Source organism: Humulus lupulus, chromosome X (genome assembly GCF_963169125.1).
Source record: "Humulus lupulus chromosome X, drHumLupu1.1, whole genome shotgun sequence".
Taxonomy (NCBI): Eukaryota; Viridiplantae; Streptophyta; class Magnoliopsida; order Rosales; family Cannabaceae; genus Humulus; species Humulus lupulus.
Genome location: NC_084802.1, coordinates 186,548,708 through 186,692,886, shown reverse-complemented (window position 1 = coordinate 186,692,886; position 144,179 = coordinate 186,548,708). Strand labels below are relative to the sequence as shown.

General features: G+C 39.4%; 6 protein-coding genes across 8 annotated transcripts; 5 read left to right on the top strand and 1 right to left on the bottom strand.

Annotated features, from left to right (window-relative positions):
• Window positions 1–23,076: 23,076 nt before the first annotated feature.
• LOC133806513 (ATP-dependent helicase rhp16-like) lies at window positions 23,077–37,030 on the top strand. The gene is made up of 10 exons (XM_062244604.1): window positions 23,077–23,355; window positions 23,708–23,830; window positions 23,913–23,986; window positions 24,118–24,181; window positions 24,274–24,420; window positions 24,515–24,600; window positions 24,802–24,871; window positions 25,064–25,189; window positions 25,730–26,116; window positions 36,884–37,030. Exons 5-10 carry the CDS (start codon window positions 24,328–24,330, stop codon window positions 37,028–37,030), a joined length of 909 nt encoding a protein of 302 aa, XP_062100588.1. The 5' UTR covers window positions 23,077–23,355; window positions 23,708–23,830; window positions 23,913–23,986; window positions 24,118–24,181; window positions 24,274–24,327.
• A 32,452-nt stretch (window positions 37,031–69,482) lies between these two features.
• Window positions 69,483–72,131, top strand: LOC133803731 (uncharacterized). The gene is made up of 4 exons (XM_062241844.1): window positions 69,483–69,991; window positions 70,130–70,244; window positions 70,467–70,581; window positions 70,820–72,131. The coding sequence occupies exons 1-4, from the start codon at window positions 69,891–69,893 to the stop codon at window positions 71,626–71,628; spliced, it is 1,140 nt and encodes a 379-aa protein (XP_062097828.1). The 5' UTR covers window positions 69,483–69,890; the 3' UTR covers window positions 71,629–72,131.
• Window positions 72,132–74,468: 2,337 nt separating this feature from the next.
• Window positions 74,469–75,870, bottom strand: LOC133806512 (uncharacterized). The gene is made up of 2 exons (XM_062244603.1): window positions 75,445–75,870; window positions 74,469–75,326 (listed from the first exon to the last, which is right to left on the bottom strand). Exons 1-2 carry the CDS (start codon window positions 75,868–75,870, stop codon window positions 74,469–74,471), a joined length of 1,284 nt encoding a protein of 427 aa, XP_062100587.1.
• Window positions 75,871–130,240: 54,370 nt separating this feature from the next.
• On the top strand, window positions 130,241–131,840 carry LOC133806511 (uncharacterized). Its single transcript, XM_062244602.1, has 4 exons — window positions 130,241–130,651; window positions 130,753–130,863; window positions 130,959–131,097; window positions 131,332–131,840. Exons 1-4 carry the CDS (start codon window positions 130,241–130,243, stop codon window positions 131,838–131,840), a joined length of 1,170 nt encoding a protein of 389 aa, XP_062100586.1.
• Window positions 131,841–131,999: 159 nt separating this feature from the next.
• Window positions 132,000–132,596, top strand: LOC133806510 (uncharacterized). The gene has a single exon (XM_062244601.1). It carries the CDS (start codon window positions 132,000–132,002, stop codon window positions 132,594–132,596), a length of 597 nt encoding a protein of 198 aa, XP_062100585.1.
• Window positions 132,597–133,843: 1,247 nt separating this feature from the next.
• LOC133803414 (G-type lectin S-receptor-like serine/threonine-protein kinase SD2-5) lies at window positions 133,844–137,634 on the top strand. Of its 3 annotated transcripts, XM_062241455.1 has the most exons (3): window positions 133,844–134,586; window positions 134,679–134,757; window positions 134,856–137,634. In XM_062241455.1, the coding sequence occupies exon 3, from the start codon at window positions 134,898–134,900 to the stop codon at window positions 137,337–137,339; it is 2,442 nt and encodes an 813-aa protein (XP_062097439.1). In that variant the 5' UTR covers window positions 133,844–134,586; window positions 134,679–134,757; window positions 134,856–134,897; the 3' UTR covers window positions 137,340–137,634. The 3 variants fall into 3 exon arrangements, with proteins under 3 accessions (XP_062097439.1, XP_062097440.1, XP_062097438.1); XM_062241456.1 differs by lacking the exon at window positions 134,679–134,757 and having other exon boundaries at window positions 133,844–134,011; XM_062241454.1 differs by having other exon boundaries at window positions 134,679–137,634.
• The last annotated feature ends 6,545 nt before the right edge of the window (window positions 137,635–144,179 follow it).

Genomic DNA, 144,179 nt, shown 5'->3' with positions numbered 1-144,179 from the left:
AATATCACCTAGACTAGAGTGGGCAATTCTCAACATATGAGATAGATACAAAGAGAAGAAAAATAGAAGAGAATATTGAGGCTTAGAAAAGGACTTATGCTGTAGAGAGAATCTAACCTAGAGCATCAAGAATAGATCATCTGATCTTCTCAAAATAGGTCTTTCAAAAAACTGATTTCAACTCTCACTTAGCATTCCTTTTATAGGCTCAATTATGTCATTTATTTTAATTAAAAATCAATAAAATTGTAGATAATATCAACCATTAGGTCAAAATTCTCATTGTATTATTTTCTATTGATTTATCAAATTAATTATTTGTAATTTGAACCTTGATTTAAACTTATGTATTAATTTAGACACCAATTTGTCTTAATTAATAAATCTGCCTTAAAATCTCTTTTCTTCTCTAAATTGTATAACTCTGTGATACTATCCAAAATTGACCTATTCAATTTTGATAATTAAATCAATTAATTGAGACTATCTAGATGATTTTATCCAAGGTACAGTGGGGACCATGGGCCTATGAAATCAAGCTCCAATAAGTTATCATAAATTCAATAACTTATTAATTCCTCGTAACTCCACTAAAGACTCAGAATTGCACTCTTGAATTCATAAAACACTCTATAACAAATATAGATACGTTATTAATTATCCATTGTTACAACCATAATTATCACTCAATCCTCTATAGACGGTCTACAATGATGTGGGACTAAAATACTGTTTTACCCCTCATTGTATTTTATCCTTAAAACACTTACTTCCTTGTAAATGATATTTCAATAAACTAATATTAATTACTGAAATGAGATCTCTATCATTTAGCACATCGAGGGTTAGGACCTTGATTAGGAGGGCGGGAGGGCCATAATTGATTTATTATGTTATTTAGTGATCATATGCATGTTTATGTGAATTATATTATTATATGATGATGAATGCATGCATATGGGTATATTTATAATTATAAGGGCATTTTGCTAATTTGGCCCGTTGAGGTCGTGATTGTGTATTTTCGTACATGTGGGTGAGTTATAATTGATACCACATTATATGTGGATTTGTTCGAGTCTTTCGGCATGAGACGATCATGGAATGCAAGTGTTCGGTCTGGTCATAACAGGTTTAAGTTCGAGGCTCAAGGTGAGTCTCGGGGTGATTTTAATGATTAGAGCATTATCGGGAATTAAAGGGTAATGGGATATGATTTATTGGTGTTTGAGATTATTGAGAATAGCGGGAATTGGAGGGTGTAAATTATTATTAAGGAAATAGGTGCGAAAGGACGGTTTTGCCACTGGTGACTATTAAGGTTTTATTTTAGACCTAAGGGCATTTAGGTCTTTTCACCCTTAGAGATTGATATAAGCCATTAAGGTTGTAGAAGTTTATCAAAACAGAGCACCAAAATCACCTTCTCCCGTACCTCTTTTCTCCTCCATTTCTCTTTGGATTTTCAAGCTTCTTTTGAGGAATTAAGCCAAGGAACCAAGCTGGGATAAGCTAGGGTTATGCTCCACCATTGAAGAGAGTATGTTGCTGAGATTGAGGTGAGTTTTTAGCAATTAGAACTCTTGGTTTTGCTCTATTTTCTTAGTTGAGTTCCAGCTGGCTTTTTGGGTTGGAAAGTGGGGAATTTATTAGAGTTTTGGCTAGGGTTTTTGGGGTTGTGGTGCCTAGGACATGTGGAGGTGGTATTTGGGTTCATTTGGGACTTAATTTTATGTTTGGAAGCTTTTGGTTTGGGTTAGAAATGGTGGAATCGAAGGAAGGATTTTCTGGGCAATTGCTGGCTGAAGGTAGCGCTACAGCGCCCAGTGTAGGGCGCTACAACGCTACCTGCAGAGGAGGCTAGGGTGGTTTGGTTCTGTCTTGAGCGCTGGGGCGCTAGGAGGGTAGCGCTGTAGCGCTACCCTGTTTCTTCATAACCTCATTTGAGTGTTTTTAAGGGTTTTTGCCTCGGGATTTCAATCCTTAAGGCCCGGGATCGAATCTACTCACTGTGTGGGTACATTTCGGGGTCCCAAGAGTGGGGTTTAGGTCAAGACCTTATCTTGGTTGATTTTCATTAATCAGGGATTGTATTTGGTTATGACTAGGTGACCGCTAAAGGATTAAGGATCGATCGTTCTCAAGGGTCGTTCTTGTTCTAATTCTTGCTCGAACCCGAGGTAAGAAAAATGCACCCTGTGTATATGTGACATGCATGGTTATTCTTGATGCATGTTGGATGTTTAAATGTAATGCACAAGAAACATGTGATAAGGACATGCTTTGTATACTGAGTATGATATTGTTTAGAGCTTGAGCCTCTGTGTTTATGCATGATCCTAATTGTGCTAGTATTTGTTAAGTAAGCATGTTGTATGCCCTGTATTCGGATATTGAATATGTGATAAATGTTTGGTGGCATTGCTTACTTGTTTATCGCACTGACTAGTCAGGGACACTGACCTAAGAGTCAGAAACGGCATAAGTGTCCTGAACGCAGGGCCGAATGAAGATTAGATCTAATCGATATCAGTATTGAATGACTCATATGGGGTATTAATGCTGGACTGACCCTAAGGTCGATGAAACTTATAAGCGCTTGGCTAGTCTAGGACTAGTTACTCAGAGCCAGGGCCTAAGGCCTAGGTGACTGCTAGTCACATGGCTAGGGAACAGAGTTCCATGGTTATGACTCTATGGTCATGAGGAAGGTTATGTTGGTGACTAGTCATCATGCACCTATCCTATCTAAGCTAGTGAAAGGATCACTTATTTACTCGACAGGGTTATGCTGGTGACTACTTCACCAGATACCTGTCTTGTTGAGCTAGTGAAGGGATCACTTATCTATAAGCTCCGGTGACCCTATCGTCACATGGTTATTGGGAACGGAACCCACCTCAGTGACTAGTACAACTGTCACTCTTCTATTTGGGGCTAAAAGACCTGGATGACTATTATGGTCATTGGTTGATGTGTTATACTCAACATTACGTGGATTTGTTTGCCTGCTGGAATAGGGCTATAACTGCTAGGCGTGTGCCTTATGATTTGATGACATGTTATTACTGTTCATGAGCATATTAAGTTTTCTTGCTGGGCTTCGGCTCACGGGTGCTATGTGGTGCAGGTAAAGGCAAAAGAAAGCTAGACAATCCTTGAGCTGGAGAACTTAGGTGACAATGTGTACATATGTGGCTGCTCGACCGCCACGACCAAGGGTTGAAAGAGGAACTAGGGTTAAACCCTATTTTGCCGCTTAGATCGGCCTATTGTAAATATTTTCCTGTAATAGACTCTGAAATTATATTTTTGGGATCCCAATGTATACAGTAAGCGTTCTAATGAAACGGTACATCTTAACCAAGATTTTTAATCCCTAAACCGCTAATCATACTTAGTTACATGATTTTGGCAAAATGACTCGATTAGCGAGTTTAGCACTGTTTATAAGGCACACTATAACAGTCGCTAGAGTTTGGGGCGTTACAGTGAGCGTAGATACTTGGGTCCTGAGGAAGTTCAAAGGACCAATGAAGCTATTGAGAATATCAGAGCTCAGATGCTCGCATCGCAGAGTAGACAGAGAAGTTATGCGAATCCTAAGCGTAGGAACGTGGAGTTCTAGGCGGGAGACTATGTCTTCCTCAGAGTCTCGCCACTCAAGGGGGTGAGAAGATTTGGCAAGAAGGGCAAGCTGAGCCCTAGGTTCATAGGACCATTTGAGATTCTGGAAAGGATCGGTCAAGTGGCCCATAGGTTGGCATTACCTCCGGCGTTGTCAGCCGTGCACAACGTGTTTTATATTTTGATGTTGCGGAAGTATGTTTCTGATGAGACTCATGTGCTGAGTTATTTCGATCTGGAGCTGCAAACGAATTTGTCCTTTGAGGAGTAGCCAATCCATATATTAGACAAGAAGGACAAGGTCCTGAGGAATGAAGTTATACCTTTAGTGAAGGTATTATGTAGGGACAGCAAGTTCGAGGAGGCGACCTGAGAGTTGGAATCAATCATGCGAGACCAGTATTTTGAGCTGTTCAGGTAAAATTTCGAGGACAAAATTCCTATAAGGAGGGGATAGTTGTAACATCCCAAATTTCCTAATGTGGCTTAGTGCCTGGATTGGGGGGCCGGGAGGCAATAATTGTGTATTGTGTGAATTATATTATAATATAATTATGCTTGCATGTTAGAAATATTAAATGTGTGTATGTGGGCTCGTTTCTTATAAGAAGGGTATTTTAGTTGTTATCCCCATTTCCTGCATGGACTCGGGGCCTTCGTCCAGGTCCATAGTCAGGGGCCGTGTGAGTTTGCGGGCCCGGCACAAGGCCTCTTGGTACGGGAATGTCCGAAAGGAGGGGCATGGACCGGGGGTGCACGTCTGGGCCCATTTGAGGGGTCCGGCATGGACCTCCGGGGTCAGTCCTCTGGGACGGTCATTCGGGTAATGTTCAGATCATTCGGACCCCTCAGCCTACGCGTCCTGATCCCGGACCCTGGCACGGTCCGGGCCTGTGGTAAATGAAGAGGGACAAAGGTAAACGGACCCGGATCACCTTACCCCCGGTTGAAGGGGTCAAGCGTCCAGGACCCTGAAGCCGCCTCACTCCGCGTGGGTGCTGTCCCCACTTTTCACCTGCAAAAAAGGCCACCTCGGGATTGCACGCCGTTGTTTCAGGTCTGCGCTGCCAAGTACTCTGACTGGTCTTGTCTCCTGAATCTGCCTCGTAACTCGAAATGTCCAGACCAAAAGCACCGTTTTGTCGGGCGAGATATAGTTCTTGAGTCAACTTATTGGGCCTTAGCTGGTCTGGAATTCGTGTACGTTATAACTTTTTGTATTGGGCCTCCGCTGAAAAGGCCAAGAATATCCATTTCTCTGGTGGGCCCGGGTCGTACCCGACCCAGATCCAGTGTTCCCATTAGCCTATAAATGTAAGCTACTGAACACTGTAAAGAGGGTGGGTCTTCACCTAAGATACAGTGACTCTGTCAAAATATAGAGGGAAACTCCATTGTAAAAGGTTCTTCAAGCTCTAATAATATAGACTCGTGGACTAAGGCTAGTTAACGCCTCAACCACGTAAAAACCCCGTGTTAATCTTTTGCTTTCATTATAATTATCATTAAATAATAGTTATTAATATAGTTGCCAAAAATCTCGGTTAACAGTTTGGTACTTTCATTGAGAGCTGAAGGAAGCTAGTGCTAACGTCAGGCCTTTACTACGATGGTGAACACACGGCACACCACCTTCGACCCTACCAATCCAGAGCAGGGCAACGGAGACCCGCTGCCTTCACAGCATATCCCTCAGGATCTGCCCGATAACGCGCCTCCTCAAACGTCTCACCAAGATGAGTCGCAAGACTACGAGGGTGGGACAGAGTATGAAGAGGAAAACGAGGAGTATTATGAAGAGGAAAATGAGGGGGAGTACCACGACGAAGCTGCGGATCCCAAGACCCCCGAGAGAGAGCCCGATCAGCAAGACTTGGAGGTGACCAGACTAAGGCAGCAAGTCCTGGATCAGGAAGCCAGGATCGCTGAGCAAGCGGAGGCGCATCGACGGATGCAAAAAGGGCGCGGACACCGACTTCGATGAAGACGATAAAGAGCCCTGCGCAAGGCACATCCTGGACGTCGTGCTCCCCAAGGGGTTCAAGATGCCAAGCCTCACTGCCTATACTGGGAACACCGACCCCAGGGACCATCTGTCCCGGTACAACCGACTCATGACAGTGGCCCATGTCAGCGACGACGGCAAATGCCTCTGCTTCTCGATCACTTTGGGCGGTCTCGCCGAAGAGTGGTGGAAGAGACTTAAACCGGGGTCCATCCAATACTGGTTAGGGCTGCAGTCAGCGTTTCGAAAGCAGTTCGTGGCCGCCATGAGGATGGATATGCAAATCAGGGCCTCACAAATATTAAGCAACTCCCCGCGGAGACACTGAGGGCTTACATCCAGCGCTTCACTGAAGAAGCCTCCAAAACGAAAGTAGAAGACGGACAACGCCTGGTGGCACTACAGTCTGGAATCTGGGCCGGGTCCCCCCTTTGGGATGACATGCAGCGTAGAAAGGCAGCTACCCTGGAAGAGTTCATCAGGAGGGCCCAAGGATTCATCAACTGGGAGGAAGCTCAAATCCAGGCTTTCGGGTGGCCTCCGGCCCCGCAACCCATCCCCCAATCGTTCTCGGGTTATGCCGGACAGTTCCCGGCGCAACCCTACGCGCCCCCCATTACCCCTGGATCAGCCGTCGCGCCTGGGGTTAGCTACACCCCTACAGTGTACAGCCCTGCCACTTTGAGGTACGCCCCGGCCCAATCCACCCACTTCTCCGGTTATGGCGTCGCGTCGGCAGGACACAGCATGGCCCCTGTCGGGGCCCAGCAGTCACAAACAGGAGTGACTGAGGCAAGCGTGAATCCCTCCCGAGGGAAGCGATCGGGCAAAGGCCAGAACCGGCCCGAGCCGGTCAAGAAGGGGAAGAGGGGCTACGAGCCCCAATATTCAGAATACACCAACCTAGTGGACACCAGGGAGAACATCTATCTGGCGACAGAGAGGGCGGTCCACTACCGGAAGCCTAGCCCCATGTTCAAAGGGGGAAGGAATCCGAGAGACACCAGCAAAAGGTGTGCCTATCACAAAGATGTGGGCCACACCACCGACAAATGTCGGCAGCTCAAGGATGAGATTGAAAATCTCATCAAGCTGGGGCACCTCCACCAGTGGGTAAGGGTGCCCGTGGGAGTCCCGGGTATGTCAGCAAGCCCCAGGCAACCTGCGGCCCCGGGAACGACCCGGGCATACCCCCCTCCCCCCAGGGAGGGTATGCACAGGGACCCCCGGCGCAGGCCCCTCAGGGGGCCCCCACCGCGCAAGTTCCCGGCCCCGGATTGCCTTATCCCTCCGGGGCAGCACCCCCTCGAGTTGACGGACATGTGGCAACCATCTCGAGCGGACCTCACCTGGGAGGGCCATCGAGGAATGACCAAAAGCTCTACCTAAGCAAGCTGGACCGCAACCAGGAAGTTTGTGCCCTTGTCCAGGCTCCGGCTCAGCGCCCTAAGTTGATAAACCTCCCCATCACCTTCACGGAGGACGACGCCCGCAACGTCCACTTTCCGCATCACGACCCGCTGGTCATAGATGCTCAAATCGCCAACAAGTTGGTGTCCCGCGTGTTGGTGGATGACAGAAGTTCCGTCAACCTGTTGTTCAAGCCCGCCTTCACTGCCATTGGCTTGACGGAAGCAGATCTGGCATCCTGCCCGACCCAGATTTATGGCTTCAACGGAGATGCGCTTCTCCCCATGGGAAAGATCCAGCTGCCGGTTACGCTGGGGGTGAATTGCAGCACTCGTTCAAGTTCTGCACCTTTGTAGTGGTGGACTGCCCCACCGTTTACAACGTCATCTTTGGCCGGCCCGCACTGGTCAAGTTCAGGGCCATCACCTCCATCCGCCATCTTTGCATGAAGTTCCCATGCGACAACGGAGGGGTATGGACCGTCCGGGGAGACCAAAAGAGCGCCCGGAAGTGCTACCATGTCTCCGCCCCGCCCATATACATGGTCCGCGAGGAGCTCGTCGAACCAGTTCCCCTCCTTCCTGCTGAGAGGGTGGTCCAGGAAGAGGACGATGCGAACCCACGGATAGGGGACGATCGCGTCCTGGAGCCAATGGACGAAATAGAAGAGGTATGCATCAGCGAAACCGATCCGACCCGGATCATCCAAGTCGGAAAAAGCCTGCCGGCAGACATTCGGGTCGCCGTCATCGCCCAAGTCAAGGGAAACCAGGACCTTCTGGCCTGGTCCCACTCCGACATGACCGGGATCGACCGCAATATCATTTGCCACGCATTAAGTATCGACCCAAACGCGACCCCGGTCCGCCAGAAACGTAGGCCTTTGGGGACAGAGAGGGCCGAGGCTCTTAAACTGGAGGTTGAGAAGCTGTCTTCTATCAACTTCATCCGCGAGGCTGTGTACCCCGTGTGGCTGGCCAATCCCGTCTTTGTGCCGAAACCGAACGGGACCTGGAGAACGTGCATTGACTTCACGGACCTCAACAAAGCCTGTCCGAAGGACTGTTTCCCACTCCCCCGGATCGACCAAATGGTGGACGCTATATCTGGATACGAGATCTTGAGCTTCATGGACGCTTACTCCGGCTACAATCAGATCTCTATGCACGTGGCTGATCAGGAACACACCAGTTTCCAAACCGACAAGGGAATCTATTGCTACATAGTCATGCCTTTCGGACTTAAGAATGCCGGAGCAACTTACCAAAGGCTCGTCAATCGAATGTTTCGGGCCCAGTTAGGGCGAAACATGGAGGTATACATCGATGATATGCTGGCCAAGTCTAAGACATCCCAGAACCATTCGGACGACTTCGCGGAGGCTTTCGCGGTTATCCCGAAGTACATGATGAAGCTGAATCCTAAAAAGTACACTTTCGGCGTGGCTTCCGGGAAATTCCTGGGCTTCATAGTGAGTTTCTGGGGAATAGAAGCCAATCCGGATAAGATCAAGGCATTGATCGACATGGCCTCACCCCGGAAGCACAAGGACGTGCAAAGCCTAACGGGGCGAGTAGCCGCCCTGAGCCGTTTCGTTTCTAAAGCCACGGACAACTGCGTCCCATTCTTCAACGTCCTTCGGGGAAGCCAGCGTTTCGAGTGGTCGCCCGAGTGCGAAGAGGCCTTTCGAAAGCTGAAAGAACACCTGGCCAAAGCCCTAATCCTGGCGAAACCGGTAGAGGGGGAGCCCCTGTATCTATACCTGGCCGTGACCGAGCACGCGATCACCGCCGCGTTGGTGCGAGAGGAAGAAAGGACACAACTCCCGGTGTACTACGTAAGCAAGCGGTTGCTTGACGCTGAATCTCGATACCCATTGATCGAAAAGCTGACTTTCTGCCTGCTGATGGCGTCCCGGAAGCTTCGACCTTACTTTCAAGCCCACGCCATAAAGGTCTTAACCAACCATCCCCTGCGGCAGGTGTTACAGAAGCCCGAGTCATTAGGAAGACTCGTGAAGTGGGCCATGGAGCTGAGCCAGTTCGATATATCTTACGTGCCCAGGGTGTCCATCAAGGGACAGGCCCTGGACAATTTCATCGTCGAATGTTCCGGGATTTCTCCAAAAGACAATATTCCCGAAGCCCCCGCGACGCCCGTGTGGAAAATCTTCGTGGACGGAGCCTCGAATGAGAATGGGGTCGGGGTCGGGATCATCTTGGTGTCACCACAGGGGCACCAGCTACAAAATGCCCTTCGTTTCCAGTTCAAATCGTCGAACAATGAGGCGGAGCATGAAGCTGTCCTAGCCAGCCTGCGCTTGGCCCGGGAGGTAGGGGTAGCGAACCTGGAAATTTACAGCGATTCCTAGCTAGTCATCAGACAGATCTCAGGGGAATATCAGACCAAAGGAGAGAGAATGGTGGCATACGTGACTCAAACAAGGGAAATGCTACAGGCGTTCGCAGCACATTCCATCCGCCAGATCCCCCGGGAGCAGAATGTCTTCGCGGATACGCTGGCAAAGCTGGCCACCGACGCAGAGGCCGAGCTGGCCGGACTGGTCCCCATCAACCATCTCCCCGTCCCGAACATCAGGGCCCCCGCCGTCCACACCGTCGACCACTCCCTTTCCTGGATGGGACCGCTCATCCTGAACCTGTCTACCAGGGAAGTTCCAAACGACCGGGCCACAGCCAGGAAACTCCTGTACCAGGTCCACCGGTACGTCATGATGGACGGAAAACTTTATCGCTGGGGTTTATCCATGCCTTACCTTAGGTGTGTATCCGGGACTGAGCTGAGTGCCATCATGCATGAAGTGCATGAAGGTTTCTGCGGAGATCACACTGCCGGACCCAGTCTATCCAAGAAGATCCTGCGCCAAGGATACTTCTGGCCAACCATGAAAAAAGACTGTATTGACTACGTCCGCAAGTGTGAGCAGTGCCAGAGGTACGCGAAGGTCCCACGGGCCCCCCCGACAGAGATAACCTTGATGAATAGCCCCTGGCCCTTCGCAGTGTGGGGGATCGATCTCGTCGAATCCCTCCCGACCGGGAAAGGAGGGGTAAAGTACGCCATCGTGGCTGTGGACTATTACACGAAGTGGGTCGAGGCGGAGCCCATGAACACAATCACTTCCAAAAAAGCTTTAGACTTTGTCATCAATAACATAGTGTGTCGATATGGCCTCCCCTACAAAATTGTGTCCGACAACGGGAAACAGTTCGACAGCGCCCACTTCACGGATTTTTGCGAAAGGCACGGTATAGTGAAGAGCTTCTCCGCAGTTGCCAGACCCCAGGTAAACGGGCAGGCAGAAGCCGTGAACAAAATCCTAAAGGGGACACTGAAGAAAAAGCTACAGGCCTGTAAGGGCAAATGGCCCGAGGAACTCCCCCGCGTACTATGGGCTTACCGGACGACCGAGCGGACGTCAACCGGACACACCCCCTACTCTATGGTCTATGGATGCGAAGCCGTCATCCCGATCAAAACGACCATCCTTTCCCACCGACGTGACACGTATGATCCCACCTAGAACCACGCCTTACTCTAGGAATCACTAGATCTCATTGAAGAGATCCAGGAAGACTCGCAAGTGCAGCTGAAGATGTACCAAGGCAAGATCGCACGGCACTTCAACTCCAAAGTCAAGAGCCGTAAGTTCGGAACCGGCGACCTGGTCTTGCGAAGAGTCTTCCCTGCCACTCAAGATCCGGGAGTGGGGATTCTGGGCCCAAATTGGGAGGGGCCATATGAGATCCAACACGAGGTGTGCCCCGGAACGTACCGCTTAAATCAGATCGATGGCTCGGAAGTCCCGCGAGCCTGGAATGCGGAGCATCTTCGTAAATACTATCAATAGTCAGGGAGCCTTTCCCAGTTTAATATTTTCGTTGTAAACAATGTACGTCTCAGGAAAAACCTTTTTTCAAACAATGAAAATGACGTGTGCAAAACGTCATAAAGAAATATTGCGAAACCATGCTAATCTTACTCAAGTGACCCCAGACCCATCTCCGCTCACTTTCAGGGGGTATCCCGGGTGTAAGCAAACACCTGGCGGGGCGCAAGCTTAGGCTAGTCCCGGCTTGGAACACCAAGGTCCAGGAGACGCAAACCACCCGGTCCCACCCCGGACAAACGATGTCCGGGGGTATAAATTAGAGGACCAAGCCCAAGGCTGGTCCCACCCCGGACGAACGATGTCCGGGGGCATAAAATAAAGAAGGACCGGAACCGAGGCCGGTCCCGCCCTGGACGAACGATGTCCGGGGAAGTAAAATAAAGAGGACCGAGCCGAAGGCCGGCCCCACCCCAGACGAACGACATCCGAGGGTATAAATTATAGGACCGAGCCCAAGGCCGGTCCCACCCTGGACGAACGATATCCGGGGGTATAAAATAAAGAGGACCGAGCCGAAGACCGGTCCCACCCCGGACGAACAACGTCCGGGGGTATAAATTAGAGGATCGACCCAAGGCCGGTCCCACCCCGAACGAATGACGACCGGGGGTATAAATTAGAGGACCGAGCCCAAGGCTTGTCCCACCTCGGACGAATGATGTCCGGGGGCATAAAATAAAGAAGGACTGAAACCGAGGCCTGTCCCGCCCTGGACGAACGACGTTCGAGGAAGTAAAATAAAGAAGACCGAGCCGAAGGCCGGTCCCGCCCTGGACGAACGACGTCCGGGGAAGTAAAATAAAGAGGACCGAGCCGAAGGCCGGCCCCACCCCGGACGAACGACGTCCGAGGGTATAAGTTATAGGACCGAGCCCAAGGCCGGTCCCACCCCGGACGAACGACGTCCGGGGGTATAAATTAGAGGACCGAGCCCAAGGTTGGTCCCGCCCCGGACGAACGATGTCCGGGGGCATAAAATAAAGAAGGATCGGAACCAAGGCCGGTCCCGCCCTGGGCGAACGACGTCCGGGGAAGTAAAATAAAGAGGACCGAGCCGAAGGCCGGCCCCACCCCAGACGAACGACGTCCGAGGGTATAAATTATAGGATCGAGCCGGAGGCCGATCCCACCCCGGACGAACGACGTCCGGGGGTATAAAACAAAGGACCGAGCCGACGGCCGGTCCCGCCCCGGATGAATGATGTCTGGGGGAATAAAATAAAGAAGGACCGGAACCGAGGCCGGTCTCGCCCTGGACGAAAGACGTCCGGGGAAGTAAAATAAAGAGGACGAAGCCCAAGGCTCGTCCAGTCTGGACAGTTGATATCCGGGAGACAGAAGCATTCGGTTTGCCCCAGGGCAAAGCCATGGCCTAAAACTGATAAAAGGAGAACAGAACTCCAAGTTAAACCAAGCCACGAGGGCCCTGGACTGGGTGTCAGGATTAAAAACTTGGAAAGTTAAGTCGTTGGGTCTAGTCCAGGCCGTTGGAACCGGAACTAAACCCTTGCAATCAGTTAATCGCGGCAACAAAATGAAATTTCTACTTGGAACAACGAAAGGAAGCCTTCATAAAAACCAAAGAAGGTAGCAGTGTTTTAAATTTAATTACAAGCCAAAAACACTAATAAAACTACAAGGCTGGGGTTCGGGCCTACAACGCATCCGCCCGGAGGTCCACATCCTCCCTCTCCTTGGCCTCGTACTCGGCCCGCTTTGACTCAGGATCAGGGAAGACAAGGAGATTCATACTCTTATCCTTGCACCAGGCCATGTAGATGGCCTCGTCAAAGGTGACGTCCAACAGGCCCTCGGCCTCCTCCTTTTCGCGACGGGTCGTTTTGTGCGCCGCCTTCTCCTGAAGCAGAGAATCGTCCAGTTCGTAGACTTGTGCTTTCAAGGCCTGGATCTCCTCCTTGTCCAGGACGGACTGAGCTGCGGCCGTCTCCAAGAGCGTCGCCCGTTCATCGGCCTCCTTTGTCTTCCGGGACAACTCATCTTTCAACCCGGACTTGGCGCGGCCGATCTCCTCGCGCTCTGTCTTTACACGGGACACCTCTGCCTGGACACGGACCGTCTCCCGGCCAAGAGCCTCCTTGGCGGCCTCCCTCTGATTCACGGCCGCCTCCAACTCCAGCTTGGCTGTCTCCATCTTTATGGCAAGCTCGGCCACCAGATCGGCACTATGTTGGGACAACAGGTCAACCTGGAGCAAAGAAAAGTTAGAAAATAAAACCCTCATCAATAAGTAAGGGAAGGAGTGTAAGAGAAGTGAAAGTTACCGCGGTGGCCTGGTGGCGGAGAGCCTGGGAGATGAACAGTACGTCCGGCTTGGCTATCGTGGCGTACCTCTTGAGCTGAAGGTTGGACATAGTGCTCCCAACCTGGTCCAGCAGGTCAACCGCTAAGGGGGCCGTGTCCTGGCCAAGTTTAGGGTGGAAGCCCGCTTCGGCGGCTGGCCAGTCCACGATCGGCTGAGAAGCGCTGAACTCGGCAGGACGCTCCGCGAATTCAACCTGACGATGGATCGTCAGGGCCTTGTAAGTTTCGTCCCTCCAGCACCGGCCATTTTCCCAGGTCCGGTTGATCAGCCGGGACTGCTCATCCCGCAGGGCTGACTCCCCCTCCTCAAGAAGAGTCGGGCGTAGGGGGAAAACTGGCGGTGCAGCGATTTCCTTCGTGGCCATCCGACTCTCCCCATGTGACTCTTAAGTCGAGCCGACTCGCCTCGTCCGGGGCCTCTTCCCGGTGTTGCCCTCTTCGGCGCCAGCATCCGGGCCCCTCTTCCCGGAGCTCCGGCTGACGGCCGCGCCCGCCTCCAAGTCAATCACGGGGGGCGGGGCGGGGCAGGGCGGGGCGGGGCGAGGCGGATTCGGAGTGTGCAGCAGGCTCCACGGCCCGGAAGGGGATCATGGCCAGGGAACCTTCACCGGGGTGAAGCTCCGTCCCGGACAATTCCTTGGTAAGGTGGAGCTCCGGGCCCGTCGCCTCGTTGTTCTTCCTAGCCGCCTTCTTGGCCGTCCTTTCCTTGATGAGCCACCTCATTTCGCTGGCAGGGGTTGACATATCGGAGTCCCCTGCAAAAGTACAGAAAAAAGGGAGTTAGGAAGATACATCAATCAGATAAAAACACACAAATCAAAGTTAGAAATGACCCGGGACGAACCCTTGTCTATGCCCTGGGCATGACTCAATTCCTCTAAAGCAAATGAATGGACCCGATCCCCTATGTCGTCCGGGTTCAGGAAGCCCCCATACTGGAGGAACCCGGATAAGAACATGAGGACCTCCGAGCCTACAGGGATGGGAATTGAAGGTCTCATCTCCCCGTCGGCCCCAAGCGCGGGGCCTGGGGGTACTAGCCTATCTCTAGCTAAGTCCCCGACTCGGGGAGCATAAGTTAAGATTAAAGGGGAGTTACCTCGCCCCGATACGCTAGCCCCGGGAGTCCCGACGTTTGGTAGGGCATCTTCGAAGAGCTCCTCCAGCTCTTCTGAGGTGACCGCTTCTGCCGGGGCCTGGTCCTTCTTGCGCCGGGCCACATCGGCTCGCGCCGCTCTTACCACAGTGGCAATGTGATCCAGGGCCATCTGCTCCCGGACATCGATGTTCTTCTCGCAGGGGATGCCCCGAAGTTTTGGGATAACAATGGTCTGGGTGGCCGCGAGCATCCCAACCAATCTGAGATTTTCGTCCGTGACGTAGCCCCCGACGTCCAGATCCTCCGCGCTCAACTTGGAATAAAATCTCCTCCTTTCCAGAATGAACTTGGTAAGGGGAGTTTGAGCGAAGGGCCCTGCCACCCGGAAGATATGATAAGAGACGAGTAGAAAAGATGAGGAATAAAATAGAGGTCCAGGAAAATACTTACCCACTCGCTGGAAGTTCAGCAACAGTGTGGGGTTCTTGTCCACGAGGAACCCGGACGTCATAAACTAGTAATGTCTGACGTCCGGGGGATTCCTCCAGGAGCTGGTAGGAGCGGGATAGCTACTCTGCGGCTTCAGCCTATAAAAGCCATCCAAGGTCTTGTCCTTGACGTAAACTTGCGGCTCCAGCTTGTAGAAGTACAGGACCTCCGCAGGGGTGGGCTCCGCGATCTCCTTCGCGACGCAAAACACCCGCCATCCAGCTTGTAGAAGTACAGGACCTCCGCAGGGGTGGGCTCTGCGATCTCCTTCATGGAGCAAAACACCCGCCATCCAGCGAGTAGACGATACGCTTGGGGCAGAAGCTGGAACGGTGCGATTCCTAAGTACGTCAAGAACCGTACGAAATAGTCGTGAAGCGGGAGCGTAGCTCCCGCGCTAATATGGCCAGCACTCCAGGCTCCGAATCCTTCCACGGACGTATGCGCCCGCTCATCGATCCTGGCCAGGTAGTTGTGAAAGAGGCCCAGAGTTGATTTGATGCCCAAACGCTGTTCCAGGAGCAGCATTATCCGGTAATTCCGGAACGAGTTGGGCGTCACGTCCATTTCCCACCTGTTTCCCTTAGGTGTCTGTGATCCGGGAACGATGATAGGGGCCCTATTGACCTCTTCTTCAGAATGGAGTGTAACGCCCGTTGCCATAGCTGACGATATGGGAACAAAGAAAGAAAACCAAGAATTCAGTACCTAAACCCAAGAAAGTCGGTCAAGGTACGGGGAGTCTCCTAAGGACTGCTTGGAGCCCCGTCGGATCAGGTCCAGGACTCCGGAGAGCCCCGGGACCCTGATCGGGAGAGGAGACTACTATGACCCGCCCTCTGTCCGGGAAGCATCCGGATACAGAGCAACCCGAACCAGGCGGCCTTCCTAACAACTTCTAAGCATAAAACCTAAATGCACGCATCAAAAGAACATAGGTTCATAAAGTTGCCAAGAGAGTCAAGAGGACTTACTATGAGGTGTCGGCCGTAGAAGATGATGGTTGTCCGACTGTAAGGACGGCAGAACCTCGTTCTTGAAGTGGTGCAGCCGGTGTAGTAGTTCGTCGACAGGACAAACCCGAGATGCGTCTTCAGGTGGAAGAGCAGAAATTGGGGTTCTGGGGAACAGGCGGCGGCGCAGAGTCAACAGGTGGCGGTGTATGCCGTCGGCGATGTTGGACATGCAAGGCTCGAGTAGTGCTTGTAGGTTCTTAAACTGGTTCAAAGGTGTAAAAGTGCCAAATTTGGTTTTCGTGGGGTATTTATAATGGCCCCAAGTCCTAGCCCCCGATCCAACGGACAGGTGTCTCATCATCGGACGGTCAGGAGTCGCGCAGGGACATTTATGAGTCCTTTCAGGTTGGATCCATGCCATCTCAGATCTAACGACCCAGGAGAGGCGGAGGCCAAAGGTCGCCCCATCCTGCGGTCCACCTCGTCCCAGGGACGTTAATGATGGACCCCCGTGCAGATGGGACGCTTCGTGACGTGCGCTGACACCCTTGCCTAGGCCTAGCGACCCTTGGGAGGGCTAGGCGACCTTTCAAGATCTGTGTAGCAATTGCCTGATGACATGTGTGTCCCTGCCACTAAGCGGGACAACAATAAACGTCCCCGGATAATGGTAAACGATCCGGGTCAAACATGCGGCCAGCGCCACGGCCCACTGTCACGGACCCGCAATCCTAGGCAGGAACTGGGGAGGCAACCATGCGGGCATCCTGGAAACGTTGCAACCCTCCTCCTGGCAGGCCTAGGTGAAGGCTTGGGGGGTAAATGTTATCCCCATTTCCTGCATGGACTCGGGGCCTTCGTCCAGGCCCATAGTCAGGGGCCGTGTGAGCTTGCGGGTCCGGCACAAGGCCTCTTGGTACGGGAATGTCCGAAAGGAGGGGCATGGACCGGGGGTGCACGTCTGGGCCCATTTGAGGGGTCCGGCATGGACCTCCGGGGTCAGTCCTCCGGGACGGTCATTCGGGTAATGTTCAGATCATTCGGACCCCTCAGCCTACGCGTCCTGATCCCGGACCCTGGCACGGTTCGGGCCTATGGTAAATGAAGAAGGACAAAGGTAAACGGACCCGGATCACCTTACTCTCGGTTGAAGGGGTCAAGCGTTCAGGACCCTGAAGCTGCCTCACTCCGCGTGGGTGCTGTCCCAACTTTTCACCTGCAGAAAAGGCCACCTCGGGATTGCACGTCGTTGTTTCAGGTCTGCGCTGCCAAGTACTCTGGCTGGTCTTGTCTCCTGAATCTGCATTGTAACTCGAAATTTCCAGACCAAAAGCACCGTTTTGTCGGGCGAGATATAGTTCTTGAGTCAACTTATTGGGCCTTAGCTGGTCTGGAATTCGTGTACGTTGTAACTTTTTGTATTGGGCCTCCGCTGAAAAGGCCAAGAATATCCATTTCTCTGGTGGGCCCGGGTCGTACCCGACCCAGATCCAGTGTTCCCATTAGCCTATAAATGTAAGCTACTGAACACTATAAAGAGGGTGGGTCTTCACCTAAGATACAGTGACTTTGTCAAAATATAGAGGGAAACTCCATTGTAAAAGGTTCTTCAAGCTCTAATAATATAGACTCGTGGACTAAGGCTAGTTAACGCCCCAACCACGTAAAAACCCCGTGTTAATCTTCTGTTTTCATTATAATTATCATTAAATAATAGTTATTAATATAGTTGCCGAAAATCTCGGTTAACATTAGTAATTTGACCCGTTCATGGTATAAATGCAAATATGTGTTTGTGTGATTGAGACCACATTATTATGTGGATATATTTGGGTTACTTGACGCGAGGCGATCCTGATGAGCAAGTTAGCGGAAAAGTCACAACGGGGTTTTATACCCGGCTCGAGGTGAGCTTGGGGGTATTTTTTAGTAATTTAGAACATTACCGGGAATTAGTGGGTAATGGAAAATTATTTGGTAATCAAGTGAGAATATTGGAAGTAATGGGAATTATAGGATGTAAATTGTGGATAGTGGGGTATGAGACAAAGGACAAAATTTCCCCTGAGAGCATATGATGAATAGGCTAAGGGCAAAGGGAAAATTAGGCCATTTTCATCCAAATTTAGGACTTGGTTGGCTGGGAACCTCTTAGATGCCTTAGGAAACTTAAGGAAAAAGAGTCTCAGCAGCTCTCATTCTCTCTCACGTTCTATACTTCATCTCTTGGAGCTTTAGGTGGTTTGGGTCACTTTGAAGGAAATTGGCTTGGAAGGAAGGCTTGAAACTAGGGAATTGTTGGGAGCAATTATCACTTGAGTCATACAATTGAGGTAAGGGTTTTGAATTGAAGTTCTTATGTTAGTTCTGTTCATTTATTGAGAGCTATGGTGTTTCGCATGCTTGATAGTTGTGAGGATAAGTTTTGAGATTATTGATGAGTTTTAACATGGTAATTAGTTAGGTTTTGTTGCTGGAAAGGGTTGTGTTAATTATGGGAATTGAGTTGGAAGATTGGGATAAAATTGGGTGGTTTTTGGTTGGGTTCGGCTAAGGGAAAAACCCAGAAATTCTGGGTTCGAAGGGCTGGGCCGCGGCCTTGTTCTTGGTATGCCGCGGCCCTATGGAGCAAGAAGGAGCCAAGAGGGCTCGGAGGTAGAGGCAGGCAGCGGCGCCTCAGGGGAGCGCCATGACGCGTGTTGGTTTTCCAGGAAGGTTGAGCCTCTAGTTTAGAGGCGAGCCGCGGCATGGGTTCTTAGGGCCACGACCCTTAGGGGGATTTTTGGCCCTAGGGGTGTTTTTAGGTCGGGAACTTAACCTTTTGGGCTCGGGGTCGATTCTACTTCCTTGTTGAGTTGAATTCGACGACCCGGAGGCTAAGATTTGGCCTGGAAGCTTTTATTCTTCTGTTGTTGATGGAATTCCTTATTATGGTTGTGGCTAGGTCTACGCTAAGGGCTCAAATCAGGGATCGTAGTCAAAGGGCGTCGCTAGGAACTTGCATTCGGATCAAAGGTAAGAAAACTGCACCCATAATGTGAATGTGTGACTAAAGCTTAGTCAATGCTGATTATAGATATGATTAAGGCTTTGGCCCAGTTAATGAACATGATTACCATTATGTTTGTGAATATCTGATTAGGTACTCTGGAATGCGCATAATTATGATTATGCCTATGACTGCTGTTTGAATGTATTATAATGCATTGTAATTGTTGATATGTATGCTATATGAGATATGTGATTGTCTGTTGTGACTGGGAAGCTCGGTTTATAAACCAGAGGGTTACTAGGATGTTAAATGGGGATCAACTTATTAGTCGAGGGCATACTAGACCTCAAAAGACTCGTCTTATAGGTCAAGGGTCCTAGAGCTTCGACTTACAAGTCGGGAACATGTGAGGCTTGACTTATAAGTCAAGGACTTAAAGGACTCAGTTTATAAGGTGAGATTGGCATTGTGCACGTGGAGTGCAGGCCACCATGGCTGGGCCACCCTGGGAGTGCAACATGCACTTAACTGGCTCGGATGCCAAAAAATTGAAAGGATGTGCGACACGCACTTGCGTGACCCTATGGTTGCTGATTTGTATAATATAACTTCACCAGATTCAGTTATTACTGATTGATAAATGTATTATTCTGTGAACTGTTTAATATGTTTTCTTGCTGAGTCATTTGGCTCACAGGTGCTTTGTGGTGCAAGTAAAGGTATAGAGAAGCTCAACCAGCCATGAGTCGGAGGGCGATAGCAGTGACATGTACAAGTGCAGCCCGCTCGACCACCACGGCCGAGATGCTCAAGGGAACTTGGGTTAAACCCAACTTTTGCCGCTTAGGACGACTTATTGTGTACTTGAGTATTGTAACCAACTTTTAAATTGATATTTTTGGGATCCCGTGTAAAGAACATGCTTTTAATTTAATGAAAATGCTTATGAGTTGACCAAAAGTTTTAATACATAAACCTTTATTGGCTTTGTCACGCCCTGGATAGCCAAGACCGTTACGTTGTGTGTTTATAAAGGTGCAAGACTTGCTAATCAAGTCATTTAGTTAGAAATGTGTTACCAAAATTGTAGTTGAACTAGGGTTAAAAGATTTTGGCCACAAAAGCTACATTTCTTATAATCAAACATTTTTACAGGGGATCCCAAAAGTAGTAACGTTAAAAGACAGTTTACAAAATTTCAGAACAAAAGTACAGTTACTGGCCACTCTAAGGGTAAAATAGACAGTTAAGCTATTCTCGTCTTGTACCACTCTTCGACCATGGCGGCCGATCAGCTGACTATGTACATTCAACCCCAAAGCTCTCCATCTTAGGACTGGTCCACTTTTCCCTTGCATTTACCTGCACCACGTAGCACCCGTGAGCCAAGGCCCAGCAAGAAAACACAACAACAGAGCATAATCATCAAACAACCAACCAGATAACCCATACAGTATAATCATATACTCAACAATCCAAATATTCACAATAATCAAGTATTCAACATACCAAGTTCATCATTTCATACTAATAACCAATTCACATATGATAATCAAGGTCAATGCCCTTAGGTCGCACCCTCTATTTATTCCACTGACTCCGACCCGCTTGAACCGAGCTTAGTGAATATCAAGCTGTCCTCAGCTACCAGTGGCCGAGTCGCGCCCTGCGCGCAAATATTGGTTATGACACTCTTAGGTTGTTTATCACATGTCCCATGGCATAATACCATCTATGACATCATACAGATATAGGGAGCTCTTATCCCCAACACAATCACATAATCGGGTGCAATTTTCTTACCTTTGAATTCCGATAGCTTTGATCAATGATGACACCCCTCAAGCACGATCCCTTTCAAGCCCTAGCGTACACCTAGTCACAACCACAGATCAGAATCATCACCAAACTTCAATCCCAAAACCTAACCTCGGGTCCAATCTCGAGCCCTCGGGAAGCCCTAATTCCACCAAACGAGGTGGTGGAATCAAACCCCGAGCCCCCGGGCAAAAACCCTAGGAAATAACCCAAAAATCCTCTTCTGGGAATAGGGTAGCGCTATAGCGCCCTAAAGTGGGTGCTACAATGCTACAAACAAAGCCAAAAAGCCCTCTGACCATAAGGCCTAGCGTTGTAGCGCCCAAAGGCTAGCGCTGTAGCGCCCAAAGGCTAACGCTACAGCGCTAGTCACAGCACAACCAACCTTTCCAAAACTCAACCAAACCTCAACCATACCCCAAAGCAAGCCTACCAACATCTCCAACTCACCCCAAATGACCTAACCATAAGAAATTCAATCACATGCACCCCAAAACAAAGAAATCACCATGGTTGAGCTTAAAGCTCAAAAACTCAACAGAAAACAACAGAAACCTCAGAATTCAAGTGACCAAGTTCAGGATTTCTTACCTTCAATAGAGAAATTCGACCATAGGCTATCCTCCACACTTCCTTAGCTTTCACTCCTCAAAACTTCAGCCTTAATTCCCTAGAATTTCCATCAATACTCAGCTCAAAATCCATTTTTACACCAAAAACCAGGAACTGAATAACAACCTCAAAACCTTACCTTAGTTGGATGAGTAATCTCTGCCAATCCCTCAAGCCAAATCAAGAACCCTAGTGTTGAGCCTTAGCCTAAGCCCTCTCTGAAGCTAAGCTCCAAATTCCTTCAAGAGATGGAGAAGAAATCCCAAACCGAGAGAGAGAAGAAAATACTCATGTTTTTCCTTCTTTCTTTTTCCTTCTTCTTTTCTTTTTATTTCTTTCAGCTTCTACTATCCTCTAAACTTTCCACTAAGGCTAAAAAGAAAATTGATACTTATCTCAGTTTTTAAACCAAATGACCAATTTGCCCTCCCATTTAAATCCTAAGCCTTTAATCCCTTAAAGGGCATTTTGGTCATTTGTTCCCAATTCCTGTTAATTCCTCGGGTGTCTCTAATAATTACCGCTTACATCCTCTCACCTAACTAATCATCAATTATATCCCTCAATATCAAATAGACTCCAATATACTTCCTAAATTCCCAGAAATACCCCCAGGCTCGCCCCGAGTTGGGTATAAATCCCCGCCGTGACTTTTTCGCTAAACCGCTCACTAGGATTACCTCGAGTCACAAGCTACAAATATATCTACATAATAATGTGGTCTCAACAATTTATCATAGATATTTACATTTATGCCCTTAACGGGCCAAAATTACGAATATGCCATTCTAACCTAATCATTGCCTACATGCATACTAATACACATAGTCATGCATCACAGATATCCAAATAATCATATAAACATGCTTTTAATCATTTAAATCACATATAATCCAGTTATGCCCTCCCGACACACTAATCAAGACCCTTAAGCCTTATTAGTAAATTTGGGTCGTTACAGGCTTAATCACACATTTAGTCCAAATGACTTGTTTAACAAGTCCAGCACTGGTTTTAAATACACCTGGTGGCGGACCATAATTAGCAGGGCATTACAATCATACACTTCATTGTGTATTCCGTCATGGTCGAAGCAAGAATCTCAAATCCATCCCTCACTGAAATGGAAATAGAGTTTGCATTTGCCCCACAAACCTCATCCCACAAACCTCATCAAGCTCTACACCAGTGGAGGAGTTGGTGTCTTCTTCCTCCTTGTTTGATGACTACTTCATTTTATTTATCCTTTGAGCCCATGTAGCATGAGGATGGCGACGTGCCATCAAGGTGGGCAGCAACGGTGAGACAATGGGGATTAGCCACTAACACCCCCCCCCCCCCCCCAATAATCATCTCCACCTAACACTACAAGAAATCTGATCTTTACCTACCAATATTTTACCTACCAATATATATTGGTAGGGAAAGTAATGTTTTGCCTACCAATATTTATTGGTAGATAATATTAGTAGGTAAATGTTAGTCCATTATATTATATTTTGGAACATAGATTTACCTACCAATAATATCAGTAGGTAATGATATTTACCTACGTATATTATGGAGGGAAATTTTTTAACCATTCCCGCTCAATTTTCCCCCCATTTTTTATTTTCATTATATTATTTTATTATTATAAATGCTTATTTGGAAGCTTATGTGGAGTAAATAATATGATGTGTACACATTGTATAACATGTGGCATGCCACGTGTGTACATAGTTGGAAAAAATATAAATAAAATATATTTATAATAAATTTGTATTTAAAATTAAAATAAAAACTAAAAATTCTACCTACCCACGTTTTTTTCTTTCCCCCTAAACCCTATCTCTCTATCTTTCTCACTTCTCAGACGCAACACTCACTCTCTCAACTCCCTCTCCCTCACGCTCGGCGAACAACACGAACGGCTTCAGAGTTTGTTGAAACCTCTCTCCCTGTGACCCCGCCACCTGACGCGCCGGAGATCGCTGCAGGAGGAGCTCGAAAGTTGCACCGCAGTTGTGGGTTTCGAAGCTTTTTCGGACCTCCACCGTCGTCCAAACTAGATTCCAAGGGAATGGTTGTGCTCCGGACACCGAGAGGATGAAAAGCCACCAAAGAATCTGGGTAATTATGAAAGCTCTTAAATCTGAAGACGTCAAATCGCAAGGTTTGCTTTCTATCTCGTTTCATTTTCAGAGCTTTTAGTTATTCAAGCATTATTTTGGATGAGGTGATTTGGCATAATGCAATTACAGTGTAGTGGTTTTGAGTTAAATAAGTGAAATGTTGCTATGCTTGCTTTTTCATGGGCTCCTTCTCTAACCTCTGTTTGCATCATTGCTTGTATTTATAGTACTTTTTTTTTTCTTACAGATGATTTCATTTAGTTTCAAATCTCAGATGATAAAATTTGTCTACCACCTGCTAAATTTATAAATACTTTTGTAACTATGCGGACCTTGTCTTTCAATCGTAGGCTCATTATATTAAATCTAGACGATGTAATACCGCCAGAGCTGTTCTTTCTTTAGAGTCCTCATACAAATGGGCTTTAAGTGGTACTCCTCTTCAGAACCGTGTTGGAGAACTTTACTCTTTGGTAAGTTTACTCTATGTTTACAAATGTTGGTTAAGCTTAGTGGCCTTCCTTTTTTCTCACTTATATTAGTTATTATGAACAGCTACGCTTTCTACAAATTGTTCCATATTCCTATTACTTCTGTAAGGACTGTGATTGCAGAGCTCTTGATCATAGGTATGATTTAAGAGGATATAGTCATTTACTTTGTGCATGCCTTTAAAGATGAACAAAATTTCAATAACTTGGTATCATATTTCACGATTTATATATGTGTGTGTTTTCTCTACTCCAATTCTTTTCTACAGTTCCTCATCACAATGTCCAAATTGCCCTCATAAATCTGTTAGACATTTTTGTTGGTGGAATAAAGTGAGTATCCAATTTATATTCTTCTATTATCTCATAGTTGTTTTTGTGGCAAGGTATTCTTATGTGCTAATGTGAGATCTTACTCTTGCAAGTTTATTGCTACACCTATACAAACATATGCGAATTAAGACCCTGGGAAAAGGGCGATGATGTTGCTAAAACACAAAATTTTAAAGAAGGTAGTGCTGAGAAGAACTAAAAGAGGGAGGGCTGCTGATCTTGGTCTTCCTCCACGAATTGTAAGTTCTAGATTTATGGCTTCTGTTGCCTGTTGCACTTGATGATGTGTTAAATTTTCTTAATGTTCTAATGCTTATCTTGATTCTACCACAGGTATCATTGAGGAGGGACGTACTGGATATCAGGGAGCAGGATTATTACGAGTCATTGTATAATGAGAGTCAGGCACAGTTTAACACGTATATGATCTATCCCTTCTTTGTTTTCTTTTAATGCGCTAAATATAAGTGTTTTCTTTAATTCTCTGTAATAGAATTTGCTAGGGATTGGAACTTGCAACTTGTTCTGTAAAATTCATTTCTTGTGGTTGCTTCTCAGTAATACTAAAATATAGTGCACGAATCTTTTTATGGTTATTTAATATGTTTTATTGCTTCCAGATATGTTGAAGCAGGAACAATTATGCATAACTATGGTCACATTTTTGACCTTCTCACACGTTTGTGTCAGGTGAGCAGTTAAAATAATGATTCTATCAGTAAAAGATCTGGTTGCCTTGTTTCAAACTTCACATTTTTAAGTATGATTTTGTATCGTATGTGCAAAGCAAAAAGAACTCTTATATCATCCTTGTCTGCATTCTGCATTCTGCTTTTTATCATTCATATTGTTGGTTCTAATTACTCTCTTTGTTTATTGCAGGCAGTTGACCATCCTTACCTTGTGGTATATTCTGCAACTTCAGCAATGAGAAACACAAACAAGGTGGAAATCGATAATGAAGAGCGCATATGTGGCATTTGTCATGAGCCAGCAGAAAATCATGTGGTCAGTTCCTTGTTTTCTATTTACAAAAAATCCTCCCTTTTGTTTACTGTTTCAATTTTCAAATATTCAACTCTAGATATGAGACTAAACATTTTCCAATAACTGTGTCCGATCAAGTACGATGCTAAGTGATGCATAGCTATGGCTTTTAAAGTTGAAATTAACAGTAGTTAAGTTACATTTTAGGATATATAGATAGCATAGCCTCTCACAGAGACATTTTCTATCTGGATAAAGGATAATTTAGATTAATTCAAAGATAATTTCTATGGGTATCCCCATGGATTGAGATAAAGATTGGGGTACATATGGATCTCGATTCACTTTTATGGTTAATTTTAGCTGAACTCTCTGTTTTTTGGTTTGAATGTTAAAGTGCTTTGGCAACCAAGGAATGGTTGTAACAGATTATTTTCTGAAAATAAATTAAATGTTTATTTGTTGATTTCTTTCATAAGTCCTGGAGTAGTGTATATTTTTCTTTTAAATGCTTGCTTTTTAGTTTTACTGAGTTTTGCTTGGATTTTCCTCTCTTTTCAGGTTACCTCTTGTGAACATGCTTTTTGCAAAGCTTGTTTGATTGATTATGCTGCTTCCTTGGGACAAGTCTCATGCCCTTCTTGCTCGACACTGCTTACTGTTGATTTGACAGCAATTGCAAATAATGGGAATCAGACCAGTAAAACTACAATAAAGGGCTTCAGGGCATCAAGTATTCTAAACAGAGTTCAACTTGACAATTTTCAAACAAGCACAAAAATTGAGGCTTTGGTATGTATAATTTTAATAAATCATGTATTGTCTTTGAATTCTTTAGTTCATGTGACCATGTTCTATGTATACCTAATAGGCATGCTGCTACGTGATTTGACAAGTATTCATGTATATAGTCTCAATAAAAATACTTGCCATAGTTTTTGTCATCCTGTTAATTTAGTTATGATGCTGCCCAAAATATTTGTATGGGAAGGGAGGGGATCAAATTCCCATTGTATAAAAAAGAAGAAAAAGAAAAAAAAAAGTAAAAGATTAAAATATTTGGTTTCTTTTTTTAAAAAAAAAACTTGTCATATTTGATACTGACAATGAAATTAGATGTATATATTTATTTAAATGAATATAGAGAGGAACACAAATAGTTTCCAATTATCGACTTTAGCTGTTTGGCTGGTGTTAATTGCATTTCATTACTTGTAATCGCTTTAGGATTTTAATTGTTTTCAGATAACGTGGTTTTATCATCATTTATTTTTGGAATATGTTTAGGGACAAAGTTGGTGACATGATTACAGTGACAAAATTGTTAGCGTACACCATCTTGTGTAAAAAAATTAGTGAGAAATCTTTTTGCTGATAACAGGCATTATGTGTACTAGTCTGTTTTTTATTCATTTGATGTTGCTGAGAACTATGACTAGAAGGCCTTTATCTTCTGTTATCTCTTGTATGCATGTTGTTCTTGTAATATTTACCTGTTACTAAGTTAAGTATGTTGATCCAGAGGGAAGAAATCATATTCATGATTGAGAAGGATGGTTCTGCAAAAGGAATAGTTTTCAGCCAGTTCACATTAAATTAGGGATATTTATTTTGCTGAATTAATTATAAAGTCCTTCTCACTGGCGCCAATTCGAACCCCACCTCCGGCCATTGTCGGTGTCCACCTCCCAAAGTCATCATCGACATTCACAATAAGTTCAGTCAGAGAAAAGGAGGCTCTCATGCAATAATCCCAAAGTGAAGAATAGGAAGAATGTCAAGAAAAATGACATTATTGGGTTTTCAATGACCAAAAAAAAATGTATAGATATTTTTTTTTATGAAATGTGCTTCTTAATAAGCAATGAATATTGTATGATACATGTTTGCTTATTTTTTTATTAAAGTTAAATAATTTATTTGATTAATAATGTTAAATATTTTTCAAATTAATTACTTTCATTTATTATTTATATTAAATAAAATTTATATATAATTAAAATTACCTACATAGAAATATTATATTTACTCACAAATAAATAAGTGTAGGTAAAAATAAGTATCCTACAACATGTCACGTGGACCAATCATTTAGTGCCACATAACCGATAAAAAGGGGATAAGTAACACAATCATTTGAATTTCTCGTAGCACGTGGACAAATTATTGCCTGACACGTGGAGCAACCACAAGATTCCAAGTGGCGGTTTTGATGTATGCCACGTAGGATGCCACGTCATCAGACACATAAACTATGGACACCATGTCAGCAGACATGTAGGATGCCACATCATCAAACACGTCATCTGCTGACTCATCAATTGATTTATAACTTAGTGGGGTCCACTGATTCTTTTACCTACCAGTATTAATAAGTGTAGGTAAAGACTCTTTCCCCAGTAACCTTTACCTACCAATCTCTACCAATTCAATATTGGTAGGTAAACCTTATTACCCACCATTAGACTAGTTTTACCTACACTTACAATTGGTAGGTAAAGACCCCATTTTCTTGTAGTGTAAGGACTTGAAATGACCAAAGTAGGGGAGGCCAAAACCATATTCTTACTTGCAAAAGGAAACAACCCCATCGTCTGTCACTGTGTAAACTCAACAAACTTAAAGCATACGACCTTGCCAATTAAAAAAATAGCTAACAAAGCTGTCGAAAATAAATCGACAGTTACACCCAACAAAATAGTGAGAACTAGGCAAGGACAGAATGGGCGAAGTGGCTATGCTGACTCTCAAAATCAGCGAGGGCCCAAAAACTGCCTTGAACTAGTTAGCGACGCTGAGTAAGTGATGCCAAGACAAATTCGTAAAGTCGAATAGTAATGAGGCCAACTATTTGTTGAAGCACGCTTCAAAGTTCGCTAAGCCACCTATCCGAGTGCAAAAGTTGGCGAAGACATGCGTCAAAGTGATGAAGATACCTCGAAGCCAATTTGAGTAATGAAGCTCCCCTAATGCTATCAAAAATATATCATCCAAAGCCAATGAAGCTGAATGAGCTATCATGACTAAAATAGGTGAGGCTCCCAAATTTATGGGATGGGCGAGAGTATCCTAATTCCTAAGCGAAGATAACTAAGAGGCGTTGAATTGAAACAAATGCATCAAGGCTACCCGTAAAACAAAGTTAAGTATTAGGTGATTCACTACCTCGCAGATGACGCCTCAATTATCGAGCTGGATAAGTGGTAAACTCGGCGAGGTGGTTTCCAATGAGAATCAACGAAGCCGACCTTACTAAATTGCTAGATGACCAGTGAAGCATTAGAAGTAAAGTTTGGTGAAGCCCCCACCAATGACACACGAAGTGGTCCTAATTACTAAAACACCGAGGGTTAAGCAAGAGTCAAAGACGGTGACGTCCTCCGAACGGGGTGGTGAATCCGCCTAAAACTAGTGAGATGGTCCTAACGGCTTGAAAGGGAAGGTCAATTAAGGGCACTAAGTGAGGCTAACCTATCCTAAATCTACGATGGCACCTAGCGTCCAACAAAACTAGCGACATCGTCTCGCTCACCCTCAAACTGGCAAAGCCTACTCATTCGAAAAGTTACTTATTATGCAAGGTCATGAAAGTAAGGTGGACCAAACTGCATCCCCAACACAAGCAGTGATTCTACCCCCGCCTAAGATGGTGAGGTCACCCAAATATCCACACGACCGAAAATTCCACCTTGACAATGATACATGAGAGACAAATATCTTCAAAAACAAAAATCGATCTACCTAACTAATAAACCCCCGAAGCTAAATATCAAAGATCCAACAAGAGATGTCAATTTTAGAAATCGATTCTAGAGTACACCCACTGCATGAAGCTTGAGGCTAAATTTACATTGAATTTTGTAATTAGTAATAATGGATGATATAAATGAGGAAGTTCGAGAAACTTGCCAAATTGAAGAACGACCTAAGAAATTCAGACAAAAGCAACCCACACTATCGTTTTTGAAATTAGAGGTCGCCAGCGCCGTCCTTAGCGTACTGCACACAAAGAAAGTTGTGATTAAGTCTAACATGAGCGGAAGTGATTGAGTGTTCGGGATCTCGTCGGTGTGTGGTTTCCGAAGTGTCGCGTACAACAGGAAGTGAACCCAAGAGTTACAACCACTTAACTTATAATAAAGGTCCACCACCCATCAAGTGGAGCCTAGAATGCCCTAACAAGCCTAATGGGGCCAATGGGTTAAAAATTGAAGGGCTCCCAATAATTAAAATCTCAAAAATATTAAGTGCCTATTGATAGGTGTGGCCAATGTAAGAAAACTGCGGGGTCATCTGCCACATGACATGTGAGGTATTTTCATACACAACATAGAAACAAGTTAACTTATGCTCACATGAAGCTTGACTTGGGGGCAAATGTTATATTATCTTTTAGCATGATGACATGGTAGATGACGTGGGAAGGGATGTGTCAAAAATGTATAATTCTGATCAAACTTAGTAGAGTACCTCACCACTTTGATTCAAAAAGGTCCCCTTCATGCCTGAAGATGTGGTCATCGCCTACATTGATACTGAGAGGCCCTCACCCAATTCTGTGCCCAGAAAGTCATTTGATTGATACAAAGACCTGAGACATCCCCACAACTTTCGGGAATTTGCAGGATCAGGAAACAACTTTCCACCACAAACTTCTCTTGTATTTTCCACTATAAATATTGCGATGTAAATGATGGAACAGTTTGAGACTTTTCATAATACCTAGAGCAACTACTCAATCATTTCAAATCCTCAACTACGTAAAGAATAGAATTCCTACTAAGTGTAATTGTTCTTGTTAGTTCAAAAAATACAGTCTCAAAAATATTGACCACAATGGAAGTAGGTCTCATCAATAGCCGAACCACTATGAATCTTTGTCTCTTTCATTTATTACCGCATTTATTTTCCTAAGTCTTTGTTTCTCTTGTTTATTGCAATATTCCCATTGGGATTTACTCACAGAAACTCCCTAGATATTATTATATCAGTTGATGAAAAATCCAGTCAACAGAAAGGATCCTATCTCGAATCTCAAAAGTTCTTAAGTAGCCTTTTTGTGCTTGTTACGAAAAACATATCATTTATAATATCTTGTGATTGGCGTTGTGAGCTAGACAAAGAATACAAGAAATTTCCAATTTTTTTTCATAAGATGCAAAATAAAAAAATAAAATGCAAGATAATAATTTATTGCAAGCGAAATCTTAACGGGGACAAGGATTAAAATGGTTAATGGAGAGTTCTCATCCCCATGTGCATCTCTAGATTGAAATTATGGTTTATTATAAAATGAAAGAGGTTATTGAAAAATGTAATAAAACAACTTAATTAGTAACTCATCCCCATTAAAAAAGTTGGGATTATTTTATCTTGTACAATTCTCATCTTCACGTATGTTATAATGGTTTAAAGAAATTATATTTTTCATAATTTATTGTTGGAGATAAAAAAAAAAATAATTCAAAAAATTATTTAGTTAAAAAAAAATATATACTATTGTAGAATTTTAGACTAGAGAAAAATATACTATTGTAAAAAGGGTTATAAATGCTGAAGAGAAATTTCAAAAGTTGCCTCTTTTTGTATTAGTTGTTTTTTGCCCAAATTGTTAGTTGTGAAAGGGTCTCTACTAATGAGTGGTTTGTGTCCGTAAAAGTGGAAGAATATGCATATAGTGGTTGCTGAGTGAAAATAATAAAGGACAAAAGGTTTGGTTTGAAATGGGGTCATAGATGAACACTGTCAGACAACATGCCAAAACTTCTTTAATCGGTTGGTCATCATTAATTATGTTCTGTTCGCCTTCATACCCGCCAATTCTTCAACCCTCACGCTAAGCTAATAAAGCAACTAGAAGTAGCCATGTATACAAAAGTCTGCACTACATACTACTGTCTACTACCTAATATCAATTACATATATTAAATAAAACCAAACAAAGCTGACATCTCTATTTCATTTTTGTTAAGTTCACTTAATGAATCTGAATTTATTATTATATCTACTCTTGTAAAGATTAATTAACTTAGACAAATTGTGTTCTTGTATAATTAATGTAGGCCTATCTAAATTTGTGGTCATAAATTATCAACCCTGAGATATTAGAGATTTAAGATAATATATATTATTATTTTTTATTTTAATATTAATGGTGATGCTTTTCTAAATTTTAAGATTTTTTTAGTTTGAATTGAAGTTTCAGATAATAACAGGGTAGGGAGCTAATTTTTTAACATATATTTATTTATTCAAAATTTCTAATGCTAATATAAATAAATATATCTTTATTTATAAAAAATTTATATCTAACTCAATTTTGCTGGTTTAACAGATTGTGTTATTTCTCCGTTAAAGTTAACAGTTAAAACTAACACCATTACAACAATTGATTAACTATTTTAAAAAATTAATTTGCATAACATAGCTAAATTAAACTCTATATTTTACTGTTTATATTACTTATTATAAATTTATGTATAGATTTTTATTAGATTTAAAATTTCTTGAGATATATAATTAACACAAAATATTAAATTTATAATTTCATATATTTTGAATATATATTTAATTAAAATTTAACTATCGATCGTGACAACAATAAACTAATTATTTAAAAAAATTAATTTGCTTAAAATATCTAAATCAAATTCTTTATTATTATTATTATTATTATTATTATTATTATTATTATTATTATTATTATTATTATTATTATTACGTATCTATGTATACATTTTTGTTAGATTTTAAATGTTTTGAGATAAATAATTAAAATATAATTAATTCAAAATAATAAATTTATAATTTCCTATATTTTGAATATTTATTTAATTGAAATTTATAGGCACTTTTTATTATAATATAAAGTATTTAACTTAAAATTAAGAAAAGAATATACCATATTAATTATAATATAAAAAGTTTCAAAAGTTATGCAAATAAAATATAAACAAACAGAAGTGAATTGTTGTTGTTGATCCGATTTTCTTCAACTAACAAAAATTAAAGAGAGCTCGTAAAAAGAAATAAAATCAAAACACAAAATAGTTTTTACGTAGTTCGGTCGTTAACGAGACCTAGTCTACGAGTCACTCGTATGAAGAAAAACTTGCTGGAATCACAAGTTTTTTAGGGTTTTACATCTTGGGCAGATGATAGTCTTGCTCCAAGGTAAAAATGGGAGTACAAATTTAGAGTTTTGGATCCCTACAAATTACCCTTCATGTTCTATTTATAGGCGGCATGAGGGTAACAAATAGGCTGCCAGTCTGAATGAAATAAATGTTTAAATTCATTCCCACATTTTGTGGGAATAATCTCTTACATGATTAACATCCCACATGTGTCCCTCAGCAACAGACCTGATTGGGTGACCTTCTTGCCTGAAAAATGAGTGGTCCGCGAAATCCTAATGAAAAGGTAAACATGACCACTTCCCTAATGGAACCCGTGCGAGGCTTGTCCTTTGAGGTCCCCAGACCTCTAAGAATTTTGCTGGGCCCTTAGCGAGCGGTGTCGAACTCTCCAAGAAGTTGACATAAGGGCCTTCTGTTGGAAAAACATTCAGAGCACGCATAGAAATCGGCGTGGTGGGTCCATTGGTATTAAGAAGAACAACAATAAAAAAATCATTAATCATATAAACAGCTTATATGACCAAGAAAATAATCCTGAAACATTAACATACAATATTATTAATCATGCAACAAATATATAAATATACAATATATTTATATATATAATATATAAATACAAAAAAAAAAATCAAGAACATGTACATTTACCTCTTGAAGCCTATCAAGTGTCCTTGAGTCTTTTCGGATATTTTTTCGATCTTCCAATTCAAAGCTTTAAGCACTCAAACCATGATCTTCCGGAGTATTTTCTACACCTCAAGATGTGTGTGGGCTCATAGAGAACATGAGTTTGTCTTTTTAGGAATCACAAGTATTTCTCAACACATGAGAACTTGGATTATGGTATGAGAATGACTAGAATAAAGAAGAAGAAGAAAGAAAGAGTTTTTGTCTAACAAAAATTCTAAGAATTTTTCTGAATTGTATATGATATGTGTAGTGTATTGTATTCTTGTATATATGTTTTCTTCTCTTCATTATATATCATATATATAAATATACTTCTATTACCTTATTATTCCTAATAATAATAGTATTATTATAAAAATATCGTAATGATTATAGGATTTGGTGTAGGCAAATATCTAACTTACAAAATTTGAAAAACTATTTTCAAATTATTAAATTATTAAATAAATAAAATAAAAACTACATTGATATAATATCAGTATATGTGATACACGCATAGCACAGTCTCTGGACTGTGTCATGCGTGACCCACTATTCACTTTTAAGGAATTTTTCATCTTTCTTTTATTTAATTATTTAATTAATATCAATCTCCCACAATATAAGGCATTAATCATTTTAAGGAAAAAGATGACAATCATATTTAAAAATTTAAATTTAAAATTTAAAATTCAAAATTCAAATTGATGATCATCATTATCATCATCTTTTAAAATTCAATAAATCAAAAACTATTTTTGACTTACCAATTTTATTTTCACCCACTCAAATAAAATTATTAATTTCAAAAATTAATTTATTCATTTATATATATGAAATTTGAAATTTACATATTTAAATTAATAATTAATTCCAAATTAATTATCTTAGGAATTGTGCCCTGAAAGCATATGTAGTAGACATTGTTTTAATAAATAAATTGAATTTGTTATGCATATATTTTATGGACTATATTATTCTGTGATAATATTAAGTAAATATCAGAAAAACTCCTAAGTTCATATATGCGATCTCAACCACGTATTGGTACGGGAGGATTGTGTTTGGGATAAATGAACTTGAATAGTTCGCAATAAAATAAAGTTATGGAATCTTTAAATTAATTACTGCAAGTACAGTCCACTAGTATTATGAATACATGTGATCTAGATTTGGATCACTAGTGTAGTAGGACACTATAGTGGAGGTACTTTATATATTAGAGAATATATAGAAATGAACCAGATATGTTTATTAATACTTAGTTAAATATCGTTTGGAAGTATTAATTAAATATGTCAACTGATGATCATATACAAATAGATCTTAATCCTGAAGTTACTATGAACTCCTGTTTATGTTATATGAATTCTTTGATTCACTCGTTAGGGTCTGTCAGAATAATCAAGCTAGAAACTTTTGTTTTGGGAACTCATTAATGTAAATGGCTGGGGACATAGTATACAGATATGGAATCTATACCTTCTCGTAAGAGATTGAATAATGGTTTTCTTAAAGGTTGACTTTTGGGACTGAAAGGATATTGAGCTCAAATTCATAATTTATTTATAAATTAACCTTCACTAGTAAAGTCAATGGTACTTAAGGAAACAAGATATAATTAAAAGGGTAAAATGATAATTTTATTCCCCATTAATTATGAACCATTATTAGAGGGTTAATTTGTATGTAATGATTATATCAATGTTATTGTTATAAAGTACTCAGTAAATGAAATGTCTATAATTACAAGAGTACAGTATCATATTTATAGTGGAGTAATCATGAGATTAATAAATTAAGATTATTTAATTAAAGATTTTAATTAATAATCTCAAATTTATTAGAGCTTGGAATTATAGGTCCATAGGTCCCCACAACGGCTCTATCAACGTACTATTCAAGGCAAGATTTGATATAAATGGTAAAATGGTAAAAATACATATTTAAGAAGAAATTTGTTCTTCGGGCAAAATATGCAATTATGTGATAATAGTTATTAATTAATTAATTTTAAATTAGTTGTAATTATCAAAATGAATTAATAATTAATTTATTATAATTTTTGAAATTATAATAAAATAAATATTTAATTTTTGAAATTAGTATTTAATTAAAATTGGTTTTAATTAATTGATAGAATTCATTAAATATCTTTATTTGAGTGGGAGATAATAACCTGATAAGTTCAAATTAGATTTGAATTGAAAAGATTGATATTTATTCAAATAATTAATTATATGTGATAATTAGTTAAAAAGATAATAGATTCAAATTTGAATTAATTATTAGGTTGTTGGATTTTATCTAATAAAGTAGTTTGAATAAATAATTAAATAATTTGTGAAAAATCTTATATCCCTAATTTATAGGGAGCTACACGACACACAGCGTGAGCTACAGTAAAAATCAGGGATAGATGTTTCACTTTTATTTATTTAATTAATTAATTAATGGAAAATTCAAAAGTTAGTTTTTGATATTTTCATTAATAAGATAATTAATTAATTAAAAGATAAATTGTAAATTGGTTACATATTTATTTTTTAAAATTTAAATATTTTCTATTTAAATTAGACTTATTAGAGAAAAAAAAGATATTGATTTATTCGCTCTAAAAAGATGAACGATAATTTTCTATCTCTCCTTGAAAAATATACAGAACCGATCTCAGACCTTGATCTCATGTGTTGAGTACATCAAAGTTGAATCAAATATATATCATCCTTTATTCTCTAAGTGCCCACACACTTCTTGAGGTATAGAGAATGTTGCGGAAGATCTTGGTCTGAGTACCTGGGAGCAACTTGGATTGGAAGTTCGTTCAATTTTACGAAAAATAGCAAGGACACTTGATAGGCATCAAGAGGTATGTTCTTTATTCTTGCTTATGATTAATGTATGTATATTAATAGATTTGCATATTTAAAGGTAGTTTAAATATGTTACAAAATTTTTGTTGTACACTAGGTCAACCCATCACTATTCCGCTGCGCATTAGGAAACTCGTTCCTAACAAATTATTCAACCTCAATTATCATATAATTACATTCTTGATACGAAAAATAAAATTCTTCTCAAATTCCCAAATTACCGTTATATCCTTGTATCAACTCTTACCTTGATATGGTGTTGATAAAGCCACCATGGGGACCTATGGACCTATAATATGAAGCTCCAATGAATATTACATTATTAATCAAAGCTCTTTGATTAAATATTCATATTTATTAATCTCATGATTACTCCACTATAAATATGAGATTGAACTCTTGATAATTATAGACATATATTTACTGAGTACTTTATTTAAGAATAAAGTGTCCATTGATATAATCATTATATACATCGTTAATCCTCTATTAATGGTTCATAATTAAAAGGGAATAATATTACCGTTTTACCCTACTTGTCTGTCCCGAGGAGTAGGCTATCAACTTAACGGGCATCTTAAGATAGTACTTCCCCAGGCAGTCCATCGGATGGTATATGAGTACCTATGGCCCCAATCCAACCGTTGATTCAAATCTGGTGTTGCATATTTAAACTCGCAGTTATTCTCTCTTCCCCTTTTACTAGAAAATTTTCCTACCATTCCTATTTTCTTGAGTTGCAGACTTGCTTCATCCCCAGGACTTGCTTAACTCTTGCCTATTGTTCGGTATGGATCCAATCAACCATCCTAATAGTTCAGCGAGGATATTTGAAGTTGAAGGGTGTTGATTCATTTGCGTGAGAACTACCTACTAGACTTATCAATTTTTTTTTATCACGTAAGTCCCTCTCCCCTGGGTTAACTCCTTCAAGGTTCTGTATGTTCTGTATATTTTCCATACATTTGAGATTTATACTAGGCTTAGTCCACACACACTATCTGTTTTCAACTTTTGGTGTTAACAAATTCTAGGGCTTTATTCCCCTTTTCTGGGTTTTCCCTTCCTTTTCCCTTGACCTTCTACAAGCAGTATTTTTCGTTTTCGTGTTACTTGGTGTTGACGATGAGAACTCATCAACGAAGTTAGGTCTTAAAAATCGAAGCTCAGTAAGAGAATGAACTTAGAAAGAATTTGAAGAAGAAAAATGCATAACTACAATGGCAAAAAACATTTATATTTTTCTCTGGTTAAATCTTACAAGAATTTTCCAACCCTTTACAAATGGGGTTCGAAGATATTTATAGGGGGCTCTAATGGCCCATACTACATGTGGTCCCAAGGGGACAAGGAAAGACATTGGTGTTGCAGGTGGTAGTGGAGTAGGAGGTAGTGGTGTCAAGAGACTGGCAGTTGCACCTAACCTATGTCAGAGGCGTGAAGAGGGTGCTACCACCTCTTGTACCCTTTTGTATGCCTTGTACAGCCACTACTCGTCTGACGTTCTATAGGAGACATGGTCATACATATGATTTATGCCAGTGTGTCTTGTACCTTGTGATATTCTTTAGCCTTCTCAAGGAATGTTTGGGCTTAGATCTCTTTTACATTCCTATTATGTCTCATGAGGGAATAGGCTTGGCATCTCTCGAGATCCAGGTATATGAGCACCTCGTGAAGTCCAGAAGGGCGTCCGAGTTTGAGGGATGCTCCTTGCACCAAAAGCAGGTGCGACTCGGTGACCTCACAGACAACACGGACGACGTGCGACTCACCCATCTCGTATACACCAGGGATCTCGCACGGCTTGGGGTGCAAGCGCGAGACGGGTTACCTCACTAGGTCGTATGGGGTGATTGGCTCCAGCATAGACGGAGTTCCATGGGTGCCTCGCGTGTCTCTTGCGAGATAGGTTCCTCCAATGAGTCTAAGGTCTCACATGAACCCCGTGCGCGATGTGACATCCTTTCGAGCGAGACATGGGCCTCGCTTGAGTTCTAAGGATCTATGGTGAGACCCGTACATGAGAAGGTTAAGATTTGCATCTCGGGGTCACGTCGTGAGGTATAGGGACCTCGGGTGAGTTCTATACTCGAGATGGTGGAGGGTTGAACCTTAAAGTCATGTCGCAAGGCCTTGGAACCTCGCATCCTTGAACCATCTCGCGAGGCCTATCTCCCGGGTCCCGGGTGTGATCGACCCCTCGTCATCCTATTGATTATTTTGTATAGGGGTATTTTTGGTATCCACACTCGGAGTACCTTGGTATTTCCTTTTTTGGCCAAGTTTTTAACTGCTCGTTTGTTGTGTTTAGATGTCCCATGATTTCGAACACGAAGAGTTGCACGTACACGTATATCACTCTTTCGATGCTGGATTCTTATCCTTACTTCGCGACGAGCTAGAAAATCAAGTTGTCGAGGAGTCTCCCTTATCGAGGCATTTACATATGCAAAGGGAAAGACAAGAATGCAAGGATGTAGTTGTGTCTTGGGCGACCGTGGCTTGTGAATTCACAGATTTTTGCAAGGGCTGACGTCGGGGATTCATCGAATGAACTCACGCCATCGCAACATCCGGTCCACCATCTTCCTTGACCGACACTATTGTGGCACTTCCTCGTCTGATGGCTCATCCTCCACCAGCTTAAGCAGACCATTGGTTGCCTCAAGGCCTCTAGGCCCAATACTAGACCCTCAGGCACCTCCTCCCAGGACCACACAGTTCGAATTGGTGAGCATAGTTTCCAAGATAACGTTAGTAGACATGCTTAAGGCTATCGAGGAGCATTATGGAATCTCCTCTACTCATTTTATTAACAGGGTTCCTGACAGGACGGAGATGGCCTATTACGCTTACAACAAATTCTTGGCATAGAGTCAGGCCTATTGGAAGCAGCTGTGACCCTTCCACTCCACTAGTATTTCATCGACTTCATGGTGTGGATGCGGATCTCACCCTTTTAACTCATTCCCAACGCCTACCGATTATTGGCAATGTTCTATGTGTTGTTCAAGGAGAGTCATTGGGTCCTCCCGAGCTCCAAGGAACTACACTACCACTTCTCTAAGAAAGGCGGTCGGAAGAAGGATGGCCTCTATCAGTTAATGAAATGGGCATCATCCTACCGAACCTTTCACCACAATGAGAATAAACCCAGAGAATCCAAAAACAAGATCCTCTTCTCGATGAGCTTCGACACCCGCAACAATCATCGACTTCGTTTGGCCTTCAACCAAGTTTGTAAGTGATTGTACTAACATACCCCTCTTTTTAGTCGATTACTTCTTCTTTCGTCTCACATGCCCCCGACTTCTTCTTTCATAGGTCAATATTCAAGGCCTACGCATACCGACAAGTACTTGGTGTGAGCCCAAGCCATCCATGCCGTCTCACATGAAGATGGGGATATTTTGCTTCTGACCACTACTACTTGGTTGCGAGAGGCAAGGCTCATCGGTACCGAGTATAGAGTACACTATCTTGACATGACGGGAATAGTCAATTTGCGCTAGAGGGAGAGACGTGTCTTCCCCATTGTGGTGATCAATGAGGTCGCCGAATTGGATGCACCAGAACTTAGGGCTCTGAAAGATGATATTTTCAAGGCTGTCGAGAACTCTCGGCAATTTCCATTGATGAATGTCAAAGAGGAGGCATTCAATTTGGGTTGGGTTGTTCCTCGTGCTCGAGAAACCGACAGGAATGCTCTCAATCCTAAAATTGAGTTGGAGAACGAGGTCGATGAGATCTTTGAGGTAGTAAGTGTCCAGGGGAAAACTGTCACCTACGCACTCTAAGGTAGCTAGAAACCGAGAATGAAGGTGGGAGATCTCACTCTTTGCTCCTCAGATTGTTGAAGAGGGTCACAGTCCAGGACACTCCTCTTTTACACCTTCTTTGTGTCGGTACGGGTGTGTCGATTGACGCTGGTTGAGGTGGCAGTATGCCGACTACCTCGACCATGTTGACGAGGTGGTTCATCACCATCATCCAGGGGATCTTCCAGGATAGCCGTAGTGGATCAACTCATGGCGATGATGGCTCGAGGATCTGATGAATGTATCACCAATGAGAGCATGGACCAGAGTTTATTGTTAGATGCCATGGAGAGGACAGTTGAGGAGTTGGTGTCTTTAGGAAGTGACACGGAATCAAGAGAGCTGCGAGAAGATTTCCCCCTAATAGGTCCCATGTCGTCGAGAAGGTCCTCGATGGTGGGATGACATTCCTAGAGCTAGAGAGTTTTTAAATTATGCTACCCTTTTAAGGACCCATGTTAGCGACTAACATTTATTCCTCGTTGATTTTAAGGTTAGATAGAGTCATTTCGCCCAATTGCCGACAAGAAAAAGGCGACCTTGGAGTCTTGTAAGAGGAAACAGGCCGATGAGTCCTCGGGGGCATAGAAAAGGTCTAGGGTCAGCACCACAGATGTCCCTGCAGCTGTCGGCTTGACTATTTTTGTTAGTGAGGTCCCACCTCAACAATCATCTTGATTCAATCGATAGATCCTCACAAGGATGTGGCCAACCCCCTCAACTACGCTTGGAAGATGTCGGCAGGTTCCCCACAACCCAAGAGGCCTTCGACCGAGCTCTACAGTGTGGCAAGGCTATTGTTGAGTAGTCAGAACCCTCTTTGGCTACCTCATTAGTAGCGGACCTCCGCCAAGGCTTCCGAGCATTCCCCTTGCTGAGTAGGGCCAAGACGATTCAGAGGCGTCGACCCATGCGAGATTCAAGGAGTACCTTCAAGGTCTTGGGGAGGAGGTCACCCCTAGGCACAAGACTATTGGCGATGGTGAGCGACATTATGGGGAGTATACCTCCTTGTCAATGTACTTAGCTGCGATAACAAAATATCTCCCATCTTTCTTAAAGACAATCAGTGACCTCCGTTCTGGTATGTTTCCTTTAGTTTAGGATATATTTCAACCATTAGTCTCATTTACGTTTTACTAACTTGTGATGCTTATTTGTCCTTCAAATGGACCTTCTCACTATTCAACAAAGTGATGTACTGATGTGGGGAACCCAACTTCTTCACAAGGAGCTCCAGAATTATACTATCATGTTAAAAAATACGAAGATGATTTGCCTTAGTTGAAAGGCGATGATGTTCTTCCTCCCAAACGAGGTGAAGAAATTGGCCCAATTTCTTGTGAAGATTGAACATGCTCAAGATGACGAGAAGGACTGTCAGGAGGCTGCTGAGAAAAAGCTGGTCGTGGCTCTGGAGAAGATCTCCAAAAATGAGGAGAAAAATCTTCGAGAGGCTACCGAGAAAGAGCTCGCTGAGGCCCGAGCGATGATAGTCGCCCTAGAGAAGGACAAAGTGCACTTGATCCACAAGAAGACGACTCTAAAGGCTAGGATTGACGACCAAGTAGCCCAGTTGGCCGAGGTGCTCAAGGAGAGCCAGACAGAGAATACCAAATTTAGTGAGCTATCCAACTCGGTTGGCATGGACACTGTAATGCCCCAAAATCCTTAATGAGGTTTACTGGTCAGATTAGAAGGCCCGGAGGGCCATAATTGACTTATTATGTCATTAAATGATTATATGCATGATTATGTGAATTATATTATTATATGATGATAAATGCATGCATGTGGGTCCACTTTTCATTATAAGGGAATTTTGGTAATTAGGCCTGTTGAGGGCATATTTGTATATTTGTATGCATGTTGGTGAATTATTGATGAGGCCACAATATAATGTGGATTTTTTCGAGCTATTCGGCATGAGACGATATTTGAATGCAAGTTAGCGGTTTGGTCATAACGGGGTTAATTTCAGGGTGAGTCTCGGGGTAATTTGATGATTAGTACATTACCGAGAATTAAAGGGTAATGGGATATGATGTATTAGCATTTGAGAATATTGGTAATTGGAGGACGTTAATTATAATTAACGAGATAGACGGGAAATGATGATTTTGCCCTTGCTAGCTTTGAAACGAAATTACTTAACCTAGGGGCATTTTGGTCATTTGACTAAGGGTTATATCTAACTAAGGAAGGCTGTAGAAAACTAAACCAAAATAGAGCATGTTTCTCCTCTTCCTCTTGACCATTTTTCTTCTTCTTTTTCCTTTGAATTTTGAAGCTCCAATTGGGGATTCAAGCTAGGGAATCAAGCCTTGAAGGTTTAGGATTGTGTTCTACCATTGAAGAGGGTTTAATATTGAGCTTGAAGTAAGAATTCAGCCATGGAAACTTTGGTTTTTGCTTTGTTTTTCAGTTGATTTTCAGTCGGAATTTTTGGATTGGATAGTTGAGAATTTAATGAAGTTTTGGGGAAAGACTGATTGGGTTTTGATGCCTAAGACTAGTAGAATGGGTTTTTGGGTTCATTTTTGAGTTTGATTGAGGTTTGGAATTTGGATAACTCGAAGGGGAAAAACCAGGGTTGAAACACCCTGGTTCTGGCGCTACACCGCTGTCAAAGGCATGGCAGCTCTTGTTGTAGCGCCATAGCGTCTGGGGGGCAGCGCTACCCTATTTTTCCATGGTACTATTTTGGGTACTTTTGAGGGTTTTTGGCTCGGGGTTTCAATTCCTAAGGCTCGGGATCGAATCTACTAATCGTTTTAGTACGATTCGAGGTCCCGGGAGCGAGGTTTATATCAAGAACCTTTTATTATTGATTTTATTGATGGAATTACATATTTGGTTATGACTAAGTGACCGCTAAAGGATAAAAGGATTGATTGTTCTCAAGGGTTGTTTTTAACTTGTTTCACGCTCGAACCAGAGGTAAGAAAACTGCACCTAGTATATGACATGCATGGTTATTAATGAGGCATGTTGAGTGCTCTATATGTGGACCTTGATTGCATATTAAATTCTTAGCAATCTTGCTTACTTGTGAGTGCAACTGACTTATTAGTCAGAATCGGCAATGGTGTCAGTATTGACTGTGAAGCTGTGACTCACTAGTCGTATGGAATTGACCTATGAGTCAAGAATGGTATTAGAGTGTTTAACGCAAGCCGAAAAGATTTGATCTAATTGACATAAGCATTATCAACATAATCATGAAATTCTTGACCGACCTTAAGTTTGATGAAAACAAAAGCGCTTGTCTAGTCTAAAGGCTAGCTACTTAGAGCCAGAGCCAAAAGGTTAAGGTGACTGACATGCCACATGGCTTAGGGAGTGAATCCCCAAAGATGGACATATTAGTCATCTAATTAAGGAGCAGAACCCTAGAGATTGACTTATTAGTCATCTATACAGGGAACAGATCCTTAGAGGTTGACTTATTAGTCACCTGCACAGTGTGTGACTTAATAGTCACTTATTTGATTAGAGTGCAGAGCCCTAGAGATAGAGTTATTAGTCATCTATTCAGAGTATGACTTAATAGTCACTTATCTGATTGAGCTGCAAGCCCCAGTATGATTATCATAATCATCGGTTGATATTGAATATATATGCAGTTTTCTTGCTGAGCCTTGGCTCACGGGTGCTATGTGGTGCAGGTACAGGGAAAGAAAAGCTCACCCAGCCTTGAGTGGAGAGCTTAGGTGGCGATGTGTACATATGCGGCCACTTGACCACCACGGCTAAGGTGTTTCTCAGGGGAACTAAGGGTTAACCTTTTTTTTTTTTGCTGCGTAGGTCGGCGTGTTACAACTTTTACACTGTAATGACCATTTTGGATTGTAAATAACTTGTAAACGCTTTTATGGGCCCATGTACAGTTTTATGTTTTAAATAAAATATATCCATTCCTTATGTAAAAGATTTTTTTCACCTTAGCATATGAATAACACCTAGATGCATGTTTATAACCAAATAACTCGTTTAGCGAGTTAAGCACGGTTTAAAGTTCACAGTATCGGTCTTGGAGTAACCAGGGCGTTACAACTTGGTATCAGAGCGTGCAAGGTTTAGGGTTCCTATAGACTGGCTGAGGATGTACACTCGCCACTGAAGACAAGCTTGTCTCATGGTTTGGTAACAATTTATGTGGTTATATGTTTAACTGCTTAAATAAAGTATAAATGCTTTACCTATCTACATATAATATGTTAATAAGGTTGGGCCTTGACTACTGCATCATAAGCAAGAACGTGCTTATTAGTACTGATATTATTATAACATGCTTATTATTATTGTTCATTTTGAATCATTAACTGATATGTGTTAAATGCTAAATGATATGATCATGTATCCATTTCTATATCTGTATAATTGTGGAAAATGGGTAATTATCTGTTGATCTTGGACCGTGAGGCGGCAAGAGGTTTAGTTATCACTGTCTAACTGGCTGCATTGATTGTTTCAGCACAGTATAAGTTCATAGCATGATTCCAAGACAAACGGATTCACCAGTTGGCCAGGAAAATCAGGGCTAGAATAATAGACAGGGTCAAGAGAATGACCAGAATCAGATTCCACAGCTAGCTCCTGATAACTGGCAGCAGCTGTTTAATGACTTACAGGCCAGAGTATTGAGGTAGGAAGAAGAAATCTGCCTCCTGAGACAATAACAAATTCTTGCGGGGAATGTTTTACCTGAGGCACCACCTGTATCGGTGCCAACAGTTGAGCAGCTGCCTGAGGCTGGAAGCAAATGGGAACCTCTTTATGAAAGGTTTAGGAAACATCAACCTCCAGTTTTTTAAGGTAGTGAAGATCCAGCTAAGGCTGAGCAATGGATGAGCATGATTACCACCATCCTTGACTTCATGAGGGTGTCTGGTAAAGAGAGGGTGGCCTGTGCCACATACATGTTTCGAGAGGATGCCCGAATTTGGTTGGAGGTTATATCCCAGACCAGAAATGTCAATGCCCTGAGTTGGGAAGAGTTTCAGACTCTGTTTAATGAGAAGTACTACAATCATGCCATCAGGGCTGCTAAAGCTGAAGAGTTCATCATGTTACTTCAGGGGAGTCTATCAGTGACTGAATATGCTCTAAAGTTAGATAGAATGGCAAAGTTTGCCATGGAGCTAGTGCCCACTGATGGGACTAGAAGGGAGAGGTTTCTCCAGGGGTTACAGCCTACATTATTCCAGGATGTTCATATCACCACTGTGGCTGGAGTTACTACTTATGCACAGGTGGTGGAGAAGGGGCTCACAGCTGAGAGCGCAGAAAACAAGATCTGGCGGGACAATGCAGCCAAAAGAGATTTGAGGAGGACAGGTCCTCCATTTATGGGTTCGGGTAGGGGGTGGACGCCCCAGTGATTAGAAGAGGAAGGTTCCTGATACCTTCCCAACTCCAGGTCCTGATTGGCGACCACATGGTATTGCAATGGGTCGTCAGGGTGGCAGTGAGGCCTGGAAGACTTATCCTGAGTGCCCTAGGTGCAAGAGACACCATTTGGGGGAGTGTAAGGCAAAGGCCTGCTTCTTATGTGGGGCAGTGATACATTTCAAGAAAGATTTCCCTAAAGCAAGAAAGGAAGAACCCAAAAAGGCGGAAAGCTCGGCCCCAGCTCAAGTGTTCACATTAACACAAGCAGAAGCTGAGGTTTCACCCTCAATAGTTACAGGTCAACTTCTTAGTGATGGAACCCCTTATACTATTTTGATTGATTCTGGTGCTACACATTCTTTTTTTGCTAGTAGAATTATTGATAGATTGTGTAGACCATGTGATTACTATGCTGTGGGGTTCGGGACCTTATTACCCATTGGGGAGCTAGCGGTATCCAGGAGATGGGTCAGATCTTTGCCAGTGACAGTGGAGGGCAGAGAGTTGTTAGTGGATTTGATAGAGTTAGTTATGAGTGACTTTTACATGATTCTGGGTATGGATTGGTTAGTGAAGTATGGGGGAACCATTGATTGCAAAAGGAAGATGGTCGCCTTTGAGCCTGAAGGTGAGGATCCTTTTGTGTTTGTTGGTACTGTGCATGGACCCCGTATACCTATGATTTCTGTGTTGAGGGCTACAGGTCTATTGCAAGGAGGTTGCATAGGATTCTTAGCTAGTGTGGTTGACACTAATCAAGTCATGCCAGTGAGACCAGAAGAGACCAGACTAGTCTGTGAATTTTTGGATGTGTTTCCAGAAGATTTACCAGGGTTGCCACCACACAGAGAGATTGAGTTTGTGATAGAATTGACACTAGGGATGGAGCCAGTGTCTAGAGCACCTTACAGAATGGCCCCAGCAGAATTAAAAGAATTGAAAGTACAGCTGCAGGAGTTGTTAGATTTGGGTTTTATCAGACCTAGTTTCTCACCTTGGGGTGCACTAATTCGGTTTGTGAAGAAGAAGGATGGTTCTCTGAGGATGTGTATTGATTACAAAGAACTAAACAAGCTAACAATTAAGAACAAGTATCATCTGCCAAGGATATATGATTTGTTTGATCAATTGCAGGGTAAAAGGGTATTCTCAAAGATAGACCTTCGTTCTGGTTATCATCAGTTGAGGGTCAAGGAGGGAGACATACCAAAGATTGATTTTCGCACTATATATGGGCATTATGAGTTCTTAGTCATGTCCTTTGGATTGACTAATGCCCCAGCTGCTTTTATGGATTTGATGAACAAAGTGTTCATGTAACGACCCAAAATTACTAATAAGGCTTAAGGGCCTTGATTAGTGGTCGGGAGGGCATAATTGGTCTTTATGTGAATTAATGATAAAATGCATGATTATGTGGCATGCATGACTATATGATTATATGAGTATGTGGAAATGATTAAATGAATGTTTATGAGTATTAAATATGCATGTGGGCCATGTTTAGCTTTTAAGGGCATATTTGTAATGTTGGTCCGTTGAGGGCATAAATGTAATTATGTGTGATAAATTTTTGAGACCACATTATTATGTGGATATATTTGCAGCATATGGCTCGAGACGGTCCGAGTAGGCGGATAAGCGAAATAGTCACGGTGGGGATTAATACCTGGCTCAGGGGAGCCTGGGGGTATTCTTGGGAATTTGGAGAATATGTTGGGAATTATTAGGTGTTGGATAAATAATTGGTAAATAATTGGATGACGAGGTTAAGTGGTAAATATTAGGAACTTTTGAGGAATTAGCGGGAATTGGGGAAAATGACTAATTTACCCTTAGATTGAGTAAAGGATTTAAGTATTATTTGGGGAGGGCAAAATAGTCATTTCCTAAGTTTAAGGATATACACAAAAGGTATCTAGAACCAAGCAGAAAAGAAAAAAAAAAAGAGAAGTCTCCAGCTTTTTCTCCCTCACGTTCTCTTCTATATCCCATTCTCTCTCAATGGGTTCATAGGCTAGGAAGGGAAAAGAAGGGCCAAGCTTGGGCATTTGACTGGGATTTGGGGAGCTTTATTGAAGGGGGAGGCTTGAGGAGTTGGGGCTTATCAACCAAGAAACTTCAGCTGGGAGATTGAGCTATAAATTGAGGTAAGATTTTAGAACATCATTACTAAAGTTTCTGGCTGAGTTTGAATGGGATTATAAGTGTTGGTTGGTTTGTTTAATTGATAAGTTGAGTAGAAATTTCAGGGGAGTATAGCTGTGATTCTTGGGACTGTATTGGAGTGTTAGTTCCTGTTTGAATGCTGGAAATTATAGGATGAAAATATGTGTTTATGGGTCCAAATTCGTAGTTGGTTTAGTGTTGATTTAGGGAGATTGGTTAAGGAAATTATGGGCTTAGCTTTGGTGTTCTTGGCTGGGAGAAGGAGGAGGGAAACCTAAAAAAATTTGGGTCGAAGGGGGCGCACCGCGACCTATGCAGAGGGCGTCGCGGTGCATGTGGCCCTTCTGGCCTGGGTTGCTCTCTGACTTGGGGGTGCGCCGCGACTTGCCTGGCCAAGTCGCGACCCGCCTCCCCTTTGGCTTGGGAGTTTGCTCTCTGACTTGGGGCAAGTCGCGACTTGCTGAGCCAAGTCGCGACCCGCTTGGGAGTTTTACCTTAGTATTATTTCTAGAATTGGTTAGGATCAGGGATTCGAACCTAGGTGCCCGGGATAATTTCTACTCCCCGGTTTAGTAGAAATGGAGGTCCCGAAGGCTAATTTCCATTTCCTCGGTATTTTATTTTGATTGGAAGTTGATAGATATCAATGGCCCTTGTGACTAGGTTTATTGTCAAGGCTCAAGGCTAAGGACCGTGCTCGGAATCATTTCACATTCTCCACTCAGAATTAAAGGTAAGAATACTGCACCCGGTTATGTGGTTATGTTGGGACTAAGAGTTCCCTATACTTGTATGCAATGTTGTATGATGGTATTACTGTTAGGAGTGTGTCCTAAAAGCAGGTAAAGACATTTGATTTTCTATGAATAAATAAATACAATGGTTTATTATTATTGTCATATTTAGATTGTTAAATTATTGTTTGAATAATTTTGTAAATATCAGAAAAATTCCATATTCATTATTGAGGATGTGATCTTGTATTAGTACGAGAGAATTAAGATCACATGGATGAATAAAAATAGTCAACAACAACAAATTAAAGTTATGGAATTCTTTAATTGGAGTTGTAAGTACGGTTTACTGAGTATCATAATGATACAAATAATCTAGATTCTGATTATTGATGTGGTAAGACATCTCGGTAAATGTGCTTTATATAATATGATTATATATGACATGGACCGATGTGAATTAAAGTCTTTATCCAAAAACCATTTAACAATAAAGACTTTTAATTCATATCATAACTGATGATCATTTATAGATCAACCTAAATCATGAGTGTTCATGAACTCCTGTTCATGTTTATTAAATCTTTTGATTCATTCGTTAAGGTCTCTTCAAAGAATGAGGCTAATGACTTTTGTTTTGGAGATTTAATATCATGGATGGCTGGGAACATGTATCAACAATACGGAATCTAATCTTTCCTAACGGATCGTATATTAGTTCCCTTAAGGGTTAATTCTGGAACTGAATGATTTTGACAAATCTATAATTAGATTATAGATTAATTATTCACTAATGAATTAATGGTACTTAAGGAATAAGAAGTAAATTAGAAAGGTTAAATGGTAATTCTTCCATTCTAATTTATGAACTAATTAATTAGAGGGTTGAACTATTGTAAGATGGTTATATCAATGGACGACTTAAGAAAAAGATTTCTGTAAAAGTATATCTATAACATAAAGAGTTCAATTCTGAATTTATAGTGGAGTAATATCAGAATTAATAAATTAACTATTATAATTAAAGAGTTTAATTATTTAGTTTCAATTTATTGGAGCTTAATGTTATAGGTCCATGGTCCCCGAAATGGCTCAAACAATCACTGTCAAAGGCAAATACAAAAATGGGCAAAAAGGACTTATGTGATAAGTAAAAATATTTTTCTATGTATCAAACATAATTATTAATTAATTATGTGTAATTAATTAATTGATTTATCAGAAATATAATTAATTTTGAATTAATTTATTTTTGGGATTTTTGGTATTTAAATATTAATAAAAATTGGGAAAAATCACATGCCTGCACATGCATGTGGTACACGTGTGGCACAGTGCACAGGCACTGTGCTACACACATAAGAGATGGACTGAGGCTCTTGATTCCACAATTTTAGTTATTTAAATATTAAATAAATAATGAGATATTTTAATATGATTAAAATATTATTATTTAAACAAAAATCTGATAACTGATCAGTTATTTTGAATTTGTTTAAAATAACAAATATTTTAATATATTGGATATTATTAAATATGGGATATCAGTTTTCACAGAACGTAAGTTTTTAGGGATAGAAAAATATCTAGGATTCTCTCAGAGAAAAAGATCAGTGACAAAAACAAAGGTCATTGTTCTTCATAAAACCTAGGTCCAAACTTTATCAGATCTCATGTGTTGAGAATATCTGATAAATAGTTATTGCCTATTATTTGTATAGCGAGCCCACACTCGTTCTTTGGGTGACTGAGAACATTTTGGAAGATCTTGGTGTGAGATCTCAAGGATTCAGCCATACGAAAAGATAGCAGCAAGGAAGGACCTGAGGTAATGTTTCTATTCTTGTCCTTGATTCAATATATATATGAGTGTGAAGAAGTAGATCTAGAAATCTTATGGGATTAATCTGACAATTTGATTGTTGTTCCGCTGCGCTTAATCTCTGATTTGATCAATAAAAACCAACAATTACGCCATGTGAACATGAGATAAATGGCCTAAGAGTGCTGAAATTAATATTGGTGCACATGGACGCGGCTCGGCCACTGGTACCTGAGGTTAATTAAATAATCATTGAGCTTGGCCTAAGCGAGCTAGAGTCAGTGGGTTGAACACTGGGCTCGCCCTAAGTGAGCCGAAGACAGTGCTTAAATAGAAGGTGCGGCCTAAAGGCGTCGACCCTAGTTATTGGATGATATGTTTACTGTTGTTAATATGATGATTATCACATGTAAAATACTTAGTTAAAAGACTGTTGATTTGTCTAGTATTATCACTAATTATGTGAATGCTGTGGACTGCTGAGTATCTGGTTATGCTTTGTGAGTTATTTGATTACTGTTATTGATTATGCTTTGTTATATGATTTTCTTGCTGGGCCTTGGCTCACGGGTGCTACATGGTGCAGGTAAAGGCAAGGGTAAGATGAATCAACCATGGGTTGGAGAGCTTTGGGGGCGAGGTGTGCATTGTCAGCTGGTCGGCCGCCACGGTCGAAGGATTGTGCAGGGACAGAAACCTAAAATGTGTATTTTGCCATTAGAGTGGCTTGGTTTAATTATAACACTTAGAAATTTTGTAAATGTGTCTTTTAAACCCTGATTTGGGATCCCATGTACTAAATATTCATTTTAATGAAAATGATCTGTTTATGACCAAAATCTTTTAATCCTAACCTGTTTATGATTTTAGATTCACATTTTTACTTAAATAACTTGGTTAGCAAGTCTTACACTATTTTAAACACACAGTGTAGCGGTCTTGGTTATCCAGGACGTTGCAGTTCAAGGATTTTTTGGACCAGTTTGTGATCGTCTTCATTGATGATATTCTGGATTATTCTCAGTCAGAGTCAGAACACAAGCAATATCAGAGGTTGGTTCTACAGAGACTGAAGGAGCACAGATTGTTTGCAAAGTTAAAGAAATGTGAGTTCTATCTCAGGTGTCTTTCCTTGGGCACTTTGTCAGTAAGGAAGGGATTAAAGTGGATCCAGCCAAGATTGAGGTAGTCAGAGATTGGCCAAGGCCAAAGAATGCTTTTGAGGTTAGAAGTTTCCTTGGGTTGGCAGGTTATTACAGACGTTTCGTGGAAGGGTTCTCTAAGATTGCTACTTCTTTGACTGAGCTGACACACAAGAATCAGAAGTTTGTATGGTTAGACAGATGTGAGAATAGCTTCCAGGAACTGAAACAGAGGTTGATTACAACTCCATTTCTGAGTCTCCCAACAGATTAGGAGAAGTTTGTGATATATTGTGATGCCTCACATTAGGGTTTGGGTTGTGTCCTGATGCAGTCAGGGAAGGTGATCGCTTATGCTTCACGTCAGCTGAAGGAGTATGAACAGAGATATCTCACTCATGATTTAGAGTTGGAGGTTGTGGTCTTTGCATTAAAGGTATGGAGGCATTACCTTTATGGGGAGAAGTGTGAGATCTACATTGACCACAAGAGCCTGAAGTACTTCTTCACACAGAAAGACCTAAACAAGAGACAAAGGCGTTTGCTAGAGTTAGTAAAAGATTATGATTGTAAGATCTTGTATCATCTAGGAAAGGCCAACGTGGTAGCTGATGCTTTAAACTAAAAGGGTCCGGGAGAGATTTATAGTGCGAGGGTGATAGCTAGAGAGTTAGCAGAGGATATGACCAGAGCTGGTATAGAGTTGCTGGTGGGCCAGTTGACCAATATTACGCTACAATCTACACTGTTGGAAAGAATCAAGGAGGGTCAGTTGGGTGATCCACAGCAGATCAAGATTAGAGAGGATGTTTTAGCTGGAGTGTCCAGAGATTATACAGTGTCTAAGACGGGCTTGTTGAGATACAAGGGTCGGATATGTGTTCCGTTAGACACTGCTATGAGACGAGAGATTCTGAATAAATCTCATACTACACCATACTCTTTGCATCAAGGCACCACGAAGATGTATCAGGATGTAAGATCATTGTACTGGTGGCCTGGGATGAAGAGGGATGTAGTGGAGTATGTGGCTAAGTGCTTTACATGTCAACATGTCAAGGCCGAGCATCAGAGGCCAGCAGGTTTATTGCAGCCTCTAGACACCCCATAGTGGAAATGGGAGGATATCGCGATGGATTTTGTGGTGGGGTTACCTAGGACTGTTAGTCAACACGATTCAATATGGGTTATTACGTATCGATATACCAAGTCAGCTCACTTCTTACCAGTGAGGACTTCTTATATAGTTGACCAATATGCAAATCTCTATGTGAGAGAGATCGTGTGCCTCCATGGAGCATTGAGGTCGATCGTGTCAGATCGGGACCCCACTATCACTTCCAAGTTCTAGGGGAGTTTATAGAAAGCCATGGGAACACAAGTGAAGTTCAATATTGCTTATCATCCTTAGACAGATGGACAATCTGAGAGGACGATCCAGATATTAGAGGACATGATGCGAGCATGTGTGCTGGACTTTGGTGGGTCTTGGAGTAAGTATCTACCTTTGATAGAGTTTTCCTACAACAACAGTTATCAGTCTACCATTGGGGTGGTACCTTATGAGATGTTGTATGGTAGGAAATGCAGATCTCCCATTCATTGGGATGAGACGAGGGAAAGAAGATACTTGGGTCCTGAGGCAGTTCAGAGGACCAGTGAGACCATTGTGAAGATTAGAGCTCGCATGCTTGCTTCTCAAAGTAGACAGAAAAGTTATGCATATCCCAAATGCAGGAACGTGGAGTTCCAGGTAGGAGACTATGTTTTCCTTACAGTCTCACCATGGAAAGGGGTGAGAAGATTTGGGAAGAAGGGCAAGTTGAGCCCTAGATTTGTAGGTCCATTTGAGATCTTGGAGAGGATTGGTCAGGTGGCTTACAGGTTGGCCTTACCACCGACATTGTCAGCCATGCATAACGTATTTCATGTTTCAGCTCTTTGGAGGTATGTATCTGATGTGACTCATGTGTTGAGTTATGAGGATTTGGAGCTTGAGGCAGATCTCTCCCACGAGGAACAACCAGTCCAGATACTTGACAGAAAAGATAAGGTCCTCAGGAATAAAACGATACCTTTGGTTAAAGTATTATGGAGGAACAACAAGGCCGAGGAAGCAACCTGGGAGCTAGAGTTAAGCCCTACTGCCTTAGAGCCATTTCTAAGTGAGTTTAAAATGTGCAAATCAACTCGCTAATTGAGGTTTTAAGCCAAAAAAATGTAACTAAACCATAATCAGAGTCATAAACTTTGAAAATAAACCATTTACTGAAAATTGTAAAACGTTTAACATTTGGGATCCCAAAAATATTGTTTAGAAATATTTACAACTAAAAAATATAACCAGAGTCGGCTAAACGACAAAATTTAAGTTTAGTACCGTCATCTCCCAATATACCCCTGGCCGTGGCAGCCAGGCAGACCTGACATGTACGCGTTGCCTCGCATTCTCCGTACTCATGGTTGGCCGATCTTCCCCTTGCCCTTACCTGCACCATAGAGCACCCATGAGCCGAAGCCCAGCAAGAAAACTCCACACAAATAGATAACATATGCGTATTAATCACTCAGCATATAACAAACCTGTCAACAAGCTAAACACGTACGTCCATGCTGTCCCAGTATCTTTATCAGGCCCTGGGTTCACGGTCTACACCGAAAGGATATCCTAGGTATCCTTTGGGGTCTTACCCTGGCAACTCGCACTCCGCGTGCTAAACGCTGCTCCCGGCCCCTTGCCATTCTCGGCCTTCGACGTTCCCAGCCCTTGCCGTTCTCGGCCTTCACCATTCCCGACTCTTGCCGATCATTCACATATATGCATACATAGCATAATTAAACAAACACTTAAACATGTATTAACACAATCAATGGGCTATGCCCTGCACATAATCATATAGGGTCATGCCCTGCAACACAACTATGGGGCCTCACCCTACTCTAAACTTTTCCCTCAGCCAAAGCTTATCTATCTCCTATGCCAAATGACCCAATTGCCCTCCTTTCTAACTTAGATTCTAGCTAATCCTCAAGGACATCCTAGACTTTTCCTTAATCTCTTGCAAGAATACCACTTTCCCACCTAAAACAACTATCCTCAAGAGTTACCTATAGTTACCCAAGTTACCAAAGGGCCACTAACCATTTCTCAATAATTCTCATACTCAAGTTATAATATTCCCAAAATACCCCTAGGCTCCTCCCGAGCTGGGTATTTAACCCTGTTGTGACTTTTAGCAAAACAGCTCCCTAGGACTGTCTCGGAACGTGCATCACAATTATATCACCACTCACACGTGGTATCAATCACAACATATACAAGTATTACATTTATTCCCTCGACGGCTAAAATTACAAATATGCCCCTAACAACCAAATAGGGTCCACATGCATATTTAATTCACCTAAACATGCATTTCCAATCACATATTCATTGAATTCACATATTAATTCAATATAACAATTATTGCCCTCCAGGCACGTTAATCAGGGCCCCAAGCCTTATTAGCGAATTTGGGTCTCTACAATAGTTGTAATGCCCCAAAATCCCTAATGAGGTTTAATGGTCGGATTATATGGTCGGGAGGGCCATAATTGATTTATTATGTCATTAAATGATTATATGCATGATTATGTGAATTATATTATTATATGATGATAAATGCATGCATGTGGGTCCACTTTTCATTATAAAGGCATTTTGGTAATTTGCCCGTTGAGGGCATATTTGTATATTTTTATGCATGTTGGTGAATTATTAATGAGGCCACAATATAATGTGGATTTGTTCGAGCTATTCGGCATGAGACGATCTTTGAATGCAAGTTAGCGGTTTGGTCATAACGGGGTTAATTTCGGGGTGAGTCTCGGGGTAATTTGATGATTAGTACATTACCGGGATTTAAAGGGTAATGTGATATGATGTATTAGCATTTGAGAATATTGGAAATAACAAAAATTACAGGACGTTAATTATAATTAACGAGATAGACGGGAAATGATGATTTTGCCCTTGCTAGCTTTGAAAAGAAATTACTTAACCTAGGGGCATTTTGGTCATTTGACCAAGGGTTATATCTAACTAAGGAAGGCTGTACAAAACTAAACCAAAACAGAGCACGTTTCTCCTCTTCCTCCTGACCATTTTTCTTCTTCTTTTTCCTTTGAATTTTGAAGCTCCAATTGGGGATTCAAGCTAGGGAATCGAGCCTTGAGGGTTTAGGATTGTGTTCTACCATTTAAGAGGGTTTAATCTTGAGCTTGAGATAAGAATTCAGCCATGGAAATTTTGGTTATTGCTCTGTTTTTCAGTTGGAATTTTTGGATTGGATAGTTAAGAATTCAATGAAGTTTTGGGGAAAGATTGATTGGGTTTTGATGCCTAAGACTTGTAGAATGGGTTTTTGGGTTCATTTGTGAGTTTGATTGAGGTTTGGAATCAACTTTTGAAGTTTGGAATTTGAAGAACTCGAAGGGGAAAAACCAGGGCTGAAACACCCTGGTTCTGGCGCTACAGTGCTGTCCATGCCATGGGAGCTCTGGTTGTAGCACCATGGCACCTGGGGGGCCTCGCTGTAGTGCTACCCTATTTTTCCAGGGTACTATTTTGGGTACTTTTGAGGGTTTTTGGCTCGGGGTTTCAATCCTTAAGGCTTGAGATCGAATCTACTAACCATTTTAGTACGATTCGAGGTCTCAGGAGCGAGGTTTAGATCAAGAACCTTGTATTATTGATTTTATTGATGGATTTCCATATTTGGTTATGACTAGGTGACCACTAAAGGATCAAAGGATTGATCGTTCTCAATGGTCGTTTTTAACTTGTTTCACGCTCGAACTAGAGGTAAGAAAACTGCACCCAGTATGTGACATGCATGGTTATTAATGAGGCATGTTTAGTGCTCTATATGTGGACCTTGATTGCATATTAAATTAACAACCCTCCTAGGGCATTCTGGGCACGTGGGCCACGACGCCCAAGAGCTGGGTCGAGGGGTGCCCCCTTGAACCCAGAATTTCCTGGGTTTTCTCAGCATTTCTCCTATTCACAACCTTAACAATTCAATCCAATTATACTCCCAACTCCATCCAATACCAGAAACGAGTCTAGGACTCCCAACCACAAAGTTTAGATACACTTAACCACCACAAAATTCTACTAAGTTTACCACCCCAAATCAACTACAAAGTATAACTCAAAACCCAACCAAATTCATCCTAATCCTCTAAGTTCCCAGCATAACATAAACAAAATCCTTACCTCAATTTAAAGCTTCAATCCTTAGAGACTTCCTGCCCTCTACCTGCTTCAATTCCTGAATTCTTAAGCTTCAATTCCAGACTGTCCCAGCTCAAAAGATCAAGATCCTCCCTCTTCAAAGCCTTCCAACACAAGAGAGAGAGAGAGAGAGAGAGAGAGAGAGAGATAAATCGTAATAGAGGGAGAGAAAGAGAGTCTCTTAGATACTTTCTGATTGCTTCCAAACGTTTCTAGTCCCAGCCAAAACAAGACCATCCAATAGTCAATAAAAGTCCAAATTGCCCCCCTAAGTATACCCTTAACCTTAAATGGCCCCAAGGGCAAAAGCATCATTTGCCACACTTCCCGCTAATTCCTCAAGTAGTTCTATAAATTCCTAATTAATCCTTTAATGTCCAACTAATTACCAAATATTTACCCATTACTCAATAAACCCCAAATACACATTAAACTTCCCAATATACCCCTAGGCTCGCCCCGAGCCGGGTATTAAACCCCGCTGTGACTATTCCTCCAATCCGCTCACTAAGATCATCTCGAGCCATATACTGCAAATATATATACATAATAATGTGGCCTCAATCATTTACTCACATATATCAACATTTATGCCCGCAATGGGCCAATATGCCCCAACTATCAAGAATGGGCCCACATGAATATTTAATACTCACAAACATGCATATAATCATACTCGCACTATCATATATATCGTGCATGCCACATAGTCACGCATTTAATCGGTTAATCACGCATATCTCCAGTTATGCCATCTAGACACGCTAATCAAGGCACTAAACCCTATTAGCTTTTTCAGGACATTACAACTATCCCCTCCTTATTGAAATTTCGTCCTCGAAATTTATTAAAACACTTCGGGATACAAATTCCATAAATCTGACTGTAACCATAGAATCTGTTCCTTTACCTTTTATCCTTCAATAACACTCTTATTAGAGTGACAATCTTAACCCATAAAACCTTATCTCATTTATCATAATTCCATTAACTTTTCTTTGCGTAATAACTCTTGCTGAAATCCTAGGGTCTCCTTACCTCATCAGTAGTGATATCATACATTTCTTTCCTTGACATTGGCACCGGCAACATTCAAAAGCCACCACCCATACTAGGGTAAGGATAATATGTATGCCCCTAGCCTAGCCCTTGGTAAGATCTCAGAAGTCTTATTAAATCGAGAGTCAGAACTCCTCTTTCCTTCCCAAAATATCTTATCCCTTTTTAGTCCACAATACTCAGAGAAATATAAAAGTCTCCCATCCTGGAACTCTGTGTCCCCATACTCAAAATTTGCAAACTCTTATATCCTTTTAAATAGGCAGATACTTCTGCCCTAACGATCTCAATAACTTCATTGGTTTCTCCGAACCAATTCTGAACTACAATATTCTCTGTCTCTCATTTCGTTACTTAGAACAAGTACTTCTCCTCCCCTGTCTTACTGTATCTTATCCAGAGTCCCCCTAGCCGTTGATCGGCTTCCATCTCCTTGACTATTCAATAAAGGGACCATATTTATCTCAATGCCCCAACTACTTACACACTCAATGCACAATTCTTAAAGTCTAAGTCATTCCTTCAAATTGTCAGTCTATCTGAAGGTAACTAATAATTCTTAGTCTCAATCTTATACTCTTTGTCATCTACAATCTTTTTCAAAACTTGGGAAATAAAGGGTCTCAGTCCGACACCATTGACTTTGGTGTCCCACAGAGACATACAATCTTCCCTTGCCCATAATTATTATCGTGGTATCCATTCACATGAACCAAGGTGTGTTAACTCAATCTATTGAGTCGCAACTTTTCATATCCAACCATCTTACTTGCAGTCTAATATAGTCCATCCCTTACGGTCCATTACTATACCCTTTTACCTTCCAATATACAAATTTTAGATCTTAACATCCATTCAAATTCCTAGATACAATATTCATAAGGAGGTAGTACAATACTCATTCAAAACCTCTACCTCAACGCTGGGTTCCACTAGATCCTTCATTCGATCTTCACGTCTTAACCCGTTCATACTAATATAGTAGGATTCTTAATCATTCCCACAAAATATCTTCCCTGAACTTCATTGCCCATAGAGATACATTTGCCAGCAATCAACTTCATGCACTATACCAATCTTGGTCGTTATCTCATCTGACTTTACTATAATCTATGGCGTCTAATCAAACTTCCATATTAGTTTTCCCTTATGCAATCAAGGGTTTCCTACATGAATCACCCATTAATTTCCACTAGGTCTTGGTCTCAACGTTATTCCTCTACAAGTGACCAAACGCTCAAATCCTTGCGCTAATACATTCACTTCTATTCCATGGGTGTCAGCACTGCATCTTAACCGTGGCTATCTAGCATGACCGTCAACTTAATGCTCCATGTATAACATTCGTGTTCTTATTCTTTCATTTATCGTGAAGCACGAACAACCATCCATTTAGTCTATACCTGGGCGCGTCTTAGCCTTTGATGCACCACCTTATAATTTCATGTCTTAAGCAAAGACAATATCCACCCTGTTGTCCTCCCGCATTCATCCATTACTTATGGATTCTAATGCCATAGGGTGCTAACCAATCCTTATTTTATCTTCTAAGGATCCAGTACAAAACTATCCATTCAGACAAACTTTAGGTTCTTGTGTTATCTCAATCTTGGGAATAGCTACTTCGAAGATGCTTCAAGTAATAGCTGGCGTGTCTTACCGGTCTCACCCCTTAGGCGTTCTTCAGTAATTCCTTTGTGGCTTCTAATTGAATTTGATCATACATGATCCCATCACCTCCTATAACGTGACCTTGAATACCTTTAGAGAAATCGAAGCTTACACTTTCTGGAGCCTTACCTAAAACCCTGTCACATCAATCTTAGTATTATCGTTGTAGTAGTCGTTCACATGCTGCTTCCAACTGGGAATAGACCAACAAATTTTTAACCAATCTGGATATGACTCATCCATGTTGTTCCTGTACTCTCAGCTTGTTGAACTTATCTGTGTCGTTGAAGCATTGGTCAGTTAAGAACTTTCACTGATAATCCATTACATCCTACTTGGTGCAAGAAGTAATTCCTAGAATGTCTCTTTCCTTGATCCTCAACTGGTAATAACCAGATTGAAGATCAATTCCTGAGAACATTGTCCCATCTTGCAACTGGGCAATTGAACCATGCAACCTTAACAGGCAATGTCAATGTGTCCCACGATGCAATTCTTCGTTTGATCCATCCTCAAATCAAATACATCTTAACTGAACCATTAATTCTTTCTGTTGAGCTAACACCGTTCTTCATGATGTCCCTGATACCGATTATATCCGCACCTTAATCATGTCGCATACTCAACGATTCCTTGTACACCCATCTGAAACCTTACTAGCCAATCCAACTTGCAATCAGTTTAATTAATAGATTCCAAGTGGTACCTACCACAATATCTAGGCATCTCATAGATGAAATCGAGTTTTTCCCTTTCAAACCCTGACATTATCACTATCTCTTGCAATCCATGGTTGCCCCTTATTTAGCAGATTACTGCTTACTCAGGGTCATATCAAAACTCTCATATGACGAGCTCAATTACTTTTACTGTAAACCTTTTACTAATAGTACTCTAACCTTCCTCTTGGAAGTTACCAACTCTTTCCCAGTAGGCACTAATATCTTAAACCCTATCGTAGCAACCTCGAAGCATGTGCCTCATATTCGCGTCTCTTCCGGGAGATACGTATCACCGAACTCAATCAGCTCAATACATAACAAGGAACAAGAACTAACAAGTCAAATGGTCGCCTCCGAGGGACTAGCCCCGGGCTCTGACTGCATCAAAGCAGACCCTCAAACTGGGGTCAAGTAATCTATACTCCTTGGTTCTTCCAACTTCAATTTTGGGCAATCCTTCCTGACACGCCCAACTGTTCCACATAGAGAACATGCCTTCACTCAGCGTCCTCCCAGATGGCGTCTCTCGCACCTGACGCATACTAAATTACTTCACCAGGCTTCAATGCTGCCTCAGTGGCTATCCTGTAAACTATAACCCTTCCTGTCACGACCAAGAGTAGTAGAACCATTAGGGGTCCTTCTTTTCTATCCATTGGGCATCCGCCCCTCTATCTGATCCCAAAAATAGGGATACCGTTGTTTGAATTTCCTGCCATTCTTAACTGAGTTCATAAACTCGTTAATCTTCACAGTCCAAACTGCATCACAATAATCTCATTTATCAAATCATTGTCTGGATTCCTTCCAACCCATCATATCAACGTTTCGGGTCTAGGGTACTACTCCCCACCACCTCAGGGCATCCTCCTGCAGCATACACAAAGTGCAACTACTCTATCATGGCCCACCATTCTCATTTTATTTAATCATGCCCATCCACTAATCAGTTCCTTAACAAATCCAAACCTTCCTTGAAAACTAAAGGATAATGTTTCTAAAGCCTTTCATATGGTAACTCTTATCTGTTTCCATCCTCAGGTTGAACCAACACTGGTGCCCTTACTGTCAAGACATATGAAGCAGCACTTTCCCCAATGAAACCCACTGCCTCAACCATCTAATCTCCTTATCCAGATTTAGCAGCCTTACTCACATACTGGCAAACATCTGCTGTGAATTACAGGGGCAGATGGAGGGTTCCGACCCTAACCAACATTTGCAGCCCCCAATCTAACAATACCAGGTCCAATTAACCATCTTTAGTTCATACATTCTGAATCAATCTGCAATCTTGACAAACCCCTCAGCCCTGATGTTCATATCCAGAATCATCCCATGGGCAAGTTCAAACAATCACAGTAATCACACACACAATAAGTATATCAAACACCAATATACATTACTCATGCATTAATTATCAAATTCCATTACTACCAAATATATTCATACACATCATGCTTTCTATACTAACATGCAGATAAGACACATAGGTTCAATTTAAATAATTAACCACATATTCGTGTTATTAAGTACCTAACCGTGAGTTGAGCTTATCTTTAGCGGTGAGTGTACACACCCAGCCAGTCTTCAGGAACCCTTAAACCTAGACCGCTCTGATACCAAGTTGTAACACCTTGGATATCCAAGACCATTACACTGTGTGTTTAAAATAGTGCTTAACCTGCTAAGCAAGTCGTTTGAACTTAAATGTGTAATTAAAGACTAAGTCAAGGTCAAGTAATAAAAGATTTGGTCAACAAAATGACTATATTTCATTAAAATATTAAGTTCGTACACAGGATCCAAAAAAAAATAAGTTTACAGATTGGTAAAAGATAAACAGATACAATTTAGCCATCCTAAGCAGCAAAAACAAGGTTTAACCCTAGTTCCTCCCAAGCTACCCCGACAGTGGCGATCGAGCAGGCCGCATATGTACACACCGTCCCTGAAGCTCTCCAACCCATGGATGGTCCAGCTATCAACTACTTTACCTACACCACGTAGCACCCGTGAGCCAAGGCCCAACAAGAAAACTTAAAACAACATGCATAACTAGGCAACAATATAAAGACAGTAAATACAATACACTAGATTCAACTGATAAATAGATTATAGGCAACAATCCCAACCAAAGAGCAACAATAGCATTTAATCAACCTTGACCCAACCAGTCCAATTATTCAACATAGTACAAGCATTAAACTAAACAATGACAAATATATATTTTCAAGCATACATCCCAATCAGCAATACAAATGATTAGGTATCAGCACCCTTAGGCCGAGCCCTCTGTTTATTCAGCTGACCCTAACTCGCTTAGACTGAGTCTTCTGACTATTTAGATGACCCCTGCTCACATTGGTCGAGTTGTGTCCAGTGCGCTTATCAGCAGCCCCGACACCTTTAGGTCATACTTTCATAAAAAGCATATCATCAATACAGTCACACATTGCATATATTCAAATATAGGGAACCTTAGTCCCAAACATAACCACATGGGTGCAGTTTTCTTACCTCGGATCTCGAGCAGCAAGCGTATGACGACCCCGAGCACAATCCTCAATTCCTGAGCTAGTCACAAAGCAATAATGAATGACCATAAGATTCTAAACCATTTAAAAGCTTTGGATTGAAATACTAGCCTCCAGCACCTCGATTTCTACTAAACCAGGTAGTAGAAATCATCCCAACCGCTTAAGTTCAAATCCCTAAGCCTCCCTGAGCCTATAGACAAACCTAGGCTAAAACTCTCTAGACGAGTCACTGCGTGCCTCAAGTCAGAGGCGCAACCTCTACTTTTTTTTTTGTGGGGGGGAGGCGGGTCGCGACTTGCCCCCTAGGGTCACGACGCACCTATAAATCAGCAGGCCTCCTAGAGAATTCTGGGCACGCGGGCCGCGGCGCGCCCCTGCGAACCTAGAATTCCCTGGGATTTCTCAGCATTTCTCCCATTCACACCCAACCACAAAGTTTAGATACACTTAAACACCACAAAATTCTACCAAGTTTACCACCCCAAATCAACTACAAAGTATTACTCAAAACCTAGCCAAATTCATCCTAATCCTCTAAGTTCCCAACAAAAAAAACAAAAACAAAAACAAAATCCTTACCTCAATTTAAAGCTTCAATCCTCAGAGACTTCCTGCCCTCTACCTGCTTCAATTCCTGAATTCTTAAGCTTCAATTCCAGACTGCCCCAGCTCAAAAGATCAAGATCCTCCCTTTAGCACTTCAAAGCCTTCCAACACAAGAGAGAGAGAGAGAATCGTAATAGAGGGAGAGAAAGAGAGTCTCTTAGATACTTTCTGATTACTTCCAAAAGTTTCTAGTCCCAGCCAAAACAAGACCATCCAATAGTCAATAAAAGTCCAAATTGCCCCCCTAAGTATACCCTTAACCTTAAATGGCCCCAAGGGCAAAAACGTCATTTGCCACACTTCCCGCTAATTCCTCGAGTATTTCTATAAATTCCCAATTAATCCCGTCATGTCAAACTAATTACCAAATATTTACCCATTACTCAATAAACCCCAAATACACATTAAACTTCCCAAAATACCCCTAGGCTCTCCCCGAGCTAGGTATTAAACCCCGCTGTGACTATTCTGCCAATCCATTCACTAGGATCGCCTCGAGCCATATACTGCAAATATATCCACATAATAATGTGATCTTAATCATTTACTCACATATATTAACATTTATTCCCACAACGGGCCAATATTACAAATATGCCCCAACTATCAAGAATGGGCCCACATGCATATTTAATGCTCACAAACATGCATATAATCATACTCACACTATCATATATATCGTGCATGCCACATAGTCATCCATTTAATCAGTTAATTACACATATCTCCAGTTATGCCCTCCCGGCTCGCTAATCATGGCACTAAACCCTATTAGCATTTTGGGGACGTTACAAGGACGTGAGAAAGTATTCCTATGCTTCAGCAGTTAGGAGTCTTATGTATGCTATGTTGTGTACTAGGCCTGACATATGGTATGAAGTAGGGGTTGTAAGTTGTTATCGATCAAATCCAGGTTTGGAACACTGGATTGCAATTGTTGACACGGTTTTTCGCCAACAGTGTATCAAGAAATAATAAGGTTGATTAGTGCTTAATAATAAACCGTAACGAAAGATGAAATGAATTTACAAGAACACAAAGCTTTTACGTGGTTCAGTGATTAAAATTCACCTAGTCCACGAGTCTATATTATTGCTGTTTCTCTCTCTATTTTGGCAAAGTTTTAGTATTATAGAATAATGGTCCCCTTCCTTGTCTAATATTCTTAGTATTTATAGAGAAATTCTATGGACAGATTTGGGTAACCGAGTGAGTCAATCATAGATTTACATATTTATTACATTTAAACACATATACTTCCCATTTATAATGGGATATGATTTGATCATAAAGTAAATGTACTCCTAATATCTGGGACATTAAATATGACAGCCTGGTCATAAATAACCGTATTATGGGACCCGAGTCTTTGGGGATCTGTGGGTACGCAATATATTTGAGTTACCACGAGCTGGATATCTCTCCGAGCTCGTACTTCGACAGTTGTTAGAACATCATGAGCTCGCACTTCACAACCTCCGTATCCCTAATCTATATGACCACTATGCAAACCGAGTTGCCTACGTGGATAATAAATGGATACCTTGGTTATTTTTCCGTATATATTATTTGCCCGCTGTACCCGAGCTGAGTGAAGGACAGATTCTGCACCAAACAAAAGCTACTATCGAAGAAAGAATAGACCTTTTTGTACTCATTGTAACGTTCATGGGCATACCATAGAGAAATGTTACAAAATACATGTGTTGACGCAGCTTTTCGCCAACAGTGAATTATGAAAATAGCTGGGATGGATTAGTGCTTAATGATAAACCGCAATAAGAAAATGATGCTTAAAAACACTAAAAAAGAAATATTAAGAACACTCGTCTTTTTACGTGGTTCGGAGGTTAAAATCCATCTAGTCCACGAGTCTGTATTATTATTGTTTTTCTCTCTAAATTTTGACAGAGTTTTTGTATTACAAAAAACAACACACCTTTCCCTATCCAAGGTCTTAGTATTTATAGAGAAAATCCATGGATAGGCATTAGGGTCATCACGTGAATCAAAACCCTAGTGTGACTTGTCTCACACTAATTATAAATATTACAGTTTATCCTAAGGTATGGTCTAATCATTAGGTAAAACTGATCATGGGTCCTCAGAGATAATCAGACATGCGATGTCTGATCATGCACGATTATATTATGTGTCCGGGATTTCAGGGATTTGCAGACATGCTATGTCTGACCATGCACGTCTATATAACATATCCAGGTTTATAAAGATCAAAGGATGCGGCAGATCTCTAGCGTACCCCGAGCTGAGTGCACAGTCAGCTCGTGTCTCGGATGCTATGCTTTATAAACGTTTCCAGTTTGTTCCTATTGCTTTGCATTCACCAGCTCGTGCTATTGACCTGGGGAATCGTGCTGCCTTTACAAAGGAAATATGGACTTATGGATCATCTATTACAGCTCTTGGCTAGCCAGTGGTATTCGAGCTGACTAAAAGACTCGTGCTGAATTTTAGGACGCACAACATGGATATCCTCCAGGGTACAACAAGAATCGAGCACCAACATCAGCAGTTGCTAATCAAGCCCAGACCAGTCACACTGCTTCATAACGTTTGACTGAGAATAATACTTTTTTGCCTCAATTAACTGCTAGTCAATACTAGCAGCTACTCAACTTATTGGCTCAACAACAATCTGGTACATCAACATATATTCCCTCAATCTCTATAGACACCCCAGGTATAATATTGTCCACCATTTCCTTAAATTTTCCCACTGATTTTGGTCATTGGATTATAGATTCAGGTGCTACTTGACATACCTCTCATTATTTTTCTCAATTTATTTCTATCTCTAATATACCTCCAACAAAGTTGATTTTACCATATAACTCACACCTTTTTGTTTCAAAAAGTGGTAACATCATTATTCCTAATAATCTTGTCTTGCAGGATGTCCTTTTTGTGCCCAATTTCAAGTACAATATCATATCTGTTAGTGCCCTCACAACAACTAACACCATTTATGTTTCCTTTTCTTGTGATTCTTTTTCCATTCAGGAAACAATCACTTAAAAGATGATTGGCAAGGGTAGATCGTGTAATGGCCTATACCTCCTGCATAAGCCCTCATCTACACCTCAAGTTCATACTGTTAGTGTTGATATTTGCACTCTAGACTTGGTCATTTTTCCTCTAAATGTTTAGATGTATTAAGTTCTACTCTAAATTGTAACACAACTCACTTTCATAAACATTCTACTAAGCAAAAGAAGCTGCCTTTTCTAAATAAAATTACTTTTGCTAATTCCCTTTTTGATATAGTACATTGTGACATTTGGGGGCCACATCACACACCATCACATTCAAATCATTGTTTCTTTCTTACTTTGGTTGATGATAAATCTAGGTTCACTTGGATTTACTTAATGACACACAAATTTGATGCTATCACTATTATCCCTCTTTTTCTAAACATGATTGAAAACCAATATCATTCCATGCTTAAATGCTTTAGATCAGACAATGCTCCAGAACTGACATTCACTGATCTTTTTGCTCAAAAAGGTATTCTCCATCAGTTTTCTTGTGTTGAAACCCCTCAACAAAATTTCATCGCTGAAAGGAAACACCAACACCTTTTAAATGGGGCTCGCTTAGTATCAGGCTCATACACCTCTCACTTTTTGGTCATATTGTGTTCTTACAACAACTTATATCATAAACAGAACACCAACTCCAAACTTGACCAATGAAAATCCTTATGAAATTTTATATAATAAACTTCCTGATTATGACTTCTTTAGAACCTTTGGATGGCTTGTTTTTACTTCTACCCTCTTAGCTCACAGGACTAAATTCCAACCCCGTGCAAGAGCTTGTATTTTTGTAGGTTACCCTACTGGTTTTAAAGGCTACAAGTTATATGATATTAATTCTAAACAATTTTTTTATATCCAGGAATGTTGTTTTTCATGAGGAGATTTTTCCTTTTCTCAAACTTGTTGATGCTTCTGTCCTAGATGATCCTTTCCCTAATATGGTGTTACCTTCTTCTTTAATTTCTAACACTCACATTTCAGATTATGAGTCTTCCTCTTCCTCTACTTCTACTTGCACGCCTATCACTTCTACAGATATCTCAGACATGGTTGACGACCAATATGCTGACACCACTGAGACTTCCATGAGTCCTTCACCAACTATTGAATCTCCACCACCAGTTCGACGGTCTACTAGGCAGTCCCATCTACCTGCCTACCTTAAGGATTTTGAGAGCCACAGCTCCACTCATCCTCAACTAAAAACTCCTTATCCCATTAGTCATTATATTAACTATTCAAAACTATCTCATTCTCATAGAGTATTTTCTTTTGCATTTTCTTCCAATCCAGAACTTACTACTTACAAGGAGGTAGCCTTAGATCCTCAATGGATCTCAGCTATGCAACAAGAATTGCAAGCTCTCCAAGCTAACAAAACTTGGACTTTAGCTACCTTGCCTCCTCACAAACAGGCTATTGGATGTTGTTGGATTTATAAGATAAAGTACCATAGTGATGGTACTATTGAAAGATACAAAGCTCGTCTAGTACCCAATCGCTACTCACAACAAGAATGGCTTGATTTCTTTGATACTTTTTCACCCGTTGCTAAGATGGTTACCCTTAAACTATTATTAGCAATATCAGCCATTAGTAAATGGCATATTCTCCAACTTGACATAAATAATGCCTTTCTTAATGGAGACCTCATTGAAGAGGTATATATGCAAATCCCACCTGAACTACTCACTCAATCTTCTTCTATTTCAGGTCCTCCCCTTGTTTGTCAACTCCACAAGTCCGTGTATGGTCTTCGTCAATCATCTCGCCAATGGTACACAAAACTATCTGATGCTCTCCTCCATAATGGTTTTCAACAATGCCAAGCAGATTATACATTGTTCACCAAGGGCCATGGATTGGATTTCATCGCCATCCATGTGTACGTCGATGATATCATCATCACAGGGTTGTCTTTATCATGCCTCAAGGAGCTCCAATAGTCCCTCAATGCTCGTTTCAAGCTCAAAGTCCTTGGTCCTTTAATGCACTTCTTAGGCTTCGAAATAGCCAGGTCTTCCACTGGCCTATTTCTCTCTCAGAGGTAGTACACTTTACAGTTATTACAAGACATTGGATACCTAGCTAGCAAGCCAGTTTCCACACTTATGGACCCTCGCCTGAAGCTCAATGACACTACGGGTACTCTACTCCCTGATCCTTCTCAGTACCGCAGGCTAATTGGGCGACTTTTATACTTGACCTTGTCTCGTCTGGATATTACATTTTTTGTCCATAATCTCAGTCAATTCATGGCTGCCCCTCACACTCCTCATCTTCAAGAAGTACACCATTTTCTCCGCTATCTTAAAGGAAGACCGAGACAAGGGTTACTCCATCCTTCCTCTTCTTCCCTTAACATTTGGGCCTTCTCAGATTCAGACTGCGCTTCCTGCCCCATTACACGACGATCAACAACAGGATTTTGTGTTTTCCTTGGAGATTGCCTCATCTCCTAGAAATCAAAGAAACAACCGACCATCTCAAAAAGCTCAGCAAAAGCTAAGTATCGTGCTCTGGCCGCCACAGCCAGTGAATTGACTTGGTTGCAGTATCTGTTACAAGCTCTCTCCACAATCTGCATTCATTTATTGTGACAATATTTCTGCTGTCCATATTGCTAACAATCCCACATTTCATGAAAGAGAGAAACATATAGAATTGGATTGTCATTTTATAAGAGAAAAAATTAAAGTTGGGACTCTTCGACTCTTCTCAGTAAACAACCAGCAACAATTGGCCGATGCCTTCATCAAACCCTTGCCTTCCACAACTCTAACTACTCATATTTCCAAGATGACTGTCCATGACATACACAGTCCATCTTGAGGGGAGACTATTAAGATTATAGTTTATATATTTAGTAATTTTAGTTGTTTTTGTTCATTCCTTGTACTAGTTTTATTTCACCATATTGATCTGTTCAATAGTGTAATATCTTAGTTTGTTATTTTCTCTTATTAAGTCAGTTAGTTGTCAAGGGTGTTAGGTTCTTGATTTTACACTGTTCTGTTTTCTTTCTCTTGCTCACATATTTAATAGGAGCTCAGCCTTGTAAATCATTCGACTCAATTCAATACAAATTTCAGTTTTTTGAATAATTTTCTTCCGCGTTATATGGGATTAAAAATAGGGTTTTAATCCGAGTAAATGCTCCAATTGAATTTGGTACAATTTCATTGAAAGCTCAAAACTTAATTACACAGCCTTATAAAGAAGAGAGGTAGCTGTTTTGTACTCTTCGTCTGTTCAAAGAAGGAATAATGTTTTTACAAGGTAAGCATTGGTTTTTCTAATTTACTCGAATGAATAGAACCGAAGGGAAAACCAGTTTCAACCCAATTTACACGCATCTCTGATGCTGTGAAACACAGAAGAAGGATGTGCCAAAGATTGACACGTGTATAAATACTAAAATATCATTTATGTACATATTGTTCTTTTTTTAGTATATGAGGAAAATTTCTGTTTATTAACAGTGAGAGGTTGATGTTTGCTTATGCACTACCGACAATGACAAATTCATCAAGTCTCTTTCCCCTTACACCACTACACGAATGGTCAGGATAAAGAGAGAGAGGGCCAAAGTAAAAAAAAATAAAAGTAGGAAGAAGAAGAAGAGAGAGAGAGAGAGAAACTTTGAAGCTTGGGGAAGCAGGCATGTGGATGAGTGGGGGACACACCAAACTCATCAATTGAACCCTGCTGAAATTATTCAACTTCTGACAGTAAAAGAAGCATAAAGCAAAGCAAACATACAAGTCCCCACCTCTTTTTTTTTTTTTTTTTTTAAATTATAAGAAAAAAAAAAGTTCAACCTTTGTGCTTACTTATTATTGTTGAACTACATTTTAGTCAGTGAGGAAAGAAACATCAAGGGTATTTGAAGAAGAACAAGAAGAGGCTGAAATTTGAAGACTTGAAGGCCATTCACTACAAGCTCTCAAAAGGATTGAAGCTTTATCTATCATAGAATATATATATATATAAAATATATATTTTATTTTTATCAAAAGTTATGCCTAGACCAGGTCCAAGACCTTATGAGTGTGTTAGAAGAGCTTGGCATAGTGATAGACACCAACCCATCAGGGGTTCTCTTATTAAAGAGATTTTCAGGTTTCTCTTTAGAAGAATATACTTTTTTTTTTACTTTGTTGTATTTCTTTCTTTTCTTTTTTGCTCCCTTGTTGAGGGTTTCAAATGTGTGATTATATTGAGTTTATTTGCATCTAATCTGGGCTTTTTTCTTAAAAGGGTCGCGAATGAGATTCATAGTTCGTCTACTAAACAGAACAAAGAATGGCAAGAGAAGCTCCCAATTGTTGTGCTCAGAGCTGAAGAAATTATGTACTCTAAAGCCAATTCTGAGGTAGTTTATCTCTCTTACTGTCTCGTCAATCAAATCCAAATGGCTGATTCTGGGGTTCAAAGTATTATTCTTGAATCCCTTTCCACTTTCCTTTATGGTTTTTTGGTTCTGTTTTTTTTTTTTTTTAACAGAGATTTCTATTATGATTTTCCTGGATTTTGATTATTTCCATCCTTCGTAGTTTTTTTTAATATATATATTTTCGTTTTGTTTCATGCATAGGCTGAATACATGGACCTAAAGACACTCTGGGATCGAACAAATGATGCCATCAATACGATCATTCGACTCGATGAAAGCACCGAAACTGGCGAGTTTATTCAGCCTTGTATTGAAGGTACAAAAACTTCTCTTTCTCATATCTGAACATGGGCTTTTCTTCTCTTTAAGCATGAGGCCTTGCAAAAAGGGTAGAAATTTTAGTAACCGTTCTGACTTCCAAGTACTTCTATTTTTGTTTGAAATGTGGGCATTATGTGTATAGCTCTCCTGTGTTTGAGAATAGTACTAGTTTCCAGTTTAAGTTGTCATGTTTTTTTATAATTATTTCCATTGATTTACCAAATGCTGTATAGCTGCTCTCAACTTGGGGTGTACACCAAGAAGAGCCTCAAGAAGCCAACGAAATTGTCACCCGAGATGTTACCTGACTCCCAACACTTCAGAGGTCCCATGTGTATCTCCAAACTTGTTGGAAAATGTTGCGAGTGGTTCAAATCTTTTGAGAACCTCGAACCATCTCAGGTCTGACTCTAGAAGCAATTTTATCCAAAACAACATTTGTACTGCTATGTTTTCGCCTGCATCCGAAAACATTCCCCCATCTAACTATGAGCAACTCCTAGCCCTTAGTAATTATAAAGCATCTAACTCATTTTCAGCATACCCTCTTTATTATGGAAATGACCCCCAGTTTGAACAACTTTGGCAAGATGTCGTTCTCCTTCCTAAACTGACCAGTGATCCTTTAAAAGGCTCTAAAGTGGATGTGATCCAGAATCTCTCCTGTCATGAAGATGCTTCGTTGAAGAACACAGAACCAAATAAGATAGATGCAGCTGATAGACAATGCAAGATTGGGTGTGATCTGTCTTTGCGATTGGGCCCTCTAAGTGTTGAGAAAACGCAACCCCAAGCTATCAGAGACGTTAGTTCCCAAGAGGGAGGCAACTTTTGTTACCAATTACCATTATTGGAGAAAGGGTTCTCCTTATTTCCTAGAGGCAATGCATGCCAGGAATTAGGCTCGTACAAGAGTGTAGAAGCAGCCGTGAGAAAACGGAAGGCAGCTTTTGATAGCGGAATGGAGGATCAGCAGTTTTGTTTGAACCCAAATCTTCCTTTTATCCACTTGAGTGGAAATATGAGAAATGCAGGATCATAAGTTTGATTCAGTAAGTTACCTCAACCTCTTGGAATAGCTTGGCTAATGTGTTCTGCTGAATCTTTTTTTCCCTTGGTTTTGGGGGCAATTTTGTTGTACTCGGGATGTGTTTGCACCCAAGGGCTGCCAGACTAGTTGCTACGTAGGAAGGTGAGATGTAAATATTGAATGATGGTGAATTAGATAGCTAAATGTTAGAACTAACAGTAGAGACTTTTATTAGCATATTATGTACTAACAGAATGTTAATCTAAACATTCTGAAATACAGTTCTTTACGTTTTAGTACGGTGATATTGTTGTAGAAAGCTGCTTTAGAACAGCTTCACAGAGCTACAAGTTAGTAGTAGCTGAGATTTATTAGTGTCCTTAGCTGTCAAATATCTAGTTAGTTTATGTCTATCTTTGTTTGTCTTCCTTCTATTGTAATGTATCACTGAGTTAAGTCGCACTTATTATCTTCTTTAGATAATGTATGATGCATCTGATCTGGATTATTTGTTATTTGATCTGTTTAGGCATGTTTAGTCATTCAAACAAGGTACTTGGTGGTTTGGTAACGTAATATCCATTGTATCCCAATTAGGGTGGTTTTAAACAAAGTGTTTAGATGTAATTGTTTGATATGTTTTTACATTTAAAGCGTGGGCTCCATGTGAAAAGGATAAGTTGGGTAGTATGTCCCTTTAACCAAAACCCCAAAGTATTACTCTGTAAAGGATTGACGTTTTGAAGCGATAACAGATAAGGTAATGGACCCGTTTTGGCATGGTTGAATGACGATGCAAGTGAGGTGAAATATAATTAATCCATAACTAGGTGATGAGGCTTTGTTTGTGTGAGTGGGGGACAAGGTCTATTATCTTTGGTCAAGCTTATGCCTTGAGAGGTTGTGTGGACCCCTTTCTTTTTATTTTTTACTTTTTTTCTTTTTTGTATAATCAGCAAGAGAAAACATTATTAAAAAATGAATGGATGGGGGTCTTTGTTTATCTTTAAGACCATGAACGGTGACTAACTATGCGAATCATCTTGTGGGGTCGGAACAAATGCTAATCCTTTATTTCTTTGAGGATAAAGTAAATAGCAAATACTGTTGTAAGAAGAATAAAGAAAATAATATTTCAAATACGAATGGTATAGATAATACATATAATATTAATAGGTACATAATGAACACGGAATAAAAGGAAATGAAAAAATCTATAAGTTCTCGAAAAGAATATAATTCATCTCCATTCGTAATTTGTAACTCAATACAACAACCATTCTCGTTTCTGAAGAAACGTAACAATACTGGCTGCCAAAAACTTTTGCAAGAACTCCTAACAACAATCTTTTCAGTGCAAGCGACAGTTTGATCAGAGCCATAATTGACATTGTTCACCTTAAATTCAAGAATGTAGGACAACTCGATGCTGTGATAAGTATGATGATCTAGTTTCATAATTTCTTTTTTTTTTTAAAAAGTGATTATACCAGCTGTATATGAAAATTCTTGGCTGCCAAGTCCTTAGTTATGCCCAAGGATGAATGAACCTTTTACTTTTAAGGGCACTTACTTCTTCAAAGTTAGTTAACTACTGCAACTCAACTACTCAGTCAATTTTATAATCAATTTATCAAATTAAAATCATATTTGAATCATAATCAAGTGCAAGAAAAAATAAAAATGACAATCATTTTACATGTTTCAGCCATGATTTCTCACAACCTACTTCATGGGACCTAGTCCAGAGGTAAAGCAAATTCACTAAAATAATCAAAGTTATTACAATTACAAACAACAAAAATACAAATTAAAATTCCCTTCTAATTTGATTTATAATCAACAAACAACTCCTTATTTTGTGAAAGTCTTCAAGCAACCAGCCTCTCACTGGTTTTGAACGTGGCTGGACTCCCTCCAGCTATTGCTCAAGCTCCCCTTGAGACTTGTCTTGAAGTCCCTTCAAGGTTTACACCAAGAAAACTTGAGATAAATGGTGAGGAATCATCAAAACACCATAGGCAATGAACAATGAAGCATTAAGAGCTTCAGACCTTTTACAGAGTGTGTTTCTTAGAGAAGACACTTTATGGCTGCTCAAAAAGGTAAAGAAAAAACGAAACAAACGAATATATATGCTAGGGCTAAAAATAGAAAACCAACTAAGCAAGACATGTGCTGAAAATAGAAATCACGTGCTACTGGGCTTTCAGTGTTATAACAAGAAAACAATGTCTAAACATGAAAAACAATGCATGACAAAAATAACACTTACAAACTCCCCCTTTGGCATGCATATGAACAGTGAACCGATTTATACTTTTAGCACATAAAGCTGACAAGAACTAGCAGCAGACAGATTTGATAACAGTAACAACTAAATTAGATAAATTGTCATATTAGGATACCAATAACAAAACCACCTGCTCAAAATACAATCAGATACCAACAGAGAAAAATCGAAAGCAGCAGGTAGTGAACAATAGTTCAAACTTAGCTAAAAAGACGACAGACAATGTTAGATAACTAAAGAGAATTTAAAGAAACTCCCCCTCAATGTTCAGAGGGCATGCCAAAGTTGAACCATAACTACTGGGAGGAAGAAGGTTTCTTCTTCTTCTTGTGACGCTTGAGGGTGCCTGGCGGCACAACAAACTCCCCATGAGGGGCAGCAACAGGAGGCACGGACTGGGTGTCAGCAGGCCGAGAACCAGTGGTAGTGGGACTATGGACTTTCTCCCCCTGAGATGGTGGTGCGTCCTTGAACGAGTCATCAGCAGCGAAGGACTGAACAAGAGAGGAGGCAGACCAAGGTGACTAAGAACAACAGACTGAAATGCTTGATTCTGAGCTTAGGCCAATCTGAACTCAGATTTGAAGGACTGAAACTCAGTGCTGAAAGAATGAATCCAGTCAAACAAGCGATACTTCCATGAGGATTGTTTGACACCCAAGGAAGAGGCAGCCATAGGATCCTTGACTGTGGGACCTTTCTTCTTAGCCTTGGACCTAGTTGAGGCCAAATTTATAACCTTGAGAGAGATTCGAGTGTCCATGCTTTTGGAAGGGACAGCAGAGAAACAGTGAGCAATGCGTTGAATCAGACAAGGCAGGGGCAAAATCCTAGAGACCCCAGGCCACATGGCAGCCTCCAATATAACCTGAAACAAACAGTGAGGTAAACTGATAGACTGGAGAGTACCCACAGCAAAGAGAAAGCGAGCCAGATCAGCCCCAACCGTAGACTTGTGAGCAGTGGGCTGCCAATTGAAGACAGCAACAACGTGCAAAATGTGGTAGAGAGGGGTGAGTTCAGCAGCAAGAACCGCATTGGAAGTGGGCCAAGTCGAAGAAGAGTTTCCAGTGAGAGTGCGAGCAACCTCATCCATGCCCGGAGTAAACTCAGCAGAGAATGTAGGCTCATCAAGCAGGGGCAGGTGTAAACATTCTGCAATAACCAATGGAGTAAACGAAATCCAATTGCCACGCAAAAACACTTTCCCAAAATTTTCATGAACCGGATCAATAACATCAGCAGAAAGGTTAGAATAAAATTCATGAACCAAAGATGGACAAGGCACACGTAGAGCAGACACAGACTCTTTCCACCCATGAAACTCAATAATGTCATACAAGCCCAAAGATGTACACTCCAAGTAATCCAACAATCGTTCAGGCAACAATTTTCGCAAAGAAATAGTCTCAGTGAACTGTTTTTTATAGTTGTTATTCAGAAAGATAGTACCTCTAGAAGATGAGGAGGCAGAGGCCTTGCCTTTCAGAGAACCAAGAGGAAGACGGGGCCTTTGGTGCAGGTGGGGGCACGACCGTGGGCCTCTTGGCAGGACCCAATGGAGGCGGAGAGTCCGGGGTGGACTCAGGCACAACACCATGAGAGGGCTTACGTTTGCTAGCCAATGTCTTGACTTGACCAGGAGGCTTGGGCGGAGTAGAGGGAAGGGAAGGGATTTGTTGGCGGGTGCGGGTGCGAGAGGCGATGCCAGAGGGTTTGGGTGGAGGTGGAGGGGAGAGGGCTCTAGGAGGTGGAGAAGGATCACGGAGTGGTGGGGAGGGAGGACGGGGTGGAGGGGAGGGGTCACGGGGTTGAGAAGAGACAGCCGAAGGTGGGGAGGAAGTGGGGTGAGTTGGGACGGGGAGAGAGGGTTCGAGATTCATGGGAGGAGGAAGATCGAGGGTGGGGTTGGGGAGGAAGACAGAGAGGTTGGGGTCAAGGAGAGAAGGGATGGGGTTCATGGGTGGAGTGAGTTGGGTTTCGGGGAGGTTGGGGTCTGGGTTGGTGAGGGCGGGGCAGAGGAGTCAGAGGACTCAGGAGACGGGGTAGGCTGACGATTGCGACGGCGAAGGGCATAGAGGCGGTTGGCACTGGAAATTGGCATCGGAGAAGAAGAAGGGGAAGGGTACGAGCTTGGTGAGAGGGAAAAAAAACTGATACCCCAAAAAAAAATTTGAATTGCTATTGTGATGATTTTTTTTTGTTTTTTTTTTTATATGTAAATTTTTTATTTTGTCAATTTATTTATAATTTATTTATTTGATTTTTTTATATTATATATATATGTTTTTTTTAAATAATACTGCTTGGACACTAGAGAACACACATAATTTGAAATATTTACAACTCAAAATATGTTTTAAGTCGACTAAACGACAAAATAGGATTCAGTACAAAGCATCTCCCAAAAATACCCCTGGCTGTGGCAGCCAGACATGTACGCATCGCCTCATGCTCTCCATACTCGTGGTTGGACGGCTTTCTCCTTGCCCTTACCTGCACCACAGAGCACCCATGAGCCGAAGCCCAGCAAGAAAACTCCACGCAAATAGATAACATATGCATATCAATTACTCAGCATATAACAAATCCGCCAACAGGCTAAACACGTACGGCCATGCCGTCCCAGGCGCTTTACCAGGCCCTAGGTTCACGGTCTACACCGTAAGGATATCCCAGGTATCCTTTAGGGTCTTACCGTGGCAACTCGCACTCCGCGTGCTAAACGCTGCTCCCGACCCCTTTGCCGTTCTCGGCCTTCGCCATTCCCGGCTCTTGCCGATCACTTACATATTTGCATACATAGCATAATTAATCAAACACTTAAACATGTATTAACATAATCAATGGGCTATGCCCTGCATATAATCATATAGGGTAGTGCCCTGCAACACTACTATGGCGTCTCGCCCTGCTCTATGGGTACAACAGTTTTCTTACCTGTGTACGAAGCATCTTGAGCACCGAAATCTCGAGCACGGTCCTCTAACCTGAGCCTCGCTGAAAACCTAGTCACAACACATACATAGCACTCTCATTACTAACCAATTTATAATCATCTCCCGGAACCAATCCCGTGCTCTCGGGACCTCCCGTTTCCCCCCACAAGGTAGCGGAAGCATTCCCCGAGCCCCCTGAGCCAAAACCCCAAAACACATTTTTTTCCCCTGCCTAGGATTTGGCCTAGCGCCGCGAAACCACCCTATAGGGGCCGCGGCGCCCAGAATGGTGTCCTTCCCCTGATGCATTCTAGCGCCGCGACACGGAAGAACAGGGTCGCGGCGCCCATACGCGAACCCAAAAAACTGGGTTTTTCCCAACATTTTCCCAAGCCAAAACACTTCCAAATCAATACCAAGACATACCTAAATCCCAAATTCATTCCAAAACCCCAAATAGACCATATGGCAACTCGAAAACATCAATAACAAGCCCAAACACACATTCAAACCCATGATTTACAAATTGGTTTAAAACTTCATAAAACTTAAACCAGACCTTACAAAACTTAGACCACACTAGCAATCAACTTCAAAGATGCACGAAATTCTTACCTCAAACTGAAATTCGACTCTGAGCTTCTTCCAAATCCAACTCCAAGCTTAATTTCTTTGATTCTCAAGCTGAATTTCACAATTACTAAGCCAAAACCCAACTTTCAGCATTCAACCCAAACTCTAAAAAAAACTTGCAAGAAAACTAAAATTCAAAGATGAAGCTTTACCTCTGGATTAATCTTGGCCTAAGCTTGACTCTAGTTGCCCCAATCTCAGCCCTGAACTCCTTCCTTGGTCCCAAGAAACTAGCCCTTCTTCCCCTTCCCTTTTGCTTCTTGGTTCTCTCTATATTTCCAGCAGAAAATTCCTGAATAGCCTAAGTGCAATTAACGTGACTAACTCCTCTCAGCCAAGTTAATCCCCTCCTAAGGCCAAATTACCACTTTACCCTTTCCCCTTAATAAAGTTCTTGTCCTATCCTCAAGGGCAATTCCGTCATTTCACCCAATTCCCGCTAAGTCCTCGAGTATACCTAAAGATCCTCGTTTAATCCCGACACGCTTAAACCATTACTGAATTTACTAACCACTACTCAGTAACTCCCGAACACTTTATAATATTCCCAAAATACCCCTAAGCTCCTCCCGAGCCGGGTATTTGACCCCGTTGTGACTTTTAGCAAAACAGCTCTCTAGGACCGTCTCGGTATGTGCATCACAGTTATATCACCACCCACACGTGGTATCAATCACAACATATACTATTATTACCTTTATGCCATCAGCGGGCTAAAATTACAAATATTCCCCTAATAACCAAATGAGGCCCACATGTATATTTAATTCACCTAAACATGCATTTCTAATCACATATTCATTAAATTCACATATTAATACAATATAACAATTATTGCCCTCCAGGCACGCTAATCAAGGCCCCAAGCCTTATTAGCAAATTTGGGTTGCTACAACTATCCCCTCCTTACAGAAATTTCGTCCTCGAAATTACCTGAACAATTCGGGATACCGCTCCCACATATCTGATTCAAGTTCCCATGTCGCCTCCTCAACTTTGCTGTTTCTCCACAGCACTTTAACTAAGGCGATGGTCTTGCTCCGCAAGACTTTGTCCTTCCGGTCGAGAATCTGAATTGGCTTCTCTTCATATGACAAATCCTGATCTAGCTCCAAGTTCTCATAACTTAACATGTGCGTAGAATCTGATACATATTTTCGGAACATGGACACATGAAATACATCATGAACCCCTGATAAGGCTAGAATCATTGCCAATCTGTAAGCTACCTCCCCAACCCGCTCCAGAACCTCGAAGGGGCCAACAAACCTAGGGCTCAGCTTGCTCCGAACGCCAAACCATTTCACTCCTCTCAGAGGTGAAACCCTAAGGAACACATGGTCACCGACCTGGAATTCTACGCTCCTGCGTTTCAGGTTTGAGTAACTCTTCTGGCGACTCTGGGGGGCGAGAATTCGAGCTCTAATCTTCTCAATTGCCTCACTGGTCCTCTGAACCATCTCAAGACCAGAATAACTCCTCTCACCCGTCTCATCCCAATGGATAGGTGATCTGCACTTCCTTCCATAAAGCATCTCATACAGAGCCACTCCGATAGTCGCCTGGTAACTGTTGTTGTACGAAAACTCAATCAAAGGGAGATACTTACTCCAAGATTCCCCAAAATCTAGCACACAGGCTCGTAGCATGTCCTCCAGTATCTGAATCGTCCTCTCAGACTGTCCATCTGTCTGAGGATGATAAGTGGTACTAAACCGCAACTGCGTGCCCATAGCCTTCTGCAGACTCTCCCAAAACTTGGAGGTGAAGGTGGGGTCTCTGTCGGATACTATCGACCTCGGAGCCCCATGAAGTCAAACAATTTCCTTCACATATAACTCAGCATACTGCTCCATAGTATAAGTCGTCCTGACCGGTAGAAAGTGGGCGGTCCTAGTATACCTATCCACAATCACCCACACTGAGGCATGCTGTCCCATGGTCTTCGGCAAACCAACCACGAAGTCCATGGTAATATCTTCCCACTTCCACTCTGGAATTCCTAGAGGCTACAGCAACCCTGCTGGCCTTTGATGTTCAGCCTTGACCCGCTGACAGGTTAAGCACTTGGCCACATAATCCACCACATCCCTCTTCATGCCTGACCACCAATACAAAGCTCTCAGATATTGGTACATCTTTGTCGTACCTGTATGTAAGGAATAGGGAGTGGTGTGCGATTCATATAAGATCTCCTGCCGAATATCAGAATCCATCGGAACACAGATTCGACCCTTATACTTCAATAACCCCATCTTTGAGAAAGAGAAGTCCTTAGCCACCCTGACTAAGATGCTTTCCCTATGACCTCTCAACTGGGAATCCCTCCCTTGCGCCTCCTTGATCCTCTCAAGGAGTGTAGACTGAAGAGTGATGTTGGCTAACCGACCAACCACCAACTTTATACCCGCTCTAGTCATCTCCTCAGCTAGCTTATCGGATATCTATCTCGAACTGAACAACTGTCCTGGGCCTTTCCGACTCAATGCATCAGCCACTACATTAGCCTTCCCAGGATGGTATAGGATATCACAATCATAATCCTTAACCAACTCCAGCCACCGTCTCTGGCGCATATTCAGATCCTTCTGAGTAAAGAAGTACTTCAAACTCTTATGATTGGTGTATATCTCACACTTCTCACCATATAAATAATGTCTCCAAACCTTAAGTGTGAATACCACCGCTGCCAACTCCAGATCATGCGTGGGATATCTCTGTTCATACTCCTTTAATTGTCTCGATGCATAGGCTATCACCTTACCAGCTTGCATCAGCACACATCCTAAACCATGTTTGGAAGCGTCACAGTAAACCACAAACTTCTCGTTGTCTGTCGGCAGACTCAACACTGGCGCGATGATCAGTCGCCGCTTTAATTATTTAAAATTGTTCTCATATCTGTCTGTCCAAACTTACTTTGTCTTCTTCTTTGTCAATTTTGTCAATGGTGTAGCTATCCTGGAGAACCCCTCAACAAACCGCCGATAATATCCTGCCAATCCCAGAAAGCTTCTAACTTCTGGAATGTTGCTCGATCTAGGCCAATCTCTCACTGCCTCAATCTTACTTGGGTCAACCAGAATCCCCTCCTTACTAACTATATGACCTAGAAATGTGACATGCGGTAGCCAAAACTCGCACTTACTAAACTTAGCATATAGCTTATGCTCCCTCAACCGCTGCAACACCAAACGTAGATGTTGCTCATGCTCTGTCTCTGACTGAGAATACACCAGAATGTCGTCGACGAACACAATCACAAACTTGTCCAAATAGTCCTTGAAAACCTTATTCATCATATCCATAAAAATTTTTGGGGCATTGGTTAATCCAAAGAACATGACCAGGAATTCATAGTGTCCATACCTCGTGCGGAAAGCGATCTTTGGTATGTCCTCTTCTTTGATCCTTAACTGATGGTAACCTGACCGGAAATCAATCTTAGAAAATACTGTACTTCCCTGTAACTGGTCAAATAAATCGTCGATCCTAGGCAGTGGATACTTGTTATTGATAGTCAACTTGTTCAGCTCCCTGTAGTCAATACACATCCTAAGGGATCCATCCTTCTTCTTGACAAACAACACTGGAGCACCCCATGGCGAGAAACTCGGTCTGATGAACCCCAAGTCCAGTAACTCCTTAACTGAATCTTCAACTCTTTCAACTCTGCCGGAGCCATTCTATATGGTGTCCTAGATACTGGCTCCGCTCCTAGCACCAACTCAATGACAAACTCAATCTCTCGTTGCGGCGGCAACCCTGGCATGTCTGCTGGAAATAAATCTAGAAACTCACATACCAATCTGGTCTCCCCCGATCCAACCGTCACGACCCTAGAGGTGTCCACAACGTTCGCTAGTAATCCTATGCAACCTTCCTGCATCAGGTCTCTAGCCTTCAGTGTTGAAATCATAGGTACCCGCGGTCCACTGACTGTTCCCACAAACACAAAGGGTACCTCCCCTTCTTGTTCACTCAGAATGATCGCAGAGGTGTAGAAAGTTCACATATAAATTGAGTTATCATATCTTGAGAAAGAATAGAATTCACTTTAGTATATTCGCTATCATCATAGGAAGAAAATTTTTAAAATTTAATTAGCAAAATAATAGATTAGATAATTGATAAAGTTAATTGCCCTAGGTATTCATCCGTTGAGTTTTATCAATATTTATTTTCTTTATTGATTACTTAAATGTCTCAAACCTAATATTCGTTTACCAAATAGAATTAAAGTTGAATTAATTGGTAATTAATAATAATCCTCGTGGGAATGAACATTACTTTCATTATTATTACTTGTTTAGAATTAGGTATACTTTTTGGGTACTGAAATTCCACAACAATACTTTGTTACCAACATTTACTTATTTAGATTGGGAAATTTCAATTTATATGCTTGATAAAAGTTATAATTACAAAAAAATGCTAGGCATATTAAAAATTACAAAATAATGCTATATTTTGGCACTTTACCCAAAATGCCCTTTCCACTTCTTCGACCTTGCTTGATGTGGTTCGATAGTGCTCGATACCAGCTCGATGAGACCTTCAAAATCATGATTTTTCATGAAAAATGACTTTGCTCGATGGTGGTTCGATAGTGGCTCGATGGTGCTCGATGCCAGCTCGATGAGACCTTCAAAATCATGATTTTTCATGAAAAAATGACTTAGCTCGATGGTGGTTCGATGGTAGCTCGATAGTGGTTCGATGGTGCTCGATGCCAGCTCGATGTGACCTTCAAAATCATGATTTTTCATGAAAAAATGACTTAGCTCGATGGTGGTTCGATGGTGCTCGATGGAGCTCGATACAATTATTGTAAGAGACATAATTTTTCACTCGGGTGTCCGTTTGGGGTGATTTGTTTTTTGATTTTGGGTATTTTTTCAAGATCTACACGTTGGACCTGTTAATATGCACATTTGTAAAGTGTAACACTTGTAAAAAATACAAAAGTGCAAACATACCTCATGTTTAAGACATCTTTTGGTATATTTTTAAGTTTTAAACTTCCCAAATATGCATATTAACATGCCAAACGTGTAGATCTTGAAAAAATACCCAAAATCAAAAAAAAAATCACCCCAAACGGACACCCGAGTGAAAAATTATGTCTCTTACAAGAATTGCATCGAGCACCATCGAACACCATCGAACACTATCGAGCCACTATCGAGCTACCATCGAACCACCATCGAGCTAAGTCATTTTTTCATGAAAAATCATGATTTTGAAGGTCTCATCAAGCTGGCATCGAGCACCATCGAGCCACCATTCGCTGGGGCCTTCAAGATCAAGATTTTCATGAAAAAATGACTTAGCTCGATGGTGGTTCGATGGTAGCTCGATAATGGCTCGATGGTGCTCGATGCAATTCTTGTAAGAGACATAATTTTTCACTCGGGTGTCCGTTTGGGGTGATTTTTTTTTATTTTGGGTATTTTTTCAAGATCTACATGTTTGACATGTTAATATGCATATTTGGGAAGTTTAAAACTTAAAAATATACCAAAAGATGTCTTAAACATGAGGTATATTTGCACTTTTGTATTTTTTTACAAGTGTTACACTTTACAAATGTGCATATTAACATGTCCAACGTGTAGATCTTGAAAAAATACCCAAAATAAAAAAAAATCACCCCAAACGGACACCCGAGTGAAAAATTATGTCTCTTTCAATAATTGTATCGAGCTCCATCGAGCACCATCGAACCACTATCGAGCTACCATCGAACCACCATCGAGCTAAGTCATTTTTTCATGAAAAATCATGATTTTGAAGGTCTCATCGAGCACCATCGAACCACTATCGAGCTACCATCGAACCACCATCGAGCTAAGTCATTTTTTCATGAAAAATCATGATTTTGAAGGTCTCATCGAGCACCATCGAGCCACTATCGAACCACCATCGAACTACCATCGAGCAAAGTCATTTTTCATGAAAAATCATGATTTTGAAGGTCTCATCGAGCTGGTATCGAGCACTATCGAACCACATCGAGCAAGGTCGAAGAAATGGAAAGGGCATTTTGGGTAAAGTGCCAAAATATAGCATTATTTTGTAATTTTTAATATGCCTAGCATTTTTTTGTAATTATAACTTTTATCAAGCATATAAATTGAAATTTCCCTTTAGATTTTCAATAAAATATTAGGGAGTTCATTAACTTATATGGTATCCTCTTGGTTACCTAGATAACATATTTTAGGATCTTTTGTAACTAACTTAATTACTCAAGTGGTTAGAAACACTAACCATGTTGGTATGAAATTTAATTAACCATTTGATTAATGTGATAATCAGGTTATTTAGTAATCATACAGAAAAAAACAATCAACTACTTTCTTTAATTAAATTTTAAAGTTCACAATAATAGAAAAAGTATATAATTTTTTAAAATCCCTTATAATATTTTTTGACCGTAGTATATTCACAACGCACCACCATATTTTTAACTTCATAAATTTTATGACACTGCATTTAGAAATAATGATAGAAAAAATATATTTACCAAATTACCCCACCCAAGTTTAATTTCTTTTTTATGATACTTTTTTTTTATGAATAGTCACTTTATTATGAATTAGTAATAATAATGACTTATTTATTCTATGATTAGTCATTAATCATATTGAATAGTTTTACAAAAATTATTATGAAAAATGATCCTAAGAAAAATTATTTTACTCCAAATAGGTGTATTCATGTTCATTTTTCATGGGATTATGACTATTTCTAACCTACATAATTTCTAGATAGAATACGTTCAATGACTAGGAATGTCAAATTCAAAAGTTTTTTACCGAACAGTTGACAACGTTTATATATACAATTTACATAAATATATAATTAAAGGATTAATTTTTGTGCAATAATGAAAAAGTTGGGTCAATATGGTATTGAGTGGAAAGTTCAACAATTTTTTCTATTCGCGGAAACTTGTAAGTTTTCAATACCGTGACAATACCTAATGTATATTTAATATAAAGTTGATGTATGTTTTTCAAATTTTAATTCCACTTATGAAAAAATGAATTTTAAATATTATGTTTTCTCTTTAGATTAGAAATTCTTATTCACTTTTGTATACCTATTCAATACATATTTTAGGTATTTGTAATGAATATCATGGCAACAGTGCATATTATTGACTTTTCTCAATTATCACTTCCATCCTCACTGGTAAATTATATAATTTAAATTAAAAATGAAAAAAATAAGAAATTTAGGAATTAGAGTAGTAGGAGGAGAAGTATAACCATATTCGCTTCATAAAGAATAGTGCAAGTATTAACCAATAGATAACGGAGAATAACTAAAATTGTAAATTATATTTCTAACTTTTTGATATGGATATGAAAAATATGAGTTCGTGCGCAGTATGACACGATGTTTGGGTCATACCAAGCATAGATGTTAAGCACAAAGGTGTGACAAAACCATAACAAAGGCCAAAGAGGATGACACAATAGAAAGTCTAAATTAAGTCTAATCACTCACCATTAATAATAATAAATATTTATATATAAATTATATTTAAATTAAAATGATAATAAAATTTAAATATAACTTTGAGTATTTATTGTTCTATAATTAAAATAATTGTAAAATATAAAATCAAAACTATATTGAATTTTTTAAAGATTTTTGAGTTACAAATTTGAGTATTTTTTTTTAAAGAAAATTTGGCTTCATTAAAACCCTCAAGACCAAACCAAGTGGGAAAATCTCAAGTAAGAAAAAGAGTACCAAGGAGATATCATTGATTAGAGGCATCAGCCTCAATACGAGAATTAATATAATAAGAATGCCCAGTCCACCAATTTATTGTTAGGATTAATGCCCTAAAAGCATGTAAGGATATTTTATTGATTTAAAAAAATATATAATTTTATTATATTTGAATATTATAATTATTGTTTGAATTAATTATATAATAATATCAAGAAAATTCTTTATTGATTAATGAGAATATGATCTTGTATTAGTACGAGATAATATGTATTAAAATTACATATAATGAATAAAATAGTTAGTAACATATAAAAGTATGGAATCTTTAATGAATAGTTACTAATGCGGTTTACTAAGCATATGGGATGCAAGTGATCTAGATTCAGATTATTGATGTGAATAGACTTCTTAGTAAATGTGTTGTATATGATAAAGATTATATATGACACGACCGAAGAGAATTAATTATCTTTATAAACTTATCGTTTGACATAAATATTTAATTCTTATCATAATAGATGATCATTTGTAGATCAATCTAAATCTTGAGTATTCATGAACTCTTGTTTGTGTTTATTGGATATTTTAATTCACTTGTTATGGTTTCTTAGTATAATGAGGCTAATGCTTTTGTTTTGGAGATTTAATATCATGAATGCCTGGAAATATGATCTACAATAATGAGATTCATACTTTCCTAACAGATCGAATATTAGTTCTTTTAAGAGTTAATTCCGGAACTAAATAGTTATTGAGCTCAAATGTATAATTTGATTATAGATTAATTATTCACTAGTGAATTAATGCGACTTAATGATCAAGAGGTAATTAGAAGGGTAAAACGGTGATCTTGACCTGCTCTAATTAACGAACCTATAAATGGAGGGCAGAACTACATTTATTGATTATATCAATAGACTACAAGAAAAAACTCTATAAATATAAATCTATAAATACTTAGAGTGCAATTCCATATTTATAGTGGAGTAATCATGAAATTAATAAATAAAATTATTAGATTAAAGAGTTTAATTAATAATCTGATTTATTGGAGCTTCGTATTATAGGTCCATCACTACAATAAAAAGACTCTACAGTGAAGAATTTTGTCGTTGCTGTAGATCAAGAAATCGTCGCCAAAATGGCGTCCCTGTAGGTCCATACATGTAGCAATCTACAGCAACGACAAAACGCAGTAGTCACAGTAGTGTTTTTCTACAGCGATGACATGTCGATCACAGTAGGGAATCCTTTTTTTCGGTTGGACTGAGATATTGCGACGACATGTCGTCGCTGTTGGTGGTTGCGAAATTTGAAAATTTGAATTTCAAAAACTCCTACATCGACAACATGTGGTCGCTGTAGGTCCGTCGACCACCCCATCTACAGCAACGATATATCGTCACTGAAGAGTGCGCGGGTTTATATGCCTTCAGCGACGCCATGTCATCGCTGTAGTGTCGCAAAAACTCAGATTTTCGTATTCAGCGTTCACCTTACGGCGACGACATGTCGTCGCTATAGGTATACAATTTTTTTTTTACAAACAATATTAATTAATTATATTGATTAAAATTTATTTAATAAATTATTAAATATTAATTAAATAAAACCAACTTATTTAATTAAATAATAAAACCAATTTAACAATATCCATAGTCTCCAAAATGTAAGATAACAAAACATAAGTAGTATGTCTCCAAAATAAAAATAAAAACAACACAAAATATTAATAAGTTCAAAATAGTAATATAATAAAACTAAATGTCATCAAAATCAATTCCAAAATAAAAAAAAATCGATGTTTGAAATTATGATAGCTTATCTCTCTAGAATATTAGTGCGTAAAAAATAATTATTCACTAAACTATCTATTTATAGGCTTAGGATCTTACAAAATGGGTCGTGGGCCTTCCATGAATTGTGTAACATGCTGTAATAAAATAATGAATAATTAATATAATTTACATTCAGAATAAGAAATATCTAAGTAATATCTCTATAATAACGGATTCTGAGGACTTCTTCTAGAACAATCGACCAGCCTCGTCGGTAGTTTGTCATCATTTGTTAAATGTTACTTTGACTAAGTTTAGTCCAACTGTATGAAGAATCTTCCTGAGATTCTCTGTCAGCTGGTCGAGTATCGACTAGATCCCTTATTAGTTGCACCATTGTTTAGCTGTCACGTATCACAAATCTTTGCCACATCATCACATTAGTTTTTTAGGTAAAACATAAAATAAATATGAAATATCATAGTAAAAAATTATGCTTCAATTAGCTTTTTTCTTTTGTTTACTAAAAAAATAATTTCAACCAAAGAACGAAAAAAAAAAAATAACACCAATTTATATGTTTATAGTTTTTTATTTCCGTATTGTTGAATGTATATTTGAATTATAACATAGAAATGATAGATACTAAAATATAAATTTATTATAAATATGGTTTATAATTTTTTGGATCATGTATTTTATCCCATTACTTGTTTGGACCCTGTGTTTTGACAAATTACTTTTTGGACCCTATGTTTTATAAAATGGTTAAAATAGAACCCTAAACTCGATTTTGGTCAATGATTTCTCAACTAAAATCACAAATAATTTACCAAACTAACAATTTAGAACAAAAATAAAATCATTCTGCTTAAAAACTATGTTGTTATATTCAATTTTTCTTCATCAAAATTGAGTTTAGGGTTCTATTTTAACAATTTTACAAAACATAGGGTCTAAAAAGTAATTTGTTAAAACACATGGTCCAAACAGGTAATGGGACAAAACACAGGGTCTTAAAAGGTATAAACCCTTATAAATATTTATTTAACTAAATACTATCAATTTTAAATTTTAATTATCACACATTAGTTTATTGCTTAGTTACTATTTGTCTTGCCAAATAAATTAAATGTAGTTTTTTTTTACAAATAATTAAAATGTAGTTACTACTTACATTTGTGTAATTAATAATTAATTAATATTTATATATTTTAAAATATATATTTACTAAGTTGTGTAGTCTGCTTAGTGATTACAAAATGTATATTCAAGTATATTTTTATTATACTAAAACATAACATTATCACCAAAATTTAATAATATTTTAGAGAACTATAGGGAAATTTTAGTTTTTATGCTTAATGAGATGTCCTAAATCAAAAAAAAATGCTAGGCCTTCTAATCATTTCAAAAAAAGCCAAATTTTTTGACAATACCCAAAATATCCCTCCCATAATTTTTCCATCAACTTCCTCCTCTCTCTTCCCTCTCTCTCCCTCAACCTATTCCTCTCAACTCTCTTTCTAGAAAAAAATTCATGGGTAGGGTAAAATATAAGAGAACTCAATATAATAGCAAGTATTCCTTACTTAGGACACTAAAATACTGCATTTCAAACATATCTGGGCATGATTTTTGAGTTTTTTTCGCGATTTTTTTCAGATCTGAAACTTTGAAATCTGCAGAAAATCAACTTGGTTCGATGGTGCTCGATGTCAGCTCGATGGGGCCTTCAAAATCAAGATTTTCATGAAAAAATCAATGTTGCTCGATGGAGATTCAATGCGATTCTTGCAAGATACGTAATTTTTCACTAGAGTGTCCGTTTGGGGTAAAAAAAAATTTGGATTTTGGGTATTTTTCAAGATATACACGTTTGAGATGTGTATATACACATTTAGGAAATATAAATCTTGAAAAAAAATGAAATATACAAAACATACCTCATGTTCAAGATATGTTTTCAAGTTCTAAACTTTGAAAATGTGTATGTGAACATCTAAAATGTGTAGATATAAAAAAAATACCCAAAATAAAAAAAAATCATCCCAAACAGACATCTGAGTGAAAAATTATGTCTCTTACAAGAATTGCATCGAACCACCATTGAGCAACCATCGAACCACCATCAAGCAACGTCTATTTTTTCATGAAAATATTGATTTTGAAGGCCCCCATCGAGGTAGCATCGAACATCATTGAGCAACCATCGAGTTGGGCATAATTTTTTAGTTATTTTTCAGATCTGAAACATGTAGAAAATTGACTTTGCTCGATTGTTGCTTGATGGTGCTCGATACCAACTCGATGGGGCCTTCAAAATCAATATTTTCATGAAAAAATCGACGTTGCTCGATGGTGGTTCGATGGTTGCTCGATGGTGGTTCGATGCAATTCTTGTAAGAGACATAATTTTTCATTCGGGTATCCGTTTGGGATGATTTTTTTTTTTATTTTGGGTATTTTTTTTAGATCTACACTTTTTAGATGTTCACATACACATTTTCAAAGCTTAGAACTTGAAAACATACCAAAACATATCTTGAACATGAGGTATGTTTTGCATTTGTCATTTTTTTTCAAGATTTACATTTCCCAAATGTGTATATATATATCTCAAACGTGTAGATCTTGACAAATACCCAAAATAAAAAAAAAATTACCCCAAACAGACACTCGAGTGAAAAATTACGTATCTTGCAAGAATTGCATCGAATCACCATTGAACCTCCATTGAACTATCATAAAGCAATATTGATTTTTTCATGAAAATCTTGATTTTTAAGGCCCCATCGAGCTGACATCGAGCACTATCGAACCACGTCGATTTTCTGCAGATTTTAAAGTTTCAGATCTTAAAAAAAATCGCAAAAAAATTCAAAAATCATACCCAGATATGTTCAAAATGTAGTATTTTAATGTCCTAAGTGAATAATACTTATTGTTACATTGATTTTTATTATATTTTATCTTATCCATGAATTTTTTGTCTAGAGAGAGTTGAGAAGAATGAGTTGAGGGAGAGATAAGAAAGAAAGAATGAGAAGTGGACAGAAAAAATTATGAAAGTGGTATTTTGGGTATTGTTAAAAGAATTAGCAATTTTTTTAAATAATTTAAATATCTATTATTTATATTTTTACTTAGAACCCCTCGTTAAGCATAAAACTCAAATTTCCCATACTATATTGTGATCGGCGCGATGTCTTTTTTGTATTTAAATCTCTTATTTTCTTTCCCTTGAGAGGCATAAATAAAAGACAATAAATCACATGTTGAATCTTCTAGATCATCACACAAGTTTCAACTACTCATATAAAGCAATTGTTTCAGCAAAATTAAATTCAATGATATTATTACAAAAAAGAAACATTATACTGTAATAAGAAAATCTATAGTGGCTAGGCTAGGCTAGCAGATCTCAGTTCTCCATTTATTCCAAATAATAAGTCCACTTGTCAAGAGAAGATAACAGAGACCGACAAATTGGCTGTGTTAAGAGGCTGATCCAAAACAAAATGCAAGCACAACACCAACAACAAGTGGGAACTTGTTATTTCTCGATCTTGATTGACACACCTAAATACAAGGGATCTGGTCACCTTTATTATTATTATTTTGGCTTATTTTGTATTTCCCCAATCCCATTAACAGTTTTATAGGAAATTCAGTACTTATTATTGGAGAAACATATTCCCATACTCTTTATTTATTTATATAAAAAAAAATTGTTATTAAAGAAGGGTTTTGTTCCAACCCATCATACATGCTTAGCTGTGATTAAGGTTTTCTTTGCTGCCGCTTTCCAGAATCTTGTGCGTTTGTCTGATTTCTTTCTTTATACCAAGCAATATAAATTTCCGCGTGGCCCATTTATGCAATTTTAATATATGTATATATATATACACATTAAAAAATTGACAGAATAAATAAAAAATTATAAAGGTTCACGAGACAGTCTTTTCTATGTGACGACACCTTTGGAGCTATCTCTTACTCTTACTATTCAAAAGAAGGAAAAGAAAAACTGAAAAATTATTTATATATATTATATGATAGGTATGATTAGCTTAACCATATAGACATAGTACGGCCAAATTTCATAAGTATTACTTGTAAGTATTGGACATAGGGCTGTTAATTTTTGATACGACACGATGACATGACTCGAAAACGACACAAAATAAATGGGTTTGGGTGACACATTTAATTTTCGTGTCATAATCATGTCGACACGTTTATTAAACGTGTCATTTTTGGGTCAACACGCTTAACCCGAAAATGACACGTTTAAGATGATATAAACATTTTATTTATTTATATTATGTTAATCGTGTCAATTTCATGTCGTGTCATTACACGTTTAATTGTGTATTAATCGTGTCAGTTTATATTTGTGTCAAATGACAAATTTATTAAACGTGTTATCGTGTCGTGTCGTGTGACCTGCTAAGATAATCGTGTCGTGTACGGGTTTGGATTTCTGACACGAACAATAATCGTGTCGTGTACGAGTTTACTCTAATCGTGTCGTGTCATAATCGTGTCGACACGATTATGACACGATAACACGAATTGCCACCCCTAATTGGACAGATACACCACCTTTTTCATCTTTTGAAAAAATTTAGAATAAAGAAGGGAGAATATATGGGTTTTGATTGAGTTTTCTTTTAATAAATTGTTGTACGGGATTCATTAATAAGTGCACCTTTTTTTTTCCAATGAAATAATCAAGAAAAATGAAGAAGGAATGTGCTTTAGTTATTTTTGTCCATTTGTTTCAAAGGTGATCTTACAATGAAATGGATTTCAAAATGTTTACGTAAATCTTAAAATTGACATATTTTATAGAAATATCTTTTTAATTAAAAGATCATTTTTACTTTTCTTTTATTGTGTTTTTCAGATTATTTAGCTTCCTTATTTAGCTTAATTTTATCACAATATGATTATAAAGTGAAGATATATCTTGTTTATTTAAAGCAAATATTCAGTACTTACTAAAAATCGTTTCTGGAATATTTGACTTTAAATCTTTCGTGCGGCCCAAGATTATAAAATTCAGGAAACTGAATCTTTGATGTCATTAATTATTATTTCTATCTTGGACATTTTGATCCGACACAGGTATTAGCTATCTCCACAAAAATTGTATCTGTCGGATCAGCATCTTCTAAAAAATGCAATTCTTCATCAATCAAGAATATCTTCAAATATTCTTGTTTTTATTAGGAGATTCTTTCTCAGCCTTTATGAGGACAAAAAAAGACTCTATAAATAGGTCTCTAAAGACATTGAGAAAAAGTGAACTCTTAAATGCATAATTTGTGAGTGTTTTGTAATATTTGTGAGAGTTCCTTCTTTGTATTCAAGTTCATAGTATTCACGTGATCTTGTGAAAAATGAGTGTTTAGTTTTTGTGGTGAGTTTATACCACGTTCATGAGTGAATACACATTGTAATTTGAACACAACTTTTACAATTTTCGGGAGAAGATTTTTATAAGCCTTGCGTCAGGAGGGTACAAGCACTCGCTGGCCATTGAAGGGAGTTCAATTGGTTGAGCATTTCAATCAAGATCAGATTAGTGAAGAGAAGTACCACAAAGTTGTGGCAAATCTCAAGAGGGGGTCTTGTTTTGTTTAAGTCAATATTTTGTACTTGTGATTCTTTATTAATTGGTTTTATTCTCTGGGCGTGGCCCCAAGGAGTAGGTTATTCGAAATGGTTTCTGAATCTTGTAAAAATTCGTTGTGTTGTTTATTGTTTTTACACTATTTTTTTACTGTGTTCAATTTCTGTCGTGACAAGTTCGGATTCTCTCCCGACAGAACTGAAATCTGTTTAAACATTTTATTACCATTCCGCACTATAATTAATTCACATGGTTTAATTAATTTAGTAGTTACTAAAAACGGAATTTCAGTTTAATATAAGAAAGTTCTTTGTAATATATTATTTCTATTTATAGTATAAATTTTGCTTTAAATCTAATAACTTATTAATTAATATTTTTGGCTGTCTTGCCAAATTGCCATTACTTTGGAAGAAAAGTAATGGTGAAAAAGCCTTAATTATGTGAGCTTGGAAATTAGATTCATCAATGGTAGTTATCTTAATAAAGCTAATATATTTAATTATACAGTTAAGAATTTAACACTAATTCCATAATAGTGTATGTACATGTTAGTTGAGACCACGTTTTATTAGTACATATAATATAAAATAAACACAACAATACTCTCAACCGTAAACAACCATATCTAGCTCACTAAATTGGCCGTCTAATTGGCAACATGTGTAAGTGTTCGTAACCATTACAAAATTTTGGGTGCAATAAACTCTAAACTTTTCATTGAAAATGTTAAAGTATGAATTCATTGAGTCATTAAAACAAGGAATTTCTAACCAATATACTAAAATTATTTATATTTTATTAAAAAAAAATTAGTTTATATAAATATTGGGAAATTTTATAATAGGGGTGCCACTTTTGCCCACACTGGTAGGAGTACATCTATTTTTTACATGACGGTATACATTACAGTTATAATAGACATCCTATTAGTTTTCGAATTTACGGTACCAAAATCAGGATTCAAAAAGTCAGTTGCACGCGTTCATGTTTTTTTTTTATACGTGTGCAACTGACTATTTTAAACTCTGTTTTCGACACAATAAATCATTTAGAATTTCTCAAAAACTGGTGGGATGCATGTTATGTTGGATTAAAATCCTATTTTATGTGCACATATGTATAATGTATAATGCTATTATAAAGTGTGATATAAAATTAAGTGACCAATTATGTTATAAATATCATAGGGTATTAAAGTGTATTGGATTTAATGTGTAGAGACAGGAAAATGAATTTTTAATTTTATAATGAGCAAAATTGGAAATCACTAATTATAAATTAGGATTGTGGTCCCCTATATATGTATCATCTATTCTGTCTGCCATCCCATTAACAGAAAAGAAAAGAGAGACTCTTTGTAACGACCCAAAATTTGCTAATAAGGCTTAAGGGTCTTGATTAGTGTGTCGGGAGGGCATAATTTGTATTTATGTGAATAAATGATTAAATGCATGATTATGTGACATGCATGATTATATGATTATATGGATATGAATAAATGCATGTTTATGAGTATTAAATGTGCACATAGGCCATGTTTAGCTTACAATGACATATTTGTAATTTTAGCTGTTGAGGGAAAGAATATAATTATATGTGATAAATTGTTGTGACCACATTATTATGCGGATATATTCGCATTATATGGCTCAAAACGGTGCTAGTGAGCGGGTTGGCAAAATAGCCACGGTGGAGATTTATACTCGGCTCGGGGGAGCCTAGGGGTATTTTCGGGAATTTAGATAATATATTGGGAATTATTAGGTGTTGGTTAAATAATTTGTAGTTAATTGGATGACGAGATTTAATTAGTAAATATTAGGAACACTCGAGGAATTAGCGGGAATTGGGAGCAAAATGACAATTTTACCCCTAGGGGCCATTTGATGATTAGAAAACCTTGGAAGGGTAAAATAGTATTTTCGTAAGTTTAAGGATGTACTCAGAAAGGTATCTAGAACTAAGTAGAAAAGAAAAAAAAAAGTCTCCAGCTCTTTTTCCCTCACATTCTTCTCTCTCTCATTCTCTCTCAATTGGTTCAAGGGCTAGGAATGGAAAATAAGGGCAAAAGCTTGGGCATTTGACAAGGATTTGGAGAGCTAAATTGAAGGGAAGGCTTGAGGAGTTAAGGCTTATCAACCAGGAAACTTCAGCTGGGAAATTGAGCTGTCAATTGAGGTAAGAGTTTAGAACATCATCTTTAAAGTTTCTGGTTGAATTTGGATGGAATTATAAGTGTTGGTTGGTTCTATTTTGATTGAGGAGTTGAGAAGAAATTTCAGGGGATATAGCTGTGATTCTTGTGTCTGTATTGAAGTGTTAGTTCATGTTTAATTGTTGGGGATTATAGGACGAAAATATGTGGTTATGGGTCCCAATTCGTAGTTGGTTTAGTGTTGATTTAGGGAGATTGGTTACGAAAATTTTGGGCTTATCTTTGGTGTTCTTGGCTGGGAGAAGGAGGAGGAAAACCCAGAATTTTCTAGGACGAAGGGGGCGTGCCGCGACCTAGCCAAGGAGCGCTGCGACAAGTGTGGCCCTTTTGGCCTGGGATGCTCTCTGACTTGGGGGCAAGTCGCGACCCGCCTGGGAATTTTAGCCTTGGAATTGTTTCAAGAATTGATAGGGCTCGGGGGTATGAACCTAGGTGCTCAGGACAATTTCTACTACCCGGTTTAGTAGAAATTGAGGTCCCTGAGGCTAGTTTCTGTCTCCTAGGTATTTATTTTGGTTGGAAGTTGATGGTTACTCATTGGCCCTTGTGACTAGGTTCATTGCCAAGGATCAGGACTGAGGATCGTGCTCAGGACTGCTCTATCACCTTTGCTCGGACTTCAAGGTAAGAAAACTATGCATGTTTATGTGGCTATGTTGGGACTAGGGTTCCCTATATTTGAATACAATGTTGTATGATTATGATATGCCATGTGAGCATGAAATAAACAGCCTAAGAGTGTCGAGATTGGTATTTGCGCATAGAACGCGGCTCAGCCACTTAGAGCTGAGGATAGCTATATAATCACTTAGCTCGGCCTAAGCGAGCCGGAGTCAGTGGGTTAAATAGAGGGTGCGGCCTAAGGGCGTCGACCTTGAATATTGTATGTGGATTATGTTTAACTGTTGAGTATTAATGTGTTTATTATTGCTAATTTGATGCTTAGGTTTTGATAAATGCTGAGATGAATGGCTTGTGATGCATTGTTTGTCACCACTGAGTGGGTGACCGGTATGACATGTTGAATGTGTGGTTAACTATTTTATGTAGTATTTGATTTGGATTATCATTATGGATTTTACTATGATGTTATGGTTTTCTTACTGGTCCTCGGCTCACGGGTTCTACGTGGGCAGGTAAAGGCAAGGGTAAGATGATTCAACCATGAGTTGGAGAGCTCTGGGGTGAGGTGTACATTGTGTTATATTATTTTATAATATAATGTAATATTATATTATATGATAATATAATGTTTTATATTAAATAAATATGACAAAGAGTGTCACATATTGTAACATATAATAGAGAGTTACAATATTTAGATATATGAGATATATCCAAATAATGTAACATATTTGGTGTTACAAATTTGTAACTTCAAAATATTACCCTTTATTGTGTAAATTTGGTGTTACACAATATTGAGATGAATTTCATAAAGCCATATGTGAAATGGTTGTTAGAGATGTGATTTTAACCTCAATAATGTGTTTTGGGAGTTACAAAATCATTTCGGAGGGTTTGGAACCGTTTGGAAAAACAACACATTTTTAAGTGCTGAAAATGGTCAGTGGCCGCGGCCTGTGGGACAGAAAGTAGTGGCCACGGCCACTAATGTCTCTGGCCGCGGCCACAGGCCAAAAACTGACCAATTTTTCAATTTTTTCAACATTTTTTGAACAGCTCAAAAAACTCAAATAACTCCCAAATCTCATTTTTAATTCCATTTAATCCAATTAAACATTGGTAACAGCCATGGGGGTTGGTGGAATTTGAAATTCAAAGGGTGTCTCTAAACTCTATAAAAAGGAGCATATAGCTCACTTGAAAGACACATCATTTCTATCCATACGAGCACTTGGCTAGAAACACCTTGAGGCTTGATAATTCCAGAAAGCATTTCCTATAATCTGTGAGAGATCCCTTAGTGCTTGAGTTAGGGGGAAATAAGCTTTTGGACAAAGGTTTCAAACCTTGTTCAAGTTGGTGATCCCCAACACTCTTCACTTTGGTAGTGTGAGTGAGAGTTGTTTATCTTTTGTTTCTTGTTCCTTTCTTTCATTCTATTGCTTTTCATCTTTATATTCTTCTTCTCTATTTACTTGTATTTCTTGTTTAAGAGTTGTAATATTTTATTTTATTTTGTTTCAAACACTTTACTTTATTTGTAACATTTTGCTTAGAGTTGTATTTTACTATTCTCTTCTTCTTCTTCTTCTTTTGTTCATTTGTATTTTTCAGTTATAGAGTTGTAACACTTTATTTAATCAATCCTTGTTTATTGTAATATTTTGCATAGAGTTGTAATTATTCTTACCCATTTCCATTGAGGCAATCTATTTTTTCCTAACACATTGTCAGCTGCTCGTCCGCCACGGTCGAGGGATTATATAGGGACGGAAACCTAAAATATGTATTTTTCCATTAGAGTGGCCTTGATTGTATATAATTTTTGGAAATTTTGTAAATCTGTCCTTTAAACCCTGTTTTTGGGATCCCATGTATTAAACATTTATTTTAATGAAAGTTATCTGTTTATTACCAAAATCTTTTAAACCTAACATGTTTATGACTTTAGGATCACATTTTCATTTAAAATGACTTGATTAGCAAGTCCTGCACTATTTTAAACACACAGTTTAACGATCTTGGTTATCCAGGGCGTTACAACTTGGTATCAGAGTCGTTTAGGTTTAAAGGTTCCTCAAGACTGGCTGGACATGTACACTTTCCGCTAAAGACAAGCTCGACTCAGGGTTTGTAATTGAATACATGAGATTATATGCTTAAATGCTTGAATGAAATATGAATGCATTAATTTGTATGATTAATAGTGAGCATGAGATACTGATTGGGCCTGGCCCTTGACTGTTGTGTGATGATATTGAGGCATGCTTATTAGCATTGCTATCGCATGTGGATGAATAATTGGATAATGGTTTGAACATTGATTGCATGTGAATAATTGTTTAAATGGAACTTATATGCTTTATTTGCTTGTTGGTACATGGAAAGCATGGTAAACAAGAGTGTATTTGGTAGCAATGAAATTTGATAGTTAGTGCATAGTAATGTAGATTGGTGTTTGTTATGCTTTATGTGTGTATGATTATTGTGGTTGTTTGGACCTGCCCGTGGGATGGTTCTGGATATGAACATCAGGGCTGAGGGGTTTAGTCAGTGATGGCTAATTAATTTAGATTGTATGTGCTCATAATGGTTAATTGGACTTGGAATTGTTCTAGTGAGGGTTGTAGATGATAGATAGGGTTGGAATCCTCCATCTGCCCCTGAAATTCGCATCAAACGTTCGCTGGTATGTGATAGTAAAAGTTGTGAGGTCTAATAGAGGAGATTAGATGGGTGAAACAACGGGTTCTGTTGGGGAAAAAGAGCTGCCTTTTATATTTTGACAGTAGGGGTACCTGTAGCAACCCAATTTGCTAATAAGGCTTGGAGCCTTGATTAGTGTGCCTAGAGGGCAATAATTTTTATACTGTATTAATTTATGTGAATTTAATGAATATGTGGTTAGAATGCATGTTCAAATGAAATAAATATACATGTGGGCCCCATTTGGTTGTTAGGGGCAAATTGGTAATTATAGCCCGTTGAGGGCATAAATGTAATATATGTGATATTCTTGATATAACAGTAATATATTTGTGATGCACATTCCGAGACGGTCCTAGAGAGCTATTTCGCTAAAAGTCACAACGGGATTAAATACCCGGTTCGGGAGGAGCTTAGGGGTATTTCGGGAATACTATAAATTTAGTTGGGGACTTTTAATTAAAGGTTAATGGTATTTTAGTAACTTGGGTAACTATAGGTAACCATTGAGGATAGTTACTTTAAGTGGGAAAGTGGTATTTATGTAAAAGAATAGGAAAGGTCTAGGTTACCCTTGAGGTTTAGTTAGAAAGAGAGTTAGATGGAAGGGCAAATGGGTCCTTTGGCTGGGATTTAGATAACTATGGCTGAGAGAAGGTCATTCACGTTTTCTACACTTAGACAAAATTCAATTCTTGCTGAATGTTGAAGAGAAGTTAAGAAGCAAGAAGGAAGGAAGGGAAACTCTGAATTTTTGAGGGATCAAGAAGGGAGTTACGGCTAGAGAACTTAGAGGATTGTTCAGCATATTGAGGTAAGGGAATTTTATGTAATTATGTTGTAGAATTCAGCTAAGAATATCATGGTTTGAGAATTGAATTGTGTTTTGTTTGGTGAATTCTTGGGATGAATTGTGGTTAGGTTCAGCTTGAATTTTGTGGAATTAAGCTTGGAATTTGATTGGGAAAGCAGCACAAGGTCGAATCTCCACTTGAGGTAAGGGTTTCATGCATCTCTGTTTGGTCGATTGCTAGTGTGGTTTAAAAATTCTGAGGGATGGTTTAAGTTTTGAAAGGCTTGGTTTAAGTTTCTGAAGTTTTAAACCAAATTGTGAATTGTAGGCTTGATTGTGTGATTGAGCTTATTGTTGATGTTTTTGTGTTGTTAGATGGTCTATGTGGGGTTTTGAATCGAATTTGGGACTTAGGTAAGTCTTGGTAATGATTTGGGAGTGTTTTGCCTCGGGGAAAACATTTGGGGAAACCCAGATTTCTGGGTTTGCAAAGGGGCGCCGAGGTCCTGTTCTTCTGCGTCGCAGCGCTAGGCTGCATCAGTGTACGGAGGGCCTTTTGGGTGCCGCGGTCCTCATAGGGTGGCGCCGTGGCACTAGGCCATTTCTGGGCAGGGGAAAATTGTGGTTTTTAGGCTTTTTCCCAGGGGGTTCGGGGGACGCTTCCGCCACTTTGTGTGGGGTTTCGGGAGGTCCCGAGGGCTCAGGTTTGGTTCCGGGAGACGCTTTTGAATTGGTTAGTAATGGGGATGCTATTTGTGTGTTGTGACTAGGTTCTCGGAGAGGCTCAAATTAGAGGACCGTGCTCGAGGGTTCTGTGCTCAAGAAGCTTAGGACACAGGTAACAAAATTGTTGTACCCATAGAGCAGGGTGAGGCCCCATAGTTGTGTTGCAGAGCACGACCCTATATGATTATGTATTGAGTGTAGCCCATTGAATATGTTAGTATATCTTTAAGTTATGTTTAAATTATGTTGTGTATGCATATATGTGAATGATCGGCTAGGGCCGGGAACGGCGAAGGCCGAGAACGGCAAGGAGCCGGGAGCACGTTTAGCACGCGGAGTGCGAGTTGCCAGGGTAAGACCCTAAAGGATACATGGGATATCCTTACGGTGTAGACCGCAACTTAGGGCCTGGTAAAGCGCCTGAGACTAGGGCTGGCAATTTTCGATACGACACGATGACACGACTCGAAAACGACACGAAATAAATGGGTTTGGGTGACACATTTAATTTTCGTGTCATAATCGTGTCGACACGTTTAACACGTTTATTAAACGTGTCATTTTCGGGTCAACCCGCTTAACCCGAAAATGACACGCTTAAGACACGTTTAAGATTATATAACATTTTAATTTATTTATATTATGTTAATCGTGTCAATTTCGTGTCAATTTCGTGTCGTGTCAATTTCGTGTCGTATCATTACACGTTTAATTGTGTATTAATCGTGTCAGTTTTAGATTTGTGTCAAATGACAAATTTATTAAACGTGTTATCGTGTCGACACGTGTGACCCGCTAAGATAATCGTGTCGTGTACGGGTTTGGATTTCTGACACGAATAATAAACGTGTCGTGTACGGGTTTACTCTAATCGTGTCGTGTCATAATCGTGTCGACACGATTATGACACGATAACACGAATTGTCACCCCTACCTGAGACGGCATGGCCGTATGTGTTTAGTGTATGGACAAATTGGCTATATGCTAAATGGTTCATATGCGTATGTTATCTGTTTATATGGAGTTTTCTTGCTGGGCTTCGGCTCACGGGTGCTCTATGGTGCAGGTGAGGGCAAGGAGAAAGTCAACCAACCATGAGTATGGAGAGCGTGACACGACGCGTACATGTCTGGTCTGCCTGGCTGCCACGGCCAGGAGTATTTTTGGAAGTTGTTTGTAAAGAACCCTATTTTGTCGTTTAGTCGACTTAAAATATATTTTGAGCTGTAAATATTTATAAATAGTCTTTTGGGATCCCAAATATTAAATGTCTTATGAATTTCAGTGAATGGAATTATTTTCAAAGTTAATGTCTCTGTTTATGATTCAATTGCACGTTTACCTTGAAACCTCGATTAGCGAGTTAAACTCACTTAGTAACGACTCTAAGGAAGTAGGGCGTTACAGTACCCGTGTTGGTTTAACTTGAAGGTATAAATAGATAAGAATTACTATATGGAAGGCATTATCCTCTGGTTTTTAGGAGGGTTTGGATTTGCTCAAGAATTGAATAATGGATGGGTATAACTAATTTCATCCTTGATATTATGAAGATGATAGGTCGTGATAGAGTAGCTGTGCCAAGCATTTGTGGCAGAAGGATGGCCGGAAGTAGTGGGTAGTGGTACCCTAAACCTAAAATGTTGACATGATGGGTTAGGAGGAACTCAGACAATGAATTGATAAAAGAGATTACTATGAAGTAGTTGGAGATGCAGAGACTAATGAGTTTATGAACTTGGTTTAAAATGGTAAGACAACGACAGAATATGTCAATAAGTTGGTGGGTTGGTCAATCTGCTTTGGAAGTTGATACAAGCGGATGTAGCCAGAAATGATGATTCATTTCAGGATTAAACTATGGGATGGCCCAGAGCATCAGAGTCGCTCCAGTGCGTGAGATTTTCATCTGTGCTTGGGCAGTAGGGAGGGCCATATTATTAAGATATAAGGAATGAGGCATGGAGCGTGAATTCCGTAGGGCAAGAAATGCAGATGACAGTATTCTCATTTGTGGAATTTAGTAAGGGCAGATGCTCAGTAATCGGAACAGAAGGACCCCTGACAGTTCTATGGCTCCTAGTTTTGACAGGAAGGTGTATAGTTTATAGGTTAGCTGTCAGAATAGTGATGAGGCCTAGTAAAGTTATTTGGTATGCATCAGAAGCAAGAGATTCCATCTAGAAAGATGTCAGGTAAGGACACGTTATTCACATGGAATGGTTCAGTACGTTAGGGCGGATTAGGGATTGCCCAGGATTAAAGAATGGAAGACTGGAATGTCTTGTTACATTCGACGGCCAAGGCTAGTTCCTCGGAGGTGACAAGTTGACTTAATAGTCCCCGTTCTTGGTTATATAACGAGTTGAAAGAGTTCGGTGTTGCGTATCTCCCAGGAGAGATTCAGATATGAAGTTTATGTCTCAAGGCTATTGTACAAGGGGCTTGAGATAGTAGTTCTTGTTGGGGATGAATTAGAAACTTCTAAAAGAAGAATTGGAACACAAGTAGTAACCAGGGGGGTTCGTAGTGAAGGTGATTGAGCTCATCATATGAGAGCCTTGATATGAGCCTGAGTGGGAGTTAATTTGTTAGATAAGGGACAACCATGGATTGTAGGGGACATTACTTAAAGTATATTAGTTAGACTGAATGGAAACTGAGTTGGTCAGTAAGGATTCAGATGGGTATGTAAGGAGTTGTTGGGTACGCTTCAAGATTTGGCTATGGACAGATTTGGTATCAAGGATAGTATTAAGAATGGTATTAGTTTGGCAGAAAGTATTACTGGTTCAGTTGAAGAAGTATTTGTCCTAGGATTGGATTAGACGGAGCATCGTATCGTGGAATTCGTTGACATCGCCTGTTAAGGATGAAGAGTTTAAATACTCGGTTACAAGACAGGACAATGTCTTCAAGAATTGATCTTCGAACTGGTTATTACCATCTGAGGATTAAGGAAAGAGATATTTCAGGAATTATTACTTGTACCACGTGGGGTGTGATGGATTATCAATAAAGGTTCTTAACTGACTTATGTTTCAACAACACAGGTAAGTTCGACAAGCAGAGAGTACAGGAACAATATGGATGAGGCACATCCAGGTTCGTTAGGGATGTGTTGATCTACTCCTCAGTTAGAAGAAGAATGTTGATGACTACTACATTGATGACACTAAGACTAAAGAAGTAGGGTCACGGGTAAGGCTCCAGAAGGTATCAGCTTCGATTTCTCCAAAAGTATTCAAGGTCACGCTACAGGAAGAGAAGGGATCAAGTATGAAGAAATTCAATTAGAAGCCACAAAGAAATTACTGAAGAACGCTTGAGGGATAAGAAGCATAATGACACCGGTGGACATGTCATCTACTACCTGAAGTATCTTCGAAGGCAGCTACACCAGAGATTGGAATGATAGAAAAACCTAAGGTTAAACCGAATGGACAATTTTGTATCAGATTTTCAGAAGACAGAATAAGGATTGATTAACACCCTGTGGTATAGGAATCTGTGTGTAATGGATAGATTTGAAAGGGTAATGTGAATGACCTTGTCTTTGTTTTTAACATAAAACCGTAAGCGGTGCATCAAAGGCTGAGACGCGCCTAGATATAGACTGAGGGGATGATGGTTTATTGTTGATCCCAAAAGAGGGTGTTTTAATATTTAAACTCGCAAGTGCACGAATCGTTTCGGAATATAATGTTCATGTAAGTACGAGGTCGAACCCATGGGAGTTGACTAACATCAAAAGAAACTATTTCAAACAAAGCAAGAATATTCTAACCTAGTTCCAAATATTTGATGAGATTTTGTTTTAGAAAAAATAAAAGACAAGTAATAAAAAGATTTAAGATTAAATAGAAAAATGGTTTTCAAATGAGATATGTAAAATAAGATTATTAAGATATTAGAATCCACAAAATGCAAGTTCAATAGTATTTATAAGTATATTGATTCCCAAGTTTAGATATAGTTGAAATAAATCACACAATATTTTTTTCAAAATACATTTTCTATTCAAGCACAAGTTACTTTAAAATAATGTAGGATTTTTCTTCACTTATATAAGATATAATTTCTAAGCATTAGTTGTGTTACAACCTAATGAAACTACAAAAAATCAAAGAGATTATGTTTAGGCAAAATATGATACTTATGCTCTAAGAATTAGATGTGAACAATTTAATGAAAAACATTTAATCAAAGAATATCATATTTTTGCATAATGAAGAACTAAGTGTAATATGCTTTAACAATCAACACTAGATGAAAAATGCATATCTTTGATAGAAAAATCCATAAACAATGTTGTACAAATGGGAAATCAACATACAACAAAAAATATTATCTAGTTACATTTTGCTTCATCATCATCTTAATAACCTTTGAAAAAGATTAGAAGCTCATAACTAGATTGAAATAAAAATTACAAAATAACATACTTGACATGCTTTTCAAAAGATGAAAATGGTAGAGAGAAAATAGTGAAAAGAAGAGAGAAAAATATGTGTAGAAGATGTTGAAAAGATGAAGAAGAAGAGCTCCCCAAATGGTCTTACAAGACTCTATTTATAGGCAAAATATGGAGATTAAATTAATCAAATTAAAATAAATAAATTGATTAATTTAATTGTGTTAGGAAATGGTAGGATAAATAGAGTAAGTGTAAGAGTATTGGAAAGATGAAATGTTTGGTTGGGTAAAAGATTAGTGAAAAGCTAGGGTAAAAAAATGAATTAGGAATGTTTATTTAGGTAAGAAAAATAGGGAAGAGTGAATTGATATTTGAGTGAAAAATATTGGGAATAAAAATGTGAGTTTTGGCATTTTGGTGGTGGCTGTGGCAGCTTGCTCCAGGCAGGCGTGGTGGGCCTGATTGGGCCGAAATGGGGCAGCTGGGATTGAAGGAATCCTGGGTCGTTATCTTGGAGATGCAGGCGTGGGCCTGGGCTGGGTTGATGCTGGCAGGCCCAGGAGGGCTGGTGGTGACTAGCCCATGCGTGGGAGAAGGAGCTGCAACTTGACTTCGGCTGGCAGGTGGAGAACCGTTGGAAGGTTGCTGCTTGTTGTGGTGTTATATGCTGAGGAAACTAGACAGGTGGCGGCATCTGGAGCTTGGAAGGCTGGCGTGAAGGAGCTTTGCTGAGGGAAAGGCAACTAGGCCGAAAGGTACTGTAGCAGCGGTTTAGGCCTTGGAGCTGGTGGCTGTAACGGGCCTGGGCAGAGGGTGGCAAGAGGAGAAATGCCACATTTCATGCTATTTTCTTTCAAATTCGCCACTCTTTTTTTCCTTCTTTTCTTTTCTTTTCAAAGCTAAAAAAATACAACTTACTCCCTACAAAATAAGTAAATAATAAATTAGAATCAAATATTTTCAATTATAAAATAACTCAAATTAAGTCCATGAAAATACTAATTGAAATTTAATTTACTTTGGGAATTAAGTTCAATAAAATCACTTTTTTTTTAAACTTATAATCTATCAACACAAATTTCAAATAATTAAACTACAACATATTATAATAAAATATCTATAAAACATATAAAAATCTAGAAAACTACAATAAGACTAATAAATTAAAAATTACATAAAAACTTAATAAGTTAATTAAAAACTCAAGAACTAAGCAACAATTAGTATATAAAAAGTGGTAAAATAACTCTATTTTGTAGAGTTATCATTTATGCGTCACGGTAGGTGAAAGAATGAGAGCATTGCCGGTATACATGGAACATTAAGTTAACGGTGAATGCATAGCGTAAGGGATGTGAGCGCTTGGTCATTTGTAAAAGAATAACCCTAAGACCAAGATCCAGTAAGAATTAATGGATGGTTCATGTCAGAACCCTTCGCTGCACAAGGGGAAAATTTATTTGGAAGCTGACCCCCTAACTTGGGAATATCTGTGCCGGATGGATAGGACGCCACGGGTTACAGTAAGGTAAGACAAGGTAACGATTGAGAGTGATATAGTACCTGCGATGGGTTGTGGACGAATATATCCCTATGGACCATGAAATTCAAAATGAGGATCTTGTGGAAGTGGTGATGAACCCTACCATCATAGTATGAGTTAAGATATGAAGATCGGATGAGTGATCTGATGGAATCTGGTGTTAAGATGGAAATCCTAAATGAACATCGTACTACCTCCTAAGGCATACTGTAACCAAGGAGTTTAAATGGATATTAAGATCTGATATTCGTACATTGGGAGGTAAAAAGGTATAGGGGTGGATCGTAAGAGTGGACCACATTAGACTACAAGTAAGATGATTGGACATGGTAGGTTGCAACTTAGAAGATTGATGTAACGCCCCGCGTCACTATGGCTGCTTTCTGGAATGACGACTGGCCCTACAAACCAACACGAGTCTTTCCAGCGTGCTTTTTCCTCACTCGCACGCTTCCTGGGAAAACTTCCCAGGAGGTCACCCATCCCTAGATTACCCCAGGTCAAGCACGCTTAACTTTGGAGTTCTCAAGTGATGGGCTACCGAAAAGAAGATGCATCTTGTTGTATAGGTAGTACCCATCAATCCATTTAAGCCATCTTCAACTGTGTAGTCCCATACCTACACAGTCTTAGAATCATCACACTTTACCTTCCCCAGGCGATGTGGGATTGAACAGCTTTACCCGGTCTTTCCCCTTGCAGATCACGGGATTCTGACTGTCACAATTGAGTTAACACACTTTGGTTCGTGTGAACAGGTGACGTGGCATGGTAATTGTTAGTGACGGGTTAAGACCCTTTAATTTTTCCAAGCTCTAGAAAGGAAATGGAGAACGAAGGGAATAAGGTTGGAACCTAGAAGTATTGGTTGTCTACAGATAGTATGGTAATCAGAAGAATTAATGGTTATTTTAAAGAATTATGCATTGAATGTGCAAGTGTTTGGGATATTAAGAAAAATATAGTCCCTTGACGAAATAGTCACAGTGATGAATGTCGGATTATGGCTAGGGTGACCTAGCATAAGATGTGGTAAGATAAAAAGCAATAGGTACTGGATCTAAGTAAAGAAAAGAAAGACAATGAGTATCATGGTTCAGTATTTGCTCAGGGGAAACCAATAAAGTTATTAGAATTATTAGGGTAGGAGTGTCTGCCTATCTGAAAGGACATAAGAGTTCGTAAGATTAAAGTATAAGAACATGAAGTTCCAAGACGAGAGATTTGTATTTCTCCAAACATTGCAAACAAGAAAGAGTAAGATATTATGGGGAAGAAAATGGAGTTTCAATTCCCGATTTAATAAGAGTTATGATATCGTACCAAGGTTTAGGTCAAGGACCTACAAGTTAGCCTTACCCTAGGGTGGGTGGTGGCTTATAAGTATTACTGGTGCCAATGACAAGACGGGAAAATGACCGCTGATGTGATAAGCAAACCCTGGGGCTTCAGCAGAGTCATTGTGCAAGGAAAGGTTAATGAAAATTATAGTTATAAGATAAGATCTTATGGAACAAAATTGACACTCTATTAAGAGTGTTATTGAAGGATAAAAGGTAAAGAATTGGGCTCTGGAGTTAAGGTCAGAGGTATGAGATTTATTACCTGATGTGTTCGAATAAATTTCGAGGACGAAATTGTTATAAGGAGGGGATAGTTGTAACGACCCAAAATTTGCTAGTAAGACTTAAGGGCCTTGATTAGTGTGCAGGGAGGGCATAATTGGTATTTATGTGAATAAATGATTAAATGCATGATTATGTGGCATGCATGATTATATGGATATGAATAAATGCATGTTTATGAGTATTAAATGTGCATGTGGGCCCTGTTTAGCGTACAAGGGCATATTTGTAATTTTGGTCGTTGAGGGCATAAATATGATTATATGTGATAAATTCTTGTGACCACATTATTATGTGGATATATTCACAGTATATGGCTCAAGACGGTCCTAGTGAGCAGATTGGCGAAATAGTCACGGTGGGGATTTATACTCGGCTCGGGGGAGCCTAGGGGTATTTTCGGGAATTTAGAGAATATATTGGGAATTATTAGGTGTTGGTTAAATAATTCATAGTTAATTGGATGATGGGATTTAATTGGTAAATATTAGGAATACTCGAGGAATTAGTGGGAATTGGGAGCAAAATGATCATTTTACCCCCAAGGGCCATTTGATGAATAGAAAACTTTGGAAGAGTAAAATAGTATTTTCCTAAGTTTAAGGATATACTCAGAAAGGTATCTAGAACTAAGATGAAAAAAAAAAAAAAAAAGTCTCCAGCTCTTTCGCCCTCACGTTCTTCTCTCTCTCATTCTCTCTTAATTTGTTCAAAGGCTAGGAATGGAAAAGAAGGGCAAAAGCTTGGGCACTTGACTGGGATTTTGGGAGCCAAATTGAAGGGAAGGCTTGAGGAGCTGAGTCTTATCAACCAAGAAACTTCAGCTGGGAAATTGAGCTATAAATTGAAGTAAGATTTTAGAACATGATCTTTAAAGTTTCTGGCTGAATTTGGATGGAATTATAAGTGTTGGTTGGTTCTGTTTTTATTGAGGAGTTGAGTAGAAATTTCAGGGGATATAGCTGTGATTCTTGTGTCTGTATTGGAGTGTTAGTTTCTGTTTAATTGTTGGGGATTATAGGATGAAAATATGTGATTATGGGTCCAAATTCATAGTTGATTTAGGGAGGTTGGTTAAGGAAATTCTGGGCTTATCTTTGGTGTTCTTGGCTGGGAGAAGGAGGAGGAAAACCCATAATTTTCTGGGTCGAAGGGGGCGCGCCGCGACCTAGCTAGGGGGCGCCACAGCGCCTGTGGCCTTTCTGCCCTGGGATGCTCTCTGATTTGGGGGAAAGTCGCGATCCACCTGGGAATTTTAGCCTTGGAATTGTTTCAAGAATTGTTAAGGCTTGAGGGTTTGAACCTAGGCGCTCGGGACAATTTTTACTACTCGGTTAAATAGAAATTGAGGTCCCGGAGGCTAATTTCTGTCTCCTAGGTATTTATTTTGGTTGGAATTTGATGGTTACTCATTGGCCCTTGTGACTAGGTTTATCGCCAAGGCTCAGGACTGAGGATCGTGCTCGGGACTGCTCTATCACCTCCGCTCGGAATTCAAGGTAAGAAAACTGCACCCGTTTATCTGGCTATGTTGGGACTAGGGTTCCCTATATTTGAATACAATGTTGTATGATTATGATATTCCATGTGAGCATGAAACTAACGGCCTAAGAGTGTCGGAATTGATATTGGCGCACAAGACGCGGCTCGGCCACTGAGAGTTGAGGATAACTATATAATCACTGAGCTCAGCCTAAGCAAGCCGGATTCAGTGGGTTAAATAGAGGGTGCGGTCTAAGGGCGTCGACCCTGAGCATGTATGTGGATTATGTTTAACTATTGAGTATTGATGTGTTTATTATTGCTAATCTGATGCTTAGGGCTTGATAAATGCTGAGATGAATGGCATGTGATGCATTGTTTGTCACCACTGAGTGGGTGACCGGTATGACATGTTGAATGTGTGGTTAGCTGTTTTATGTAGTATTTGATTGTTATTGTTGGATTATCGTTATGGATTTTGTTATGATGTTATGGTTTTCTTGTTGGGTCTCAGCTCACGGGTGCTACGTGGTGCAGGTAAAGGCAAGGGTAAGATGGTTCAACCATGAGTTGGAGAGCTTTGGGGGTAAGGTGTACATTGTCAGTTGCTCGTCCGCCACGGTCGAGGGATTGTACAGAGACGGAAACCTAAAATGTGTATTTTTCCATTAGAGTGGCCTTGATTGCATATAATTTTTGGAAATTTTGTAAATTTGTCCTTTAAACCTGTTTTTGGGATCCCATGTATTAAACATTTATTTTAATGAAACTTATCCGTTTATGACCAAAATATTTTAAACCTAACTTGTTTATGACTTTAGGATCACATTTTCATTTAAATGACTTGATAAGCAAGTCCTGCACTATTTCAAACACACAGTGTAACGGTCTTGGTTATTCAAGGCGTTACACTCTTCTCTCATACATATACCTATTATATAGGAAGATCTAAACCCTATGCGCAATCTCCAACAATGGCCTCAGGTTAGTGCTTCTGCTCTCATGTTCATCTTCTTCTTTGATTTAACAAATGATCTATAGAAATATGATTTAGGATTTTATATTGAAATAATTTTAGTAACATGATTAGGATTATGCATTGAAATATTGATATTTATGCATGTTGCTTGAGTGTTTAATAAATACTAACAAGTGGTACCAAAGCCATCTTTGCTGAATTTATTGAAGATTTGATGATTTTGTTCATAGAAATTTGAGGATTTTCTACAGTTAAGGTTTTTTGATCTTTCTGAATAATACTGCCGCTGATTTTTTTTTATGCATACGATTATGTTTTTTCTCTTGTTCGGATATATGTTTTGTATATAATATCTCAGTTGCAAGTTTAGTTATGGATCAAAATTATGTGCTGATATTTTTTTGTATTGCCATATACCTTTACGTCGTGCTCTGTGATGATTTATAAATCATTTGCTTTTAACATCTCACTTGTTTTGGCTTCAGTACATATTTTATATGATATATGGCTCTTTTTATTAAATGCTTCTCAAATTACTGTTGGCTTTTTATGAGATTATATATAAATGGTTTTGTTAAAGTTTTTGTTTTAGATATATAATCATGGCTTCAATTTTTATGTACATAATAATGGTATATACATATATATATCCAACTTTATTTAGATACTTTTGTACATATTTTCAATTTAGTTTATATTTAATTAAAAGATTAAAGATTAAGGATTGATAATTTCTTAAGTAACAATTAAATTTAAATTTTGATTTTGGAAAATTTCTTAAGGATGTCTAATATTTTGAATAGATTAATTGAAACAATATGTCACAAAAGTGATCTTTTTTGTGTAGATTAATTTATTTAAAATATCAAGATTCTTGTGTGTTTGAAATTTATGCATATATTAACTGACTCAAAGGTGAGTGAATATTTCGTTGGATTTCATGCACACCTGTGGTGATAAATGTGTGACAATTATAGGATATTTTGTGTGAGCAATATGTCAGTCCAAAGATTGACTTATTGTTTGACATAATTTATTATCAATGTTTGATTGCTACAATAAGTGTAACGACCCAAATTCACTAATAAGGCTTAAGGGCCTTGATTAGTGTGCCAGGAGGGCATTACTAGAATAATTGTGATTTAATGAGTAATTATATGTTTAATGATGTTTACATGATAATTGATTATATTATATGATGATGTGATATAAATGTTTGAGATATATGCGAGAACCACATTATGATGTGGATAAATCTGCAGCCGGCGACTCGAGGCGATCCTAGGGCTAGATAGCGGGGAAAAGTCATGACGGAGTATTATAATTGACTTTGGACAAGTCAGGGGTATTTTAGGTATCAGGTAGTGATTTAGACTGTCGGGTGATGGAAATAAATAATTGGAGATATATTTGAGGTTAGGATGTCTAGGCGGGAATATTGGGGGATTTTACCGTTTTGGCCTCGGGGACGTTTCCGGCACCCCGAGCTTTGGGATTAGTTTAATAACTTAAGGGTATACTAGGAAGACTTAGGAAATTACTAGACAGAAAATTATAAACCGACCTTAACTTAGCCTTATCTCTCTCTCTCACACGCTTAAGGAGAAAAAACCAAAGGAAGAAAAAACACAGAAAATCAAAGGGGAAACAAGCTGGATTCTGTGGTTTGAGGTGAGGAACTGAAGGTCTAGCTCAGGGATTTATCAAGCACCAGAATAGGGACTAAGGTAAGCAATCAACTCTGTTTCCTGTGGCTGAAATATGAGTTTAAATTGGGTTTTAGTTAAGTGCTGAAACAAGTTAAGTTGTGATGTTCTAAGGCAGAATTAAGAAGGGAACTTGGGGACCTAGCTTGGCCACAACTTGGTGAATCGATTCTACAGCTGAGGTAAGGTTTAAATTATAGTTTGGTGGTTGAATTTGGGGGTTATCATGGCTGGTTTTAAGTTCTTTGGGTTTGAAATTTCAGAAGTTGGAATTGGGGGTTTTGGTGAGTCTTAGGCTGGATTTCTGGTTGAATGGCGTTGCTTTAATCATTCTAATGTTGTTATTATTAATTGGTTTTGAGTTGAGGGCTTTGGGATGGTTTAAGGTGAGGTTTAGAGATTAAAATGGTGTTTTTTTTCTGGGTTCGAAGGGTCGGGCCGCGGCATGGTTCTTGGTGAGCCGCGGCCCTTCGAAGAAGTTGCATGCTGAAGAAGAAGGGCGGGCCGCGGCATGGCCCAAGCAATGCCGCGGCCCTTACCTGTTTTTGAGCCTTTGGGGGTTCTGTTTGGGGGCCATGCCGCGGCATGGGTGGCCTATGCCGCGGCGCTTAAGGGATTTTGAGATTTTAGGCTTGGGAATTTAACCAAGGGTGCTCGGGGTTGAGTCTTTTACCATATTTGGTGAAGTTCAGTGTTCCGAGTACTAGAACTCGGCTTGGAAGCTCATTTAAGGTTGTTAATGGTGTCTTTCTTCATGGTTGTGACTAGGTGTTAAACTAGGGCTCGAGGATCGAATCGCGCTCAAGGAGTATCGCCCGTAACTAACTCATTTGAAAACTAAAGGTAAGAAAACTGCACCCGGTTGATTATATGTAACGGGACTAAGGGCTCCCTATTGTAAAACCTTGAAAGGATGGTATTAAGCCATGCAAGCCATTTAGTGAACCAACGGCCTAAGGGTGCCAAGGGTCTCACTAGCGCACAGGGCGCGGCTCGGCCACTGGTAGCCGAGGACAGCTTATTATGCACTGAGCCTAGTTTAAGCGGGCCAGAGTCAGTGGGTTAAACAGAGGGCGCGACCTAAGTCGTCGGCCCTGATTATTATGTGATATGAGCAGTATATGTGATAGAATGTATCTTGTATTGGATTGTATATGTTGATTATCTGTTGTGGATTATCTAATGAGTATACGTGTTTATTGAGCTATTTGTCTGTTATTATTGTTTGAGTTATCTGTGATGTTTTCTTGCTGGGCCTTGGCTCACAGGTGCTACGTGGTGCAGGTAAAGGCAAGGGCAAGTTAGATCAGCCCTGACTGGAGAGCTCAGCGAGCGGAATGTACATAGCCAGGTGCTCGGCCGCCACGGTTGAGGTCTAGGCAAGGACATGGAACCTAAAGACTGTCTGTTTTGCCTTAGTATGGCTAATGGATATTCACATACTTTTGGGAGTCTGTAAACTTATTTTAACTTTGTGTTTATGGGATCCCTTGTTTACTACAATTTAAATATATGAAATGAGTCTTTTGAGACCAAAACCTTTTTTTAACCATAGATCTTGCATGTTTAGAGACACGTTTTCAAATTAATGACTTGATTAGCGAGTCATGCACCTTTACAAGTACACAGTGTAGCGGTCTTGGCTATCCAGGGCGTTACAATAAGAGTACCACTTACAGTTTATATTATTGTCCAAAGACTTAATATTAATGTTGTGCCTTGTATCTTGAGAAGGGGTTAACCAATTTTTGAATTTATTGTTTGATTATGCATATTGATGTGAGCTTGTTTTGTTTGTTCTGTACTATATTCAACTACTTCATCTTTTGCTGCCTCAATATCTGCTAATATTAATTTTATTCCTATGCATAATGGAACCAATTTCAAGGATTGGAAAAGGAACTTACTTATAGTTTTGGGATGTGTGGATTTATACCATGCATTAAGGGATGAACAACCTGCACCTCTCACTAAGGAAAGCACCCGTGATGAGAAAGCAGATTCTGAGAGGTGAGATCGTTCAAAATGCATGAGTTAAATGATTATGAAACACAGCATCCCAGAAGCCTTTTGGGGCACAGAATCCGAAGGGATTATTAAGGCCAAGAATTTCCTTGACCAAATTAAGGAACGTTTTGCTAAAAACGATAAGGTTGAAATGACAACACTTCTAAGTTCTTTGATGACCATGAAGTATAAGAGTCAAGGAAATGTAAGGGAGTACATTATGGAAATGCATCATACTGTCTCAAGGCTTAAGACACTTAAGATTGAGCTTTCTGATGATGTGCTTGTGCTTATGGTTTTGTTAACGCTTCTTGCACAGTTTAACCAATTTAAAATTAGTTACAACTGTCAAAAGGAGAAATGGCCTCTCAATGAGCTCATTTCTCACTGTGTGCAAGAGGAATAAAGGTTAAAAAAGGACACTGAAAGTGCTCACTTGGCCACTGCCTCTAAGGATAAGGGCAAGAAAAGGAAATCTGAGAATGAAGCTGCTAAAGGTTCAACCCAAAAGAAACAACAGAAGGATTCAGAGGGTTGTTTTTTTGGCAACAAGCCTGGACATGTGAAGAAAGATTGTGCCAAGTATCATGCATGGCGTGCAAAGAAAGGTATGATTCTAACTTTGGTTTGTTCTGAGGTTAATTTAGCTTCAGTACCTAGTGTTATCCCCAAAAATTGGAGATCGATGACGTGGAAATAGAGGTGACAAGTGGCAGTGCATGGTCCGTAAACGACACGTTAATAGTCAATAAATATATTGGCTTCTCGGAGTTATGATAAAGTGATTTGGCTTAGGAGTGACCCGGTAGACCAATGAAGAATTTTGACTGGCTTGAGAAGTGTCATGACCGACCAGGCATGACCTTGTCCGACCAGTCATGTGTTTATCTGCCCAGTCATGACCATGTCCGACCAGTCATGACCATGTCCGACCAGTCATGTGTTTGTCTGCCCAAGAATGACCTTGTCTGCCCAGGAATGACCTTGTCTGCCCAGGCAAGACCTTGTCTGCCCAGTCATGACCATGTCCAACCAGTCATGACCATGTCCGACCAGTCATGACCTGTCTGCCCAGCCAAGTGCGTGACTGCCCAGCCAAGTGCGTGTCTACCCAGCCAAGTGCATGTCTACCCAGCCAAGTGCATGACTGCCCAATCAAGTGCACGACTGCCCAGTCAAGTGCGTGACTGCCCAGTGAAGGTATGTTCGACCAGCTTGAACGAGATATGGGTCGACCAGATAGAGGAGGACTACGTCAAGATTCCCAGAAAGGGCTTCAACAAGAATCGGTCTTGGCATACACGGGAATCTCTCAATTTATCCCACAAATTTAGTGTATTGTTACATTTTGAATATTAATGTAATTTAAATATAATGAGGATAATAAAATATCCCGATAATGGGGATATCATCTGTACGATCCTAAGCCTATAAATACAAGGCTTATGGCATCATAAAGGAGACTTTTTGGACTTTTGGGCTTTGGAACTTTTGATCTGAATTTTCTAGAGAGAGAGAGTACTTGTATTTGAGAGAATTCTTGTATTCTTGTAATCTGCACTGAAGAAACTCAGTTGACTCAGGTTCATCTGATCTTGAGTGTAAATCTATAATCACAACTCTAAGTAGATTAGACTATTACCATCACATTGGGGCTGAACCACTATAAAATCGTCTGTGTCATTTATTTTCTCTTGAAGGTTTTATCATTTTTGACGTTCACATGTCGTTGGCCAAAAACGCAGTCAACACCTAGGAACACTTGGTGGATAGATTTTGGTGCTACTACTCACATAAGTGTTTCTATGCAGGGTTACCTGAGCTACCGAAAGCCAAGTGATGGTGAAAGATACATCTTTGTGGTCGATGGAAAATCGGTGGAAGTGGAAGCAATTGGGCATTTTAGGTTGTTGTTAGGAACTTGTTATTATTGGGATTTGAAAGACACTTTTGTTGTACCGTCTTTTAGCGGAATTTAGTTTCTGTTTCTTTGTTGGAAAATTTTGGATATTGTTGTTCTTTTGGAAACAATTAGTTTAGTTTGTCTTTAAATTCAAATGTTGTTGGAACTGGTTACTTGAATACTTATGACAACCTTTATTTGCTAGAAACAATTGCATGTGGAATCACGTGGTACTAAACGCAAATTAAATAAGGAAAATTCAATGTCATTATGGCATAAGCGCTTAGGTCATATCTCAAAAGGTAGAGTTGAGCGCCTTGTGTCTGATCGCATTTTAGAGTCTCTTGACTTCACAAACTTTGATGTTTGTGTCGATTGTATCAAGGGAAAATAGACCAAAACTAAGAGATTATGTGCCAATAGATCTTCAGATGTCTTAGAATTGATTCATACAGATATTTGTGGGCCATTCCCTACAACAGCATGGAATGGTCAACAATATTTCTTATCATTCACAGACGATTACTCACGTTATGGGTATCTATATCTCATTCATGAAAAGTCCCAGTCTCTGGATGTGTTCAAAGCTTTTAAAGCTGAAGTTGAGAATCAACTCAACAAAATGATTAAAAACGTCAAATCTGATACTACGGTAGATATGATGGCTCAGGCGAACAATGTCCAAGACCGTTTGCTAAATTCCTAGAGGAATGCGGTATTGTCCCACAGTATACCATGCCAAGATCACCTAACAATGGTGTTTCTAAGACGCAATAGGACTCTTAAGGATATGGTAAGAAGTATGATTGCTCATTCTACCTTACCTGAGTCCCTCTGGGGAGAAGCATTAAAGACATAAGCTTACACTCTAAATAGAGTACCAACTAAAGCAGTTGCAAAAACACCTTATGAGCTCTAGATAGGTCGAAAGCCTAGTCTAAAGCACTTTCACATTTGGGGATGTCCAGCTGAGGCAAGGCCTTATAAGACACATGAAAAGAAATTGGACTCCAAAACAGTGAGCAACTACTTTATTGGTTATTCTGAGCGATCTAGGGGCTATAAGTTTTATGATCTCACACTTAAAAATATTTTTGAGACGGGAGCTACAACATTTTTTGAGGATGTTGAGTTTGGGGGGAGAAATAAGGTTAAAGACATTGCTTTTGAGGAGGAATTGAATTCAAACTTAGTTCCTACCATCATTTTTTAGAATATTCAGGCTTCTACACCTGTCATTGTTCAAGAAATGAATCCAGAACCTCAATAAGACAATGTTGAACAACCCCCAATTCAAGATGAGGTAATTGTTCTAGAAGAACAAACTCAACAACCTCAAGAACCAGAGCCATTAAGAAGGTCCACAAGAGAAAGAAGAAATGCTATTTCGAATGATTATGTTGTATTTCTTCAAGAACATGAGGATGACAATGGAATGATGGAAGATGATCCAATCAATTTTCATCAGGCCATTAAAAATTCTGACTCTCAAAAGTGGATTGATTCCATAAAAGAAGAGTATAAGTCTATGCAAGACAATAAAGTTTAGGAACTTGTCCCATTACCAGATGGTGCAAAACCAATTGGTTGTAAATGGATATTTAAAACCAAGAGGGATGAAAATGGTAATGTGGAGAAGTATAAAGCGCATCTTGTAGCTAAAGGCTATACTTAGAAAGAAGGCATTGATTATACAGAGACTTTCTCTCCAGTTTCATCGAAGACTCTTTTAGAACAATAATGGCACTTGTTACTCACCTTGATCTTGAGCTACATCAGATGGATGTTAAAACAACATTTCTCAATGGAGACATTGATGAGACAATTTATATGGTACAACCAAAAAACTTGGTGTCAGGAGACCCAAAGAATATGGTTTGTAAATTGACAAAATTCATATATGGACTCAAACAAGCTTCTCGTCAATGGTCTCACAAATTTCACCAAGTAATTATCTCATTCGGTTTTGAGATGCATTTTGTTGATGATTGTGTATATCACAAGTTCAGTGGGAGTAAGTATATATTCTTGGTTCTATATGTCAATGAGATATTACTTGCCACTAATGATATTTGATTATTGCACGAAACCAAGAGATTTTTATCTAAGCAATTTGATATGAAAGATCTTGGAGACGCCTTTTTTGTATTAGGAATTCAGATACATCAAGATCATTCTCGAGGTATTCTTGGATTATCACAAAAGAGCTATATCGATAAAGTACTCAAAAGATTTGGCATGCAAGATTGTAGACCATGTGATACCCCTATTGCTAAATGAGACAAATTCAGTCTTAGTTAGTGCCCTAAAAGTAACCTTGAAATTCAGGAAATGCAAAAGATTCCCTATGCATCAGTTGTTGGGAGTCTGATGTATGCTCAAGTTTGTACGCGTTCGGATATTGTGTGCATTGTTGGAATGTTAGGTAGATATTTAAGCAACCCTGGTATGGACCATTGGATAGCAGCCAAGAGGGTTATGAGGTATCTTCAGAGAAAAAAAGGTTACATGCTCACATATAAGAAATCAGATTGTTTGGAGGTTGTAGGGTATTCTGATTTTGATTTCGCTGGGTGCCAAGATAGCAGAAAGTCTACATCAGGCTATATTTACATGTTAGCGGAGGAGCCATTTCTTGGAAAAGTGCCAAACAGACACTTGTAGCTTCTTCCACTATGTCAGCAGAATTTGTAGCATGCTATGAGGCATCAAATCATGGAATATGTCTGCGAAACTTTGTCACTGGGCTGCGCATTTTGGAGAATGTAGAAAAACCACTCAAGTTATTTTGTGACAATAATTCAGCAGTATTGTATTCCAACAACAAGAGGAGCTCATCCAATTCAAAGCATATTGACATAAAGTTCCTAGTTGTGAAAGAAATAGTGCAGAATGGAAAAATATCCATAGAGCACATTGGGACACACTCCATGATAGCGAATCCGCTCACAAAGAGATTACCACCCAAGGTCTTTCATGAGAACATTGCTCATATGGGTGTGGTATTGTTTGAGGATATCATGATTTAGTGGGAGTTTGTATTTTATTTGCTTTATGTTTATTTCGGAGATTTATGTATTAGGTTATTTTCTTATCATAAATGAAGTTTGTCATTTCATTTACTCTGTTTTTTGTTATGATTCTGACCTCACTAAAGTTTAAGGAGGACCAGTTGGAAATAGACATGTTTGATTCACATTGCATGTAATTTCCATGCTACGCATCCATGATTGATCTATGTCATTTGACTGTATTTGTATATGTGACCATTGATGGGTTTAGTCATGATTAATATGACAAAGACCGCTTTGATCCTATATGGATATGGTTCATGGACGAGACTGTTAAAGAATACATATATATATATATGATAGCAAATTTTGAGCTCATAAGGATGTACATTTATAAGGAAACAAATGTTGCCCAAGTGGGAGATTGTTGGATTAAAATCTTATTTTATGGGCACATATGTATAATGTATAATGTATAATGTATAATGCTATTATAAAATGTGATATAAAATTAAGTGACCAATTATGTTATAAATACCATAGGGTATTAAAGAGTCATGGATTTAATGTGTAGAAACAAGAAATTGAATTTTTAATTTTATAAGGCAAAATTGGAAATCACTAATTATAAATTAGGGTTGTGGTCTCATATATATATGTATCATCTATTCTATCTGTCATCCCATTAACAGAAAAGAAAAAAGAGAGACTCTTCTCTCATAGAGATGCATATTATATAGGAAGATCTAAACCCTCCATGCAATCTCCAAGAATGGCCTCAGGTTAGTGCTTCCGCTCTCATGTTCATCTTCTTCTTTGATTTAGCAAAGGATCTATAAAAATATGATTTAGGATTTTATATTGAAATAATTTAATAACATGATTAGGATCTGTGATTATGCATTGAAATATTGATATTTATGCATGTTGCTTGAGTGTTTAATAAATACTAACATGTTATAACTACAATGTACACCATTATATAAAAAAAATTTGGTTAAAATTTCTCTATTTACCAAAAACAGAGATACCCCTATCAGCAGGGGCAAAAATGGTGTCCCTACTATAGAATTCCCCTATAAATATATAGGGAGAGATTGTGGTAGGTTCTCTAAAATAGACCTATTGGTAGGTTCGTTTTTATTTTTATTTTTGACATATAGATAAGTTGCAATGTCCTAAATTTTGTATATGACGGTGTACATTGTAGTTATTAGGGACCTCCTACAAATTTTTAAATTTGTTTGAATAATTTAAGGTGTCGAAATCAACTCAAGATTTAAACAACCTATTGTACACACGTATAAAAAGTAAAAGAAGCATGCCAGCAACATGCTATTTGATTCCTAATTGTGGTACTCTAATATCATCTCCAATCACACCAGCTAAATTCTCTCCTTTTTTTTTTAGCTAAAATAACTAAAAAGTAACTTATTTCATATTTTTTATCATTCCAATGGGCTAGTTATATTTTAGCCATTTTAGTTTTTAATTTTTTGGCTCTTCAAATATAGAAAGCCTACATGGCTAGCTAAACTTTAAATTATTATTATTTATCATCATTATTACTATTTGATTATATTCTTTAATAAAATGTATATTTATTGAACCAAAACATATTCCATAAAAAATATTAAATTATTCAATAGGTAGCTATAATGGAGAGTATAATATTGAAGGTGTTAAGTTAAAAGTGACTCCTAAAATAGTTTTTTAGCCATTTTAACTAAAAAATAGAGAGTATAGTTAAAATTGCCCTAAATTATTTAAAATTTCTTAAAAAATTATAAGAGGTTACTATAATTATAATATACACTGATATATTATTATACTAATACATTTTGACTTATTCATTGAACATCTAGAAGTCCTACAATCACCAAATGGGGATGTATATAGACTTGATTAAAATCTAAGAAAAAGAATCATCATCATTATTATTATTATTATTATTATTATTATTATTATTATTAGAAAAAGAATTATTATTAAGTAAATATGGTTGATATAGAAAAAAAAGTAGTGTGATATTATTCTCGATGATGAATTCAACATTGAACACATAATTACACTTTAATAATGGAATGGAATAAAAGATTCATCTTTGCATTGTTTGGTTTATAAATTTAGATGAGAAGGAAAATATTTCTCCATTTTTATGAATTGTAATTTCACTCAAAATTGGGTATTCCAATGTAATTTTTTATTGTCCTAATTGAGTGGGAAAATAACTCCATACCATTGTAATTTTTTATTGTCCTAACTACCTTTTATGGTTTTATTTTTGTCAATATATAATACACATTTATTCATAATCAGATGCACACAAGATAAACTTGTTTTTTGGACTAATAATTTTTTTCAGTACTTAATTGTTTTCTGGCGTTAAATTAGGCTCTCGATACTAATAGCTAAATAGTTTTTTTAATAATTTACCTAATACACTTTTAACATTTTTAAATAAGATAAGATTTTTAATTTTTTTTAAAAAATAAATTCTTTGAATAAAAAAAATTATAAAATAAGAAATAAATTTTTTTTAAATGGTTTATGTGAATTTGTTTAGTAAAAAAATGTTTATTTTTCATGAATAAATATATTGCGTAAATATTTTAAATATTTTTTAAGCAAAAGGGTATTTTTGTCAAAAGGCTAATTTATTACATTCCATTTCATAGACAAACAAACATATAAATAGTTATTCACCAATAACATAATAATTTTGTAATTCTTATTCCATTCTATTACCATTACTATTTTTATTCTCATCCTTTCATTTCTATTACCCCAACTAAATGCTACCTAAGTATTCAATTCAACCAAAAAAATAAAATAAGAAAATACTAAAACTCAAAACAATAAGTGTAATAGAAATATAAAAGACTTAATACTATTTTTTTTCATATACAAATTCACAAAAGTGAGTAAATCACACTTATAACAAGAAAAAAAGTAATAGGATTAGTTTTAATGATTTAAAGTTCTTGGATATTGAATTAGATTATTCAAAAAGAAAGAAATAGAATAGAGAAATAGATGATGAAAAAGAGTAGATAAAGAAACTATTAATGAGTAAAATTTGTTTATTATTAATTAAGTGTGAAAATAAGACATATATCAATTATGTTATTATATTAGTAAAATTATATATATATATATATAAGTTCAAAAAATTAAATATATAGAGATTTCTATTAATTATGTTATTAAATTTATTAATAAAAAATATTATATATTTTTGACAGAAATTGAGAGGGGCACGTGACTCTCCTGGCCCTAACTTATCTCGGTCTTATCCACATAATATTTTAATATTATTGTGAAATTTATATATATATATATATATATATATATATCTTTTATATAATAAGTGTGATGATGAAATTTTTTTGTTTTAACGGTTTTTTATTTTTTTAATATTATTATTGTTAATTTTTATATTTAACAGAATATTATTATATTTAATGGTAGTTTGTAAATACTTAAACTTAAATAAAATAAAATAAATAATTAAAAAAATTGAAAATATGATATTTTTGAGATATTTTACAATGATAATTATTTAAAAATAATAAATAATTAAACAAATTAAAATAAGATATTTTTTATATATCTTACAATGATAATTATTTTTAAATAATAAATAATTAAACAAATTAAAATATGATATTTTTTAGATATTTTAGAATGATAATTATTTAAAAATAATAAAATCATACGTTTTATAACTTAAATAAAATTTAATTAAACATAAACTCACTTATTAGAATAATATCATATTAAACATATAATATAATTTACTGTGAATTAGCAACAAATTGTTTTTTTTTTAAAACTAGCAAGAAACTTAAATTTAAAATCCACGTATAATATTTAATATTACATTAAATATATAATATATAATCTCTTCTTGTCACTCTCAAATTCAAAAACTAGAACAAATATAAACTTAAACATATTTATTTCAAAATTTATATGATATTAATATAAATTTAACAAAAATAATTAATAAATTCTATAAATAAAACTAAACAAATATATATATATATATTAGCGGTTGATGTTAACATTTCCTTTTAATAAATAAGAAGAGAATTATACAATATGTTTTTGTATTGGTGTGTGTCAAGAATTTTTTTTATTTTTTGTTTATTTATATTTAATTAGTATAAGGTCTTCAGAAATTTAATAAAAGGGAGTTTTTATTGTTGTATTAAATGTTATTGAGGGAGTTGGAGGAAGAGACAAACCACGAGCAGTACTACTTAGTATGTGAATGTGAAAAGAGATGTGGAGTTATTTTAGGGGATCAAAACGATTGCACTTTCTCAATACCTAATTAATAAATAAATACTATATAGTCAAAACATGTGTAATTCAATAAGATGGAGTTCAACCAATAATTTTTTGATTTTATATTTTTTTTGGACTCTGTGTTTTGTCTCATTACTTGTTTGGACCCTCTATTTTGTCTTATTACTTGTTTGGACCCTCTATTTTGACAAATTACTTTTTGGACCATATGTTTTGTAAAATGATTAAAATAGAACCCTAAACTCAATTTTGATGAAGAAAAAATTGAATATAACAACATAATTTTTAAGCAGAATGATTTTATTTTTGTTCTGGATTGTTAGTTTGGTAAATTATTTGTGATTTTAGTTGAGAAAACATTGAGCAAAATCGGGTTTAAGGTTCTATTTTAACCATTTTACAAAATATAGGGTCCAAAAAATAATTTATCAAAACACAGGATCCAAACAGGTAACGAAACAAAACACAAGGTCCAAAAATATATAAATCCTAATTTTTTTTTCTTTTTATTATTTTCTTATTACCCCAAGTGTGATAAATATGTAAAATACAATCAAAGATTTTCAACACTGCAAGGAGCTAATCTGGTTCCATACTTGAAGATCATACATTTCAACCTATATTCTTCCCATAATTTCAATTTGTTTATTTTATAACAACCTTCGTATCTTGTACTATCCTCCTCTGCTTGTACATTTTCACCCAAATTCTGTTAAAAAATAATAATAATTAGCACTCCTAGTTTGATTACCCTCTGTTGCTTAATAATTTTTTTTATTAAAGAAAATAGATTTTTTAAAACCATGGTATAAACTAAATACTAAAATATTTGGCATAGTTGTAAAATTGTTTGTAAAGTAATATTTTTAAAGGGTATTTTGCTAAAATTATAATAATTGCCTTCACATTTACTTCACAACAAAATATTTAACAGTGGTCGAAAATATTATTTTATAAATAATGTTTACATAAAATTTTTAATTTATTTTTTTAGAAGTTGATAAAATAATATTTTTAAATATATTTTCACCTATTAGTTATTTGATACACCAATCCAGCTAGCAAGCCCAATTGAAGTGGACCCGAAGTATAGTTGGGCCACGACCTAGGAGATGGAGGAAGCCCAGCTCACGCAGGAAGCTGACAAAGCTGAAGCAGGAGCCGAACAGGGAGAGACCAGCAAGAAACGAGTTCGCGGGAAGCCGAAATGGATGAGAGACTACCTGATGTTGTTGGATCGTTGAAAGGAGAGAGAGAGATGTAGCCATTCGGTTATAGAGAGAGAATTTGTAATAAGAAGTATAAATAGAAAAATGTAAAGGAAGAATGTTTTTCTCATGATGATTAATGAAATAGCATATTGCTGTGGGAGATTTGCTCTGTCTCGAAGAGAGCCTTGTATCACTGGTGCTTTCATTGCGTTCACTCACCATGAAGAACGACGAAATTGCAGCTCTTCTGCAGGCATTGGATCTCAAATGGGAGCAACGTGCAGAATCTCAACTGGAGAATTTCAAGCTCATGCTCGAACAGCACACTGCAAAAACTGAAGAAGAATTCACTCATCTGTCTCAGTCTTCATCGCCAGCTACTGGCCGCGAGGGTAGTACGAAGTGGGGTGGTGGACGCCGTTCAGAGTCGGAATCAGATGTTCGCGATGTCAATACGATTCTCAAAACTATGAGGGTCAAAATTCCTCGATTCGATGGTACTGCAGTGGATGATTGGATCTATAAGATCAACAAGCTTTTTGATCTACATCGAGTGGCACCGGAGCTACGACTGGCGATGGTCCCATTTCATTTAGATGGAGCACCGCTGCTTGGTTTCAGTGGATGGAGAAAGGAGGATCGTTCACCGACTGGGACGCTTTTCTTCGAGCATTACAGCTGCGTTTTGGTACGTCCATTTATGATGATCCGTTAGGCCGTATTTCCAAGATGACCCAGACCGGACGAGTTGCGGATTACAGAGCTGAATTTGAATCTCTCATGCCACGGATTACTGGAGTGCAGGACTCGATGTTCTTGAATTTTTTCATTTGGGGGCTCAAATTGGAGATTCGACGGGAACTATTGATGGCTAAACCCATCGACCTGGCGGATGCGATGGCGAAAGCTCAGTTGTTCGAAGATCGCCATGATGATCTCACGGGTAAGGTACGCTCGGCTTATACCCGTTCTTCTTGGACACCACGGACTGGATTTATTCCTCGGGAATCAGGGGCTGTTGCTGCGTCCACTATGAACACTAACCCGATTCCACCTGGGGGAGTTTCCTCCAAGACCAGCGGTCCATCGACCCCTCAATTACCCATTAAGCGTCTATCCCCAGTCGAGATTAAGGACCGTCGAGACCGCGGTCTTTGTTTTACTTGCGATGAGAAGTTCAACTTTGGGCATAAATGTAAGAACAGGATGTTGATATTGTGCGGGCAAGAGGATGATGACTGTGAAACTGATTTGGAGGCGGAATTACAGGATATGGAGGACGTAACAGAAGAAGAAGTGAGTCTCAATTCGCTGTCGAATTCGCTTAACCCACGAATTTTTCGAATAATGGCTCATCATGGGTCCGAAACATTGGAGGTTCTCATCGACACAGGCAGCAACAACAACTTCATTCAGGAGGCATTGGTAGCTAAGTTGCGTTTGCAGTGCGAAGATACAAAACGCTTTCGGGTTTATATGGGTAATGGAAATTTTTTGATGTGCTCTAAAGTTTGTAAGGGAGTTGAGTTGAGTCTCCAGGGCCATTGTTTTGCTGTTGACCTGTTCGTTTTGCCGATTTGTGGATTAGATGTGGTTTTGGGGATGCAGTGGTTACAAACACTCGGGCCGTGTATACACGACCACAAGGCTTTGACTATGGAATTCTCTTGGCAGGGGAAGACGATGAAGTTGGCTGGGTTGACAGACACGTATCCACAGCGACTTTCCTATACCCAATTTCATGCATTGTTACGAGATGGCGAAGTTCAGGATGTCTACAAGGTGGCCCCGCTTCCTAACCCAGTGCTCGACAACACAGAGGAGCTGGAAGCATTAGAAACCCATTTTCCTACGCAAGGTAAAGGCTTACTTCGCGATTTTGCTGCAGTCTTCGCTGCACCCAAGCAACTTTCGCCATACTGCGGGGTGGATCATCGTATTTTTTTACAGCCTGGGTCCAAACCAGTAAATGTTCGTCCATATAGGTACCCTTATTTTCAGAAAGACATTATTGAGAAACTTGTCCAAGAGATGAGTGAGCTGGGATTTATCAGATCCAGTACCAGTCTGTATTCCTCTCCCGTATTATTGGTTAAAAATAAAGATGGCTCTTGGAGGTTTTGCATTGACTATCGTGCACTTAATGAAATCACTGTCAAAGATCGATTCCCCATTCCGACCATCGACGAACTACTTGACGAACTAGGTGCGGCAGTCATTTTTTCGAAATTAAACCTTAGAGCGGGCTACCATCAGATTCGTATGAACCGCAGTGACATCCACAAAACCGCTTTCCGCACCCACGAAGGCCACTACGAATTCATTGTCATGCCCTTTGGTCTCACTAATGCTCCCTCAACATTTCAGGCGGTGATGAACCAGTTATTTCGTCCACACTTGCGGCACTTTGTCATCGTTTTTTTTTATGACATTCTCATTTACAGTAATTCTGTTCAGGAGCATGTTGACCATCTCCGAGTGGTTCTATCCCTACTGCAAGAGCACCAGTTTTTCGTCAAAGGCAGTAAGTGCAAATTCTTTCAGACGACCATTGATTATTTGGGACACTTAGTATCCGCTCAAGGGGTGTGCGCCGACCCAGCCAAGATCTCAGCCATGGTTGATTGGCCGATTCCAAAAACTATTAAGCAATTACGTGGTTTTTTGGGATTAACAGGATACTACTGCAGATTCGTCGCCCACTACGCCACTATCGCTGCCCCCCTCACTGATATGCTCAAGAAAGACTGTTTTATGTGGACTCCAGCAGCAGCTACGGCGTTTGCAACCCTTAAAACTGAGATGACCAATACACCGGTCTTGCGGTTGCCTGACTTTTCGAAGGAATTTGTTATTGAGACAGACGCCTCTAGCGTGGGTATTGGCGGAGTGTTGATGCAGGAAGGACATCATGTTGCCTTTTTCAGTAAGAAGTTGGGTCCCCGTTTTGCAGGCGCATCAGCGTATAGTAGAGAAATGAGAGCCATCGTCGAAGTGGTGACCAAATGGAGGCAGTACCTATTGGGTAGACACTTCACCATTCGCACAGATCATAAAAGCTTGAAGGAGCTGCTCACTCAAGTCATTCAGACCCCCGAACAGCAGCAATTTTTATGCAAATTGTTGGGCTTTCATTTTTCTATTGAGTACAAACTGGGTTGCACCAATGCCGCTGCCGATGCTTTATCGAGACAACAAGCAGAGACACCTCCAGCGATGTTCATGGCTGTCAGTAAGGGCTGTTTTGATTTTCTGGATGTTTTGAGACAGGAAAACATTACTTGTCCAGATTTACGCAGGTTGCACGAGCAATGGCAGAAAGGAGAATTGGCGCACGGAGCTTACACAGTTCGGGATGACATTGTGTATTTCAGACACAGGTTTTTTATCAGCACTCATTCCAGCTTGAAATCCCAATTATTACAGGAGTTTCATGCTTCGTTGAGTGGCGGACACGCAGGGGTCGAGAAGACTTATAGACGTTTGGGCGCAAATTTTTTTTGGGAAGGCATGAGGACGGAGGTTCGTCAATTTGTGCAGGCCTATTTTGTATGTCAGACAGTCAAGTATTCTTCTGCGGCTCCATATGGACTACTACAGCCCCTAGAGCTCCCTGAACGGATTTGGGAAGATTTGGCGATGGATTTCATAGTCGGCTTGCCCAATTCCAACGGAGCAACAAACATATTAGTGGTTATTGATCGCCTAACCAAATATGCTCATTTCGGTGCTTTACCCAACCACTATACAGCAACGAAAGTGGCGGAGTTGTTCACGAATATGGTGATACGTTTACATGGCCTTCCTCGCACCATTGTTTCCGACCGTGATCCAGTTTTTACTAGTGCTTTTTGGCAGAAGCTGTTTGAATTGATGGGTACTAAGCTTAAGATGAGCTCGGCCTACCACCCACAAACGGACGGCCAAACGGAGGTCACTAATCGCTATTTAGAGCAATACCTCCGCACTTTTACTGCAGAGAATCCTAAGAAGTGGAGCCGGTTCCTGTCTTGGGCTGAATATCATTACAACACCAGTTTTCATTCATCCATTGGCATGACGCCCTTTCAAGCAGTTTATGGTCGCTCTCCACCTACAATTCCAGCCTATACGAGAGGTGCCACAACTATTCAAGCCGTCGAAGAAGACCTCTTATCCCGTGATGACATTCTGCAGCAATTGCGCCTCAACTTGCAGCGAGCTCGAAATCGAATGAAGCAGCAAGCCGATAAGAAACGTTCGGATAGAGAGTTCAGCATTGGGGACCTCGTCTTAGTCAAATTGCAGCCGTATCGTCAGACCACCGTGGCCCATCGACTGAATTCCAAATTGTGTCGACGGTATTTCGGTCCCTTTGAAGTTATCGGCAAAGCAGGTCCAGTTGCTTACACGCTCAAGCTGCCTCCCCGGAGTCGTATTCATCCCACGTTTCACGTCTCATTGCTGAAACCGTTCATTGGTGATACCCCACTGCAATAATTCCCGTTGCCTGAACTCAGCGTGAAGAACCATCCACTCATGGTTCCAGTTGCTATCTTGGCCACTCGGACTATCCGGATGAACGAGAAAGACATTCCGCAGGTGTTGGTACAGTGGACATTAAGCTCGCCTGAAGACGCCACTTGGGAAAATTTCTCTCAGCTGAAGGAGACATACCAGTTGACCAACCTTGAGGACAAGGTTGTTTTTTACGGAGGGAGTAGTGATACACCAATCCAGCTAGCAAGCCCAATTGAAGTGGACCCGAAGTATAGTTGGGCCACGACCCAGGAGATGGAGGAAGCCCAGCTCACGCAGGAAGCTGACAAAGTTGAAGCAGGAGCCGAACAGGGAGAGACCAGCAAGAAACGAGTTCGCGGGAAGCCTAAATGGATGAGAGACTACCTGATGTTGTTGGATCGTTGAAAGTAGAGAGAGAGATGTAGCCATTCGGTTATAGAGAGAGAATTTGTAATAAGAAGTATAAATAGAAAAATGTAAAGGAAGAATGTTTTTCTCATGATGATTAATGAAATAGCATATTAATAATATAAATATCATTATTTATATTTGTTTGTACTCAAAATAGATGATGCATCCAAAGTTAATTAGATTAAAAAACAACACTACAAGGAAAAAAAAATAGGATTTTTTGTAAGTAGAACATTGACTATAAAAATAAACGACGTCAGTAGGCTATTAACGCCAAAAATATAGATGTCGATGTGCTATCAACACCTATATGTTTATTAGCGTCAATAGCTCACTGACACTTGAATGTAATACAAGTGCAATTGCAAAAGTATTTTGCTAATTGTATCTCATACACTTATAGGTGTAGTTAACATCGTCAGTGCTAGTGCTAGTGCTAACCTCATTAATTAGAAGCAGCATCTCAGTTAATAAAATAATAGAATTTATTTTTATTATATCACTTAAATTATATAAAAGTTCTTGAAGACAAGAGTTAAGAAATATGAAAACGATCAGAACACTTCAACTACAATAACTGATATTGTGAGATGATGCTAAATCTCCTTTTTCTAGTAGTGAGTAGGGTAAAGAAAAAAAAGAAAAAGAAAAAATTTAAAAGCTACTTATTATAGATAATTATGAGGTAATTTGGTAAAATAATTTTCTTGTCTTTTAGAGCAACTACAACAATGTTGCTTAGAAGAGTGGTAGTTGACCAAAACTTTAACAGACAACACCTTTCAGCACTAGAGTCCTTGGTTGCTTGAAAAAAATTAAGGCACCGTTGCCTGACAGAGGCAACGGTGCTTTCTTTCTTTTTTTAATTGTATATATATATATATATAAATGTAACATTTTACATATATAACATTTTGTTACCGTTTTTTTTATTACCCTTTTTTTTTAACCGTTGGTGACATAATTTTTTTATTATTATTTTTTCTATAAACACTCATTTATTTCATTCAATTTTTACACCATTACATACATCTTTTTCCAAATTATCAATATCACAGCATTTCTTTTCTTACCAATGGATTCCCAAAATTCTCCAAATACCAACTCCCAAAATCTAAATTTTCAATATTCTCTAGTTTTTCAATATTCATCATTTTCTTCACATACCAATTCCCAAAATCCAAATTTTCAATATTCTCATTTCAATCAAAATTTTCAAAATACTCCCTCTACTATCAAAATCCAAAATTTCAATATTCTCAATTTAACCAAAGTTTTCCAAATTCTCAAAATTATCCCATGTCCTTTTACTCTTACCAAAATTTTGGCTCTTTTGAGACACCCCAACAAGCTCCATTCTTCACACCAACAAATTCACTACCATATGCCTTCCCTACACCAACCTGAAATGGTTTCAAGAAATTATAGGCCAAGTATGGAAAAATCTAGTATTGATTTAAATCATGAAACATCATCGACATCTGTCTCTGAAACCCAACCTGAACATGGTCTTGAAGGGTTGGAAAATGTAGTTCCACACAATGAAGATGAATCAAGGCATAAATGTAAAGTCAAATGGAGCAAGGAAGCCACTATACTTCTGATAAGTGGATGGCTTAATAAATCTAAGGATGCCATTGTGGGGAATGACCAAACTTCTACACATTTCTGGGCTCGGATCGCAGAATACTACAACACCAACCAAAAAGGCGAGCAAGCAAGAACTGGAAGGCAATGCAAAGATCATTGGAACAAGATGAATCAAAAGGTGCGCATTTCAATGGGTGTTATAAACAAGTACAACAAGCACATCACAGTGGTTGGTATGATGAGCAAATTCTTGAGAATGCACATCAATTGTACAAATCTGAAAATAACAACTCAAATTTTCTGCTTGTGGACTGTTGGAGATTGCTAAAGGATGAGCCGAAATGGAATACAATGTACCAACCAAAAAGTGGTAAGAGAACAAAGGTGTCAGAATCAAGGGCATTTACTTCTTCTTCCATTGCAGACATCAGTGATGATGAAGTACGTGAAGTGCGTCCTACTGGCCAAAAGGCAGCAAAGAGAAAAGGGAAGGAAAAAAAAACACACATACTAGATTTATAGAGATTAGTGAACAGAAAGCATCTGCATTGGAGAAATTGGTGGCGATAAAGGAGAAAGAGGCAGAAGATAATAGGATGACAAAATACATGGATTATCTCATCATGGACACGTCGCATATGACTCCTGAACAAAAGAAAGATCATGAAAACTTGTGTACTTATATTAAGAATAATATCCTGAAGTTGTAATTGCTATGTATTTTTATCAACCGCATTATTATGTATTTTATTTTATTTAAATAAATTATCATTTATTTTAACAGCTACATATATATGTCACCATGTCTATAAATACCAAATTTCAATATTCCTTTTACTCAACTCTCCATTCAATCCTTCATTTTACTCTCTCATTCATCTTTCATTCCCAAATATCATATACTCTAAGTTCGACAATGGATTTGCCAAATTCTCCGAATCCATACGACAATAGAGGATATCATAATTGCAGAGTGTACTGACGATCATGATGATCAATATTTCAAAGCGCTCATGGATGGGGGTAGCTCAACAAGACAAGGAAGAAAGAGAGCCCACATTGATAGGGATCATGTAGAAGGACACCAACGTTTGTTCGATGACTACTTTTTTGATGAACCGGTGTATACAGAATATCAATTTCGAAGAAGATTTAGAATGCGTAGACATGTATTCCTACGCATAGTGCAAGCTCTAGAAAATCATTCTGAGTATTTCCATATGAGGTTTGATGTAGTCGATAGAAGGGGGCTTTCGCCATTACAGAAGTGCACCGCTTCTATGCGAATGTTGGCATATGGAGCGCCTGCCGATTATGTTGATGAGAATGTTCAAATTGGTGAAACTACCGCTATTGAATGTCTAGTCAATTTCGTTCGAGGAGTGAATGATATTTTTGGGACCGAATATTTAAGATAGCCCAATGCTGGGGACATTCGTCGCTTACTTCAAATGGGGGAGGTGCGTGGTTTTCCAGGCATGTTGGGAAGCATTGATTGTATGCACTAGGAATGGAAAATTTTCCCAGTTGCATGGAAAGGCCAATTCACGCGAGTTGATCACGGCAGACCAACAATCATGCTCGAAGCAGTTGCGTCACAAGGTCTTTGGATATGGCATGCATTTTTTGGTGTTCCAAGATCCAATAATGATCTCAACGTGTTAAATCAATCCCCAATATTCACTGATATCTTACAAGGGCAAGCTCCGAGAGTTAAGTTTACGATAAATAGCACACAATACAACAAGGGGTACTATCTAGCAGATGATATCTATCCAGAGTGGGGCACATTTGTTAAAACTATCCCATTGCCTCAAGGAGAGAAAAGAAAATTATTTGCCCGATGCCAAGAAGCGGTACGCAAAGATGTTGAGCGAGCATTCGGAGTACTTCAATCTCGTTTTGCTATTGTACGAGGACCAACACGTTTTTGGCAAAGAGATGTTCTCAAAGATATTATGTATGCATGCATCATATTGCACAACATTATTGTCGATGATGAAAGAGATGCATATGAGAGTTTGCTTGATTTTAATTATGATGACGGCCCCACCGACACCCTAATGGTTGAAGTATTGCATGGACCTATTTCTGACTTCCCGACAATGCTTCAAAGAAATGCTGAAATTCGTGATAGAAACATTTATCGCAATCTTCAGGCGGACTTGGTATAGCACATATGGTCAAAATTTGGAAATTATTTTAATTAGCATTTTTTTTAATTATGTTAGATTGATTAATTATGATTATGTCATTTTATATCCTTCTTTAAATTTCGTCTAATTTAAATTTCATGTAATATTTATTTATATTAATATATGGATTTAAAAAATTTGTTGTGACAATATTTGTAATTACAAAATAATATATTAAATAATAATGTGTGAGACCATATAGTTGACAACCTTTGAGATGACTTAACATTGGAGCATTAGAGCATTTTTTATGAAAAAAAGTTAGCAAAAATGATGTGAATACGAGAGAAAATAAAAAATTATATTTTGGAATAATATAAACATATTAAGCAACTAATGAAGTAATCACCGTATCTTTTACACAATATTTTTTGTTTTGATAATTTTGACCTTGAGAAATTTTCGAATAGCTATGATGGAGAGAGAGGTTCTTTGACTTTGACTTTGGGTGCTAAAGTAAGTTTTGAAAGTAAATGAAACTGAGAAAAATTGAAACTTTTGGCTCTACTATACTTTCCAACGGCAACTAGAGCAATAAATAATCCCCAACTTGCATTAAGTTTTGACTATTGGTCACTTTGTGGGCCATTACCCCATACTCAAGGCTGAAAAATATGAGACCCCAAAACATAAATACTCGTCTCCTCCTCTTCTGCTTTTGCATTAATCAAAATTTGGAAATTAATGTTTACAAGGTCTTCTTCCATTTTTATATTTGGTTTTAAGTGCTTAAGTAAACATGATTTATTTTTATATTTATTATATTATGAAGTGGTTTTAGCAACATCACCACACTTACCCTTATTATATAGTCCTTTTCTTCTAAGCCAACCCAAAACTATCAATAATGAGTAACCATTTTGACAGCTAATATTAGTACAGACATCTAGTAAACGTAGTGAAAATCAATACAATGTAAAGATATTTTAGAAGAGACTAAATATAAATTATCACATTAAAAAATTCTAACCGAGGTTGTACCTAGTTTAGTACAAAATAATACTTCTCAAGAGTAATAACTAAACCAATCAAAGAAAATAGCAGTTATTGTGGAGTAAAAAAAGGCAACTAAATTCAACCTAACCTAACCAAACCTAACCTTGTTTTTCCAAATGGAAGAATTTAAAAACAAATAAAAAAAATATATATTGGATCTGTCAATCAACATTTAGCCATATGACTTATAAATATACATATATAATAGAATAGAATAAATAAAAACTTCTATTTTGGCATTGTAATACAGTACATAGTATGAACTACTTCGTTAAAAGACAAGTTTTCCTCAGATCTCACGGACTTGTGACAGAAGCATAGAAACAGATTGAGGAAAAAGCCAGAGCGACCCATGTTGGCAAATCTACTTGTTTCTTCAAACTCACCAAAAAAATGAGGTGAGGTCTTTTTCTGCTTATTTTTTTCTTCGTCTATTAATGGCTGACTTTTGTCGTCTGTAATCCCAAACCCACTCTCTCTCTGTCTCTCTCTCGCCTCGCTCCTTCACGTGAATGTTTATTTGAGAGTTTCTGCAACTTGGTTATCTTTTTTAATTGCCAGATTAAGAATACCAATTAGTTTCAAAAATGGTATTCTTCTCTTCTCTTCAAGTGCTTACCTCTCTTTCTCTGGCTAAATGAAAGTTTACCCCCTGTTGATTCTCTCGTTTTCATATCTAAATTTTGGTTGAGAAGTTAGCGGTTTGGAAATTCAACCAACGACTTTAATATGTCATTTCTTAAGCTTCTTTCTATTTTATTTTTCGTCTAACCCGTTCTCTACGAAGTATTAACAAGTTAGACTTTAAAAGAGGTCGAAGTTTGGTGTACCAAAGGAATTATATTTTGGTATTGGGAAAACCACGGTTCGTAAAAGTTATTTTCTTTTCCACATATATCTTTCCAAGTGTTATTCTTTTGGCCCAAAATTCACCTCCTTAAACAGGTAGTTCAGTTGTTTTCTTGACGAGAAGGTACGTCACATCTCTGTCAGTTTTAAATAGCGAAGAGTATAGCCTCTCATTCCGTCCTTACTGTTGTGATATCTTTATTTCCATGTTTTCAGTTTTTGTACTATCCGGAATAGAGTTCTGAATTAGATTGATTTATTTGCTGAAGGAATATTTTGTCACCGACTAACTCGTGTAAAACACTTCTCTTTCTCTTGTTCACACATCATCCTTTACCTTTATGACCCATTCTAGGGATTGAAATCCTCTCCCCTTGCTTGTTTTGATCTCAGATTATCCCAAACGTAACCAGGATTTGGGTTCTTGGAGTAGTCATGAGAACTGGGAAATTCTTGCTTTGCTTGATCTCTTCATGGCTTTTAATTTACCTGATATCTGAAACTTGCTTGGCTAGTGTTCGAAGTTTTGGTAAAATCAAGCCTACGTTCCAAGGATCTCAAATGAATTGGATTGACAACGATGGCTTGTTTCTCTTGTCCAACAAGTCTCAGTTCGCTTTTGGCTTCACCACCACCCAAGATGTCACAAAATTCCTGCTAGTAATCGTCCACATGGACAGCAGACGAATTATTTGGACTGCAAATATGGACTCCCCAGTCGCCAATTCTGATAAGTTTGTCTTCAATGAAAACGGTAGAGTTTACTTGCAAAAAGGAGGAAGTGTGGTTTGGTCCATAGATACTGGTGGCAAAGGAGCTTCTGCGATGGAGTTGATGGATTCAGGTAATTTGGTTTTGCTAGGAGAGGACAGTAGTAAAATTTGGGAGAGTTTTGACCATCCAACGGACACCCTTTTATGGGGACAGGATTTTGTTGAAGGGATGACACTTGTGAGCACGCCGAACTCGAAAAACTTGAGCTATTTTCTTGAAATAAAGTCCGGCGACATGATTCTCTCAGTCGGTTTCAAAACACCACAGCCTTATTGGTCTATGAGAACGGACATCCGCAAAACCATCAACAAAGATGGTAGAGGAGTCAGCATGGCATCTATAGAAGGAAACTCATGGAAATTCTATGATAAAAGCAGAGTTCTACTCTGGCAATTCATTTTTTCATCTAATTCTGATTCAAATGCAACTTGGATTGCGGCTTTGGGAAACGATGGTATCATCTCTTTCTTCAATCTTGAGAACGAAGAATCATCTGGTTCTTCAGCACCAATAAAAATACCAAGTGATGTTTGCAGCACACCACAGCATTGTGATGCATTTTATGAATGTTTCAGTGATAACAAGTGTCAGTGCCCTTCTGGTCTTAGCTCCCTTCCCAATTGCTCAACAGGGACAGTATCTTCATGTAATCGTTCCAAAAGCCCTACGCAACTCATAAACGCTGGAGCTGGACTCTACTATTTCGCACTCGGGTTTGTCTCACCCTCCTTGAAAGGCGACTTAAATCGCTGCAAAACTTCATGCCAAAACAACTGCTCATGCGTTGCCTTGTTCTTCCAAAACAGCACAGGAGATTGTTTTATGTTCAGCAGTGTAGGCAACTTCCAAAATTCAGACAAAGGTTCCAGCTTTGTTTCATACATTAAGGTCTTGAGTGGAGGCAGTGACCCAAGTGGGAGCAGCCGCAAACACTTCCCATATGTTGTGATCATTGCTATATCCACGGTACTTGTTATTTGCTTTCTACTTTATTTGGGTTATCGTTATTACAAGAAGAACAAATTTCCAGAATCTCCTCAAGAGACTTCAGAAGAGGATAATTTCTTGGAAACTTTGTCTGGTATGCCTGTTCGTTTCAGCTACAAAGATCTTCAGACAGCCACTAATAACTTCACACAGAAACTTGGGCAAGGGGGTTTTGGCTCAGTTTACCAAGGGGTTCTCCCTGATGGGACTCGTTTGGCTGTGAAAAAACTTGAAGGTATAGGTCAAGGAAAGAAGGAGTTCAGGGCTGAAGTTAGCATTATTGGCAGCATTCACCACATCCACCTGGTCAGGCTGAGAGGCTTTTGTGCAGAAGGAAGCCATCGTCTTCTAGCTTACGAATTCATGGCCAATGGTTCTTTAGAAAAATGGATTTTCCGGAGAAACAAACAAGACCATTTGTTGAGTTGGGACACGAGATTCAACATTGCAGTCGGAACAGCAAAAGGGTTAGCTTATCTTCATGAAGACTGCGATTCTAAGATCATTCACTGCGATATTAAGCCCGAAAATGTTCTCCTAGACGATAATTATCAAGCCAAGGTCTCGGATTTCGGCTTGGCTAAGCTAATGACTCGTGAACAAAGTCATGTTTTCACGACTTTAAGGGGAACGAGAGGTTACCTCGCCCCGGAATGGATCACAAACTACGCCATATCAGAGAAAAGCGATGTTTATAGCTATGGAATGCTCCTGCTAGAGATCATTGGAGGAAGGAAAAACTACGATCCAACGGAGACGTCTGCGAAATCCCATTTTCCGTCCTTCGCGTTCAAGATGATGGAGGAAGGAAAACTGAGGGAAATCCTTGACTGGAAACTGGAGAACGACGAAAATGACAAGAGCGTTTCGACGGCCATTCAGGTTGCTTTATGGTGTATACAAGACGACATGAATCTAAGACCTTCGATGACGAAAGTGGTCCAAATGCTAGAAGGTCTCAGTCCTGTTCTTCCTCCGCCAACTTCTTCTCCAGTGGGTACTCGATTCTTCTCTGGGTTCTTGAAATCGACAAGCGACGAGGGAACTTCCTCGGGTCCTTCGGAATATAACAGTGATGCTCATCTCTCTGCAGTTCGGCTTTCAGGACCCAGATAACAGAAAAGAGAACGCTGAAGAAAAAGAAAAAAGATTACGAAGATGATGATGAATTTCGTCGTTTAATATATCTGTTTATCGTTTTACACTTTTTTTTTAATGTTCTTTTGTATATTTTGTTGTGTCAGTAAATTTTTGTTAAGAGTTAGCGATTGAGGTTACTTGAGCTTCATAGCTCTGTTCGCCGTGCTCTATGTAAATAACGGACTATTCAGTATGGTAAGATTAAGGAAATTAGACTAGATCTGTGATGAATATTATTAGGGAAATTTTAATAATATACTCCATTTCTCTATATTACAAATTTAATAAGAATCTTAAATATATGTCATTTTATATAATTTTGACTATAATACCACTTTCACTAAACTTCTCAGTATCTCTCACATTAATGTGCACTCATGATAAAAAATTTAAAGCATTAAATATACTAAATGTGTAGATATCAAAAAAATACTTTGATTAAAAAAAATCAACTAAAACGGACATTTAAGCAAAAAGTTATGGCTCATCAAAATTTTCATCAAATTTCAGCGCAGAACATTGATATAGCATTGATGTACCATCGATTTTGCATCATTTTGACTAAAAATCAAGTTTTCATGATTGTATCGCAAGAGCATCAAAAAAGTATCGATACAACATCGATTTTGTATCGAAAAAACATCATTTTGGCAACAAAAAAAAACCACGTTTTCAAGATTGCATCGATTTTCCATCGATTTTCCATCGAAATTGCACAATTTTGGCCAATAAATCAATTTTTGTGGATGCATCAAAGAAGCATTGAAATAGTATCGTTTTCATTGTATTTTTTTTTTGTACAAAAACAATGTTATTTCGATGCTTCTTCGATGCAATTGCGATACATCCACACAAATTGATTTTTTGGCAAAAACTGTGCAAATTTGATGCAAATTCAATGGAAAATTGATGCAATCTTGAAAACTTAGTTTTTTTTTTTGCCAAAATAATATTTTTTCGATGCAAAATCGATACTGTTTCGATGCTCTTGTGATACAATCATGAAAACTTGATTTTTGGCCAAAATGATGTAAAATCGATGGTACATCAATGCTATATCGATGTTCTGCGTTGAAATTTGGCGAAAATTTTGGTGAGCCATAATTTTTGCTTAAATGTCCATTTTAGTTTTTTTTTAATCTTAATATTTTTTTCGAGTTCTATACGTTTAACATATTTAAAGCCTTAAATTTTTTTATGTAAAATATAAAAATTAATCATGGGTGCTGTTATCCAAAAAACAAGCACGGAAATGTTATCCAAAAAACAGGCACGGATGACGTGGCAAGTGATTTCTAGACACATGGCTAACACCTGGCGGAATTCTGCTAGGGTATCGACCAGTAAAGATATTGCAAGCAAAAGGCGGTTGAGGTTTACCTGCAACCAGTATGGTCGCACATTCCGCGTGTCTCACGATAATTTTATAAAGATCTTAGTCAATCCCGAGATTGACTCACATGATTTCCTGAGTATCCGATTATTTAGGAAAGAATATCTGTAACAAATTAATGTAATCCCCATTGAGCCTATAAATAGAGAAAGATAGCTCAAGGAAGGGACTTTTGGCTTTCTGATTATCTAAGATTAGAGTTATTCTATTTGATATATCGTTTTGTTCTTCAGAGGTTTGTGAAACTCATTGCACACTAGTTCTTTGATCACTTCTTTGAATCCTATATCAATAACAGTTCAAGTGGACGTAGGTTGTTACTAGATTCTGGGGCCGAACCACTATAAACTCTCGTGTTCTTTATTGTTTTTGTCATCACATTCATTTCAACGCATTTGTCCACATCAAGCATATTTGACTCCATGTCAGTTGGCCAAAATCAGGGTCAACATTCTGGTACTTTCATTGAGAGAATTCTTGATACAGTATCATTGAAATATCAATGGCGAAAACTACCAAGAAAACTGGATAGGCGGCTAGCACTGCACCATCTCACCCGCCTCCTCCTCCCCCAAACGTGATTGAGGATGAGCCACATTTGGAATTTGATGAAGAATAAATGGATTCCGAGACGCTGAAGAATACCCTGGGGGTATTGCAGGATGAACTGGCCAGTCTGAGGGCCAGCCAGGAAAGTGCTGCCGAAATCTTGGCGCGGCAGCAACAGAAGATTGAACGACAGTGCCTGGAATTGAGTGAAAGGCAGGCGGAGATGGACCGTCGCCAGAGGGAGGCCATGGCAGCCCTCGAAGCAGCCCTACAGCTGGCTAGGAACCAGGCTGCACCTGCCTCGCAGCCTGATCAACCTACGAATGGGCCGCCCCAAAGGGGTCCTAATCCTAGTCCACCTATCCAGCCCTCAAAGGCCCGAGCAACCACCGATGCCTCAGGACGATGTCCCGCTAAGGGACCCTGAGGCATAGCCTCCATCCCAAGCTGGTCGCGGCAATCCCCTGCAACAAAGGTATAATAGGGTCGGGCAGCCGCCTCGTAGTCCTAGACGCCATAAGGGCGATGAGCCAAACCCCCGAGTAGAGGACAGCGTTCTCCTGGTAACAGAAGGAACTCAGAGTCAGGCTCTGATGTCCGAGGCCCCCCATGGCATGATAATGCACGAGGACCTACCGACCAACGCAGGCCACCCTCTAACGCTCGGGAGGTTCCAGCCCGGGAAGGCAACTGAGGGAACAGTTGATCCCATCAAGCCAACCAAGATTTAGAGATGGACATGATTATAACGAGGCCGACTCAGGCAGAGGAAACGCCGGTCAGAGGAAAGAGGTAGGGGCAGAAGCCTACCACCTAGGGATGACCAACCCGAAAGACGGGACGCTGGGGGGCAGCCCCGACAAAATAACGTCTTTAACCGGCTCGGAGCTAGCGAGCAACGGAGAAGAGACGAGGATTTAAGAGATGTGCTCAACGATCGCCGAGAACGGCACGACGAGTACGTTCCCCTAGCACCAGAGGCCCCGGCAATTCCTGGCGCCGTGCAGGCCCAGATAGATGCCCTCAATCAGGCAATGCAGCTGCTGGTCGGGGGAAGAACATCGTATATCGACCACGATAGGAGAAAGGGCACTCCTTTCGTCCAAAGGATAGCTATGGCAGAAAATCCTGGCAAGTTTAAGATGCCTACGCTTCCGAACTTCGACGGGTATGGTGACCCGGTATCTCACGTCAACAAGTTTGAGATACAAATGGACATTCAGAAAATGTCTGAAGACGCTCGGTGCAGAATCTTCCCTGCAACACTTTCTGATGCCGCACAGGAGTGGTTTTTTAAATTCCCTCCTGCAAGTATAGTTTCCTGGGAAATGTTTGTGAAGGAATTCTACAGACAGTTCTATGCGGGTCGTGTGCACCCGACTGAGGCAAATCAGCTTGTCGAAATACGCCAGCAAGACGGAGAACCACTGAAGGATTACGTCCAGCGTTTTATGCGAGCAACTGCTGGGGCGAAAACAGTGAGAGACGAAGGCAAGATGATGGCCATAACTGCAGGGGTTAAGTGCCGTATGCCTCTCTGGGACAGCCTCAGGAAACATGGGGTCAGAACCACCCAGGAATTTTTGGATCGAGCTGATCGATATATCAAGCTCGAGGATGCCATCGCCAATGAAGGGAAGCCCCCAGGCAAGGACAAGGGGACAGCCGAGCCCACCAAAGCCGTTAATGGGTCGAAGCCCAACGGCAACAGCAAAGGCAATGAGAACGGCAATGGCAATGGCAATGGCAAGAATGGGGGGAAACGGCCACACAATGAGCCTTCCACCTCAGACAATAAACGAGCCAATGGTAATTGTTATGAACCTCGGTTCACTAACTACACTGCCCTTATTGAGTCTCGGGGAGAGGTTTATTAGGCCACGAGTTCCAGTGTGCCTTATAAGAAACCTGCCCCCATTCGAAAGGATATTTCGAGAAGAGATGCTACCAAGTTCTGTCGTTATCATAACGACTACGGACATGATACCAATGAATGCAACCAGCTGAAGGATGAGATCGAGTTCCTTATTAGACAAGGACACTTGAGAAGGTATGTACAAGCCTCGGGAAATTCCCAACAAGAAGCTCCAGGTGGCAACGAGCAAGCGCCCCCATGCCAACGCTCGCCACCTTTGCAGCCTGATCCCGTAACTGGCACATTGTTAACCATCTGTGGAGGCCCGCACCTCGCGAGAAACAGTGGGAAGGCCAGGGAACGATATGCTCGAACTCTACGCCACGACCAAGACATCGAGATGATGACTGTGGACGACCGTGCACCGAAAAAGGCTCGATCAGAAGAGGGTGAAATAACCTTCTCTGATAGCGACGCCCAACATGTCCGGTTCCCACATTCCGATCCGCTGGTCGTGGATATCCAAATGGCCAATATGATGGTGAAAAGAGTGCTAGTTGACACAGGAAGTTCAGTGAACATCCTGTATAAATCTTCTCTGGAACGCATGAAGTTGTCCATTAAAGACTTGGAGCCCTACAACCAAACAATATACGGCTTCTCTGGTGAAGGACTCGCCCCAGCAGGGTCAATCAGACTTCCAGTGACAGCAGGTACAACGCCTGCTACCAGGGCATTACTCGCTACTTTCATAGTAGTTGATTGTCCTTCAGCGTACAATGCGGTCATTGGGAGACCTATACTGGTTGATCTTCGAGCCGTCACCTCAATATGACACTTAGCCATGAAATTCCCGACAGACGCAGGAGTAGGACGCGTGTTGGGAAATCAAAGGGAAGCCAGGGAGTGCTACAACGCCTCAGTCACGAAGGAAAAGAAGGGAACGTCAAAAAGCACTCCCCCAGATAGGTTGCAGATGGCCATTGATACACAAGCCCAATCCGGTGATGAAGTCACCAAATAGGGTGTTGCCCAAAGTGAGGATAGGGATTTAGATCCTTGCTTTGGGGATTTTGAGGAAAATGTTGGACCCGTCGAGGACCTGGAAGAGGTCCAACTTGACAAAAAAGACCCGACCAGAGTTGTGAAGGTCGGGAAAAACTTAGAGCCAACCACGAAGCATGCACTGGTGGAATTTTTGTGGAGGAACCAAGAAGTCTTTGCCTGGTCACACAAAGACATGGCTGGGATAGATCCTGCAGTTATCAGTGATGTCCTGAACATAGACAAGAGTTTTCCACCCGTGCAACAGAAAAGAAGGCTGCTCGATAAGGACAAATCGAGAGCCTTAAAAGAAGAAGTCGAAAGACTGAAGGAGAATGGATTCATCCGGGTGGCATTTTATCCGTCGTGGGTCTCTAATCCAGTACTGGTTCCCAAGCCTAACGGAAAATGGCGAACCTGTGTGGATTTCACAGACCTCAATAAAGCATGCTCAAAGGATTGCTTCCCACTCCCAAGGATTGACTAGTTGTTCGATTCGACTGCAGGACATGAGATCCTCTCCTTCATGGATGCATACTCAGGTTACAATCAGATTAGTATGCATCCCCCTGACAAGGATCACACCAGCTTTCGGACCGATACGGGATTATACTGTTATAAAGTAATGCCCTTCGGAATGAAAAACGCAGGTGCGACTTACCAGCGATTGGTTAACCACATGTTTAAGGAGTTGATCGGAGTAAACATGGAGGTGTACGTGGACGACATGCTGGTAAAGTCAGAAAAAACAGAAGGACATGTGAAGGATTTACAAGAGTGTTTCGATGTATTGAACAAGTACCAGATGAAACTAAATCCTCTCAAATGTTCCTTCGGAGTTGGATCAGGGAAATTTTTGGGGTTCATCGTTAATTCAAGAGGCATCGAGGCCAACCCCGACAAGATAAAAGCCCTGATCGACATGAAATCACCAGAGAAGATCAAGGATGTACAAAGTTTAACTGGGAGAATTGCCGCCCTAAGTAGATTCATCTCCAAGTCGACGGATAAATGCATCCCTTTCTTCAATCTACTTAAGGGCAACAAGAAATTTGAATGGACAGGAGACTACGAGCAGGCTTTTCTGGCCTTAAAGGCCCATATGGCACAGCCTCCTATTTTATCAAAGCCTATGGAAGGAGAAACTTTGTTCATCTACCTGGAGATCACCGAAGTTGGTGCTAGTGCGGTACTTGTACGAAAGGAAGAAGGCATACAAAAGGCGGTTTACTATGTAAGCAAGAGGCTAATCGGAGCAGAGTTGAGGTATCCTCCCATCGAGAGGTTAGCTTATTGTTTAATCTTGTCCTCAAGGAAGCTACATCCTTACTTCCAAGCCCCATCCCATCACAGTCTTAACTGACCAGCCCCTTCGGCAAGTCCTCCAAAAACCAAAGGCGGCTGGGCGTTTATTAAAATGGGCGGTTGAACTAGGGCAGTTCGATATTACATATTCCCTGCGAGCAGCAGTGAAAGGACAAGTCTTGGCTGATCTTATTGCAGAGTTCACTGAGCTCCCAGACAACGAACAGTGCAAAAATCCTAGTGCGCCTGAGCCCTAAGATGAAGCTCCTTCGTGGAAGTTATTCACGGATGGATCGTCCAACGAGTCTCACGCAGGAGCGGGAGTGATTTTGATAACGCCGGAAGGGCATCGATTTCACTGCGCCATTAGGTTTGACTTCACAGCGTCGAATAATGAAGCCGAATATGAAGCACTCCTCGCTGGACTAAGACTGGCAAAAGATATGAGTATAAAGGTGCTGGATATTTACAGTGATTCACAGCTGGTAGTGAATCAAGTGCTAGGAGAATATCAAGCACGAAGCCTCAAAATGGTGGCCTACCTGAACAAAACTAGAGATATGTTGGCTCAGTACAAGAAGTATACCCTCCAGCAAATACCTCGGGATCAGAATTCGAACGCAGATGCCTTAGCCAAACTCGCAAGCGCGAAAGATGCTGACACTTTGAA

Bases quoted from the DNA above. Each gene is read 5' to 3' on its own strand.
- LOC133806513 (XM_062244604.1), top strand. From the start codon at position 24,328: ATGATGTTGCTAAAACACAAAATTTTAAAGAAGGTAGTGCTGAGAAGA. The intron at 24,421-24,514 runs GTAAGTTCTAGA...ATTCTACCACAG, and splicing joins TTGGTCTTCCTCCACGAATT to GTATCATTGAGGAGGGACGT. The intron at 25,190-25,729 runs GTCAGTTCCTTG...CTCTCTTTTCAG, and splicing joins AGCCAGCAGAAAATCATGTG to GTTACCTCTTGTGAACATGC.
- LOC133803731 (XM_062241844.1), top strand. From the start codon at position 69,891: ATGCCTAGACCAGGTCCAAGACCTTATGAGTGTGTTAGAAGAGCTTGG. The intron at 69,992-70,129 runs GTTTCTCTTTAG...TTTTCTTAAAAG, and splicing joins CTTATTAAAGAGATTTTCAG to GGTCGCGAATGAGATTCATA. The intron at 70,582-70,819 runs GTACAAAAACTT...AATGCTGTATAG, and splicing joins TATTCAGCCTTGTATTGAAG to CTGCTCTCAACTTGGGGTGT.
- LOC133806512 (XM_062244603.1), bottom strand. From the start codon at position 75,870: ATGAACCCCATCCCTTCTCTCCTTGACCCCAACCTCTCTGTCTTCCTC. The intron at 75,327-75,444 runs GTCGTGCCCCCA...TATAAAAAACAG, and splicing joins GTCCTGCCAAGAGGCCCACG to TTCACTGAGACTATTTCTTT.
- LOC133806511 (XM_062244602.1), top strand. From the start codon at position 130,241: ATGGTTTCAAGAAATTATAGGCCAAGTATGGAAAAATCTAGTATTGAT. The intron at 130,652-130,752 runs GTTGGTATGATG...AGATTGCTAAAG, and splicing joins ACAACAAGCACATCACAGTG to GATGAGCCGAAATGGAATAC. The intron at 131,098-131,331 runs GTACTTATATTA...ATATACTCTAAG, and splicing joins GAAAGATCATGAAAACTTGT to TTCGACAATGGATTTGCCAA.
- LOC133806510 (XM_062244601.1), top strand. From the start codon at position 132,000: ATGCTCGAAGCAGTTGCGTCACAAGGTCTTTGGATATGGCATGCATTT.
- LOC133803414 (XM_062241456.1), top strand. From the start codon at position 134,898: ATGAGAACTGGGAAATTCTTGCTTTGCTTGATCTCTTCATGGCTTTTA.